Source organism: Cynocephalus volans, chromosome X (assembly GCF_027409185.1).
Source record: "Cynocephalus volans isolate mCynVol1 chromosome X, mCynVol1.pri, whole genome shotgun sequence".
Taxonomy (NCBI): domain Eukaryota; kingdom Metazoa; phylum Chordata; class Mammalia; order Dermoptera; family Cynocephalidae; genus Cynocephalus; species Cynocephalus volans.
The window spans coordinates 92,201,780-92,345,958 of NC_084478.1; the positions used below are offsets into that span (position 1 = coordinate 92,201,780).

Below are 144,179 nucleotides of genomic sequence, written 5' to 3' on the forward strand. Positions count from 1 at the left end.
AAATTAACAGCATTGACTTAATGTTATGCACTATATTGTTTTGCTGAAACTAAATTGCAGCTCACAACATGAATATGACTCTGCAGTGACATAATGAATGTTGCTTACCTCATTGTATGCTATGGGATGACTCACTTCCCCACCAGTCTATTCCTAACTACCAAGAAATTGTACTATGTACAGTACACCTGGTAGGAGCATACAATTTACAAACGAAGTCTGACTCCTTCACTTCAAATCAGCCCCAAACAATTACGTTACAGTACTACGCCATTTTATATTAGGAACTTGAACATCCATGGATTTTGATATCTGCACGGGGTCCGGGAACCAATCCTCTGTGGATGCTCAAGAGTGACTGTCGTATTATCTAGGGTCAATATGCTTGTAAATACAAATACAAATGTGAGTGTTGATAATGTGTGATGAAATTCAGTTATTAGGTGGTCTCCTAGACGACCCAGAATATACTTATGCATTTATTTTAGACCGTCTCCTTGGGAGCTGTCCAGGTTACAGCGAAAGCAAGAATGGTAAGAGATTTTTCATAGAAAAAGTTGAGATGAAAAAGAAGATAGCTTATGACAAACTGTAACTCCAGAGTCATATAAGGAGGAGAGACAGCAATATTTGGTTTCTAAATGTACAACAGTAAAACACTATTAGTTGGCCAAGATTACTGAGGGAAGTAGAAGTAGTGAAGTGAGCAAGCTACAAAACAACGCAAGCTACAGCTTATGGAGAGTTTATAGTACCTAATTAGTATTACTGGCCTTGGGGCTAGTATGAAACTGCAAAAATGCTAAAGCATGGATGTAAAAACGCTATTGAAAAAATGGCATAAACAACCATCTTAATAGTTCCTCTTCCACATAGAAGTTTGTTTCTTCCTTTAAATAAATATTGACCATATATCTAAAAGATACACGTTGTATGGTCTTCCCCATTGTTTCCCTGCTGGGATTCCCATAACTCTCCTCCATCCTTGCCAGGGTGTAATCCTTGACTTTCAGTGGGAACTGACAGCAATGTTTAAGCAGGGGAGTGAGATAATCCGTTTTGTTTGTTTTGCTATGCAAGTGAGCTCTGTGGTGGTATAAACTCTACACTGTAAAAGATATCAAGTTGAGTGGAGAGACTTGTAGCAGAAAAATGAATCAGAAGGCTGTTACAGCAGTCCCATTTGGTAAGGGTTTAAACCGAAGTGAGAATGGAATGGGGGCTCGATTTGAGATATTTTCCTGATTCAGTGATTTTTGATTTCAGGATTTGGTGAGTAAACAACGCAGAGGAACTGCTTAGCAGGGTGTTGCGGTAATCCAGGGATGTGAACCTGAACAAGGTATTTTAGGAACAGAAAAAAAGGGGTGAATCCCACAGATATTAAGGAGGTAGAATTTTCAAGACATTTTGATTGACCACATGTTTGAAGAAAAAGGGAGGAACAAGGAAGATCATCAGGTTTTAGAAATTAACTACCAGAGTGTACCACTCACAAAGGTGATTTCAACACCACATCTTTTTCAGCTTTCTTCTTTCAGTATCCTTTTGGAATTGAGACTGGGAAAAAAAACATTGAGTAGTATTTGCCAGAGTATCCAATATGAGAACATGTCATATTTGGGAATGCATTCATAAAGAAACCTTTCTTCATCTAGTAAGGAACATAAAAGTTTAAATAAATGACATCTACAAGGGTGGGCAAACTATAGTCTACAGGCCCAAACTGGACTGCTGCCTGTTTTATTTTTTAATGGCCTGTGGCTAAGAATGGTTTTTACATTTTTAAATAGTTGAAAAGTTCAAAGAAAAATTTTTCATGACAAGTTAAAATGAAAGAAAATTCAAATGTCAGCATCCATAAATAAAGTTCTAGCGGAACACAGCCATGCTCATTTGTGTATATATTGTCTATGGCTACTTTGGGGCTACAATGGCAAAGTTGGGTAGTTGTGACACATGTTGCACTCTCTTTGTCACCTCTCTCCCCCTGGGTGACAGAGGCACAAAGGATTACTCAAAGCCCATTTCTTCTGAGAAGTGAGAAACTCCGAAGTGGTTAATTTCTGGGAACCCTCAAGAGAGAGGCATTCCTCTTCCTTGGAAATTAACCCTGAACTGGGGTTCTTTTTCAGTATTTATTCTAAGGCCAGAAAGTTACAGAAAAGGAACATAGGTGGAGTTACGGCTAAGAATAGTTTAACAATAGCGGCTGGTAACATCAGTGAAATAACAACGTGACATTCCATAATGCAATTTGCGAAAGGTTAAGTCGATCCACCCACAAAAGCTTGTTCTTAGCAAATACTGTCTTTTCCTACAGCAGTTTCCTCAGAATGTTTACATAACAATCAAGTAATGTTAGGTTAACCTGCTCCAAGGGCATCTGTCCTTGAGCCAACAAATTTGCTGTGTTACAATTCTTTATCTACAACAGAGACTTTAGCCTGGGGAAATTTTCCTGTATTTTGCAACATTTCTATGTGTAATTTTAAAAGGTTAGGTTATACCTGGAACTACAGAGCTTTGGAAACTAGGCCCTGTGAAATACATTTGCTTTATAAATGTTAGTATACTCCACAACAGAGACCCTACAGTCCTCAAAAATATTTTATTTTCTACTTGTAAGGAAAGTAAGAAAAGTTTAGTCAGGATCTCTTACCTCGCATCTGTTACAAATGGGCAAGATTCAGCACATTCACTAAAAACAAGTTATAAAAGTAGTGTAACTGTGCATGTGTGCCCATTTACTGATTCAGCATGATTGTTGTAATTATGCGGTGCTTGGCTTGTGGCTGTTATTGTGTACTAAGAGTGTAAAGGCAACTGCTCTGAACTGCTGGTCGACAGAGCATGGAAGGAGGGCAGAGCATGGAGGGTCAGTGGAGTAGAGCCTGAGCTTGTGTTTGAGAATAAAGCATATCTGTGAAGCTCATATCTGAAGAATAATGTCTACCTTGCATAAAGCTGCTGGTATCTGCTTTCGATTACGTGACTCACAACCTGCACAGGAAGGGACAGAAGGATCTGAGATTCCTGCCCAACAATTGGCATAGTCAGCAGGATGAGCAGGTAAGGGAGCCATGAGCCCCTTGGGAGTGGGAGGAGATGTGGCTGCCCTCAGGCATATGGTACCTGGGGGCAGTGTTCCTGTGGACTTGGGCTCCACTGGAAATGTGGGACCAAGTGGATGGGTCCCCAAAAGCATGGAGAAAGCTTTCAAGGTGCTGGGCTCCATGGTGAAAGATGAGGAGTCCTGGTGTGTGGCTGGCCAGATGGACTGGCTACTGCTCACTACACTGTGAGGCAATATGGAAATTCCACGACACAGCATGGTTTCAAGAGTTGAAACAAAAGGCAGACATGCTGGACACTGAAGTACAGCAACTCCTGAAGCCGAGGATGATAATGACTCTGAGGGTGTATTGGGAGAACCTGTGAGTCTCCTTGCATGACCTGTTATGCATCAGAAATTGGACCCCTTGCTGCTTGGCTCCTACTGTTGTGGGACCTAGGAGTGGATGGTAAATCTGCAGTGTGTGTTGGTGTTAGTGGTTGCCGGCACAGAACATAACATGATGCACGGCAACCCTGATAAGTTTCCAGGGGCCACAGTAAATGTTGATGGCTATGGGGGAAAGACTGTTAAAGTCAAAGCTGTGTCTTTGCTGCTGGACATTGGACAATTGCCCCCTTGTGTATGTACTGTGGATGTGTCCCCAGTAGCTGAGTGCATCTTGGGTGTAGATGTGCTTTATGGTTTGCATCTGCAAACAACAGTTGAAGAATTCCAGCTGCAGATCCAGACAGTAAAGCCTGTGTTGTGGGGACATGTGAAACAGTATTGCTTGCCGGAAGGACATACAGAGATAAGTGCAACTATCTCGGAGTTAGAAAAGTTTGGCATCATCCATCCCATGCATAGCTCCTTTTAATGCCCCAGTTTGGCCAGTGTAAAAACCTGATGGTTCTTGGAGAATGACTATGGACTATTGAGAACTGAGCGAAGTAGTGCTTCCTTTGTTTGCGGCTATACCTTCAGTTCATGACTTGATGGATCAGCTGAAGACTCAGCTGGGAACCTGTCATTGTGTACCGGACTTTGCAAATACTTTTTTCTCTCGGCTGATAGCCAAGAACAGTTTGCCTTTACCTGGGAAGGAGGACAATGAACTTTTCAAGTGTTGCTCCAAGGTTATCTACAGAGCCCAACTATCTGCCATGGTTTGGCAGCTGGGGGCCTAGCCAAGTGGACTAGGCCCAGCATGGTTACAATGTTTCATTATATTGATGATGTAACTAAACTCTGATTCTCTTGCAGGTTTAATCCAAGTGGCTTTGATGCTGCTAGGCCATTTAGAACAATGTGAGTGGGCTGTGAACACACCCAGAGTGCAAGGGCCTGGGCTGTTTGTCAAATTCTTGGGAGTTGTTTGGTCGAGTAAGACACACGAGTCATCCCAGAAGCCATTATAGATAAGATACAGGCATACCCCCAGCCCACAACAGTAGCTTAGCTACAGGCTTATTTGGGACTTTTGGGGTACTGGAGAGCTTTTGTACCCCAAATGGCCCAATGGCACACCCACTGTATGCATTAATAAAGAAAGGAGCTCTTTGGGATTGGACTGAAGAGGTAAAGCAAGCTTACCATGCTACTAAGAGGGTAATACAGCAAGTGCAGGCTTTGCAAGTGTCTGACCCCACTAAGCCTTTTGAATTAGATGTATGTATTAACCCAAGAAGGGTCAGGATGGGGTTTGTGGCAGAGACAAGACCAATTCCGAATGCCTATAGGATTCTGGTCTCAGCTCTGGAAGGGTGCTGAAGTGAGTTACTCTCTGATAGAGAAACAGTTAGCAGCTGTGTATTCTGCCCCAATAGCCAATGAAGCTATTACAGGAACAGCCAAGGTCCTAGTAAGGACAACATACCCCATTCTAGGTTGGCTACGCATGTGGACAACCACCCCTAAATCTGGTGTAGCTCAGACTCCCACTCTGGCTGAAAAGGGAGCATACATAGAAAAGAGAAGTACTGTGTCTACAAGTCCTTTGTCTAATAGATTGTAAACTGTGTTAGGACCAGTAGAGGTTGTGGAGGAAACTTTGACACAACCTATACCCATCGAGGTGGAGACAACACCTTTCCATGAGGGAAAAGGACCCATTGTGGAGCAAGCCTGGTATACAGATAGCTCCAGCATGGGACCCTCAGCATTGTGGATGGCTGTTGCTGTCCAGCCCTTAACTGATAACTCGTGGTATGAGAATGGTATAGGGCAAAGCAGCCAATGGGCTGAATTAAGAACAGTATGGATGGTGATAAAAAATGAGCCTGGGCCATTAACCATCTGTACTGACAGCTGGGCTGTTTTCAAGGATTTGACCCTTTGGATCTCTACTTGGAAGTATCAGCAGTGGCTGGCCGGTAACTGGCCCTTGTGGGGGCAAGCTATGTGGCAGGAGTTATGGGAATTGGAACAGGAAAAAGAAGTAACTCCTTTCCATGTCACAAGACATTCCCCTTTAGCCAGTCCAGGCAATGATGAAGCTGATATGCTGGCTAAGGTATGGTGGCTGGAGAGAACTCCAGCAGCTTATGTGTAGAGGATTCTTAAAGCAAATGTACTTCACAAGGCCTGGTTTTCCAAAGCCTTGCAGTTTCAAATATTGACCTTGTGGAGGACTGGAAATTTTCCTCAGGCTATAAAGTCTCTGGTGTAAGATAAAGATCTGTGGCACAGCAAGGTTGCTGGCTTAAGGACAGACTAGTTACCGATTGTTATGTAAAGATACTGAGAAATTGCTGTAAGAAGGGAATGTTTGCTAGATCAAGCTTTTGTTGGTGGATCACTTAATTGTCTAATAGAATGTCATCTGACTTGTTTCACTGAATGTTACCAGCCTATATTGTTTAACTATAACCCCACCTATATTCTCTTCCTGTAACTACCTGGTCTAGAAAATAAATGCAGGAAGAGAACACCAATTTGGGGTTAATTTCCCAAGGAAGGGGTGCCTCTTGCTTGAGGGTTCTGGGGAAGTTAACCACTTTGGGGCTTCTCAATGCTCAGAAGAGATGGGCTTTGAGTAATCCTTTGTGGCTCCCTCACCCAGGGGAAGTGGGGTGACAAATCCGTGGGGGACAAAGCAACATTACATAGCTGGGGGACAAAGCAACATTACATAGCTGGGTGGCTACATCGAGAAATGCAGCATGCTGGCTGCAAGACTGTGTGGTTGATGGCTTGCCGGCTGCAGCATAAACCCAAGAAAGGGTGCCCCTGATGGGCAGATGTACTCTTGATGGCTTACCAGGTACCGCACAAACCTGAGAAAGAATTCTCCTGATGGGCAGATATGCTCCTGATGAGTAGATGGGTGCTCCTGATGGGAAGATAACCCATGTGAGAGTGCACCTGACATGGTGGCAGGTGGTTCTTGTGGGACCACTGCCAAAGTCAGAGAATTACTGGTGTTCTGTTTGTATGGCCTTGTGGGGCCCCAGACCAGGTAAGCACTGAAGGCATTGAGTAGCCTTATGGCCATGTATGGTCTTTTGGAAAGGGGATTAAGGATGTCTACCAACCCTCCATCATTGAAGGGATGGACACGTCTGTTGTGGCTGACAGTCAGGATCCTAAATGAAAGACCCTGCAAGGGCAGGCCCTCTCCAGTGGAGGGTCTGTTGCACAGAGATGCAGCACCTATTCACTTGCAGGTTACAACTAAAGATGATCTCCTGAAACCTGGATATGGTAAGAATGGAAATATTCTATTACCGGCCCCAGCCTGTTTACAACAGGGGCAGACAGCACAATGGGAATGGCCTTGGGAAATAGAAGCCCCACATGTATGCTGGGTAGGCCGAATTGGACCTTGGGGGAGAGGATTAGAAGAAGACTTGCAAGTCTCACCTTGGGTAATGAGTACTTGTCCTCCCCAAGTAAAGGTAACATGGCCTGGAACAGATAAATGTTCTATCTCAAAGGGTACATTTGTACTGTCATTGTGGCCAGTTATGAGTTGCCCTATATTGTTACATGTAGAACTTACAGATCCAACAGTGTTAGCTGATAATGTGTGGCATCACAAATCAGGTAAGACACCAGTTCCTGCAACTATTCTTTCTCAAGATGGTAAATTAGCTGCACTAGGAGGGAGCGCTTGTGTTTTAGTAGCATGTTGCTGCAGTCTGTATTGCTGCTGTGACCTATGGATACAAGGGTTAGTCCTCGCTAAGGGAACATGCGGAAGATCAAATGCATAGATTGTATGGCAAGTAACCCTGAAGGCATGGACAGTAAGGAGAGTAGGGAAAGTTTAGTCAGGATCTCTCGCCTCGCATCTGTTACAAATGGGCAAGATTCAGCACATTCAACTAGAAACAAGTTATAAAAGTAATGTAACTGTGCATGTGTGCTCATTTACTGATTCAGCATGATTGTTGTAATTATGTAATGCTTGGCTTGTGGCTGCTATTGTGTACTAAGAGTGTAAAGGTAACTGCTCTGAACTGCTGGTGGGCAGAGCATGGAAGGTGGGCAGCATGGAGGGTCAGTGGAGTAGAGCCTGAGCTTGTGTTTGAGGATAAAGCATATCTGTGAAGCTCATATCTGAAGAATAAAGTATATCTAACCTTGCATAAAGCTGTCAGTATCTTCTTTCGATTACGTGACTCACGACCTGCACAGGAAGGGGCAGAAGGATCTGAGATTCCTGCCCGACACTACTATTTACAAAAATAAAGTATTTACTACCCGGCCCTTTACAGAGAAAGTTTGCTGACTCCTCATCTACTATGAGCCAGGTACTGTTCCAGGGCTTTCACATCTTGTCTTCTGTAATTTTCTCAAAACCTTTAGTGGTATATTAGGTTATAAATGCCTGGAGAAATTAATCTAGAATAATAACATGTTTTATTTGTAAATATTCAAATTATTTACACAAAGGTAATGAGTTAACTTTTTTTTAAAGATCATATCCTTTTTCTGCTTAAACACTGCTATTGATTCTAAATGCTTATAGAATTAAAGCTAAATTCTCAGAACGTAAGACCCATTGCAAATGCAATCTATTCCCCACCTACCTTTCATCACATCTCATCACTCTTTACCCCACCCCCACCCACCGTTCTCCCATCTTGTGCAGACAGAAGCTGAAAGGGACACATTCAAGAGATACTTAGTGTTCACTTCATTTAGGTCCCTTGTCCGTCTTTCTCTTCCAGACCTTTCTTCACTCTACTTTCTTCATCGGATTGATTGTCTACCATTATGAAATATAGAAGGAATAAAAAGAGGGAGGGAGGGAGGGATGGAAGGAAGAAAACTGCAAAACACACACAAGTTTTATTGAGGGGAGGCTCACTCTGCTCAGCCTAATCTGTCAAATCCTCGAGGGTAGCGCGGATTTTTTTTTTTTTTTTTTCTTTTTAACGTCGTCCCACATCTATTAGAGGTTCAGTGAGTGGTCATTCAGTCATTGATTCCCCACCCCCACCCCCCTTCGTCTCCCTTGGGAAACCTGAAAAACAGAAAAGCTTCCCACGGAAGCCCCTCAGGGGCGCGCCAAGATCTGGGCTTGCGCACTTGGAATCGGCCGGTGCTGCATCCCCCTACAAGTCCGCGGGGTCTCCGAGCACAAACCCAGCGCGGGTTCCTCCATCTCCCGCGCACGCGTGCGCGCGCTCCCCCTTCGGCCCCCTACCCTGCAGCAAGGGTAGCGTGACGTAATGCAACCTCAGCATGTCAGCCGCGATATAGAAGAGGACGAGGCGGCGCGCTTCCCAGACGCAGAGTGGCTTGTGATTGGCTCGGGCTGCGGAACCTCGGAAACCCGAATGTGAGGACCTTACGGATCCACGGCTGCCGCCCCCCGCAGCAATCCAGAGCGCGGTCATAGTCTGACTGGCGGCGGCGGCGGCGGCAGGTAAGGAGGCTCCTGAGGGGGACTTGGATCCTCCGTGCTCGGTGTCTCTCGTGTGAGGGGAGGAGAGGCTCACACCCAGCGTGTAGCGTAGGGCGAAGGGAACAATGGAAGTGGCGTCTAGTCCCTAAGCTTTCACTCCCCTTTGGGCGACAGTTTTTCTGGTCAGCCGCAGCTAGGGGCTGGAGGAATTGAGGGCGGTATAGTTTCCCCCTCAGCCAACCTCTTCATCCCCTAGGCCAGAGACCCAGGGAGCTAGAGCCGTCGTTGAGGCCGTCGGTAGTTTAGGGTGACGGGAAAATGGCGGAAAACAAAACGGTGAAGTGAAGAATGCGGCGTCCCCCAGGCATTTTCTTTCGGCGACTTCCACCCCCCTCCCGACCATATTTCTTCCACCCGCGCCCCCGCCGCCTCGTCCCCGCCCCCTGCTCCCCACCCCCAGCCAGCCGCTAATGGTAGTCTTTGGAATGCGCGAGGGATGGCGGCGTTTGCGAAGAAGTGGCATTTTAGGGGATCGGGAGTCGTCAGAGCCTTGGGTGGGGGGGCCGTGTGCAGCCACTGTCGCCTCCACTAAAACACCACCATTTTGATTCCCAGCCGTCTCCCATGTAGAGGGGCAGAGGGAGCGGGAGGAGGCTGAGGGGCTTGGCAGCACGGCGTGGGTAGCAGCGGTGGCGACCGCTGCACCAAGTGAGAGGAGGGAGGAGGGGAAAGGGTATTCTTTTCTAGTCAGTCTCTTCCTTTCCACTGTGAAGGTTCTCTTCTTCCGTTTAAGATCCAGTCGGATGGGTAAATATCTGAGAGGGCACGTGTGTGCGTTGTGCTCTAAATGATTGAAACTTGGCATGGTCTTGGGAAAGAGAGACTTAATGCGGGAAGAAGGCTGCGTCCAAAGCTGCAATACTGCTACTTGCCAGGGCTCCTTTGTTTCCTATCTCTGCAAATACTACTTTCACATTCTCTTGCTCTGCCGCCTTGCCATTTCTTTTCTATCCTTGACCCTATTGACATCATTGGGAAGCTGGGTCCTGAATGACCTACGTTTAGAGGAGACAGATGAGAGTAAAATTTGCTTTTTGTGATTTCTGCTCCCCGTACGCTGATGGAAAGATGTTTACTTGAAGCGTACTTGGTGGGTTACCTCCATTCAATAAGGATGTGAGGTACACTCTTGAGAAGACTGAGAAGCCTCGCTATCTGTTGGTTATTCAATACTTAACATATTCCTGTTCTAATTCCTCTTTTATTATTGATTTTAGTGAAATTTCCTATATAAGAAAAAGGTGCTCCAGTTTATTTATTTAGTATTTATACAATGGGATACTTCCCATAATAGTTGCACTATGTGTTGTAATTTTTACACTTCACTGAATATTAGTGCAGATTTTTCTTTATGGATTTGGCAAGGATAAAGCTTGCCTTTGGTCCTTTTTCAATTTCCAAAATAAGGTGTTGCAAATGATTTTTAAAATGTGCTTTAGAGAAGATTTTGGTTTAATCCAGTGGTCGAATTCTAAGTGTAATAACGTTGTTTATATCGTAGTAGGTAGTTGTTTCTGTTGGAATCCCTTTGCATGTTTTTAGACTAATACAGATTTGAGCATGTGAACCCTTCCAAACCTCACCCTGCAAGTTCAAGTGTGAAGAAAAACATTCTTAAGTTGTGTAAGAGATTTGGCTTAAAATGTTTACAATATCTAATTTTGAATGTGCTTTTACGATAGGTAAAGAACGTTTTCCCAAGGAAAATAACATAGTTCGGAAGAAAAAATTAAAAGAAATTGCTGCAGATTTTACTTTATATTTAAGAAAATCTACAATTTCTTCGAGACATTCTTAAAAAGGTGATTAACAACTTATTTAATGTTTTGTCTTTTAACAATTAAAATTAAGTTCTTAAAACATTTTAAAGATGTTTGTAATTGTTCTATTAGTTAAGTGATAAAGAAAGCAATTACTCTAAAGTTCAAATTGTACACTATTTTAAATGTTAAAAATAAGTCCTTATGGCATTTTAATTTATCTGTGTGAACACACAGGTAATTTATTGTGAAGTCTTGTCCTCTGGACCTCATTTTGCATAACAGCAAGGAAGAAAATGTGGTATTTGGAAAAGATAAAATACAGCTAAGAATGTCTAAAACTGTGTAATTTTGCTCACATGTAAAGTAGTTTTGTCCAATTTTTTTGATACACTTACTGCTGTAGCATATTTATGAATACAATTCACATGGTGATAGGGGTTGTTCTGTGACACTTTCTTGCCTCCTGTATACCGATAGAACTTTAAGGCAAGGGAAAAAAAAAAACGCTTAGCTATCCCCTTGTGCTTAAGAATACATTAAGTTATTTTACATGGCAACTTTCTAAAACTTTCATTAAGCATACAACCTCATCTTTTGTGTGATATACCCCAATTTATTAAACATTCCTAAGTTAAAATGAGATACCTTATAAAATTGACAAGTCTTTTGGTTGATTTACTTAGAATCTTATGTTTGAAGGGGAAATACACATACATAATTGTAAGAAATATATTGAATGACAGCATCTGAATTTATGTTCCATACTATCTGATGATCTTAAATGCAGGATAAGTCATTTGAAGTAAAATAGGTTGAGCCCTTGCTTTCAAAATCACCATGAGACTATCATGATTTTATAAATCACTAATGAAAAGACAAATCAGTTGTTACAATTACAAGTAAATGGTATGCTGAAGGAAACAATTTGCTAAATGTTTGTATGTGATTGATCTTATCTTTACCATATTTAGGAAACAGTCATGTTTCATGAGTCCTCAAAACTGTGTGACAAGAGAATGTAGTAGAGTGAGGCCAGAAGTCCTTACTGGTTCAAAGAACTTCGGGGAAACTGGGATAGAACATTTTACATTATAAGTAGAATCCTGGGAACCAGAGGTGAATACAAGTTTATCTGCAGAGCACCGCTGCAGGGCTGATCTGGGTCTGGAAGAAATGGATGAGAGCCACTGGATGAAATTCACTAATGCTAGACATCTGAGTCCTCTAGTAATGTATAAATATCCCAACTATTTTCTGTTGTCATCTCGTTCTTCTTTTTCTTTTATAATCTATATTTTAACTGGAACCTCAGCTCTGCAGTTTTGTTCTTTTGCTTGCTTCTATCACTTCCCTATGGCTCATCATCCTTACTGTGCCTTATTCTCCATTATCTTTGGTTCACTTCCACCTGGTCCTTCTTTTATTTATGGTTGTCACGTAGCGCATCTAATCGAGGTTTTTGTTTGTTTTCTTTTGTGATGAGCTTTGCACACCTGGTTGAGAAGCATATTTTCAATTGCATTTTTTTCTCACAACTGCTAACTTTGGGCTAAATGTATTTAAACTATTTCTAAAACCATTTCTTTTACAGATATTTGTGAATGAACTTTGCTAAGTATGGATTCAGGTGGTGGAAGTCTTGGATTGCACACAACAGACTCTAGAATGGCCCATACCATGATTATGCAGGATTTTGGTAAAGCATTTTCTTTGTTGTATTTCTTTTTCTTTTTAAAAAGTAAAAACATACTAAAAATCAAAAATAAATTGAGAAAGGGTAGAATTGCAATGAGAAATTGTTCTTTTACTAGGAAAACACATTTATAGAACTTATGCTCTTAAAAACAAGCTATGTGTCAGTTGTCTATTTAAAGTCATTTTTACAACTTATGGGAAGATTGAGGTAAGGAAACTTGGAATATAGTGGTGATATGTTACTGGAAATGAAAAACTCAACTTGCGTAAGTAACTATAATTATATCGCATTATGATAGTATTTATCAGTTCTCACACGTAGGAATATTTTGCCTTCCTAAAATACATTTTAAATTACATTGTTAGTAAAGCTAAACAAGGAAGTGTTTCCATCAATTCAGAGAAGTTAGATGTGATATAGTGATAGAAGCAAAATCATGTACTAGCTGATTATATTCTGATGCTATTTCCTCAGAAAGTTACTAATAGCATATAATTTTCTTTTTTTTAAAGAAAGACAAGACTCTCTACTTTCGTGGCTGTGTTTTTCAGTAACCTCTTAACAGTACTCATTTTGATGAAGATGCTAAGACTCCATGGACAGTCAGCAAAGAAACTGAGTAAGGGCAGGGTTGGTCTGAGTTATAGAAGAGATGGAGGTATCTGAAGTAATAAGAGGCAGGGATGGGATCATAAGAATTGAAGATAAGATTGAAGTGAGAGCAGAGAAAACAAATGGTACATTGGGATAAAAAGTAAACAAAAACATGAAGTAATATGGAGTTGTTGAAGCTGATATTAGTGATGGTGGACTAGAACTAGTGATGCTTTGCTCAACTAAGAAAATGCTGCTTCTGTTCGCAAACAATATGGTTGAATATATCTGGCCCCCTGTTAAGTCCACAGTAATGAGAATCAACTTGATTCTAGTCTTGGCAGTGCTACTAACCACCTATGCAAACTTGGGTAAATTACTGTATTCACTTTTATAATGAGGGGGTTGGACTAGATAACATTTAAGGTTCTCTCCAGTTCTAGGATTCTTTGTCATTTGATGAATAAAGTTGGGTAGATCAACACTGAATGTGGTAAGGATTGAGGTGACTCTGTATTAATTGATGAAATAGAAAGGAATCGTGGATTTATTCTTCTAAAAGATAAGTTGTGTTGATTATGGATAATTTAGAAATGATTTGGGGTAAAGAAAAAAGTATAGGAATAAATTCTAGAGGAAGGACAACAGGGCTACAGAGTTAGAGATTACAGGTGTCCTTATGAATTCTTTGAGAGTTGATAGTTTTTAGACTACAGGGACACTTGAATTTCAGTATGGTAAACAAGTTTTGGTTGAGATTTCAACTTTATTTTTTACCTTTTAGAGTAAGATATTTAAAAAATGGAAGTAATATATTATTTTCTCCATTTAATATAAAATATTACCTCTTCTGTAGCATTTGGTAAAGTGCCAGAACCCCCTTCACTCTTGAAGACATTGCCTATTAGCAAGCAAAGTGTGATTCCTTTCAAAGGATGAAAACAAAATATCTGATTGGTGCAGGTGAATATTTACTTGGCATTCCTCTTATCTTCCTTTCCATTGTTCTTCCTTAATGTCTTGAGGTTTAATTAATCCTTTATTAAATTAAATACTTTATTTCCTTTTAGTTGCTAGAGAAGTGGAACATGCATATTGACATATTTTTATATACATGCTTTTTCTTTATTTTTTATTGATATATATAATTCACATACCATACCATTCACCCATTTTAAAGTATGCAATTTAGTTATTTTTAGTATATTCACAGAACTGTACAACTATCACCATTACCTAATTTTCGAACATTTCATCATCCTAAAACAAACAAAAAAAACTCCCTCATACTCATTATAAGTCATTCTCCATCCTCTCCCCCATCACCAGCCCTAGGCAACAGCTCTTTTTGAATATGGATTTACCTATTCTGAACATTTCATATAAATGGAATCATACAATATTGTGTCTGGCTTCTTTCACTTAGCATGTTTTCAAGTGTCATCCATGTTGCAACATGTGTCAGTACTTCATTCCTTTTTATTGCCAAATGATATTCTGTTGTATGGGTTAACCAAATTTTGTTTATTCATTCATCAGTTGATAGACATTGGGGTTGCTGAAATATTTTTACTGCATTAGAACAATTTTGTATTAGGCCTAAATCTTTGTGTCTTGGACTGGAGTATGAGTGCCCTTGGAGGCACATGGCATTGTGCCAAAGCATTCCTAAAACCACAGGATAAACACACATCTTCTTGGATTCCCTTTCATTGGAATTGGGGAGAATACACATACACACATATTTGTCTGCACACAATTATAGTCACATAAATATGTTGTAGGCTACAAAGCAAAATTTTCATTCACTATCCCCAGTCTTTTTAGAAATAATAAAATAGAAAAGTTTGAGAACTACTTTCAGTTTTTAGTTGGTATTTTCATAGTATCATTTAAAGCTCTTTCTAAAATGAATTTAATACAGTAAATAAATCTTATTTATATTAGAAAAAGTTTAAAGCCACTGTTTTTTGTTATACACCTGTTCATGTTTCAACTGCCTAATAATATTTTTGGTTATTGTTTTTTTAAAGGATGTATTCTTTTTAATTCCATTTTTTATGCTCTTTTAAATTGAGGCATATAAATTGATAGCAACTAAATTGTTTTTACATTTTAGTAAGATTACATTTCTGAATTTCCAGTTAAATCAAGAATAACTAATATGGGGAATGCTCACATATTTGGGTTTAGGGGTGATGCTGACTTAAAATATGTTAGGTTCCCATTTGTCTTTGGTAGGTAGATTCCGAACTCTTAGAAGGAAGGAACTCTCTCAATATATTTTTTGATATGCAGTTCCAAGCACAACTTCATACATAAGTGTTTTCATTTTTGTGTGTGATATTTTTTGAAATGCAAAGGCGTCAAACACGTCTAACCCTAAAGAGACCTTCATTGGGAGCACTTTTGAAAATTTTAGCCCTGGTAACTTAGATATCTTCTGAAAGCAGCCCGCCTATATTTAGTTTATAAACCACCTGTTAAGCTTTCTAAATTCTAAAATTTCATTAGAAGTTAGATGCATTCCCTTTAAGTTTCTGCTAGCATCAAAATTTAGGTATTTGCAACCCCATAAATTGATGATATTTGTGAAACAGAGTTTAGCATACACAGATAGAGCTAGCCAAATAAGTATACTCTGTGGCACAAGATCTCTGAATTTTGTAAAGTTCATGGTTGGGAGTATGGGATTACTCCTATATAGATAATCTGAAACATTAATTCAGAATTTATTAGACCAATTTCTTTTGTAGGATATTTGAAACTTAAATATTTACAACCTTGTGCTTTATGTAATAACTTTGCTGGTGGTCCTTGGAGTCTGTGCCGTTGAACCTAATAGTTAAAAAGATTTTTAAAAGATTTTAATGCCACAAAAAGTCTGTGTTGCTTTGGAAATTAAATAGCAAAACAGCCTTAGATAGCGGTCTAAGACAGACCTAACAAATAACAAATTTTATGCTATCATTCTGGTGACGTTTCAGGTATTCACATTTAAATGCAATGACTTTAGTAAAATGGAGAATACTTTAAATCAGGACTTGGTTATTACTGATATCTGATTATCTAATTGATTTCCCATATTTTAAATGATTTATTTCTTATCATTTATAATTTCCTAAGTTAGTAAAATAAATTCTTGATGCCATTTAATGCTGCTTAATAAATTCTTTAAAACTTAAGTGAGTGACTATGTGATAGGTCTTTTTCCTCTTTCTGTCAAACTGTACTCCTCAGTATCATGGGGCATTGGTTCCAGGACCTCCTATGAATACCAAAATCTATGGATGCTTAAGCTCCCCAGTTGGCCCTCTGTATTCAAGGGTTCTGCACCCTCAGATTCAACCAACCATGGACCGAAAATACAGTCATTTTTGAATATATTCCTCTAGAAGTGCCTCACTTGGTTAATGCTATAATCTTTAATGCTATAAATCTCTTTAAAAAACAGTCTCTAGGGTAAATAAACTCTATTCTCTTCCTAGGCAGGTTTAAAAAAAAAAGTCAGTCTGGAGTCAATGAGTTCAGTTCCCAGCTTGGACCTTGGGCAAGCTTTAACCTCTCTAAACCATAATTCTCCATATTTAAAATGAGCATAATAACACGCACCTTGTGCAGTTATTCAGAGGATTAAATGAGATAATATGTATATAAATATTAGGTTTCTTGGTGCATAGTCAGCACAGTGAATATGGCTAGTGTATAGTTAAATAAATGACTTTGTTTAGAAATGCAATGTAATCTAACAGATGAACTGATAAAAGGAAAGAGCAAAATCTAATTGGAGACGTCTTGGATCTTAGTCTGAGAAACCTGCCAGTACCCTGTGGGGTACTCATCAATTCTTCGTCTAGGATCCTTGAGATCATTTGGTTCAGGGTAAACAAGCATATTTGGATTTATTTTGGTGTAGATCTGGTTTACTTTGACGTGTAAACTCCTACTAGAGGGTACGTTGAACTTAAAAACACTTATTCCATCTTCTTAGAATACACCCAAGCAGGTTAATCTGAACCTGGGCCAGAACTTGCATCATTCTATTTTTCCATCCTTCTGTCCTTCCCTGTGGTCTACTCTCAGGAACCAAACTAACCTCCAGCAATTCTCTAAAATAAATGGAATTTCCCATATTTTAAACCTTTTATTTGTGAAAAGATTTTTATGAAGTAGCAGTATTATTGTTTATATATGTAGAATTCAGTACTGTGAATTTTAGAGGCTTAATATTTATTTTTTTCTTGTGAAAAACCACATTTCCAGGCTTGCTGAATGCTAAATTTGAATCCCTACTCCCTCCCCATCTTTGAAATGGCCAGTGGAATAACAAATGAACAGAAAGTACTTATTTTATACATACTCCCTTTGACTACCAGTTTCCCAGAATTGTGGCTGTGTCATTTTGGTGTCGTTTGGTGGTTTTGGTGAGAGTGTGAGAATGGCGAGAAGGACTCTGGAGGTTTAAGAGGAAGATAATCCTAAGAGCTCTGTTGAAAGCTCAGCTTTCTCTTCTCACCTTATTCTTTGATGGGTTAGGGTATTGATGGTGTCCACTGGTCTCTTTCCTGTCTTATTAACTAACTGCCATAATGATTTGGTTAAAAATAGTGAAAATTGTATAACGAATGGGACTCTTTCAGTTACTACTTTATAGAAAGTGATCATTATGTGGAAAAGGCTTTTACTGGATTATTTCATGTAGATAATTTATTATAACCAGATTCACAAACTCTCTTAACTTGGTTACTATACCACCTCAAGGAGACAGAACTTAACAGAATTCCTCATAAAGAGATTTTATACTCATACAATATTTACAAGGTAGGTGGGAGCTGGTATTTACAATGCTGCCCAAGAAAAACATTAAAGCTTTTTTCCTGCAGATTTACTATTATCAAACCAGATCTTAGTCTAAGATGAGTAGGGTTTCTTCCCTGCCAAATCAGGTGTTGAAAGATGCCTTCCACTTTTGTATATAGTAATTCTTCTAAGTTAAACAAGTTCAGGGTCTTTCATGTTTACAATATCTATTTTATAATATAATATTTTATTAACTCATATAATTTAACATTAGTATCCTTTTATGTTTGTCCTTTTTATTTTAAATTTTTTGAAATAATTATAGACTCATAGGAAGTAGGAAAAAGTGGTACATAGGGTCCTGTGTACCCTTTACTCATCTTCCTTCAATGATGGCATCTTATATAAATTTAGTACAATATTAAAGCCAGGAAATTAACATTAGTGCATTACTGTTAAGTGGACTGCAGACCTCATTCAGTTTTTACCGTTTTTTACGTGCATTCGTGTGTGTATGTGTAAGTGTATATAGTTCTATGCAGTTTTATCCCACATATAGATTTGTGTAAAAGAACCATAAAGAAGATACAGAACTGTTCCATTACCATATATATATATGCTATCCCTGTGTATTCACACACACCCTCACCCTTGGCAACCACTAATCTGTTCTTCATTTCTATAGTTTTAAAATTATGAGAATATTATATAAATGGTTACATTTATACATTATATAGTATCATAACCTTTGGTGATGGGCTTTTTTATTTAACATAATTTACTGGAGATTCATTCAGGTTGTTGAATGTATTAATAGTTTGTTCCTATTTATTGCTGGGTGGTATTTCACAGTAAGGGTGTGCCAGAGTTAGTTTAACCAACCATTTACCTGCTGAAGGACATTTGGGTTGTTTCCAAGTTTTTGCTACTATAAGTAATAGCTACTATGAGCTGTTATGAGTATTCATGTACAGTTTTTTAGGTAAATATATGTTTTAATATTTCTGGGGAAAATGCCTTAGAGTACAGTTGTTGGGTGGTATGTAAGAAACTGTCAAACTATTTTTCAGGGTAGCTGCTGGAACTATTTTACATTTCTGCCAACAATGTGTGAGAGATCCAGTTTCTCCACATCCTCACCAGCCTGTGGTGTTATCACTTTATTTTTTTCTTTATTTTAGCTGTTTTTATTGGAATGTAGTTACATCTCATTATGGCTTTTATGTTCTACTTGAAAATAAAGCACGTTATTTATAAGGTCTTAATTTAGATTTTACTAACATTGTTTTCACCCACCTCTACCCTAATTCCTGGTTGGTGATCGTTTTTATTGCCCTTAAATTGTCAGTGATTTTAAAAAATGACATATTTGGCCAGGACTACTTAATATGTAAGAAATATATTATAGCATTTGATATATCAAATGCAGTACTTTTAATTAATAAAATAACTTTACCTTTTTTTGGATAATTGTTTGTATTATAGTGGCTGGAATGGCTGGTACTGCACATATCGATGGAGACCATATTGTTGTTTCAGTTCCTGAAGCTGTATTAGTTTCTGATGTTGTCACAGATGATGGGATAACTCTTGATCATGGCCTTGCAGCTGAAGTTGTCCATGGGCCTGATATCATCACAGAGACTGATGTAGTAACAGAAGGTGTGATTGTTCCTGAAGCCGTACTTGAAGCTGATGTTGCCATTGAAGACGATTTAGAGGAAGACGATGGTAATCACATCTTGACTTCCGAACTAATTACAGAAACCGTTAGGGTACCTGAGCAGGTTTTTGTGGCTGACCTTGTTACTGGTCCTGATGGACACTTAGAACATGTGGTCCAAGACTGTGTTTCAGGAGTTGACTCTCCCACAATGGTATCAGAGGAGGTTCTTGTAACTAATTCAGACACAGAAACTGTGATTCAAGCAGCTGGTGGTGTTCCTGGTTCTACAGTTACTATAAAAACCGAAGATGATGATGATGATGATGATGATGTCAAGAGCACTTCTGAAGACTACTTAATGATATCTTGTAAGTGAAACATAAAGTCCTTAATTACTCAAGAGATAGATTTATATAATCTGGAAAGGTTTTCTGGGATGGCGAATATATTCAATAAAAGTTGAGAGTGGGATCTTTTTGAATTTTTTTTTCAGATCTGTGTTGTCGAGATGCTTTTTTGAGTTTACTCATGTTTTTAATTTACTCAGTGAAAATAGATACCCAAAATTAAGTAAAATAATACAACTTATTAATATCTTAGAATACAAATATAGATTTGAAAACATTAACTAATACAAAATGTTAATGGTAAATATATATATGTTTCAAAATGGGAAAATTCTTTTGTGTAGTCACTGCTTTTTAATATGGCAGGCACTGGAGATGTCAATTCAGTTGTGCTTAGGAATTTAAGTGTAATATGTTAAATAATATATTAATTTTTAAATTAACTACTTGAAAAGTGAATCATAAACTCAGATCATTTTCTACAGTTCTTCCTGTGTTTATATTCTGTTTGTCTAAATATGTATGCATATATTCTGTGCAAAACTATTTAACATGTTTATTTTAGACTGCTTTGCATCTGAGTTTAGTCCACATTCAGGCCAAACCTCAAAAATTCTTTATCTTAGCAGATGGTTAGACTCTCCCACTTGTGCTAAGTAATTTGGAAATAATATAGGGTAACCGTTATCTGTCTCAAGTTGTGCCAGATGTGCTCTTCTTTAAAAATACTTAACACCCATAATATATTTATAGGTGATTATTTCCTTTATGCAACGCTTCACTGGGGCAGGGAATTTTCTTTATACTGAGCCAATATAACATATTTAAATCACATTTTACTTATAAAAATTGACTTTTTTTCAGGAACATATTTTTGTATAAAGCAAAATATCTTGATAGGGTCATGATGGGAGGTCTCATTTAAACCTCACCAATTTCAGGGGAAAAAGAGAAAAGTTAATATCTTTGTAATTTTTCAAAGTGTAACAGCTTTATTGAGACATAACTCACACCATACAATTCATTCATCTATTTAAAGTGTGCAAATCAGTGGTTTTAAATATATTCACAAGGCTGGCCTGTTAGCTCAGTTAGTTAGAGTGCAATGTTATAACACCAGGGTCAAAGGTTCAGATCCCCTTACTGGCCAGCCACCAAAAAATAAATAAATAAATATATTCACATAGTTGTACAGCCATCACCACAGTCAACTTTAGAACTTTTAATCACCTCAGAAAGAAACCGTATATGTACCTTTTAGCAGTTACCTGCCAGTCCATCCACTCCCAGATAATCACTAATCCAATTTCTGTCTCTGTAAGTTTACCTATCCTGGACATTTCATATAAATGGAATCATACAATATGTGGCCTTTTGTGTCTGGCTTCTTTCACTTAGCATAATGTTTCAAAGGTCATCCACATCTTAGAATGTATCAGTACTTCATTTCTTTTCTATTACTGAGTACTATTTCATTATATGGCTGTACCACATTTTGTTTACCCATTCATGCATTGATGGGCATTTGGGTTGTTTCCACTTTTTGGGTATTATGGATAATGCTTATATGAACATTTGTATGTAAGGTTTTGTGTAGGCATATTTTTTCAGTTCTCTTGGATATATACCTGAGAGTGGCATACCTTTGAAATTTATATGTGATTAATTTTTTTCCTACATCATGAAATATGGATCCTTTGCACATTGCCTGATCACATCCCTGTGGTACATCAGTATACTATATAGTTATGATATAATACCTATCATATAATTTTGGTAGATGTAACATAAGCGGGGTAAAGCAAAAAGCCTACTTAGCTTTAAAAAGGAATGTTACATTCCATGTTTTGCTAAAATGAAATTTTTATCAAATTGTGCCAGTAGACTATAAAAGAATACTGAATGTTACCAAACTTTGCAATGTTGGCAAACAATGCATCTTACCTTTTATATTTAGTGCCAGTAGAATTCTGTGGTGGATTTTATATTACCTGCTTATAGCTGGGTTGAGAAGCAGCACTGTGGGGTTTGAATATTGCATGTCTTGCAACAAGGAGAAAGTTAAGCTTGAATTTTAGGTATTTTAAGTATTATCTGCATTGAGAAGAGTCTTTGAGGATTTAATTCTAAAGTCAGTTGATTGCCTATTGCCTATTAACTCTTCGTTAACGTTACACCTTTTGCAGCAAAGGATATAGACTAGATCTTGGTCAAGTTGATGGTTTACCTCTTAAAACTGCAAACCAACTTTAATAAATTTATCATCTTCTCTGAACTTAAAATGCAAAACAAATTCAGTTAGTACATTTCAAAATTGTTCTTTCTGAGAAATGTAAGTAGAAAATAATGAATGCATTAAATGTAAAGTATAGACCTTAAGAAAAGGTAGAAATGGAATCAGAGAGAATAGCAACAGAAAATGGAATAAGAGAATACCAATAGTTGAAAAATATGTGTTTTTCATTTCATGAGCTTTAGTTTTGTGAATTATAGCTTTAATTCAGCTTATCCTAGAGGAAACTAGTATAGCAATATTTATCAAATGAGAGAGTTTTTATTATTTCATTAATTTACCATGAGTTATTCCAACCTAAGAAATTCATATTACGAGCATGTTTTTAGGTTTTTGTATATCCTGTGTTTGTTTTTCCAAGAATGAGACAGTACTTTTTTTCTGAAAACTCAGCTTGCCTCTTTTAATTTTCTATGATCTCATTATTTTATTCAATATATTTTAAGAGAAACTATTAAGCCAATATCAGATACTTCATCTTGTTTTCTCTCATTTTAATTTGTCTGATTGTCAAAAAAAAATTCCAAAAAATATAGTAGTAGAATTTGGGGCTATGATGGAATGAAAATATTTAGTCTGTTTATTTTGACCATTTGGGTGCTTGCTTTCATAGACACTATTCAAACTCTTAAATAGTACGAACTCATTTATATTTAATCACAGTGCTAAAGTAGCTTTGCAGTGTAAAAAGAATTTCTAAAATGTGTTGTTTCATACTATTTTGAAAGGCCAAAAGAATAATTCTGAGGTTGTATGTATCAAATTTGAAACTGAAGTAGGGAAATTCTGGACTTGGACTCATTCATATCTTCCTGAAATTTTTTTAAGAGTACTGAGTTAATAGTTTTTTGTTGCCAGTTTATTCTGTTTTTAATAGTTCTAAGATTGTTAAATGTACTCAGGGGCTTTGGAAATTTATGTTTCATATAGGGTACTGTGATATGTATAATAGGGAGGAGCAGATTTTCAATTTAGATTGCATTTCAGTTTTTTATAGGAACAAAATTGAAATAAAAATGGTAGGCATATAATGTTATGGTAATAAATTTGAATATTATTTATGGTAGGACAAAGTTTATTAATATAATCTATCCATTGCATAATGTATGCATAATATTCATGTGAAACTAAATGTTATCCTTAAAGACTGCATAGCAGAGAATCAAATTTTGTAAGGATACTTAAAATGTAAGTAATAGTGTCAAATATTGTTGCTTTACCTTTCTGTATGATTTTTTTTCATATGCACTGACATATCAGATTTTTAATAGGGAAAAAAAGATAGAAGAACCCAATTAGGTATTTCCTTTATAAATGATTTTAAAGTGAAGCACACATTGCCAAATCTAGAAGGTATAATTTCTGGTTTGAAGTTATTGTTCATTTACTCAACAAAAATTAGAGTATTTACTAAAATTTTATTTTATAATGATTTATAGAAGGCACTTTTAATAAAATCACTTAGGTATTCTCTGTGTTTACTAATTTTTAATCCTAGATCTCATATGTTAATTGGTTTTAGAAAGAACTGCTATATAATTTGGCACTGTTGTTTATGTGAGCTTATTTTATGAGTCATATGTATTTTATGTTCTTAATTTTTTGTTACTAATTTTGGTGTTAGGATTTAATTTAAAATGTTGAAAGTGATGGGAAACTAATCTTTTCCCAAGCCATTTTAATGAAAGCTATATGGTTGTTAAGTATTTCATATACATGTAAGTCGAAATCTCTGAATAGTTTTTTTATGTAATTGTGATCATGTGGTATTTCTGATGTGGCATACTGTTTTGTCATGAAATATAACACTTTGAATGGCTGCATAATAGGTCATCAAGGGTAGGTGGTTAATACATTATTTCACGTTGCAGTTATGCTTAACACCCACTAAATGTCAATGGTACTTTTTGACTGAAATAGTTTTCTTTTTATGTTTTACAGTGGATGATGTTGGAGAGAAATTAGAGCATATGGGGAATACACCATTAAAAATCGGCAGTGATGGTTCACAAGAAGATGTTAAAGAAGATGGGTTTGGTTCAGAAGTAATAAAAGTGTATATATTTAAAGCAGAGGCTGAAGATGATGTTGAAATAGGTATAAAGACTAATTTTAATTAATTGCTATAATAGTTAAGAATTAGAATTTAATTTTTATCTTTTCTAGAGCTTTCTAAATTTGTCCTCAAAGCACACATTTTTATATAGGTTTCTCTGGGGGTGGTATATTTTAAAAATTGTATATGAATATAAAGTAAGAATGTAGAATATGTCATTCTTAGATTCTTTAAAACATGCGTAGAATATTATGGCTAAAAATAAAACAAATGAGTGGAGAGGATTTCTTTTAGAGTAAGAGATTATAATGAGTGTTTAAGAGCATGGATTCCAGAGGCAGGCTGCTTCAGTTTTAATCCTAGTTCTGCCAGTTAGCTGAGCTACTTTAACCTCCTTCTGCCTCTGTTTCCTCATCTGTAAAATGGCCATAATGATAGTAAATACCTAATAGGGCTGTTGTGAGGATTAAATGGGTAAATATATATAAAAGATTTAGATAGTGCTTGGCATATAAGTGTGATGTGTTACCAATTGTTACTTCTCATTGGTAAGTGAAAATTTAAGGTGTAATTTTTATATGAAAATGTTCTTGGCACTTTGAAATTTATTTCAGAATTTTTTAAAAAGTATTTTTCTAAAGGAATATACTTCTTATTTATCCTCCTTATTAATTTGGAGAGTAATTCCATGATACATCTCTATTTTGATGTGTTTTAATTTTTCAGGTGGAACGGAAATTGTCACAGAGAGTGAATATACCAGTGGACATTCCGTAGCTGGAGTACTTGACCAGAGCCGAATGCAGCGGGAGAAGATGGTTTACATGGCAGTTAAAGATTCTTCTCAAGAAGAAGATGATATCAGTAAGAAAAAAGGGACACTGTAGTGACTAATGAGTAGCCATCATGCATTCTTTAAAAAAAATAAAAAAGCAATCTCAGAGATACAGGCACTATATAGGAACAAAGTTCAATAAGATAAGCCTGACCCTTCACTGTAAATTTGAAAGGGAAGGGTCCTTTTAACCATTCATGTGTATGTGTACTGTTCAAGTCAACAAATATGAAATACTGTATCTTAGATACTGTATTAGAAATACAGAGATGAGCAACGTACATTTCCTGCCTTCAGTGGAGCTCACAAATATTTAGAGAATTATTGAGTATTTATGTGTGTTGGTAGATATGTTGCACATATATAATCTCATTTACTTTTCATACTCATCTCTGAGGTAGGTGGCATTATCCCTGTTTTATGGAAGGGGAAAAAAGTTCAGGGGAAGTAATTTGCCAAAGATCATTCCAGTATTTAGTAGAGAAGGCCGGATTTGAATTCATATCTGTCTAACTCTACTGCCAGTGTTCTTTCTGTATGGCAGTAAGCATTGTTGGCCTCTCTGGATTTAGCAGTGGAAGAGCTAACTGGTTGTTCTTCTTGGTCACTGAGGGGATTAGTTGTGTAAGTATTCTTCCAAGCCAAGCTGCCAGGATCTTGATTTATTATGCTGTTGATGATATCCATGTAGTTGATACTTAAGGTTTCTTGGGCTGAGTACCACAGGGTGAAAAAAAAAAATCTTCAGGTTTTCTTTCCTACCATGCCATATGTTTCCTTATGAAGAAATATTACTCTCTGCTTAGTTTCTCCTCACCTCAGTATAGGAATGAAATTCTTCACTAAGACTACTTCCATGTTTTTACCATGCTGAGAAAAATACTACTTTGTTTTGCCCTAGGAGGGCAAGAGCCTCTATTTCACTGTATTACCTTGACAATACTGGACTTCACCTATGCGGCACTCTGATGCCTACCTACTCCTCAAGTTTCCTTCCCTAGAAGCCATGGGGAGCTAAATTCCACCCCCAAACATGAGTACTAAATCACAGCTGAAAATATCAAAACAAATGAGTGGAGAAGATTTGGATGGAGAGGAAAAAATTCCAACAAAATAATTTCTATTTGGTCTCTAAGTTCTCTTTTTATTTTTCATTCATTGGTTAGGAAAAAGGGACGCAGTAGGAGGTGGGAGACTGAAGCTTAGGTTAGGTGATAACAGAATTCTGTGGGGATGTGGGGAACTTTGACCAGTGTCACTTTCTGGTTAACGGAGAGAGGAGAAACTTGGGAGAAGAGGGACACTTTTTCCCCACATTTTTTCCACATTTCTCCTAGAGTGAGTACAAAATCCCAGTATGTGAATCAAAGGAGAAGTATAAATTCAAACCAATTTTCTATTTAACAGGTTAAATGTAAGGAGATTATTTCACATAAAGTATATTAAGTGCCTTTCTAGGTTTAAATATTTTTACTGCAGTATTATTTTTTTTAAGTGAGCCTCACTTAATGCTTTTTCTCCTCAATAGAGACTTAATATCCAGTCTCTTGAAGGGTGTCCACATACTCTTGAGCACCAGCATTTTTTATACACACACAGACACACACACACACACACACACACACACACACACACACAGACTATATGAGGGTACTTCAAAAAGTTCATGGGAAAATAGAATTAAAAGATAATGTGAATCTTTCCATGAACTTTTTGAAGTATCCTTGCATATAATTTTAATAATATTTTTCAAATTTTTACACTTATTAGTATTTTTGACTATTTTTCATTACGTGTATAGTTATATAGTATGTTATGTGGGATAGCATAGACTACTTTCTAGTACTGTTTCTAAGGGAAATACTTTCTGAGTTTCAAAGAACCATCAGGCAAATTTATGGAATACAACCAGGCATTACAAATTTATAAAAAGGGTTGTATTCCATAAATTTTGAGCACACATGTTTCATATAATTAAAAAGCCATTTTCATGGAACTTGATTCTAAGAGAAGATTAAGAATTTTGGTAAATGATTGTCTCCTAGTGGCACTATCCTCCAAAAGTGCCTAATACAAATTTAAATTAAATTTATGAATTTTTTAATTAACCAAATTGATATCCTGAAAGTTGGAAAATTTTAATTGTTTGGAATTTTTACCCATTTATTAAATATTTGGGGTTATAAACAGGAATTATTTCTAAAATTTAGGTTGCGCTGAAATAGCAGATGAAGTTTACATGGAAGTCATTGTAGGGGAAGAGGAAGGAACTTCTCTCCCTGAGATTCAGCTTGAGGACTCTGATGTTAATAAAACAGTTGTCCCTGTTGTCTGGGCTGCGGCATATGGTAGGACACTGGCATTTTTTCACCTGATAAAGTACATAACATGTATCTAATCAGCCTTTTGGCCATTAAATATGCTGTGCTAATGCCACCATGAGTTGGCTAATGTAAAATGTTTTGCTGTGGACTAATTCATCTCTAGTTACTTTACATGATTTTTCTACCACATATCTTGTATTATTTAAGATGAACCTTGCTTAATGCATTGTGTTTTTCAGTAGGATCTATTTTAAATCCTACCTGTGTAAGTGAGCGCCATTACAATTTTATTTTTCTAAAATAGAAATTTTTTTGAAAATCGATCCTTCCCCTTCTGGAAAAACTCATTTTATTTATTAGCACTACAAATAATAAGATTTTGAGGTTTTGAAAAGAAACAGAAACCCAGGTGTGCTCTTTTAGGAAGTATTGTAATAGAACGTACATTTATCAAGTTATTTTTTTCCCTTTTTGTCTATTTTATCTCATTCTTATGTAATAAACAAGAAGGTCCAAATATACTCTTTATTTTGAAAAATTATGTTGTTCAAATGTATTAATTTTTCTAAACTTGGTTCTTCCAAAGATTCATTCATTCAGCAGTCATTTATTGAGCATCTTCAATGTTGGGGGTACTCTGCAGAAATATCTACCTAGTTTTCATTTAAAAGTAAAACTGTTCTAGATGTTAGCAATTCCAAGGATGCTGACAGCAGCCCTTATTTTCAGTGTCTAAAATGATCTAATCTATGGGAGCAGAAGAATTCAACAAAAATTCTTTTAAATCCGAGGAATGGTGGGCAAAGTAAGATTTTGTAGAATAAGTTGTGATCCACTAGTAATCATAATCAGCATATCAGTTTTTACTTAGTCTTTTTTTTTCTTTAGGAGATGAAAGAAGAGTTTCCCGAAGGTATGAAGATTGTCACGCATCAGGTGAGAGAGCACTGTACTGTATATAAGATATAAGTTAAATATCTGGCTTTGGATATGGCTTGGTAAGTGAAGAATAGTTTGTGTCTACAGACACATTTTTTGGACTCTTACTTTCCTGGTCATACCTAATCTAGTTAATTACATTGGCATTTGCTTCTTTGGGGAATTGATTCATTTATGTGTGGACATAATGTGTGTTAATCTGTGAATGGAGTTCATTTTAGATTTTCCTCAAGATATGAAGTGTCAGGCAGTTTACCACATGGGTCATAAAACGTTTCCATGGAAAAGAAATTATAAAATAGAAATTATTTGGACAGGAAAGTAAAAATTATTCACTATATAAACCACTTATTAATGTCTTTCTTGTGGTGGAGCTGTTTTCTTAATTTCCATGGCAAGCACTGGATTTATATGTAACTGTTATGTAAAACCCATGTGCCAGCTTATTTTTTTAAAAATTTTAATACACTTTATAGTTTATTCCATGGTTGATTTTTTTTTTTCTTAAGCAAGGAGACTTTTTCTCATGATAAAGTATCTGATTGTTTCTACCCTTGGGAAGTATTTTGGCTCTCTAAACTTAAAAGTAGATTTCAGTGAAATTGAAATTGATGAGAGGCATATATCACAGGGTATAAGCTAACCCGACAGCATTGTAGGTCTACATTTTTAAACTAAATTGCATAACACCACAACAGATTTGTGAGAACCGGCATTTTATTAAGTACTTTATTCTGTATGCACTAATCCCACTAAATTGCAGTAAATTGCCTGCCTACCACATCTATGTTTAACCCTAAAATCAATCTTAATACTTAATACTTAACATGAGGGTACTTCAAAAAGTTTTTGGAAAAATAGAATTAAAAGATTATATGAATCTTTCCATGAACTTTTTCAAGTGTCCTCATATTCTTCACATCAAGTACACTATTCTCGAGCATATATATGAGGGATCTGTTGTTTTGTATGCATTACACATAGTTGCCATGACTATATTGGTTCACTGATATAGCTGTATTTCTTGCTAAATCCCTTTAATTTCTCATCAGCCTTCATTATTGAGAAATTAATCTGATGCCAAGATTTTGTTTAGGGTCTTACAATTCAGTTTCTTACATTACATTCATCTTTTCAGTTTATTTCTTTAGGATGATCAAATTGAGATTTTAAAACTAATTTCACCTGATATCTTATACAAAGTGTTTACATGTGCACGTCTGTGTGTGTGTGTGTGTGTGTGTGTGTGTGTGTGTGAAAGAGAGAGAGAGAGCAGAGAGAGAAGAGAAGAGAAAAGAAGAGAGTAAGATGGGTATACTTTGTGAAATTTTACCAAAATGGCAACTTGGTGCCATCTCTGTGTGTGTGTGTGTGTGTGTGTGTGTGTGTGTGTGTGTGTGTGTGAGAAAGAGAGAGAGAGAGCAGAGAGAGAAGAGAAGAGAAAAGAAGAGAATAAGATGGGTATACTTTGTGAAATTTTACCAAAATGGCAACTTGGTGCCATGTCATCTGTAGTAATTCATCTAAAAAAACCAAAAAAGTATAAATAGATGTAGGTTAATGGTGTATTGATTTTTTTCCCAGGAAATACTTTGGATTCAACATTAGAAAACAGAAGTAGTACAGCAGCACAGTACCTTCAAATTTGTGATAGCATTAATGCGAATAAAGTACTTAAACAAAAAGCCAAGAAGAGGAGAAGGGGAGAAACCAGGCAGTGGCAAACAGGTAAATTAATCTATGAATATTATAATAATTTGAGATGTGGAAGTCCTTTTTTTTATAACCAAAGAAAAAAATCAGTTGTTTGCAGGGTAGACCTACTCTCCATGTACCTGTTTGTGTATGATATCGATAACTTTTTTTATAGTGTGTGACTGAAACTAAGTAAAACTATGCTTGTTTGCTCTTTATTCAAAAGATATTTTAGAAGAGAATTTTCAGGTTGTTTTAACAATAAAGGGTGTCTCTTTTTCAAAGTATACATGATATAGCATTTTGGTACATGAGTAGTCTTTAGTAGAGTGTCACTCATTACTATTTAGTGAGCTACTTTACCATAAATTTTTTTTAATGTGCATTTTTATCTTGCAGGATTTTATTCATCTAGTATAGTTTTCACATAGTGAATGTCAACTAATTTTGGCACCTTTGCTGTAATATCCTTTAAAAAGTCTGACCAAATGTCACAACTTCCTTTTTTTTTCATCTAGCTGTTATAATAGGTCCTGACGGACAGCCCCTGACAGTATACCCTTGCCATATTTGCACAAAAAAGTTTAAATCCAGGGGATTCTTAAAAAGACACATGAAGAATCATCCTGATCATTTGATGAGAAAAAAATATCAGTGTACAGATTGTGACTTTACAACTAACAAGAAAGTGAGTTTCCATAACCACTTAGAAAGCCATAAGCTTATAAACAAAGTTGACAAAACCCATGAATTTACAGAATACACACGAAGATACAGAGAGGCTAGCCCACTGAGTTCAAATAAACTTATTTTAAGAGACAAGGAGCCGAAGATGCACAAGTGTAAATACTGTGACTATGAAACTGCAGAACAAGGACTGTTGAACAGACATTTACTGGCTGTTCACAGCAAGAATTTTCCTCATGTTTGTGTTGAGTGCGGGAAGGGTTTTCGACATCCTTCTGAACTCAAGAAACATATGAGAACCCATACTGGTGAGAAGCCATATCAGTGTCAGTACTGTGTCTTCAGGTGTGCAGATCAGTCAAATTTGAAAACTCACATTAAATCTAAGCATGGTAACAATTTGCCATATAAATGTGAGCATTGTCCCCAAGCATTTGGTGATGAGAGAGAGCTTCAACGCCATCTGGATTTGTTTCAAGGACATAAGACACACCAGTGTCCTCATTGTGACCATAAGAGCACCAACTCAAGTGACCTTAAGAGGCACATCATATCAGTTCATACTAAGGATTTTCCTCACAAATGTGAGGTCTGTGATAAAGGTTTCCATCGTCCTTCTGAGCTCAAAAAGCATAGTGATATCCATAAGGGTAGGAAGATTCATCAGTGTAGGCACTGTGACTTTAAAACATCAGATCCATTTATTCTTAGTGGTCATATCCTTTCAGTTCATACTAAGGATCAGTCATTGAAGTGTAAAAGGTGCAAGAGAGGGTTCAGACAACAAAATGAGCTCAAAAAGCATATGAAGACCCATACTGGAAGGAAGATTTACCAATGTGAGTATTGTGAATACAGCACTACAGATGCATCTGGCTTTAAACGACATGTGATATCAATACATACAAAAGACTATCCACACAGATGTGAATTCTGCAAGAAGGGATTCCGAAGACCATCAGAAAAAAATCAGCATATTATGAGGCACCACAAGGAGGCTCTTATGTAATAAGATCAATATAGCAAAAGAAGCTATTTAGAAAATATGATATGCTACTTGGGAGAAAAATCTCACTAACTGTTTCATCTGGTTTCAAAGCTTGATATTAAACCATAACTTTACATTCTTTGTATTAAAGATCTTAAAATATTTGAATTGACAGGGGATCTCGTAGCCCTTTGAAAATTACTTAAAGAATTTAAGAAGCACCATGCAATGGTTGAAGAAAAACTTCTTAAGTGTCTATTTAATAGTATTATATGCGTAATTAAACTACAGAGGGGAAAAGCAAAGACAAATACTTTATTTGGCTGATCATGTTAGAGACAAATGTTTCTGAAAAGAGAATACATAGTTGAAGAGTTTAGCAATGCTTTGCTATAACAAGCAAGCCTCACTTTTATGCAATTTTACAAATGGGGTGGGGAAATAAAGTACAGTCATCCATCAGTCACTTAGTCATTGAGCCTTTTATATTGTACCTGGACATTGAATTCCAGAAATGGCAAAAGTTTTGTGTATTCATTAAAGGAAATTTTACTGGAAAACAGGTTAGATTAATTCAGTAGTATTTAAAAAAAAGAATTTCAGAGCTGCTAATATTTTATCACAGGATAGGATGTTTAAAATATAGCATTCTGTGCTGAAATCTAAGGTTAAGTCTAAGGATTAAAGTTCCCTTTTTTCTGATGTTCAAGTTGATTGTTGTTTTGGTATGGCATATATGACAAAAGTGAGTCAAATATGGCTTTCTAAAATGGATGCAATGGTAGTGTTACAAACAAACTCAGCACTATATTTCTTAATGATCTAAAGATTAAATTGAGAGAACACAGTTTTCTTAAATATTATAACGTTTAGAGTTTTTTTTTTTTTTTTTTTGGACAGTCTTAGCAAGTATGATTGTTCTAGTCTTACTTGCTCTAATGTTTTAAGGTGCAATTTTATGCCATTATTGAAATTTTTGATTTTTAAAATCTATGTACCATATTATTAACATGCATTTTCAATGTGAGGCAGTATTTATGCAGTATTTAACAGAACAATATGCTGCCAATAGACTTTGGAGGTGGATATTCAGTTTACAGTGTATAAACTTAAAATATGCATCCCTTTAACAACGCTTTGTGTTAGCATGCTGCAAATCAAAATGGCGCTTAATATTAAAAGCTGGTTTAGGGAAATTTAATGAAAATCCTGTTCATAAATGTAACGCATATAATGTGTACTTTTAAGTTTTAGTTGCTTCATGTCTACATTCAGCTATTCAATATAATTAAAATGTAATTTAACTTCATGCTGTATCGTGGCTTTGTGTTTCAAATAATGTTCACCTTTCCGTTTTTGCACCAGATAAGAATCAGTTCCTTAAGAATAAATTTTTTATCTTTCTTAACTTCAGAATATTAAATTTGGAAAATCTAAAATTGTGTGTTATGTGGCTGTAAATGATGTACACGCTGTAAAATAAGATCGTCACTGTTACGTGGGATTATTATTTCTAAATGTTACTCATTGAAATGAGCATACAATAAAAAGCATTTATTGCACTCCATGGTTTTATGAGTTTTTTTAAAGTTGTGTTGTAATGTTTATTCTTTATTAAAAGGCTTTTCACTTTAAATTTCTCTCAGGAAGTTCGGTCCTTTTTCTAATGTCTTGAATTTAGTGCATTAACAGCGTGAACTAAGAATTTAAACAATTATGATGACTACGTTATGCTTATTCAAGAATGTATTTATTTGCTAAAACCATGATAAATACTATAAATAAAGGTGCCCATTTTAAGACCTGAGATCTAATACTCTTCACTTGCTTAAATGACACAATCCTGAGAAATGAATACATCTAATTATGTTCCCAATGTACATTAAAAAGGAAAAAAATTTGATTCATGTATTTGGGAAAAATTTCTGCAAATGAGCATAAAAATAACTTGCTATATTCAAATAAGTCAGCATTTAATAGAATTCATGTTCCTAGATATACAGTACTATTAGTTAAGACTCTGTCAATTTGGTTATTAATTATTCTTTAATAATCATTAACAGAAAATGGAGAATTCTGTTAGCCTTGCATGTTAATAAACCAGTGGTTCTCGAATTTAATGTGTATAATAGTTCCCCTAGGGAATTTGTTAAAATGTATATTCTTATTGAGTAGGTGTGGAGTAGTGCCTACAATTCTGCATTTCTAGCAAGCTCCTATGTGTTGCCACCATATGAGTAATAAAGTGTTAGACAAAAGCACCCTGTGCAATTCTGGCATGCTTTGGAAACTTTGCTTAAACAGATAGCTCTGGATGAGTAGATAGAAGCAATCCTTTCTGAGGATATGACATTTGACCTGAGACGTAAGTGGCTAGAAGGAATCAGTCATATGAAGATCTTGTGGAAAAGCAAGGCAGAGAAACCTGCAAATACGAAAGTGGACAAGCTTTGGCTGGACAATGGTGAGCAAGAGGGACTGAGAAGAGATGAAACCTTTGAGCAGTTTGAAGTGGAAAGCCATGGGGGGTGTGGTGTTTAAAAAAGGGAGTAATGTGATATTTACATTCTGAAGATCACTTTGGAGGCTGTATGAGGAATGTGTCATTAAAGAGCTGAGGGAAGCAGAGAGCATGTTAAGAGATTATTTCAGTTGCTCATGGTTACAGTGGAGCTTGAGGAAAGTAGATGGATTTTCATTCACTTATAAACTAGGCCTAGAAAACCTCAGCCCAGGTAGAACAGATAGGAATTCAGCCTATGTTACAAACAGACTGTCTTAGAAAAAAAAAAAAGAAAAACACAGATTTTACTGGCGCAAGGCTGCCCTATATGCCAAAACAGATTCCACCTAAAACGTAGATCTGCAGGTTAAAGCACTGTCACAAGAAGGAGAAAAATTTGGAAATTACTGAAAAATCATTTTCCCCAAACAGTTCAAGGCTGTTATGTGCACATGGGTTTGTCTGATTGTCACTTCTCCTAAATGGCCTATACCGTGATGGAGAGGAAAGTATTTGGGAATTGTCATCCAGGTAGGGTTCTTATCTGCAACATATATATGTTGAATATATGCGCGCGCGCGCGCGTGTGTGTGTATCTTTAATTGCAGAAAACCACATACAAAAGTAGAAGAATATAATCCCCTATATATCCATCATCTACCTTCAACAGTTACCACTTTATGGCCAATCTTGTTTCATTCATATTCTTCCTCACTCCATTTACCCCTTATTGGTAAACTTTGATGCTTCCTTCCTCCCCATTTGTTTAATTTGAAGCAAATACCAGACATCTTTTTAAGAATTTTTGAAGAAGTATAGCACAGTTCTTAATAGGCTTACTTCCAGGAGGAAAAATGACTCTTCTCCCATGAAGACAGAAGAACAAAAGAACTGTCTTGTTCAGATCTTTCTACTTCTCCTTGTGAACAAAGAATAAGCTGGCTAAGCTTGGAAATCTGTCCAATAAGATTTTTAGAACTAATAAGGCTTCATTTAGAGAAAACACAGGACTGGATTAGAACCCTAGAATATCATTGGATTAAAGAATCTTCCTAATTTCCCAACTTTGCTCAGCTCCACCCTATTCCATTAGCTTGTAAATTCGGAACTGGTTGAGAAAGGTCTCTTAGAGCCTTGGGTCCTAGATAAGAACTGGATATTGTTATCAGCAATCTAGTTGCCCTGCAGAAGAAATTGACTAATTTGTAAGTTCAAGGCTCTAGTACTAGATAGTCCAAACTAAAAAAGTTTCACCTGCCTGTTCCAGTTGTTATACGTTTCTCTTTGAGTATTACCCAAGTAACTACTCCAGAGAGAACTCTGCTCCATTTTAAAATCTGGACCGCCTGACAGTATTAACACTATCCCATTTAACCCATAATGTAAGTCTTAGTCACCTCCCATCTGATTCCAAAACCTTGTCATCCTAGATTCCAACACCACCCAGCCATCAGAGCATGGCTAGCTCATCAGACCCTTTTAGAGAACTACATCAAAAACCTTACATAGTCTCCCATTTTATGACATTGGTTTGCTTTGTTGGATCTTGGCACATACAAACTGGGAATATTCAAAACCAATTGTCTTAGTAAACCAGCTATAGAATCAAAGCATTATATTGAAAAGGCTGTCCCTTAATTTAAAGGATCTCTGGAATATACTTTAATAACAAGGAATTATTTTAATGTGGTTAGATGGAAAACCAAACATAAAGACCATGGACTTAACAATATCTCATTGTCTATGAGAGACCAATCCAAGATTACCAAGACCACCTGGCTATTATCTAATTATGTCATATTCAATTCCAGGATTCCTTTGTAGACTAAAAGGATGTATGCTTTACTCTGGACTAAATGTTGCTAAAGATTTTATTAAGAAAGATGCAATTGGTCATTACATTTTTTATTTAAATGTTTTCTATTTACTATTTTATTTATCCTTGGATGAGTATGAAATACTTCGTATTTTTTTAAATTGATCAAAAAGTACCATGAAAATCCAATAAACTTAGTAATGATGTGTGCTGGGGAATATATGCCTTGTAAAGAATTTTTTTTTCACAGCATATTATTTACTTTCAAAAGAATTATTACTTTCAGAAGAAACGTGTCGTCATTGAAGATTACAATAATGGAAAGAAGTATGAGGGTGGCTTTTTGTTACGGTAATCTAAATTGGGTACTGAGGTGCAATTTTTTAAAAGCCTTATTTTGTTCTTTTTTGTACTGTTCATATTAAGAAAAAATAATACAGTTAAAACACCATTATAAGGGTGGGACCAATGCTTTCACTTTTGAAAAAAGTGAGTTGTGGAACTTAGAAAACTAAGTTTGTAAGCAAAGAAATTCTAATTTAAAGCAGAAAACTGCATCAACTGGAGGTCAAACTATGTTAAAGTGCTGTCTTTAGTAGCCTACATCAGGAACTTTTTTTTGGTTTTTGTCTGTCAGTTTTTAATTAGAGTGGTGCTTATTAGCTCCAATTTAAATATTCACATGATAACCTTCTGACGAAAATACAGCTAAGATAAAATCCTTTCTGCACATTTTCTACTTGGACTTCCACAAAGACCGTAGAGACACTTCATATATTTTATTTAGACATATAAACAAATTACTTTGCATGTCATTGCACAGTCTCCATTTTATTCAACAAATCTAAAGCAAAAACATACTGGAATAGAAATTACATAAAAAGGCATTCTTAACTTGACATCTTTGCAGTTTTCATAGATAAGCTGTGTGAAACTACTATTTCTATTGATCTTAGTTGAAGATTGGAAAAGAAATATATATATATTTAAATGGTCATATATATAGCTATATATACTATTAAAATTTGTATTAGATTTTAAAAATTGTTAAGTATAATAAGGACCTTGTTCTGACCCCCATTCACTATCCATGAATCAAGTGGGCCAGTGAAGTACTGGCTTAACTGCCCCCCAATTTTGGACACTGTTATTTTTGAGTATTTTGAAAAAATCACACCTGTTCTCATTTTCGAACAGTAATCATGGCAGCTTTCTATCAAACTAATAAAAATTTCCCCTTATATTATTTGTAATGGCTGGATAACATAATACACTTTTGTTACAGTTACATATATGAATAGTTAGTAGAGGAGAAACTGCTCTGTTGTTCCTACATCAAGGAAAAAAATGTAGGACTATATAGCCATGAAGAATATTAACATTATCTATCACAAAATATTGATAAATTTGGAATTGTTTCAATTCACATTACAGAGCTTAACATTTTAACTTAAAAACAAAGTTTTTAAGCTTCTTATTGAGACGTATTCAAATTTTTCCATAAAACAGTATTAAAAGCATTTTCTCCTCATTTATGGTTTCACTTAATATATTGCCTTATCTGTTTTTAATCTTAACATTTTCTTAGTATAATGAATAATTATTAGAATATAATTATGCGGTATGACAGAATTTTAAACAGATATTTGCAGAAATATTTCAATGTAAAACTGCATTCACATGTAACCCAAATATATTTGTTGCCTTAATCTATAATTTGACAAATGCAACATTTTAATTTTTTGCTGCTACTTAGCTTAGCCAGATGGGTTGAAATTAAGAAGTTTCATTCTTGTATTTAAAAAATACTCTCTTCACTTTATAAGTTTATTAGAACCCAATTAAACAATCAGCTTCTAGGTACATTAAATATTTTACACTAAAACATTTCTCCTAAGTAGGATACAGCTATCTAGTATTTGTCGTTGCCATTTTTTATTCCCTAGGCCCTTATATCTATGCAATATTTCAATGTTAAGTTTGTATACACTATGAAAAAGCCTACCTTCCTTCCACCCGCTAGTATACGGTATAGTGTTATATGTTTTTCAGGAAGTGGGTGGGCTCATTTGAAGAGAAAATGCTTTGAAGGAACAGATTTGCCAAGGCACTGATATGTACTTAAAACCAGAATAGCATAATATACAAATTAGTGGATTGAGTTATTTAGAAAGATATTATCCCACTTCCCTGTTAAATGAAATTAACCATCACCTTTGAGTTAGTTATGTCTTCATGAGATGTAAAAAGCATGTAATAAAGCATCTCTTTTAGTCACGAGGTTTAATGTGAGAAAAGCAAATATAAGCTGTATATATCACGCATTAGTTAAACTATAGATTTTAAAATTCAATCGTCTTTTGCCTCTTTTTATTTAAAAACAGTATTTAATCTTGTAGCTGAATTGCACATCTAATAATCAGACAAAATCTGCTTTTGGAATAACTTATTAAAATGTCTACTTCAAAAAATTATTTCAGTATCTAGGAAGCCCCCTATCTGAGAAACAGCTGGTTATGTTCTACAGCATCTGCAATCGAAGTTTAAATAAGCAGGTCCCTCTTTCAGTTTGTATGTTGTCATTTTGAATACATAAACGTTATAGAAAGGATTCAGGTCTTAAAAATGGCTAGAAAACTGTCATCTGCAGAACTAATTCATTCCATTAGATTCATTGGGTAGTTGCATAGTTCAAAATTCTAAAGGCCTTTAATGATGGAAAATAACAAACTACTAATGCAGACACAAAAAACCTCCTTTGAGTTAAAGTAGATTCATTCATGGCTAGAAAAGAAAAAGAAAAAAGGTTATCTTACAACTGGTTCATAATTTGTTGAAGACATTGTTATTATTGTATGTACACAGTTATGGAAAATCATTTAAATTGATATGCATAAAACCAAAGAAAGCATATTGCACTTTTGTGGTACTCTTATATGTATATTCAATTAAACAATGATTTGTCTATCTAACTTTAGTCAAGGTACATGTTTCAAATGACTTTAAGCAGGAGGGAGGGAAAATTGAGTAAATTTCCTCCTTAGTGTCATTTTGAGAGGTTAGATATGACCAAAGTCTCTGTTAATAAATATTATCTATCATCTATGAACTTAAATATATTTTGAATTTGCTACCTGTCTCTGTAGCTTCTTCTGATATCAAGTTTGATGTTTATTGCTGCACATTTTTAATTGAAAGAGAAGTAATGGCTACTATTCTACAGACACTTCATTTGGCAGGTCCTCACATTGTTGCCACCTCTGGGACACATGTGATTAGTAGCAGCAATTGCTTCTCAGTCTTAACGTTCAGTATCAAATTATCCCATGTCACTGAATATTTAAATTCAGTGATAAATTTTAAATCCTATGGTGACTTTTTCTCACTGTTCATTTGGTTCTTGGGCCATCAAGTACTCTTTATCAGTTGATAATTAATAATTAATTCTCAACTCATTAATGGCCTAAAGAAAACGTATTTCAAAGCTCAAATTATAGTTATTTTTATATGGGGGCTTCTAAACATTAGTTGCTTCCATCGATGAGAGACAACTGTTTACCAGGTTGATGGTGTTGTAGTTAAAGAAGGGGCTTCAGAGCTAAAAACTTTCTGAATTTTTTGTTTATTCAAATATTTGAGCTTGTTTGATCAAAAGATAATTTTTTATTTTAACATTTACTTGTACATATTTTTGGGGTACAGTGTGTTGTTTCAATACATGAATATACTGCACAATAATTCACTTAGGGTAGATAGCATAACTTTGTACCCAAGTTATTTAACAGATGCTTAATTTTATTAACTGTACATCTGAAGTGTTATTTAAAATTTCTCCAAAAAGTTCTGCAGACTTTTTGATTGGTATTTTTATGTTTATTGCTCATCAAAGTATACTTAAGCATTTTAAGACTTTTACTGAAGTATAATAAACATGTAGAAAAAGTGTACATATTATCAGCATTCAGCTAAATGAATTTTACCAAACTGAACACACATATGCAACCACACAGATTAAGAAGCAGAACATTATTAGTGCCACAGAAGCCCTCCTTATGTTCCCCTGCAATCAGTACCCACCCCCAAAGATAACAACCACTTCTTGATTTTAATAACCATAGATTAGTTTTGCCTGCTTTTCATACCTAAGCAGTTTGGCAGGTGGGGAATTTTAACATAACAAAGCAAAGGTCATTTTCACAGTGTTTTAAGTCATATTCTGTGTGGTGTGAGAGCTGGGATTCTCAACCTTTTTCTGTCCGTTGCACCTGAAGGATATCACACATTCCCATTGTCACTATTAGTGGCTTATTATGAGACTCTCACAATAGTGTAGGAGTACATAATTAGGTAAAAAAAAAAATCTGTTGTGTTAGCAGGATTTCTCAACCTTAGAACTATTAATATTTTGGGCTGGATCATTCTTTATTGTGGGAGACTGTCCTGCACATTGTTAGATGTTTAGCAGCATCCTTGGCCTTTACCCACTAGTGCCAATAATACACATCCCCTCAGTTATGAAAACCAAAAATGTCTCCAGACATTGCTAAATGTCCCCTAAGGAGCAAAATTGTTCCTGGAGAGAACTAGGGAATATACAACCCTTATTGATGATTACTACTTTAAAGGTTAATAGGTCAATAAACAAAATTTTCAAGAAAGAAGTTTTCAGTTCTTTATAAGAGGGTTTTTAATAAACAGCTCCCTTAGCAATGGATTGCACAACTTAGAAGGAAGCTAAGGTCCATGTCACTTGGTCATCTTGGAGGATGTTGTAGATGGTAGATATTAGAGTACATGAAATTAAAAGGACTATTCAACAGCCTCACTAGAACTGTGAGATTTAAAGCTGGAGTATCTTACAATCTAGTGAGAAAAACCCATCTCCTCTCTTCTTTCAAAATTCTAAAAAATTATAATCTATAGGTATAAGTACCACATTCAAGATTACAAGACAAATTCTATTAAAACATGCCTCTTCTCCTTCCTCCACTCCCCTTCATAATTGTCTATGACATTTGCTGACTGCTTTTGAAAAAGGGAAACTATTTTTAGAAAATTTTAATGGAATCAGTTCAATAACTCCTCAGATTTTCAAAAAACAAAAAGAAAACAAAAGAAAATAAATAGAATATTGCTATTGTTAATCTACCTCTTTGGGGTAAAAATCATATCTAATTTATTGTAATTTAAATAATCAATTATATTACTCCAGGTATGAATCTTTCCAAAGTTTTTAATTCCCACTATATGAGTATATCAGTAATGGAAACATGGAAAGTCTTAAAAGAAAATAAAATACTCAAAATTTTTGGTTCATTTGATATTTTACTTCAGTTTTTTAAAGGCTGTTAAGATATAGTCAAAATAGGACTAGAAATGCCCAAGTGAACTTACACAAGTCCATTTATCTTCTGTTTTCTCAATCACAATAGTCTGTGTGTCACGACCTGGTGGTATATATTCATAGTCATCATATAGGAGTCCTAGGATTGGATATTGTGTCCTGTACCTGCACACAAGAAAAGAGTTAGTCATAGGCTGCATGATAAAATAACTTTCAATCATTTTTAATTACTCCTAGTTTGATTCCCCTTATTAAACCAATTTGGCTCTGAATTTCTAAAAAGACAACCCCCTCTCAACAGACAAAGATTTACTACCATTATTTTCAAGAGAACAGATGGGAGGGACTTCTGCTTCTGGCCATGATGGACAGAGAAGGAAAGCAAATGATATGAGCCCTACAAGTGCCTAGCTCACTGCCTGGAGAGATTTTCTTGGTAATAGAAAAAGTGAAGCAGTCTCAACAAGTTAAGGTGACAGACTTTAGAGTAAATGTAGGCCTGGACAGCCAGAATTTGTAGGGCAGAGTACCAGGCAGAAAAGAGCTACATTGATGAAGACAGGCCAGGAGACGTGTAGAGGCCTCCCATGAGTCTTTGGGTGAGTACTGATCAGTGAGTGTACACATGTGAAGAAGCTACTGAGGCTGGGGGAAGAAAAAAAAAAAAAAACACTGGAAAGGAGCAGACTGGCAATCCCTGTAGCTCATATAGGGATGGCAATATTTTGTGTTCCACTAACCAAAGTGGAAATACTTTTTATTTCAGGGAACATCAGATAGACACCACAAAGAATATTGCCTTAGTAGTGGGATGAAATTAGCCTTAGACTACAGGTTGTTCTGACAGAATTTAAAAGCAAGACTTGAATGTTTAAACTGTTTCCAAGTAACTTAGCTTCATCTCAGAGCAAAACCCCCAAATATTTTAAGTAATGCCCCCAAAAATCCAGAACTCAACAATGTAAAATCACAATATATGGCATCCAATAAAAAATTATTAATCATGCAATGAAGCAAGAAGATATGACTAATAATGAAGAGAAAAATAAATTAGCAGAAAAAGACCAAGAAATGTCACTGATAAAAAAAATGAGTAGGCAAAGGTGTATTTATTAGAAATATACAAAATATACAATGTATACTCAAGAAGTTAGAGGAAAGCATGAGCACAATGAGGAGAGAAATGGAAAATATGGAAAAAAGAGCCACATTGGACTTATAAAGATGAAAAGTGCATTGGATGGGATTAACAGCAGATTAGGCGCTGCCGAAGAAAAGACTAATAAATTTGAAAACATCAAAAGAAGTTATCCAAAACAAAACATGAGGGGAAAGGACTGAAAAAAAACGTACACAGCATCAGTTCTCTGTGGAAAATACCAAGTGCCATTGTATGTGTATAACTGAAGTCCTGCAGGATTAGCAAAAGAAAAAAAAATTGAAGAAATAATGACCAAATTATTTCCAAATTTTATGAAGAAATATAAACACACAGATCTAAGAAACTCAGTCAACTTCAAAAAAAAGAATAAAGAAAAAAAAGGAAACATTAAGAAAAACACAGATAGGTACATCATTATCAAATTGCTGAAAAACAGTGGTAGAGAATCTTAAAAACAGCCAGAGGAAAAAGAACATTACTCAAAGAGGGACAGTCCTAAGATTAACAGCAAGCTTCTTGTTAGACACAATGAAAGTCAGAAGACACTGGAGTGACATCTTAAAAGCACTTTAAAAACAAAACCAAAAAATCTATCAGCTTATTATTCTATACACAGCAAAAAATCTTTGAATAGTGAAGGCAAGATAAAGACTTGAAAAGCCAAGAGAAGGCTTCAACAAAAGAGCAGTGTGAGAGAAATGTTAAAAGAAGTCTTTCAGGCAGAGGGAAAATAGTACCAGTTAGAAATTTGGATCTAAGGAAAGGAATCAATAGCACTAGAAAAGATAAATATATGGATAAATTTATAACGTTGTTTTTCTTTGTTAATCTTTCTTTAAAAGATAATCAACTGTTGAAACCCAAAACAATATATTTGGGGGTTTTTTAATGTATGTAAAAATAAATATATATAACAAAAATAGCAAAAAAGAAGGGGAAATGGAAGTTAGTATTATGGTACATGTGGTGGAGTGTAATATTATTTAAAGTATACCTAATCGCTTCTCGACCTTTTGGCTAAGATCAAGTGTAGTAAAGTATACCTAATAAGCCAATAAAATAGATAAAATGCAGTCATGAAAAAATAATCCAAAAGGAAGAGAGGAAAAGGGGAACAAAGATAATGTGGGGCAAATAGAAAATAAATAACAAGATGGTAAATTTAAATACAACCATATAGATAATCACATTAAATAGGAGGGGTCTTCAAAAAGTTCATGGAAAGATTCATATTATCTTTTGATTCTATTTTTCCACAAGCTTTTTTGAAGTACTTTTGTATAAATGGGCTAAACACTCCAATAAAAAGGCAATGGTTATCAAATTAGATAAAACTCAAACTCAATTATATTTATAATTTACAAAAACAAACCAAATAAAACAACACTTTCAATATAAAGAAATTATTAGATTAAAGTAAAACAATGAAAACATATGTACCATGCAATCTCTAATCAAAAGAAAGCTGGAGTAGTTATGTTAATATCAGACTAAGCAGCCTTCACAACAAGAAGTATTAGTACAGATAAAAAGCATCATTTCATAATAATAAAGGTATCAATTCATCAAGATGTAGCAATCCTAAATGTTCATTCACAGATACAATATAACAATTTTAAATGTTTATTCACCTCCTAGCAGAAACTCAAAATATGTGAAAGAAAAACTGATAGAAAGTAAAGGAAAATTAAACAAATCCACAGTCAGACTTGGAGATTTTGGCATGCCTTTTACGATAATTGATATACATGTAGAAAGAAAGTCAGTAAATATATAGATGTAAACACTATTAACCAAATTAACTTAAATATTTATAACCTAAATGATATTAAATCCACTCATCAGCAACAGAATACACAATCTGTTTTCAACGGTTCATGGAACATTTACCAATAGAATCCAAATTCTGGTCCACAAAGCAAGTCTCAATAAATTTAAAATTATTGAAATCATATAAAGTATGTTCTCTGACCACAACAGAAATAAATTAGAAATGAGTAACAGAAAGATGTCGAGAAAATTCCCAAATATTTGGAAACTAAAGAATACAGTTCTAAATATCTCATAAACCAAAGTACAAATGGAAAGAGAAATTAGAAAGTATTTTGAACTTAATGTAAATGAAAACACGACTTATCAAAATTTGGGGATACAGCCAAAGTTGTGCTTAAGTCAAAATTCATAGGATTAAAAGCTTTTAATCATATTTATAGAATTTTAAAATTTATTTTTAGGAAAAAAATAAAGAGAAAAAATGAGTAAAATAGAAAACAAGAAAAGACTAGAGGAAAAACAATCAAATTGAAAGATGTTTCTTTGAAAATATCACTGAAATTGATATAGTTCTAGCTAGACTGATTATCAAAGAAGGAGAGAGCATACAATTTACAAATATAAAGAAAAAGAGAAGGGATATCATCACAGATCCAACAGTCTTTGAAAGCGTGACGAAAGAATATTATGACAATTTTATGCCAAAAAATCTCAACAGGTTATATGAACTGCAGAAGTTCCTTGAGAGACACAAACTGCAAAAGCCCATTCATGAAGAGACAGATAATCTTGATAACTATATGTCTATTTTAAAAATTGAATATGCAACTAGAAACTTTTACACAAAGTAAACTCCAGCCCAGGATGGCTTCACTAGTTAACTCTACCTAAATTTTGACAAAGAAATGCTACTGATTTAACAAAAACTCCTCCAGAAAATAAAATAATACAGCATACTTCTGAACTCATCTTATGAGGTCAGCATTACTCTGAAAACAAACCAATCAAAGGAATTACAAGAAAAGAAATGTACAGACCAATATCCCCAATGAATATAGGTACCAAATCCTTAAAATTTTAGCAAATTGAATTCAGCAATCTGTAAAAAGGATACTACATTGTAATCCAGCAGGGTTTATGACAGTACTGGGAGGTTGGTTTACTATTCAATAATCAATATGATTCATCATTTTAACAGATCAGGTAAAAAACTTATGATTGGGTGTGAGACTTTCAGAATGGAGAAGTAAGGGGCTTAGCAGACCCCCTTAGGGAAAAGAGCAAATAGAAAAACATTTAAGAAAAACTACTAAACCTTAAGAACATTGAGAGTCTATGATATTTGAGCCATTAACCCCTTTCCCAGCTCCATGTTACACAAGCTCTACTCTGGGCAGTTACAGCCAAGAAGACATGGGCTCGTTCTTCCCTAACTTCCAGTTAGGGGCTACAGTTTTATGCCAGGAGAGTGAGGCTGCCTGTGCTTCTCATCCAGCTGCCCCATACCCTTCAGCCCCATGTTGCAGGCAAGAGTAGTTGAGAAGTTTGTGCTCCCTTTCTCTATACTGCCCCCACTTGCATGATGGAAACTTCTTCAGCCATGTCAGGCTGAGAGTATTGGATCCCTGATCACTCCCACCCTAGTGTAGTCCTTGGCCAGAGGTTCTACAATGAGAGGGGCAAACCAAGAAGACCAACGGCTGCCATCTCCCCCCAGTGCCCATTGGTAGAACAGGAATGTCACTCTGGAAAAGGTGGGTGCCTACCCCAGTTCTGGTGCCATGGCATAAGGATTCTGCCCAGGGTGAAAGGCATGCCATAAGGAGAAAGAGCTTCACAGTTCTGTGTGATAGGACTGGCTTCAGGTGGAACAGATAATGGAGAAATGTATGTCTAAGAATGTTGTCAAAAACAATAATGGTCTTGGTGGAGAGCAATCAAGAAGAGCCCAGTATTGTAGGATAACAGGCAAAATGGCAGAGCACCCAGAATTTTAACCTAGAGAAATAGAGAAAGAGAAGCCTAAGAAAAACCTCCCGGGATCACAGTCATCTCTGGGGGTCAGGAAGGCTGTACACACGTGCTAGGCCACACCCACTCAGGAGCAATCAGAGCAGAGTGTGGGGGAAACCTGAAAGTACACGGCAAGCTGGACAGACCGTCAACACAGGGCAGAAGACTCACTGGTACAAGGGGCTTAAATGCAACCTTTGACCAATCATTGGACAATAAGTTACTCTGACCCAGGGGTGCTTTCCAGGAAACCACGCTAAAAAAAAAAAAAAAAAAAATCGGGCTCACACCTGGTAGTCTGGATGACTGTGTGCATACCCAAGGCTGCACTCTCTCATGTGTAATCAGAGAGGAAGTCTCCAATCAACTAGTCCCTGTCTGAATGTGGAACCAAAAACTGTAGTATATTCCCTGAACTGTGATAGCAACTTCCAGGTCACACACATTTCCAAAAGTATAAAAATCTAACTGGCTAAGGTGACATAAGCTCAACTTTTTACCAAAAAGTGGCTTATACTGACCCAGGGACACCCCCTACATAGTTAAGTTGGAAGAAGAAGAAAATAAGAGGAAAAAACTGAACAGGGACTTAAGAAACTGCACACATTGGAGAGAACAGACTTTGAAGAATTAGTTTAGCTAAATCAAATAAACAAATAAAAGTAAACAACCAAGCAAATAAATAAAAATAAATAAATAAATAAAGCAAATAAATAAACAAACAACTAACCAAGCATACAGCCCAAGCAAGGGGTGGGGGCATGAGAACAGGGATCATAACCCAGAGTTGCTACAATGTATTATCTAAAATGTCCAGTTTTCAACAACAAGAAAAAATAAGATGTGCAAAATAGGAAGATATTGTGACATGTAAATAGGAAAAAAACAGGCAATGGAAACTACTTTTTAAAACGGCTAGATAATGGACTTAGAAGACAAAGACTTCGAAGAAGCTCCGATAAATATGTTCAAAGAACTAAAAGAAACCATGATTAAAGAAGTAAAGGAAGGTGATGTCAGTGAAAATGGCAGAGTAACAACCTCCAAAAATTCTCTCCTCCATAAAATCAACAAGAAAGCTGGCAAATAAATACATAAAAGTCGAAATCAACTTTTTCAGAACTCTGAAAATTACCAAGTTATATAACAGGGAGCATTTATTTAGGAAAAACATTTGAATCTTGGTTAAAACAGCAAGCTTTGTGGTGTTTGCAATTGTCCTATTTTCATGCTTGTCTCTCCAACTATGCGATAGGATTTTAAAATAACAGCCTGCAATTTTAGTGAAAACCAGAAGCCTGGTGGCCATTGGAAAACAAAATGAGGTTGGAGCTCCTTCAAAGCCACACTGCAATCATTGGAATTGTCATTATTTGACTTGTCTGTTGATTTTGTGGAAAACCCCACTTTCAAGGCTGTCTTTTTTAACCTGACTTATAGCTTAACAGATTATAATAGGCTTTTCCCTGGGAGCATTTGTTGAAAACAATCTGTAGAAATTGATATCACAGCTACCTGAGGTGGCTATAACACTTCAGACAAACAAGAAGTTGACCAAAAACAATAAAAGGATAAGCTGCAGAATGAGATTTTCATAGGGGGTTTTGAAAAGCTGAGATATATTCCTTGGAATCCAGAAGTCCACAAGTATGTGTAGGGCTCTGCATATACTGAGGGTTGTACCCATGCTAAGGAAAGACCTGAAAAATCCTGAGCCCTCACTACTGACTGACCTTAAAACTCTGTCTGAGCAGGAATTGAAGGATAGGGTTGAGCTGAACAGTAGCTACCAGAGCATTGAAGACATAACAGAACAGAGTCTCTCAGTGCAAAATGGAAGACTTATTGGTTCCAGGCATTTAAGGAAACATCTGTCCAATTGTTAATTGCCCACTAAGCTAAATGAGCAGAGTCTTCAGTGGCCATGCATGAAAAGAGTGCAGACCTTACAAAATTAGATCATGAAAGCCACTAAGCAAACAAACAACATCAACAACAGATGAAAATCCGTGATGGGGAGTGTATCTAATTTTCAGAGTTATCATATCATTTTAAAAATCCAGTTTTCAATAAAAAATTATGATATGTGCAAAGAAACAAGAAAGTATTGCCTATAATGGAAAAAGTACAATCAATAGACACTATCTATTAAGAAGCTCAGATGTTGTACTTACATAGCCTTTAAATATTTTAAATATGTTCAAAGAAATAAAGAAAACCATGCCTAAAGAACTAAAGGAAAGGGTGATAGTTATGACTTATCAAATAAAGAATATAAAGAGGAATTATTTTTTTAAATAACCACATAAATTCTGAGATAAATAAGATAGTAACTGAATTAAAAATTATGCAAGGGTCTCAACAGCAGATTTGAGCAGGCAGAAGAAAGAATTGGCAAACCTGAAGATAAGTCAATTGAGTTTATCTAGTCTGAGGAACAGAAAAAGAATGAAGAAAAATAAACAGAGCCATAGATAACCATGAGACACCATAATCATAGAATATTCACCTAGAGGGAGCTCTATAAGAAGAGGAGAGAAAAAGTGGCAGAAAGAATACATGAAGAAATAGTGTCTGAAAACTTACAAAATTTGATGAAAAATGTCAATCTACACATCCAAGAAGCTCAACAAATATTAAATAATAAAAACAATCAGAGAGATCCACACCTTGACACACAATAATTAAACTGCCAAGGGCCAAAGAAAAAGAATCTTGAAAGCAGCAAGAAAGAAACAACTGATTATGTAAGAGGAACCCTCAATGAGATGACAAACTGTTTTCTCATCAGAAATCATAGAGGCTAGAGGACAATGAGATGAGATATTCAAAGTGCTTAAAGAAAAAAAAAACTTGTCAGCTAAGAATTCTTTATTCATCAAAACTATTCTTCAGAAATGAAGGAAAGTAATATGTTCTCATATAAACAATAACTCAGAGAAAATGTCACTAGAAAATATGTCCTACAAGAAATTGCAAAGGGAATTCCTCAGATTGAGATTTAAAGACTGTAGACAGTATCCAAAATCCATATGAAGATATAAAGATCACCGGTAAAGGTAACTATTTAGGTAAATACAAATGATAGTACAAACATACTTTTGTTTTTAACTCTTTTTATCTCCTACCTGATTTTTAAAACAACTGCATAATTCAATAATTATAAATCTGTGTAAATGGTCATAATGTACAAAGATGTGATTTGTATGACAATAAGAGCACAAATGAGAACAAAAAGAACAGGTCTATATAAGGGCACAGGTTTTGTATATTATTGTAATTAAATTTCAATAGTGTAACCTAAAGTAGATTTATTAAAGTTGCTAATTAAATTTCTAGGGCAAACCTAAGGAAAAAATAAATAAATAAAATAGTAAAAGAAATGGTATTGGAATTAAAATGTTACACTAGAAAATATGTAACACAGAAGAAGGCAGTAATGGAGTAATAGAGGAACAAAAAATGTACAAGATATATAGAAAACAAATAGCAAATGGCAAATGTAAATCCTAACTCACAAATAACATTAAATATAAATGGATTAAACACTTGAACTAAAACGAAAGATTGGCAGAATGTATAAAAACATAATCCAACTACAGGATAGCAATCTACAGGAGTTACACTTTAAATTCAAAGACAAACAGGTTGAAAGTGAAAGGATAAAAAAAATGAAAGATATTCCATACAAATAGTAACCAAAAGAGAGCTTGAGTGGCTTTATTAATATCAGATGAAATGGACTTTAAAACAGCAATTGTTGTAAGAGACAAAGAAGGGTATTTTATAATGATAAAGGGGTCAATCCATCAATAAGATATAACAACTGTAAACATATACAGACCTAAAAACAGAGCCCCAAAATACATAAAGCAAAACCTGATAGAATTGAAGGGAGAAATAGGTAACTAAATAATATTTAAGACCTTCAATACCCACTTTCCATATTTGATAGACGAAACAGAATATGAACAAGGAAATAGAAGACTTGAACAACACTGTAAACCATCTAGACTTAAAAGACATCTATAGAATTCTCCATGTAACAACAGCTGAATACATACTCTTCTCAAGTGCACATGGAACATTATCTAGGAAAGATCATACGTTAGGCTATAAAAAAGATTTGACAACTTTAGAAAGACTGCAAATCATGCAAATTATGTTTTCTGACTACAATGGAATAAAATTAGAAGTAAATAAAACAGCAAATTTGAGAAATTCTCAAATATGTGTAGATTAAGTAGCATTCCTAAATCTGAATGGATCAAAGAAGAAATAACAAAAGAAGTCAGAAAATACTTTGAAACAACTGCAAATGAAAACAAAACACACTGAATTTTATGGGATACAGTGAAAGCAATGCTCAGAAGGAAATTTATAACCTTAAACCCCTAAATATACAAGAAAAAGAATCTCACATCAATAACAGCCTTCCACCTTAGCAACCAGAATAATAAGAGCAAGCTAACCTCAAACAACAACAACAACAAAAGATTAGAGAGGAAATACATGAAATAGAGAATAGAAAAATAATAGGGAAAATAGTCAAAACCAAAATTCATTCTTAAAAAAGTCAACAAAACTGACAAACGCTCATCTAGACTGACCAAGAAAACAGAGAAAGGACTCAAATTTCTAAAATCAGGAACAAAAGAGGGAGATCACTACTGACCTTACATAAATAAAAATTTATATATGGAAGTACTATGAAAAACTGTATGCTAATAGATCAGATAACTTAGATTAAATGAACAAATTCCTAGGAAGACAAACCACCAAACTGTCTCTAGAACAAATAGAAAATCTGCATAAATCTACAACAAGTAAAGAGGTTGAATTAGTAATTAAAGAAAAAAGATCTTCCTGCAAAGAAAAGCCCAGGCTCAAACAGCTCCAACCAGGGCAGTTTTTAAACATTTAAAGGAGAACCAATACTAATCCTCAGAAAGTCTTCCAAGCAATAGAAAAGGAGGGAACACGTCTCAGCTCATTCTATGAGACGTTTTACTCTGATACCAAAATCAGAAAAATACATCACAAGAAAAAAAAAGAAAGCTTATGAATATGAATATTGCTTATGAATATAGAAGTAAAATTCTCAACAAAATGCTAGCAAAACAAATCCAGTAACGTATAAGATAGTTATGTAACATGAACAAGTAGGCTTTATTCCAAGGATGCAAGGTTGTTGTAGCATCTGAAAATTATTTAGTATAATACATCATATTAATAGAATAAAGGGCAAAAATCTTATGATTGTCTCAATAGGCACAGAAAAAGCATTTGAAAATTTCCAAAACACTTTCATGATTAAAAACCAAAACCAAACCAAAACAAAACAAAAGAAAACCTCCATAAACTAAAAATAGAAAGGAAATACCTCAGCTTGATAAAAGGCATCTATAAAAAGCCCACAATTAACATCATATTTAAAGTTTAAAGAGTGAATGTTTCCCCTTAAGATCAGGAGCAAGACAAGGATAACCACTTTTGCCACTTCTGTTTAACACTTTACTGGAGGTTCTAGGGCAATCAGGCAAGAAAAATAAATGAAATTCATCCAGATTAAAAATAACGAAGTAAACTATCTCTATTTGCAAATAACATGATCTTGTATATAGAAATTTTTAAGGACTCTGAAAAAAAAAAAACTATTAGAACTAATAAACAAGTTCAACAAAGTTAAAGAACACATGGTCAATACAAAAAAAAATCAATTGTCATCCTATACACTTGCAATGAACAATCTGAAATGAAATTAAGAAAATAATTCCACTTACAGTAACATCAAAAATACAATACTTAGAAATAAATTTAATAAAATAATTGCCAAATGTATACAACGGAAACTACAAAATATTGTTTTAAGAAATTAAAGAGAATCTAAATGGAAAGGGATCCCAGTCTCTTGGATCAGAAGACTTAATATTGTTAACATGGTATACTACCCAAAGTGTTCTACATATTCAAGGAAATTCCTATAAAAATCCCAACAGAATTTCAAACTTATTCTGAAATTGATGTGGAAAAGCCAGGAACCAGTAATAGCCAAAACAATCCTGGAAAGATGGCCAGTTTGAAGACTCACTCCTGATTTCAAAACTTATTAAAATACCTATAGTAATCAAGACAGTGCCACACTGGTATAAAGACAGATAAATAGATCAATGGAATAAAACTGAGAGTCTACATATTTACCCTTACATTTATGGTCATTTGATTATAGACAAAAGGGCCAAGTCAAGTCAGTGGGGGAAAGAATAGCATGTTCCACAAATGGCGCTGGAACAACTGGATATCCCTATGCACAAGAATGAACTGCTTCACATCACATAAAACATTAAGTCAAAATGGATCATAGATCCAAATGTAATAGATGAAATGGTAAAACTTTTGGAAGTAAACATGGGTGTAAATCTTCATGACTTGGCTTAGGCAATGGTTTCTTACATATGACACCAAAAGCACAAGCAAGAAAACAAAAAATAGATAAATTGGACTTCCTCAAAATTAAAATCTCATGCTGTAAATGATACTACCAAGTTAATGAAAAGACAAATGGGAGAAAATATTTGCAAATCATATCTCTGATAGAGGATTTGTATCTAGAACATATAAAGATCTCTTGCAATTCAACAATAAAGACAACCTAATTAAAAAATGGAGAAAGAATTTGAAAAGACATTTCTCCAAAGAAGATATATAAATGGCCAATGAGCACATGAAAAAATGCTAAACAACATTAATTATTAGGGAAATACAAATCAAAACTATAATTGAATACCACTTCCTACTACCGATGATGGCTATAATCCAAGAGACGGACAATAACAAGTGGTAGCAAAGATGGGGAGAATTTGGAACCCTCATACAATGCTTGCGGGTATGTACAATGGTGCAACTGCTTTGGAAAACAGTATGGCAGTTCCTCCAAAAAGTTAAACATAGAGTTACCATATGACCCAGTAATTTTACCCCTAGGTATATACTTAAAAGAAATGAGTACATATTCCGCACAAACTTGTACACAGATAGTTCATAGCAGCATTATTCACAGTAGCCAAAAACTGAAAACAACCCAAATGCACATCAACTGATGAATAGGTAAATAAAATATTGTATATTCATAAAATGGGAAATTATTTGGCAACAAAAAGGCATAAAATACTGATACATGCTAAAGTATGAATGCATCTTGAAAATATTATGCAAAATGAAAGAATCCAGTCACAAGACTACATGTTATATTATTCTACTCATATGAAATATCCAAAATAAACTTCTGCTGAAACTATAGTTACTTTCCTTTTGGTTTTGCTAAATTGCTGGAATGTAAGCTACGGTCATATCACTACAATGAGGGAAAACCCCACCTGAGAATCATATCTACACAGGAAAAAGTAGAGCCAAGACACAGAGAAAGACAGATTTACGAGAAGATATTCTGAGCACACAAATCCATCTGGACACCAAGCCATCCCAATTAAGTGAATTATCTAATTCCCAGTTTAAGTTGGATCTCCTTCACATGCAACTGAAAGAGTCCTAACTAATATGGTTGGTTAAACAACCAATTATTTGTTTTCCACTTCTACAGTATTTAATATATTGTAAGTACAGGAAAGGGGTGCTATAGGATTTTGTTGACATTACATAATAGCAATGTCTTTTTGTGACTATTCTTCAGTAGAATGATTGGTAAGCAGAAAACAGCAAACTATCTAAGGATGTATATATCAATTAAATGTTCGATAGCTTTGATTATATAATAACCATAATTATATTCAAATTTCATTTAAAAATACATTACTTTTTAGTGGTAATAGTAGTCCTTCCACCACTGGAGGGCTGGTTATGAGATGAATATATTTCTTGTCTCAACTTTGAGAGTTCCTTACAAATAAAAGATAACATAATCAATCATTTGAAGAAAATTAGAAATTTGAGGTAAGAATTATGTTTGATCATTTTAGCAAGTTTACTAAGAATAATTCCCGCCCTTTCCTTTTTAGCCTTGAGGTCAGAATGTTCTAATCCAATTTATTTAATAGCATACAGTGTTGCTTCACCATACCTAATAAGTTATATTATATGCCTGGGCAGAAACTTACTAATATAGGATATCTACATTTTGGGGATAACTTGAGATTAAATGGGCATGGTTCTCAAGATGAGGATGTGAAAGTTTTTGTCCTAAAAAGCTTAATATAGCCATAGCCGAGAAGTATTGAAACTTCAGTATGGAAGCAGATATAAGTTCCTAACAGAAAGTCTCTCACTGAATGACAAGCACCATTTGTTCAATAACAGCAATACAATATTAGTCACCATTTTTGTTAGTTCCTTCAATACCTATCGTATGCCAGATCCTGGGCAATATGCTACAGATACATGGAGGAATACTCATGTAACACAGTCCCTTGATGAAGTAGCTCAAAATCTAGTAAAAAACTCGGTCTTCTTGGAAATTTCACTGCTAATGAGATATAAAACCAATGTCTTAAAAATATTAAATGTACCACAGCACTTATTTTTTGCTTCAATTCTAGCTTTCATTGAATTATTTCTTCTGAAATATGACTCTTCTACTTCTTCAAATACACTTACATTCTACTTTATGTAATAAAGTGAGTCTTGGAAATGTGTTCTTTTCTAGTCCATGGGAGTATTTATCCTACAGGACTGAGTTGTGCTATTCCCCCCCACCCCACGCCCTTCCTTTCTCACCTCTGACTGACGCTTTATAAGGGAATCCTTCTCTTCTAGCAAGTTTGTCAGTTCATGAAGCTTGAATTGAAAGTCACTACAACTTCCTTCTCTTCTTGAAACATCTTTTTGATACTGGTTTAATTGGGACTAAGGATTTAAAAAGAAATAAGTATTATCGTAACCCTCATTTACAAAATATGTAACTAAGTTCCACAGAGGTTTAGTGACACAAAGTCACATAGCCAATTATGAAATGAAAAGCAAAATACCAATACTTAATGAACTTCTACAGAATTTTATGAACATAACGTATAAATTGAAGTGCCAATTAGGAATTTCTCAATTTTTACAGGTACCTTTGCTATTTAGAACTAAGCATTATCTAAGTAACAGTCTTGGGCCACAAGAATAAAAATAAAGCTAAAATAATAGGCTTTAGATTTCTTCATATACTTATTAAGGACACACAAATACTAATACTAATAACTAATACTATATTGTGATTTTCAGTTCACAGAATATTCCTCCTGCATGACTTATCTCACTCCTCACTGCATCCCTGTGCGATAAGAATTATTATAATGCTCATTTACAAGACAGGTAAGTGAGTTCCAGAGAGGTTAAATAACACAGAGTTATATGGTAACACAGCTGCAACTCCAAGATAGGTCTTCTGACTACAAATCTTGTCTACTTTTTTCTTTTCTTCTTTTTTTCATATATGTACATAGATTTCTGCTAGGTTAAAGTGCTGTTAGTAATGTTGGGATGGAAAAGAAACCAGTGGAGGAAATCTGCTAGGAGAATTGGTAGGCTCTGTAACAAATTATGTTTTGTTTTGTTTTGATTTTTGGTAAAGATTGTACAGTGATATTTGGAGAGAAAAATCTGTAGTCATTTTGTCCATTAAAATATTTGATTATATTTGATTACATTTAGGAATTAGTAAATTAAGGGTTAGACTAAGTCAATTCAACCTATAGTTATGAGATATGGCAGTGTATACTGATTCTTGCAAATATCACCCTAATTTTGATGCCAATTACAGGTACAAAAAAATTCAACACTGTTTTTATCCATGTGCTTGACAAAGTCCTTCCTATTTATTATTCCTCAAAGTTAAGTGAAGATTTTTATGAATCCAACTGTGGCTTTGCTGGATAGTCTCAAATATTGCTCTTGCCTGCATAAGCATGCGTTAGGCAAGATCATAACGGTCCTCCACCTACCCCACAAGAATAAATTAATAAAAACCCAAAACACTGAAGTTAATATCTTCTTTTACTTTCTTAGAAGAGATTAAGCTAAATTAGAAAACATTGAACAATTATATTTTATACACAGTGAGGTGCTTTTATTTATTTTTTGTGACGTGCATTTAAAACAAAAGATTCTATGGCATATTCCTAAAGCTCTACCTTCAGTTAATTTTTCCTGTAGCTTTAAATTCAAAACCACCATTATCTTGTTAGAAAGTTTTTGCTGACCTGTGTATTTATGCAATGTAGTATAAACATACCCTTAGCTTGCAGATTTCTCTATCTTTCTCCATTCTCAAGTTCTTTACCATCTCCATGTAATGGCTGCCAATCTCATCCATTTTAGCCTGCAGCATCGGGCCTGTGCAAGTCTCAGAAACCTACAGAAGACAAAAATAACTTTCCATAATTGAATTGTTATGAAGGAAATACATGTTATGTTACGAGGCTTATTATTAGATGAAAGCCATGTGATTACATAAGACATTGGGGGCTGGCTGGTTAGCTCAGTTGGTTAGAGTGTGGCATTGATAACACCAAATCCCTGTACTGTACTGGCCAGTCACCAAAAGATAAAGAAAAATTAAAAATAAATTAATAAGACATTGAAATAATGAGTGATTTTCAGGAACATAATTATAATGCTCAAATGTCAGTGAGATAAGACCTAACTGTGTGAGGTCATCAGAAAGCAGTCCACGTATTTTCTCAAGATGAATAGGATATATATATCTATATATACATACACACATATCTATACATGTAGAGATATGTGTGTGCATTATATACACATATACATACATATGTGTGTGTATATATATGTAGATAGGTAGATCTTTACTATTGCCAGTGCTAGGATTATATGGTATAACTAAAGCAATACTACACATTTAAAACAAAATTTTAATACCTGCATTCTAAGATTTTTATTCTCTTGCTCTAAATTACGTTTACTGTATTCCAGTTCTTTTAGTCTGTATTCTATGTCTGACAGTGTATGTCGAAGAGAGAGGTTGTTTTCTTCCAGTGCCTGGCATTTTGAGCTTGAGTCTTGAAGTCCTTGCTGTAAGGAAGACACAAGTACATAAGACAAATGCATTTTACCTTTTGTGGGGGAGTGCTCTTTTAATTGACTCATTCAGTCAAATCAAGTAAATATTTTTCCTTGCCCAGTTTTCTTATATTTTCGTCCTTAGATGGTATATTAAATCAGCCATGTAAGATATTAGAGTTTTGCCCCTAGTCTCACTTGCCTATCTTGAGTGAGAAGGAATCAAGACTAGATGAATTTTCAATATCCCAATTTAGCAATCAAACTCTTGCTACTCTTTGACAATGCTGTATCCTGCCTTCTAGTAGGCACCAAAATGACCATATTCCTGATTATTTATGTGACAGCTAGCAACTGAACAAGAATTTGGGACAGTCATTGGAGTGAAGATTAGGAAGGGGTGAGAGACTCATTACAATTTCCTAGGAATCATCTCTGCTCGGACACCAGGAGAACTCTTCTAGAGTTTGTTCATTCATTCCTTCATTCATTGTACAAACGTGTTAAGTTCTACAAAATATTTTTTTCTCTGACACATTAGTAAATTAAATAAGTGAGTAAACCTAGATATTCAGTATTTATACAATTCTTGTCACCCAACAACACAGATCATCGTGCACCGTATATACTTTTTGTCAAAATACAGAAGATTATATGTTTTTCTAATAGGGTTTTCAGTCATTGGAAATACCCAAATCCAATAAATTATCATATGAACAAATTGTTCCATCATATTTTAATTCTGTGTGAATTGTATTTCATAATTCCAATGTGCCAGTAATTGTGTATATGAAAAGCTATCAGTCTAGTTCATCATCAATAAAAGCATCAACTTACCTGCTGCTGGCGATTATTTGCTCTCACTGATGCCAAGAGTCCTTCATACTCTTTTATTTGAGTTTCTTTGAATGCCAAGTCTTTCTCAAGTCTTATCTTGTCATTTTCCAATGACTAGAAGCATAAATTATTTATTATGACTCAGAATTACAGAAACTTGTCAACAGTCACATAATACAAAAATTTGTTTGCATTGGAAGATTTAAGTAAGCACTTGTTTCAGTTTTAGTTGCTTAATAAGGCAGAATTCTTCAAAGTTAAGCAAAATATGGGATAGAAAAGGATTGAAACTATTAAGACTTGCATTGAAAGAGACATTTTGATGGATTGACTAACTCTAAGTGCAATGAAGCTAAACCTTCTGAATTATTTTAATGATTTCCCCCAATTTACAAAGAGTCCTTGTTAATTTCAGCAGGTAGTCAATTTTCAAATTAGAATCTAAATATGTTCATCAGAACCCAGAAATAGAAAGCCACTTCAGAGTCTTTAAGGAGTTATTCATTGTATGGAAAGCAGTCTGAATGTATCTAGCTGGTGGCACCAAGAATACCAATTAAAATAGAAAATAGAAAAGTTTAAGTTCGTGGAGAAAGAAGTTTTCAAGTTATTATGTTTGGAGAGAAATTCAGAGCATGATTTATTATTACAGAAAAGGGGGAAATTCCCATCCAATGAGTCAGATTATTCTAATTTTGCAGGCTACTCTCTGGCTTTAAGCATTAAATTACCTTAGCGGTAAACTAAATAATAAGTGCACAACCAACATTCTTTCATTTATACATTGTACAGCTCTTTCCTCCTTTCTCAACGCCAATTAGCTGTTACAAGTAAATAATGTTGCTGTGTCTGGATGAGCATAATATTGTGTTGTATTAAATTTTCAAAAGGTGGGCTGAATGACTTGCTTTCTATGTTAGCAAGCTAGGAACTAGAAAAGTTTAGGAAAGAAAAATCAAAATAAATCTTACTGTCAAGTCATTTTGAAGATGTCCAAGCTCCTCCCGTATGTTGCTGAATGTGGACAGCACTAGTCGGAGTGACTTGTCAGACATACCCCTCATCTGGAGGAAGAAAATGATTGATGGGTTATTTTACCTACATTTTGAAAATAGGAAATATAAGTGAAGTATTATTTTTCTGTTCCTACCAGCAAACTTATTAACAATTTTATTTTTGATATAGCAATATTAGAATAGTGATACAAGGCTGGAAAAAATGTGCTTAAGAAATTCAAGCAGTATTCCTGAAGAGATCATTGTTATGTATTAGAGCAAGGGTTTATTATTTTTTCCATGACAAAGTATCATCTTCCTCACAAGGCAAAATTCTATCAGCAAGTTCTTAATTTTACTTTTATTCTTCATTTAAAAGATTAGAAAAGATGAGACAGTCAACCTTCAAATAATAAAATGAATCTCCCTAAGTGTGCTGCCAAGTGAATGGATTTTGCCTGAGGTGAGAAGAATATAACACTAATTAAGTTTAACTTTGAAGTATAGAACCATCTTATATTTTAAGGAAGAGGGAGAAAACCCTTTCTCATTTTTTTAAAGAAATATTGTTTAAAAAACCGGCAAATTCAGCTTCTGGAATGATGGAATAGAAATACTCTCCATATTCCTCCTGCTAAGTACAATTACAAACCCTGGACATTATACATAAAACAAATATAAAAATACTTGCAATAGTGAAAAGATAGATGACTGGTTAGTAACCTTGAGATCTGAGGAATGACACAGCAGTGAATTTCTGAATTTTCTTTTTGCTTCATACATCACAGACTAGTTTTGGGGAACCTGAAAATCCAGATACAGCAATGGATGTAGACAACTAAAGTCCTGATAAAAGCCTTCTCTCTTCAGCCAAAGGACAACAAAAGGGGCAGCCTAGTAGGACAGAAAACTTTTTAGACATTAACCGCCCTACCCCAGTCAGATACATAGAAAAAAACTGCAACTCTACTCTCACCCAAACCACCAAAGTCTGAGAGGGGAGCCTAGACTTCCCCCATCGTGAGGCTCTGGGAAGGCACACCAACACCATTCACCAACTTGGTGTCAGAGAAGGCAGAGTGGAGAGATGGGGCTTTCATCCCCACGACAAAAATGAGATCCCAAACACTGTGGTGTCAGTTAAGATCACAAAGGGAGCTTGGACTTTCACTCTATCATATCAAAAGAGGCTGACTGGGGAAACCTGGACTTCCATCTCAGCTGACAGTAACAGGCAATGTACACACTTCCTCTGACATTTCAATATCAGAGGAAGCCTCCTAAAACAGAATATTTTAATAAGATCTAGAGTGTCACAACATAATACCCAAAATGCCCAGGTTTCAATAAAAGAACATTACTCCTCATTCCAAGAACAAGGAAACTTTCAACTCAATAGGAAAAAAGATAATTAATACATACCAACATCAAGGTAATGGAAATGTTAGAATTATATGACAAGGGCTTTAAAGAAACCATCATAATATGCTTCAACAAAGAATTTCAGACTTGAAACGAATAAAAAGTATAATGTCTCGACAACAAAATCAAAAGTCTCAGCAGAGAAATAGAAGATGTAGAGAAAAACTAAACAGAAATTTTAGAACTGGAAAGCTCAGTAAACAAAACAAGCAAATAAACAAAAAACAAACAAAACAAAAAATCCTCAGTGGATGGGCTAAAATGAAGAATGGAGGGGACAGAGGAAAGAATCAGTGAACTTAAAAGCAGAACAATATAGAAAGTACACAGTCTGAATATCAGAGAGGAAATAGATTGGAAAAAATTGAACAAAACCTTGAGACCTGTGGGATTATAACACATATCTAACACACATCATCAGAGTTCTGTAAGGAAATGAGAAAAAAGGTGGAACTGAAAAATATTCAAAGAAATAATGACATTGTCTGATGTAGTTCTCAATGTATGTAGATGGAACATTTAAGACAATTACAAATGTGGAGGGTAAACAGATAAAGGAAGCAAAGTTTTCTACAGTTCACTGAACCTGGTAAAATGTTGACACACATTGCACTGGGATGTTGTAACTATATAATGTAAAATCTAGAGTAACTACTACAAAAACTGCCCTAAGAGATGCACTTAAAATCACTAGAGACACATCAAAATGGAATTCTAAAACATGTTCAAGTAATTTACAGGAAAATTAGGACAAAGAAAACGGAAACAAAAAAACAGAGAGAACAAACAAAAAATAAAAATGTCAGATCTAGCTCTAACATATCAATAATTACAATTTCTCTAAATACATCAGTTAAAAGACAGAGATTGACAGAGTAAATAAAGGGAAATAAACATGACTCAACTATGTGTTGTTTACAAGAAACTCACTTCAAATAAAATGAAATATATACAAACAAAGAGAGATATTAATGATAAAAGGGTCAATCCACCAGGAAGATATAACATTCCTAAATGTTTATGCACCAAATAACAGAGCTGCAAAATGTATGAAACAAAAATGGATAAAAGAGAAAGGAAAAATGGAATAGACAAATCCACAGTTATAATGGAAGTCTTTTACACCTCTCTCTCAGCAACTGATGGAACTACTTCACAGAAAATGAGCAAGGATATAGAAGAAATCCAAACACCTTCAACCAAAGAATCTAATCAACATTTATAGAACATTACACCACCAACAACCGAATACATATTCATTTCAAGTGCCCATGGAACATATACCAAGATAGACTATATCCTTTATTGTAAAACAAAATTTAACCATTGTAAAGTAATTGATCTCATACAGAGTATGTTCTCTGACCACAATGGAGTCAAACTAGAAATCAGTAACAGAAAAAAAGCAGAAAAATCTCTAAACACTGGGAAACTAAGCCATACACTTTTATATAATGTATGGGTCAAAACAGAAGTGTAAAGGGAAATTTAAAAAAATATGTAGAACTGAATGAAAATAAAGGTACAACATAAAAGTTGTGGGACATAATGAAAGCTATACTAAGAGGGAAATTTATAGCACTAAATGCTTACATTAGAAAACAGGAAAAGTCTCAAATCAATAATCTAAGTTCCTACATCAAGCAATTAGACAAGGAAGAGCAAAATAAACCAAAAGCAAGTGAAGAAAAGAGCTAATAAAGAACAGAAACTTATCAGTTTTTTTGTTTTGAAATTATTGAAAACCTATTCTTTTTGAATTTTAAAACACAAATCAATGAAAGTAAAAACAGGGAAATAGGGAAGACTAATGAAACTAAAATCTGTTTCTTTAAAAAAAATCAAGAAAATTGGCAAAACTCTATCAAGATTACTAAGAAAAAAGAGAGAAACCACAAATCATTAGTATCTGGAATTAATTAGATGAGGATACTGATCTTGTAGGCATCAAAAGGGAATACTATGAACAACATATACACACAAATTTGACAACTTAGATGAAATAGACTACTTCCTTGAAAAACACAAGCTACTATAAATCACCCAATACCAAACAGATTATTTGAGTAGCTCTATAACTATTAAGAAGCAGAGTTTTGAATTTTTAAAAACTCTTAAAAACCAAATTTTTAGGCTCACATATTTTCACTGGGAAATTCTACCAAATGTTTAAAGAAGAATTAACGGGAAATCTACAGTTTCTTTCAGAAAAAAGAAAGGAAGAAACACTTCCCAATTTCCAATCCATTTTGTGAAGCTAGTATTAACCTGATGCCAAAGCCAAAGAGAATACAACCAATGTGTCTCATAAACTAAGATATAAAAATCCCCATAAAGAGTTTTCCAAAGAAATAGGCCTAGAATGCACTTTGGATGGATGTCCCACCACCAAAGGTAATATCAAGTCGTCTCCAAGATTCAGGTTCTCATAAAATTACTAAAGGAAAATATAGGGGAAACAGTCCAGGTAATAGGACTGGGCAAATACTTTATGAATAAGACCCCAAAAGCTCAAGCAACAAAAGAAAAATAAATAAATGGGATTATATCAAACTAAAAAGCTTCTGCACAGCAAAGGAAACAATCAACAGAGTAGGAAAGCAACCTACGGAATGGGAGAAAATATTTGCACACTATACATCTGACAAGGGATTAATATCCAGAATATACAAAGAACTCAAACGACTATACAGTAAAAAACAAAATAATCCATTTTAAAAAATGGGCAAAGGAGATGAATAGACACTTTTCAAAGGAAGACATACAAATGGCTAACAGGTACATGAAAAAATGCTCAGTATCACTAGTCATCAGAGAAATGCAAATCAAAACCACATTGAGATATCCTCTCACCCCGGTTAGAATGGCCATTATTAAAAAGACTGAGAATAACAAATGCTAGATAGGATGCAGAGAAAGGGGAACTCTTCTACGCTGTTGGTGGGACTATAAGTTACCACAGCCATTATGGAAAACAGTGTGGAGGCTTCTCAAACAAGTACAGATAGTGCTACCATATGATCCAGCAATCCCACTACTGGGTCTATATCCAGTGGATATATGGAGATCATCATGTTGAAGATCATCATGACCTACACCCCCATGTTCATTGCAGCTCTATTCACAATAGCCAAAATATGGAACCAACCTAAGTGTCCATCAACGGATGACTGGATACAGAAAATGTGGTATATATACAAAATGGAATACTACTCAGCCATAAAAATGAATGAAACCCTGCCATTTGCAGAAACATGGATGAGTCTGGAGAAAATTACGTTAAGTGAAATAAGCCAAAGTAGGAAAGAGAAATACCACGTGTTCTCACTTGTAACTGGGTGGAAGGAAAGAAGGAAGGAAGGAAGCAAGGAAAAGAAAGAGAGAGAGGGTGGGAGGGAGGGAGGGAGGGGGCGAGAGAGAAAGAGAGAGAGAAAGAAAGAAAGAAAGAAAGAAAGAAAGAAAGAAAGAAAGAAAGAAAGAAAGAAAGAAAGAAAGAAAGAAAGAAAGAAAGAAAGAAAGAAAGAAAGAAAGAAAGAAAGAAAGGAGGGAGGGAGGGAGGGAGGGAGGGAGGGAGGGAGGGAGGGAGGAAAGAAAAGACCACAACAATTCACTGAACTTTCAGAAGGAGAGAATAAACCTAAGGTTACTGGAGATGGGTGGAGGGAGGCAGGGGGTTTGGGGAGGGACAGGTCAGGTAAAGGACATAAAGAAAAATCATGATTTGTAATAATGAATATGCTAATAATAATAAAAAATAATAAATTTTTTAAAAAGATTCAGGTTCTGAGGAGCATATGTGTTCTCCATATCACTGTCTCTTTATAATACAGACTGTGTGCCACTAAAAATAATATTTCATTTAAGTTTCACAAATATAACACCAAGTTCAATATTTGGATGATCAACACAGGTCTGAGACCAAACATCAAATTTAGAAATTAGCCTCAGCAAATAAAACGAGATGATCTTTCGAGTACTTTCTTGCAAATACATATACTCTTTTTAGTCACGTTTCCTTAGTATCTATCTTGATCTGTGGCTTCTTCCTTCATCACAGGGGAATTTACTGTTCCAGTGGTCTCTGGTATTCCACAACTCAAGAAAAGCAAGGCGCTGGCCTTTCCATCTCTCACTGCTAGTGGTAGGGTGAGGTGGGGTACAGGGTGGAATAGAGAAGAGGAGGGCAAAGACTATGAGAATCAGGTTGTACTAAAGCACTGAGGAGTAAATAAGGGCATTCCACAGCAGGGAATAATATTTCTAGAATGCTTTCCTGAATGCTAGTCATTCAATGCTAGTTTTTGATGTTCTGAATAAACTATAATGTAACCCTTGACTAAACAAAGTATGATCAACACTTGCGAAACAAGATTTTTATCTGGGACTTTCTGTTCTTAATTAAGGGGAGCGTCCTAGGAAGAAGTTTGTTAGTGTTGATCTCACACGCCCACTCCTGACACCATCTCACCTGCAGAATATAGCGAATTTGCTGTTTTGTAAACTCTGACAATCCTTTAGGAATCAATGATTCAATATCTTCCGGCTGTAAGAAAGGAGAGGCTTATCCATTGAACAGATACACTGTAATACAGTATTTTAATCTAAGAGTCAGCAGCCCACAGACTTTTGTGTAACCGGGCATATCTTTTTAGGGATATTAAAAGATTAATTCACTTTTTGAAGAATAGTTTTTATGAATTTCATTTCTAGCTTTATCAGTTTTACTTTTAAAAAGTCGATTATCTTCAAAGTTCAACGTATTATTGTGATTGTTGTATCTTTTTAAATTTTTTTATTTTTATTTTATTTATTTTTTATTAGCTTCAAGAAGGGAGCAGAACTGAGGTTGCCAGGGTGTGAGGGCAGTGGAAAAGGGGGAGAAGAATGGGGAGAAAGGGAGGAATTGATAAAGGGCCATGAAAATCAATTATATTGCATAATGATGAATATAATAATTATCCTGATTTGAACATCACATATTGCACACTGGTATTGATATTCAATGCTGTATTGCACAGATATGTACAATCAACTATGTCCCAATTAAAAACAAAAATCGATTATATTACATACACCATGGAAAGAACCCTGAATTCCAGGCATTTTAGAGAAAAGCTTTGGGCAACCAATCAAATGTTCCATTTCTATTTTTAAAAAGAGCAGTTTAAAAAGAAAATGATCTGTTAATTCCATTAAACACTTTATTCAGTGTATCTTTTAACAACTGGAAGTTCTGTTGGGTGACAGATATAACATCTTAGAGACTGATTTTTTAAATAATGAAAACTTTGGGCAATAAAATAAAATTAAGGATGTTACAAGGTTTATTGAGGTTTACATGGAGCTGTGATGACTTCTGAAAGATTATGATGTTGCCACAGCAACACTGAAAAGCTTCAATTAGTTTTAAGTGGAAAGCTGAATTGAAGTAAGTACTTCTTAAAGGCAATTTAGGACTTACTGAATTATTGTAATGAATGCAGCATACCAATACATTGGAAATAAAGATAAAAATTAACACAAAAGAGACCATTGTGCTTTTTATTGCATTGAAATCAGTTCTTTCTCTATTTGGTTACTTATTACATTAAAGGCAATTATTAACAAAATGTGAATATATAATACAATTAATACTTAAAAACATTTTTACTTCAAGTTGCTGGCTATTCGGCATGGCAAATGCAAGGTTTTGAGGCATATTAAAAACAAATATGCTACTTATCTGTTTTATCATGTAGATTTCGGTTTTCTAAAGCAGAGAGTACGTGTCAATGAAATTTTAAATGTTCTTATAAGCAAAGACAAATTAAATTATAAAGTTACAGGTGATAAAATATTTTTGTGAATGATTATTACTTTTATAGCCATTACAAAGATGTATCATTTTAAAGGCAAAATGATCATTATGCCATTCAGTAACCTGTGTTTCCTGTCCAATTAAAGTATCAAATTAGGGCAAATATCAGAATCTACTTTATTTATGATATTTGATTTTCAGCTATTTTTGTACTTACCTCATCTGTAGACTCAAAGTCCTGTTTGCTGCAAGAATGAAAAAAAAAAGATAAACAACCTTAGGAAAGTGTATTCACTGATTATATATAAATGTTAGTGTTCTATTAATTTTATTTTACTTTTTGATATATAATAATAGCACTAATTCAATTTATAATAACAAATGGAAATTTTAAAATAGTTTTCCTGGAATTTGCTGATCTATTAGAAATTAACATCTGAAAAACAAAACAATAAAATATGCAGAATTGATTAGTACCATCCAATTAGCACCAGCCCATTCTTGGATAGATGTAGAAGTCCTCGGTGCTTGGCAATAAATAGTACCTGGGTGAATAAATACAATAGTTTCCCCTTTTCCATGGTTTTGTTTTCCATGGTTTCAGTTACTTGTGGTCAACTATGGTCTGAAAATATTACATGGAAAATTCCAGAAATAAACAATTCATAAGTTTTAAATCACGTGACATTCTGAGTATCGTGACGAAGTCTGACACTGTTTTGCTCCTTCCTGCCTGGGATATAAATCATCCCTTTGTCTAGTATCTCCATGCTGTATATGCCACCTGCACGCCAGCCACTTACTAGCCATCTAGGTTATCTCTTAGTAGCTGTCTTGGTTATCAGATCAACTGTTGAGGTTGCTTACGCAAGTGACCCTTATTTTACTTCACAATGGCCCCAAAGCGCAAGAGGAGTGCTTCTGGCAATTTGGATGTGCCAAAGAGAAGCCATAAAAGTGAAAATGCGAAAGTTTTTCATAGGTATGTTTGTACAGTATAGGACAAAACATAGTATATGTAGAGCTCGGTACTATCCATGGTTTCAGGCATCCACCTGGGGGCTTGAAACGTATCTCCTATGTATAAGGGAGGACTAATGTAATTGGTTTTTTCTCTCTATTTTCACCTCCCTTTTTCTCCATCTTGCATTGCTCCCTTTTGGTGCTGATTCCAGCTTCTCTCTACAGTGTTTTCAAGTTCTTCAAACCCTGTTTATCAAAATTAAAACTTGCAAGACAAGACTAACTCATTCAATCTATACTAGAGTATATATGACAGTGATGAGGCTTGAAAGGTACTTGAATCTTTATATAGGGACAAGGGCTTAAGCAAAATGACCAAAATTCTAGTGGGATAATATAATTTCCAGCATCAAAATAAGGGTTTTGGCCACGTTAGGTAGGTAAATGTTGCAGGAGAACTGTTAGTGGTTATATCAGACTGGAACGTGCTCCTTTGGGAATGGTGAAAACTGGAAAGGCTAGATTTCTAGTGTTTTTGGAGGCAACAGACAGACCTTTATTTTTACCTGTTTGCTCACTCTGCATTTGGCAGAAGAATTGAGCCCAAAATACACATGGTGAAAGTACTTTTCAAGCAAAAAACCAGAACACATGTTCTGATGGCAAGACAGAATATTTTAAAGTAAGATAGTTTGGGTATGATAGTTCCTACCTTTACCTTCTAAGTAATTGCTTATGAGTAATATATTGTTACAAAGATAAGCAGGTCACTCACTGTGCAAAACCTCTTGCACACATTTATAAAACTATAAAGCTGGCGTGGAGAAAGAGAACTGAAGGTTCCATTTCCCAAGGCATGACTATATATGTGTAGTTGTCTGCATGTGTGTATGTGGTATTTCCTGTTTTGCTCAAAATAGAATTGCAGGGAGGCTCTAACAAAAGATGAAATACATTCTAGTTTTTAAAATGTTTTACCAAAGTAACAACACATATATATTCAAAGCTAAAGCAAATTAAAAACATGAATCACAATGGGATTTTAGTATCTTTGTATTGATGGAATTATGATAGTATTAATAAGCTTTTAATTAATAGAAAGAATTAATAGAATTAGTAGAAAGAATAATATTTCTTTCCCCCATTTCCAATCTCCTATTAACATATCCTTAGTCAGTTAATTTTTTCTATAAATAAGTGAACAAAACAAGGAGCAATCAATTGTGTTTAATACTGGAATTTTAAAAAGTAGCCAGAATGGTTTCTTAAGACAACCTTCTGTAATTCTGACCCTGCAGTCCACTCATTGCTGAACTGCATTTTGGAAAGAGAAGAAAAGTGGAGACAAAAGGATAGTAAAAGAGGTAGAAAGTGAAAACAGAGCAGATCAGAGAGGTGAAAAGGTCAGTTTGGATTATATCTCCATTCAGCACTGGGGGATGGTGGCTCGAGTTACATTAGGCAGAAAAAAAAATAGAGTGACACTCACTATATGCCATTTCGCCTCCTAGGAAGGAAGGAATGTATAATGAGGAAAAAAAAAGAAGAAAGAAAGGAGGGAGAGAGGAAGGAAGGGATGAAGAGAAAAAAACTGACAACCTTCTCATAAACAGATATGTGAGCACCCACATTTTATAAGACCTTATCTATTCTGGAGTGTTTATTAATGTGGAGGCACTAACTCTCTTTCTTTTCTTTTTTAGGAATTAAAGCCAAGACTTTTCAGTGCTTAATTACACATTTAGGTCACCCGTGTGTATATATCAAAACTCCTCAATGAGAGGAAGTTCTTTCAAAGCCCTGGATTACACCTTTACTGGGATGATCATTATGAAATATTTTAACTTCCTTTGCTCAGTTACTTCCTCTACTTCTAATTAGCATGAGACAATAACTTTGGAATATATTTAACTCTCACTCTATGAAACTTTATTGAGTAGTAGCTACTCTGCCAAGGCCATGTACTCTGAACAGTTGTTGAGCAATGCAAAATACAAATATTATCCTGTCCTATACTTCATACAACTTAATTGTTCTGAGGCAAAATATGAACAATGTAAAATCAGTCTAAAACCTGTCTCCTTTTCAAATTTAATGATTTAGATGACCAATAACTCTTTCAATTTGTCTGCAGTATTTTAAACAATTTGCCTGACATTGCACATCTTGTATTGAAATGTTAGGTGATTTGCCTAAGGAAAGAGGTTCTTAGAATATTGACTCTAATCCCAGGTTTGCTACTTTTTGAACTTTAGGTTAGTGGTTCTCAGACTTTACCATGTATCAGAATCCCGTGGAAGGCTTGTTGCTAATCTGTACCCATGAAGTTTCTGATTCTGTAGGTATATTTCCAATTTCTCACATGATGCTGATGCTAAGTACATGTCTTAACTCATTTACTGCTTATAACAAAACTATGAGATAAGTATTATTATAATCCTTATTTTACAAATGAAGAAACTGAGGCACAGAGAGGTTAAACGAGTTGCCTGGTATTATACATCTAGTATGTAGCAAAAGCTAGGACATGAATCCAGGATGTCTGGATTAAGAATCAGGGTTCTTAAAACCATGTCTCTGGGCTGACCCCGTGGCTCACTCAGGAGAGTGCGGCGCTGGGAGCGCCAAGGCCGCGGGTTCGGATCCTATATAGGAAAGACCTGTGTGCTCACTGGCTGAGCGCGGTGCGAGTGACACCACGCCAAGGGTTACAATCCCCTTACTGGTCACAAAAACCCATGTCTCTATATACCTCTTGATTTTACAATGTGATACTTTGATAGAAATATTCACAGGGCATGATTAATGCCCAGAAGAGTAAAACCTACACCAAACTGAAGATCTAGGGAAGGCTTTGCAGAAAAGCAAATGATAGTTTACAGATGAAAGTATTCAAAAATGTTTGAATCAATCTCAAGCACTTAGCAGTGTGATCTTAAGTTAATAACTATTCTCTTGGGGTCTCCATCTGAAACTTTGTAGGGTTATTGTGAAAATCACATATTATAGATAAAGCACTTAACACAGTGCACATAGTGGAAACTCAATAAAAAATTAACTATTGAAAGGAGATTTTAAGGTAGTAAACTTGTGCAAAGAAATGAATGTGTGAAACAGTTGTTTGGGTAAAGGGAGAGAGGGAGAATCTTTTGAGTAATGGGTAATGGGAGAAGGTGTTTACTAGGATAAACCAATGAGGAAGGCCTAGCTGAAGATGAAAATTGTGCATTTATAATGGCATCAATTCAAATAAATCAACTGCATGGGTGTAGCAGCAAAGAAGGCATTCATTCATTCTACAAATATTTATTGAGCACCACACTAAACCAATCACCACACTAAGCACCAAGGACACCAGGGTAAATAAAACAGCACGGATCCTTCTGAATTCTAGGGATAGTGTGTGTTGGGGGTTAGATGGAGGAGGTAGTGGCAATAAATAAGAGAGATAGACTGATCTAGAGTTGGAATTTTGCTATGTGGAAGGGATAGTTAATACGGAAGCAAAGCAGTTGAGGGTGATGGTGACAGAATACCTGCAGTTGTGAATATGAAAGCAAGAAAAGTCAGAAGGCAGGGAGCTAATAAATAGAGAGAAAATAGATGGACAAGAGGTAAAGAGAGAATACATTTCAGGCACCAAAAACATTATTGACATGGAAAAACACATATTATATATTTTTGAGTGAAAAGGTGTACAAAATAGTATATATGGTGTCATCCCGTATACGTAAGCCTATATATTACATAAAGTTGTATATTATTTTTAAGACATCTAAAAAGCAGAAGAATCTAGTTAGTGAAAAGTCTGAATGGAAAAAAATTCTATTGGCTTTCCTTTATCTTCCAGATTATTCTAAATTTGTGGAGCTTTCCTAGATTTTGCCTGATAGATGACCACATATACACCTTGACTATACAGTAGAAGGCAACTTTTAGGGTGCAGCTTATATAATTCATTTTATGACATAATATTCCCTCATCTACACATGAATGATTAATTATTGTGTACATATTTAAATATATATAATTACATATTATTTTATGTTATTATATAACATATATTTACATTAATTTATAAATAGATGTTTATATAATTTATATATTATATCTAATATATGATAGTAATATATGAAGTTTATAAATAATATATAACATATTAAATATATATTAGACTCTAGCTTTTATATGTTGAGCACACATCAGTGGAAGATAAACAGTGATGTGTTGGCAGTGAGACTGTACCTTATATCATCAGCGTAATGTCTTAAAACAATTCATAGTATGCCATGCATTTTCTGAGCTTCTTGCCCAAGTGGTTGCTTTTGCCATCAAAATACATTACAAAAGAAGATGCATAGAATTCTTTACTGATCCTGAAAGGGCTTATGTGATCTTTGATGATTTTCATAAACTACATTAAGTCTTAAAATGAGACATCTGCTCAGATCTGCCTATATAGTTGCCTTGTTATCCCAATTAAAAGTACTAGAGTTTTGTTGTGAACATAAAACTGCTGTTAAAATAAAAAATACTAGATTATAAAATGTTTGATAGCTACAACATCAAAGCAAATAATACATTTACAGTACCTTCCTCCAATTCTCTGCAAATGTTCTAATAAACAGTGATATAGATCCGTATTCTTACGGCTTAGATCAGCAAGCAATTCTCCAAAATATTTGGGGTCCAATTTTTCAGGTCCATCATTCTGAATTATCACCTGAAGTGAACATTAATCACAATTATAAACAATATTAAGTTTTTCTAAGTTCGCAGATTTTTTTACGTGAAATGAAATGAAAGTAAAATATCTTATTGAAGTCATCACATGAATCAAGCCACTAAATTCTCCTTGTATACATTTTTCAATGTTGGAGGAATTTAAAGAAAAATCAACATTGCAATAGCATTTTCAGTTTCATTTCACTCAAGTCTAAATGATCTAATAATGAATGCAAAACTTTAATAGCATATGGAATTTCTGGAATATGGTATTTAAAACAGTGAAACAAGTAAATCAAAATCTCTGATTTTCCCATTATCACCACGTGGCTTGCTCATCTGTCTCCTGTAGAGGAAAAATATGTGAATTATTTGAATTATACTGACTATAGAAGAATTACTTTCATTTGGACTTACATATTTTCAGTGAAAGCCTGCTCGATTTATTAGCATATCTTAAAGTTAGATTAAATAGACTTGTTTGATTTAATGTGTTTTTATGTATTTCTTGTTGGACTCCATCCATTTATTATCTGGACTGAATCAGACATTGGAAAGAATATCCAAGGCCAAGTGTAGAAAATTCATAACCTCAGAGACATCTGAAATCCTAGGCACAAATTATTATGAATATTGCCCTAAAGAAGACATATTCTGTTGGCTTCATAACCTTTGGTACCAATCTTTTCAATATTGTTGACTACCTTGGGAGCACCCTCAAGACACACTGCCAGGAGGATAATAACTTACGTTGCACTCCACATTACCTTTGCTATTGTGTGGGGAACAAGATGCCCTAAAAACACATTAATTCCCAAGTATATAGATGATAAATGGACTTCAAATTTGACCACTGATACTTCTTTTTCAGCCTGTCCTCTGAATACAGATCCTAAAAAATCATGCATGCTGAGGCAAATGGAAAGATTGCAAAGTAAGTAAAGATGAGCTTTCATAATCACGTCTGTGACATGAAAAACAGTTTACAAAATATTGTTCAGTGAAAAAAAGCAGGATACAAAATACGGTGAAATCTATTACATCTTTATTAAGGGATATATATTCACATTTTTAAAAGTATGGATAAATACACTGCAACGTTAGTTATCTCGTCTATGAACGCTTTGAAGTTGCTTTCAAAGGAGGTCGGGATTATCTCTTAAATAAAGTCTCCTATATGAAGGCATGAGTAGATACATAAACCTGTAAAGTCAATATCATCACATAGTATGTTTAAATCTCACAGAATTAACAAGTAGTGCATATATAGATATAGATAATATGTGAAAATAGGTATAGATCCATATATCTCTATGTATTCAAAATAAAATCTTTAAATGTATATACAGTTACACTTTCTATTTCCCAATATGTTTTTTGCTCCAGTCATAGTACATTTCACTGTCCTTCGCACACACCATGCTCTTCCTGCCTCTGGGTGTTTACTCACCCAGATTGGATCTCTCACTTTGTAGTTGTGGGTTAAGTAAATTGCTTATCTTCTCTGAACCCCAGTTTCCTCAACTGTAAAATGTAGATAACTTAGTACCTATTTTATAAAGTTGCTGGAAGTTCAGATGAAATTAAATAGGGGATAAAGTGCTTCATAAATTGTTAAACCATCATGCAAATAATGGTTTTATTTAATTTAAGGCATATGGACAATTTGCTATTAGAATAATGACACAAGGAGTGGAAGACAATTGTTAAATTTTCTATAAGACTCTCAGCTGCTTGAGAGTAAAGATATTGTCTTTAACATTCTATGCTCTTGGATTGGAAGAATCAACATTGTGAAAATGTCCATACCACCCAAAGCGATCTCCAGATTCAATGCAATTCCCCACAAAAATACCAATGATATTCTTCACAGAAATAGAAAAAACAATCCTAACATTCATATAGAACAACCAAAGACTCTGAATAGCCAAAGCAATCCTGAACAAAAAAATAAAGTTGTAGGCATTATACTACTTGACTTCAAATTATGCCACAAAGCTATAGTAACCAAAACAGCATGGTACTGGCATAGAAACAGACACTCGGACCAATGAAACAGAATTGAAATCAACCCACATACTTACAGCCAACAAAGATACCAAGGACACACATTGGGGTATAGAATTCTCTTCAATAAATGGTGCTGAGTAAACTGGGCATCCACATGTTGGAGAATGAAACTAGACCCGTACCTCTCACCATATATCAAAATCAACTCAAAATGGATTTAAAGACTTAAATATAAGACCTGAAACTATGAAACTCCTAAATGAAATCATAGTATAAACACTTCAGGAAGTAAGACTGGGCAAAGACTTTATGAATAAGACCCCAAAAGCACAAGCAACAAAAGAAAACATAAACAAATGGGATTATATCAAACTCAAAAGCTTTTGCACCACAAAAGAAGCAATTAACAAAGCAAAAATACAACCTATAGAATGGGAGAAAATATTTTCAAACTATGCATCAGACAGGGATTAATATCCAGAATATACAAGGAATGCAAACAACAGCAAAAAAACAAGTAACCCCATTAAAAAACGGGGAAAGGAGCTGAATAGGCATTTCTCAAAGAAGATATATAAATGGCCAGCAGACACATGAAAAAATGCTCAACATCACTAAGCATCATCTCACCCCAGTTAGACTGGCTATTATCAACAGAAAATAACAAATGCTGGCAAGGATTCAGAAAAAGGGAAACCCTCCTACGAAAATTGAGGGACTATAAATTAGTGCAGCCCTTATGGAAAACGGTATGGAGCTTCCTCAAACAACTATAGATAGAACTGCCATATGAACCAGCAATCCCACTGCTGGATGTACACCCAAAGGAATGGAAATCATCATATCGAAGAGGTACCTGCACTCCCATGTTTATCACAGTTCTATTTACAATAGCAAGAGTTGGATCTAACCTAAATGTCCATCGTCAAATGATGGGGTAAGGAAAATGTGGTATATATACTCCATGGAATACTACCTCACAATAAAAAAGAATTTCATTCTGTCATTCATAGCAACGTGGATGAACTTAGAGAAAATTACATTAAGTGAAATAAGCCAGACACAGAAAGAGAAATACCACATGTCCTCACTCATAAGTGGGAGCTAAAAAATAAATAAATAGATAAATAAAAGAAAGGAAAAGAAAGAAAGAACAATCATAATATGTTGAACTTTCAAAAAAAAAGAATTATGGTTATTACAGATGGGAGAGGGGGATGTGAAGGGGGGTTAGCAAGAAATTGGTTGAGGGTCACAAAGATTGATTACATTTTGTAAACATTAGTATAATAATTATCCTGATTTGATCACTACAAACTGTACACAGATATTGATATTCAAATCTGTACCCCACAAATATGTATATGTTTCAATAAAAAAATGTCAAAAAGAAAGAAAGATACAACAATCACAATAATTCGTTGAACTTTCAAAGGGAGAGAACAGAACTGAGACCATTAGAGGCGGGAAAGGGGAGGAAGATGGGGAGGTTAGGGAGGAATTGTAAAGGGCCCCCCAAAATGATTACATTGTGTCATGTTGAATATGCTAATTATCCTGATTTGAGCATCACATATTGCACACATGTATTGATATTCAACACTGCACCCCACAGATATATACAATCGTTTCAATAAATAAATAAATAAATAAAATAACAGGAGCCTTCACATTGCTTACAAATGCTTTGTGGCCATTGTTATAGGAATTATACGAGTGTCTGGAAAAAGAGAAGCCTCCCATGGCACCTATTCTCTTATAACTCATCACTGAAGATTTTTTTTTTTTTTTGTCTTTTTGTGACTGGTAAGGGGATCGCAACCCTTGGCTTGGTGTCGTCCGCACTGTGCTCAGCCGGTGAAGCCAGTGAGCGCACCGGCCATTCCTATATAGGATCCGAACCCGCGGCGGGAGCGCTCGTGCGCTCCCAAGCGCTGCACTCTCCCGAGTGTGCCACGGGGCCGGCCCTGAACATTATAGTATAGGAGACTATCCCTCCTCTGTGTTGTGCACAGTCCAATGGAACACAAGACTGGAGAGAACAAAGAGTTGGATATAGGTTGATTTCTCAGCTCCTACACTCTCCACTCCTTGGAATTCTTGCCTTCTTTTTTCATTTTTGAAGAACAAGAAAAGACCAGAGATACCAAGACCATAGATGGGACTTTAGAAAACTACTTTTCCAGGTTTACCAGTGCTTTGTGGCAAGGTATGGATAAGGTAGTAGATGAGTTATTCTATGACTTTTGACATATTTCTTTTACTTAAAGATGGAATGGTAAGTTGTCTGTCCACTATTAGACTTTAAGATCACTAAGGACAGAGACTGTACCTGTTTTACTCATCATTTTATTCCTATCATCTCAAATAGTGCCTGGAACATAATGGACCATCAGCAAATCCCTGTTGAATGAAGCCAGAAAAGAGTTGCTCTCACAGTATACATAATTATTTGAGTCTTTCTTATGTTCATTACCTGTATGACAACTTGTAAAATGAGTTCAGCCAAGCTTTTCCCTACCACTAACGTGTGAAATTATCTGTTCGTTGCTAATGTCAGGAAAATGATCAAAGTATGTTATTCTGAATTTCTTCAGTGAAGGATATGTGACTAGTAATATTTTGAGTTTGAAACCAAAATGATGATGTTGCTAGGGAGGACCATGGAAAACATACATAAATTAGTTCTATAAAAAAAGTATTGTAAAGCCAGGTTTTTGGCCATCTGATTTTGAAAAATATTTTAATGCCTTTTGCTTTGGGAAAAGCACTTTAAAGGTAATTTAGTTTCATCCGGAAATAGTATTACATGGAACTGATTTTGTATATTGATGCTTTGAAACATTTGGGGTCTGGGGTTGGGGTGTAAGAAGGTCAAGAATCAAACATTCATTTGAGCATCTATTGTGTGCTTGGCACTAAGAAAGGTAGTTTACATATTTCATTTCATTTAATCCTCTTGTAGGATATACTGTAAACTAAAGTATTATTCTTCCCCTTTTATAGATGAAACTGAGGTTCAGTCCAGTTAACTCAACTGCTGAAGGTCATGCTGCTCAGCAAAATAAAGTTTTATAAACTCAGATAATTGAATTGAAAGCCTGTGTCCTTTTCACTTTACCATGCTACCTCCAAATTACAATTGAACTCTAGACACGAACTCTAAAAATGGGCCAAACTATAGTTTTAAATGAGTCTAAATTATGTCTGCTCTATTACCCTTTAAAGAGACTCTTCCAAACACATATCACAACTCCAGGGGACATGTAAACATCAAGGCGCCCAGGTGAGAAAACTCTCTCTCTGCCCTTCCTTGTCCATGGGATCTGCACAACCAGGTTACTCTGAGCGGGAATAGATCCAATCCTATGTAATCCATACAAGTGGAATTACTAACTCTAAACTTCCTAGGGCACTATTCTATTTTCAGCAGCACCTAAAGTTTATCCTCATAAAATATTGAAAAAGCAGAAAAACTGTATCTACACAAAAAGCTTCCAGCCATTACAAAAGCTACATAGGAATCTCAAACTGCAGAATGAATAATAAAATAGAAAGTAATATATTGGTTACCTATCCATGCCCATTTTCTAAGTAAGAAATACATAGTCTGGTCAAATACATTATCAGATGTACTAAGCTAGTGAACAGATATTATAAGTTTACTATTGTTACTGGGTACAATTCTTAATCATGTAATATTGTTCCTTTCTCTGATAATTGTCCCTCACACCATTCCTACTGTCATTATTCTAGTGTAAGTTTCGTATGTAGACTACCGAAACAGGTTCTTATAGCCTTCTCTGCACAAATCTTTCTCCTGGCAATTTTTTTCATGTTGTCCACTTTCTAGTTCATGAAAAAATTTCAGCATATATTTCCATTGTGTCTTTACCTCAACCCTGTGAGTTAGACATTACTACCCAAATTTTATGGATGAGAATGTTACTGAGAGATTTAATATTATTCTTAGCTTAAAAGGGACTGAGTTAGGATGGAGCCCAGGTTTTCCTATCCCGAAGTTAGCTCACTTTCTGTTATATCACCAAAACCTACCCAGTGACAGACTCCTCTTAATCTAGTGCTCTATTCATGGTTACACTATTGATCAAGGACTCTCTACATACCTGACCCAAATTCAAGAGGAGACTATAGATGGACTCTGGAGTCAGGCTATTTATGGATGAATCCTGGCTCCACCAGATGCTAGCTGTGTAAGACTTTGCTAGTGACATAACATCTTTGAACCTCAGTTTCTTTATCTCAACAATAAAGACAATCTTTCTAATCTGATCATTATGAGAAGAAAATTAATCAATATGCTAGTCTATCTTGTACAAAGCTACTAGAGCTAATCCCGTAAAGCACACCTATCAGTATTTTCCTACTCAATAACCTTCAATCACTCTCCATTGCCTACTAAAGAAAGCCCAAAGTTTTTAACTTAACACTCAAGGATCTCATGACCTGCCTTAACATATCATGTTAACACTACACCCCAGTACTCCTTATCACGTCTTCCATGCCACACGAATTAAACCACAAACTAGTCCTGGGACCCAAATTGTTTTTGCCCAAATCTATGACTTTGTTTGTGTGATTTCCTCTTCCTAGAGCATTATCTTCCTGCAATACCACAATACCATATATAGAAATTCTACCCATTTTTCAAAGCCCAAGTCAATTCCCACCTACTCAACAAAGACTTCCTTGATCTCCCAACTGAAATTAATTTCTTCTCTCCTCTGTTCTCAAAGCATGCTGTTTGTTCCTCTTTTAAGACAGACAACACTTTACTTTGTATTATGTTTTATGTGCTTGCCACTTTTCCCTATTAGAGGAGACTACGGCAAAGCAAAATTAAGGATTAGACTAAATTGTGTGAAGTTGTTGATATTTGACCAATTTTGACCTATAAAAATTACAATTTCAAATGATTTAATCTAATAAAATGGCTTTCTATGGTCATTACTAATCCATTTAATGTAAGAAATTCAACACCCGCTGTATTGTGTTTTAGAGTTATTCTAGAAGTCAATATTTCCATGCAGATCCTCAGAGGGAAGACAATTTTAGGCTTTTTTTTTTTTTTTGATGGGAAAAACATGGATTTTAAATCTTTTGTAGTTTTTTTTTTTTTTTTGACCAATATGGCCAAAGTACATATTTCAAACTTTCAGTCCTTAGAAATAATCTTATGTATATTTAACATAAAACTATCAGATTCTTATGCAGGCAGGCTTCCTTATTTTTTCTTATTTTCTTTTGTCTTTTAGTAAGAGTTGCCTGTGAGAAAGGTCAATTCGAGAACTGAAAAAAATACAAATATGGCTGATTCCCCATTGTTGCAGTTATTATTGTTAGTTTTACCAGGATACAAGAAAATCTTTTTTCCTTTAACATTTGTTTAGCAGATGTTTACAAGATTCCAACATCTTCATAACATAAAATTAGTCACTGAGGTTGTATCCCAGGAGATTTCTCCTTAGCAACTAAGTTGTAGTTTCTATTTTGTTGATGTAATATACAATAAAATATATGTCTATTCTGACTTGAGTTAATATAATATATTCTCAAAGAAGACGTACAGGAAGTAATTCCAGCTTGTGAAATGTGACCATTACAATCATCTTAGAAAATATCATTTCTAATTCATTTTTGATTTAAATGAAAATATTTAGTGTTGCAAAACTGTTGGGCTGATTTTAGAAGCGAGGATCAGCTAAGAAATTAATCGGTTCATAACTTACCTCTAGATTTAAAGTATTAGTGCACCTGAATGGTTTTGTCTTCTGAGAAGAAATGGAAAAAATTGTTTTAAAAATGCTATCCCAAAACACAAATACCAGTGGTATAACTCCTCAATATTTTGATGAAAATTTAATGTGGGTACCTGTACAATGGTGTGAGAAGGGTTCATGAATGTTGTTTCAGTTTGACAATAAATCAGTTGATTGATCTCACCTGCTCATGTATCTGGTTTGATCCACCATGGCACAGTTCATTTCCAATGTTTGAAGAAATTGAATCACTTCCCATGATGGTTTGGATTTGCTGGCTCGGATGGGATTGTTGACAGTGTGGAGAGTAGATGATTTGAGGCTCTTGGACAATGTGATGATGGCACTGAACCTGAGGATAGCATTCCTGAAGCAAATACACATGCCAATAACAGTCACTGAGAATAAAAATTACTAATAAAGAAAAAAATAACTGAAATCATTTTTAGAAATGTATGTGTTCTTCCACACAATAATTCAAACCCTAAGATTTAGTTTCAATTAATGATGTATTATGATTTCAAATTTTTCCATTGGGAAAATTTGCACTGAATTCTATTTTTATTTGATCAGGCAGCTGTGACCATACAAATACTTATCTAGATTGACCAGGGAATGCATGCTCTGATTAAATTAATATTCCAGTTATACTGAACACTAAAACTATAATGAATATGAATATTAATATTATTTAATCTTTCTTTGATGATTCAACAGGCACTTCAGTATCCAATTATATAATAATACTATAATACTGAAGATGTAGGTGAATGTAAAATTAGAAAATAATATAATGTAGTGATTTTTAATGTCAGGAAGCATATTAGAGTCGCAGTGGGGGAGCAAAGTCCTTATGCTTAAGAAAATCGGGCATGAATTTAAAGAAAAGATTTAAAGCCAATGATTAAAGCTTCAGATCCAGAAAACATGGATTCTAACTCTGACTATACCACTTGCTCTGTGATTTGGGGAAACTGTATATGCGACAGTTATGAGCTTCGGTTTCCTCATTTGTAAAAGTGGGGATTTGTAAGAGTCTCATTGCATTGCGAGGAATAAATGAACTAACGTCTGTAAATTGCCTAGTACAAAGTAGGTAATAAACATTTATTATTATTCTCATCATTACATCATCATCATCATCAAGCTTATCATCATCTACCCTACCAAATTTTCAGGTGGGGGGAAAAAAGCCTGAGGCTCAGAAAATTAAGATGGTTCTCATACTTACAATGACATGGCTAATTAATGGCAAAACTGAGACTGGAACTCATGATTTCCAGCTGATATTTCTTTCGGGCTATTAGGCTGAATTTGTACTTACCTCAAGATATTCTGGAATATGTTGTTTTTAAACTAAATCTTTGCTCTTTGCCTGTTTGTCATGGCTTTTTTTTTTTTTTTTTTTTCTAATAAGTATAGAGCACAGACTAAGAAAAGATATCTGGAGGTTTCAGGTATACCTGAATTTGCTATATTCTTTTGTTATTCTTCTACTTTGATAAGAGGCATCTGGAAGCCTATTTTCAAAGGAAAAAATACTCTATTTTGAATCAAATGCCACATTCCTGCACATAAAATTAACTTTGAAAGTATAGATTCAATGCTGTATTTTCTTTTGACTGTGGAAAGTTGATCTACATTAACATAGTAAAGCATTTCACTTTTTCAAATTTTTATATGAAATAATTTTCAAGCTACATTAAATGAAAAGAAACCCAAAGTGCAGAAGAATGAATATAGCATGTTCTCTCTGGTGTAACATTTTTAAAAATGTACATATATATATTTACAAACATGCACAACTGCTTTTATATGCATAGACCAAAAAACTTTTAGGAGTAGCTGCCTCTGAGAAGAGAAACTGGGGAAAACAAAGTCCAGATAGGCTTATTTTTCACTGTATAACTTTGTTTTTACTTTTTAAATATTCTTTTTATTCTCTTCGAACATTTCTACCATGTATACAAATTACCTTTTCATGTATCCAAAAAATATTTTGAAAGAAACAAAAAATATATAAAGAAGCACATTTTACAAATAGAAGTTGTCTTTGTAGACATATAGATAATAAAGGTCATAGAATCAATTCATGGAATCCTTTTCCCTAGACTCTTTTCAAACACGACTCACTTCACAAGTATGCTAGCACTAAGATCTTTACAGATTAGGAAACTAACTCTATGCTATCAGCAAATTTGTACAAATTTGGGGGGTGAATGTATTATCTGTTATTTTATGTTATGAAATATTTCCATATATTGTATTAGGAGAAAGTCACACTGACAGTCTTAGAAGACCACCATTCAGTGGGAAGCTTGTACACTATTGAAGTAGAATCTCTCCTGAAGGAAAAAGAAAATGTGCGTTCCTCAAAAAAAGTTAAGAAAATACCTGGAAAGGACGCATCCACAGAAGGCAATTAAGAAAACAAAACCCATTTCTCGATCATCTTCCTTTGCTAATATGTTAGTTGACTCTGGACTAGAACTCTGACATTTCCATCATCTGGGGTGCCTTGCAGTTTCCCTGATCCTATTTGGCTTCTGAACTCTGCATTGGTAGCACAGAAGTCTTAGCAGGTTTTCAGTTTGCAGTTTTCGATTCTTACACCTGACTACAAAAAGTTCTAAAGCAAGACGTTCATATATTAATCATACTTTTGGAGCATATCATAAACTGAATTTTCAAAGTACAAAAGATCAAACATTTCTGATTCATCATAGATTTTTTCTCTTTGATAGAAAAAAAAAGAATTATGCAGAATACAAATCATATGAATTCGGAATTATTTCAAAACTGGCACCACTTTACCACTCTTCCACTACAAAGATCTCTTTTTTCTTGGACTGGTCTCATCTCCTAAGAGCTAGTCCTATTGGATTTGGTCACATGTGACAGTAAGCAGGTTCCTTCAGACTCTGCTTTATACAGCTGTCCTAGCATATATCCATCACTGAGGAAACTCAACTAGGGCAAAACACTTTTAGTTTGTTCCATCTATGTGGTTGCTTTTATCTTGGGCAGCTTCCATGGCAGTTCCAAACTCCCAAATTGTTTAAGCCATTAATAAGAAAAAGTGGGCATAAACAAGTAAACATTCAAGTTAACAGTAAGCAGCATCAGTGTTCTCTTAAAGGAGCGCTCTTCTTCCAGCTACAGAGCAATAATAATGCACAGGATATTCAATCTTTTACGCTAGAGACCAAGAATTAGAAAAGCTGTTTATTTTCTTTGAAACAAGAAGCTGGAAGTAGCATGGAATGATGTGCCTCAAACATTCCTTACTATTTAAAATGTGTCAAACTTATTGTTTTAGCAGCTCAGTTGGATAAAGGACAGATGGTATAATTTGACAGCTTAAGGAAAATGTCCCTTGAAGAACAGAGAGTTGATTAAATGTTTCTACTTTGTATCATCATGACCAGAAATATTATGCTGCTCTTCTGGAAAATATGCCTTCAATGCAAACCATACCAAAACCTTCAGACTATATCTAGCTTTCCAAGCAAACCAAAATCTTAAAGATTTGGATGTTTATGATTCTGCGAGTTTACTCCATTTCATTATTACTTGGCTTCAAGTAAGCAATTTCATTTTTATGAGCACTTATAGGCAGTTGTTACCAGATTCAAGTGCTCATAAAAATAAAATGTGTTCTCATTCCAGGAAGGGTAAAAATAAATATCTAGTATATTTTAGTCAGTTTCATTTGTATCAGAGAAAAATGATTTTGTTATCAAAATTTGATATTATTTAACTGCCTGTTATGGGTTGAATTGTAACACCCCGCGCTGAAGATATGAAGTCATAATACCCAGTAACTCAGAATGTGACCTTATTTGGAAATAGGGTCTTTACAGAGGTAATCAAGTTAAAATGGAGTCATTAGGATAGGCTTTAATCTAATAACTGGTGTCCTTATGAAAATGGGAAATTTGAACACAGACAGACATGTACAGAGAGAAGACGATGTGAAGACATGCACGTGAAGACAGAGGATTGGAGTGATGCATCTATAAGCCAAGGAATGCCTGAGGCTACCAGAAGTTAGAAAACAGGCATGGGGGAATTCCTTCTCTGGCAGCTTCAGGGGGATCATGACCCTGACCACACAATGATTTCAGACTTCTGGCCACAGAACAGTGAGACAATACACTTCTGTTTTTTTAAATCACCCAGTTTGTGATACTTTGTTACAGCAGCCCTAAGAAACTAATACACTCTCCTAGTTCAAGAAAGTCCAAAAGACAAGTCCCAGGCTTTATCTGGGCTGGACATGCTTGTGCCTACTGAGCAGAGCCATGTGAAACGTTTTTGGTTACAGTAACAACTCTGCATGAAGGATTTGGGTCTCTAGAGGCCATGGGATTACCATGGTCCTGCTGCAGTTTTGTATCTTGTACTTGGTCTCTCATTAAGCTTACTGGAATTTTTTAAATGGGGCTTGAAACTTTAGTTTTCTAGATCTTTTACAGTACATGGTATTTTACATATCTGTTTACATATATTATTCATTTAAAATTCATTTATATTAAATGAATTAGTAAAAATTATGTTTTAAATTATGACTTTTGTGAGATCAGTTTAAAAAGAAACATACAAGGCAGTGGGATATCTACATTAAGTTCAGATTCTACCATTAATTTTATATGTGAATTCACATATCTTGACTTCAGTTTCTCTTTCAGTAAAATGGAAACAATAATACTTCACATGAAAAAACAAATTTGAAAGTATTAAGAATGGCATGAAGGGCTGTGGACATAATAACATATTATTATAACTCATGGTGTCTTGCCTGGCACTTGACAATTGAATGTCATTTTATCTTTATTAAAATATTCATAATTCAAAATTATATACTTATAAAACAAGTTTTAAAACACATATTACTTACCTGATCCATATTTAGCTTCTCCACTTTTCTAATTGTTTTTTCATAAATGACATTGTTTCCTGGGATGAAATGGCTTCCTCTTAGGAATGGAGACAGTGGTTCCTATAGAGACAGTAAAGACTATGTTTTGCTTTGAAAAGTATCTTTTCAGAGAAACCTTAAGCAACTATCCAGTCTCTAATAGCCTCTGAGGTAGTGGCAGACTTTAGGAGGAGAGTGGAATGATATTCCAATAAGGTTTTAACAGATGTAAGGAAATAGTAGTAAAGACAGTCCATTTTATCAAAGCAAACAATCCAGATTTCTCCTACTACTTTTTACCAGGTTTAACAAAGTCTTTTGGGGAGAGTAGAAGAAGGAGGAAAGATTTTTTTTTTTCTGTTCCTAAGTCAAAATATAATGAGTTCCATCAGAGGTAGACAAGCATGAGGTCAACCTCATTTAAACTGGGTTCACTGGCAGGTTTCTTTCTATGCAAAAGTGTTATCGGAGAAATGCGAAATAAACATAATTCAGCAATACAAAGATATAAAGTAGGCAGAGCTATACTAATTTATTTTTTCTGGAACTCAATTTGGGTGCCCTTGAAGTGTACAATTGTTACTTGTGATTATAATCAAGGCTAAGACTGTAAGTACAACATATGTTTTGAATATTGAGAACAGAGTAGAGGCTTTAAGAGCCACTGTATCTCTCTGTATAATCAACTAAATTGCTGCAGGATTAGCCAAGTGCTTAGAAGATGTCAGTCAGCCAATGAAATAAAGGCTGGTGATGTGTCCAAGATCTGAAAGAAACCAGGGAAGGACTAATAAGAATCAGACCAGACTATATCCTTTTCACTTCTTTTGGTTTGCATTTGAGTCTTTACTTGGGTAGGGAGAGCTGGGCTTGTTTGTTTGTTGTTTTGTTATCAAAAAAATAATTGTGTTCATCAGTTTTGTAATATAAGGGAATAGTACAGAAGGAGGGATGGCCAATCCTGTTACCAGTTAATGTATTTAGGACCATTTCAAAATCAACAAAATGTACTAGCATTTTTATAGTCTGTTATTGTACATACTCTTAGAACAACTGGACTAAAACACTGGTTGTTGAGAAGTCAAGACATTCTTGAACCAAAAGCTAAATACCTCTTATATTCAAGTTTGAATAAAAGGTGTTTTAAGTAAATATTCCTTGGATACTTTGGCAAAACAAATGTGCAAGTGACTAAATTTGACTAGTTGATGAATTATTAAGTCTAAAGATGGATATATTTAGAAAGATTCCCCTAGAAGCTATTTGGTGCTTGTTTGTTTTTATAAAAGGGCGTCTTTGGTATTCATTTGCCATTATGTAGCACATGTTTGAGTACTTGCTATACACAATGTACTTTGCTCAGTGCTATAAAGCATGCAAACATGAATCAGACTTATTACCAGGAGCATTTAGTATTGATCAGGGTTCATCAAACTGTGGCAGACACCTTGTTATTGTACTGTCTTCAAGCTAATATTTAGATTTTTAAAGTACTATAAAAAAAAAAGAAAAGAAAAAGAAAGAAGAAGACTGATACCCTATATAGCCAGCAAATCCTAAAATATAAAATATTTACTCTCTGGCCCTTTACAGAAAAATTTTGCCAGTCCCTAGTCTAGATAATATATGAACACAAACATCTGAAATACAAGGTTGCAAGTGACAAATGTCCATAGAAGTACAGAGAAAGAACATATGGGACAGAGATCAGAAGAAGAAAAGTTGAATTTCATCTGGCAGTGCTCGGGTAAGATACTTGGATCAGGAGGCATTTGAAAGAAGCTTAAGGTAGTCTCTGGATATGAGGAAATAGAAGAAAATGGTATTCTAAGTAATGGAAACAAAATAATTCAAGTCAACAAGTTTGGAGAAGTGTAAGTTGTGCATATGGGACATACTTGGTAGATAGAGCTTGATTCCAAAGCAATGAAAAGTCTTTAAGTGCTTTTAAACAGGGGTGTGAGATGAATGGAATTCTACTTCAGGAAGATTAATTAGAGAATAAAAAGAGTAAAGGTGAGGAGACCAGTTAGGACATAACCCTAATAATCAAGGACAGTACTTTACAAAGATGACTCTGAGATTCTGAACTTGAGAAGTCTACTACATGGCCAATGGTACCAAAAACAAAAACACTGAGATACATTGAGTTTTACATGCTCCTCATTAGAATCTAGATCTGATTCGTATTTTTATTCCTCATAATAAAACTTAGCAAAGTATATAGTGCACATTAATTCCTTTAACATATATCAGATGACTTCAAAGAACTGCCAAAGATGCCCTTTTACAAAAAAATGTACAGGTGGGCACTCAAGTATAGATGCCCAGCATACAGTTGAAAACACAAGTCTGGAACTATGTGGGTGGGGGGGTTCAAGACTGCAGACATAGATTTCAGAACCACCTTCTTAGAAGTGCTAGTTAAAATTATGCAACTGCTGAAAAGGCAAGTGAAGACCAATGACAGAACTAGACATGTCTTAAGAGGTCTGAGAATCAGAAGAGAAAAATATCATAGAAGTCAAGAGGAGGGAAATTTTCAGGAAGCAATAGGAGGTCGAAAGTATAAATGCTTCAGAGATGTCATTAGGTGAGTATTACAAAGTGGATTGGATTTGGACTACTACAAATCTACTGGGTTTGGCTTCTAAAATCAGTGGAAGCAGATATAATGGGGAAATATGTGTCGATTCTAAAACCGTATTTTAGTTCTTCCTCCATCACTATGGAAACTTAGGAAGTCATAAACCTTCCCTGCTGCTCAGTTTCCTTATTATAGGGATAGTAATGCAGGGTATTTTGTATCAAGTAAAATAATGTATTTTAAAGTAACCTTAATATGTAATTTTAAAGTACAAATGGCACTGGTTTTTAATAACATAGTAATACAATATTTAAAATCCATACTGTATTTAAAATAATTTTTGAGAATCTCATTAGATCTTTTCTGGGATATCAAGTTTAAGAATATATAAAAGTACGCTTATTGAGAGCAGGGCCTTTATCCATCTTGAATACCCCATAGAGAATGAAAGAACAGATGATTTAGTGAGAAGGGGTGATATGAATGTTTATCTTAGGGATATAAACACCTTCCAAGATAGGGAAAACAAATTTAGCAAAAGCATGAAATTTTCTTCTCTAAGAACTAAAGTTCACTATAAATGCTGAACCATTATTTTTTTTAAAGATGAAATGTGGTTTAGGCACTAACAATGTTGATTCTCTCGAGAATACATGTTGGTCTTATTATTTGAAATGACTTACTGAAAAAAAAAAACACCTCCAAATTTAGGGGACTATTATTTTCCCCAAATCTATAAGAAAGTAAAACCAAATATTAATATGAATAAATCACTGTGAGTGAAACAAGCCAGCAAAATAAATTTAATCAGAGTTTTTAGATTTCTCAACAAATGAGCTGATAAGGCAGTTTAACTATTTTGGCAGGGTTTTTTGTTTTTTTTTTTTTTCAATCTGTATATTTGAATTGGTGCTGGATCCACCCTAAAAATTAACAGGTGTTTTCAAAATGGCTGCCCTTATAATTTAATTGTTACTTTTAGAACCTCTAACAGTAGTTCTCACATCTAACAAAGTATGTAATCCCCAACATCTGCTGTACTGTTCCCAGGCCACAAAGCCTTGCTGGAGAAAATTTTTTTAAAAAAAGCTGATTTAGCTCATTACAAGTTCAAGCTATCCAACTTCAAGTAAGTACTCCAACCTTTGTGATCATACTTGCTTTCATCAAATTCTCTAGAACTATGGTTACAAATCTTTTCATTTTCCTCAAACCCCTGTGCTCATGCTCCCTCACTCTCCTTCGACTTATGGAGAAAACCAAGATAACCTAACCAATGGGATCTTTACATTTTCCTCCACGCCATAAAAATCTCTTCTCTCACAAAAAACTCCTTCCAGCTCATTAAGGAGAAAGATGTACTCTTCTTTTTTTCCTGAAGTCATTTCTGTATCTGTACCTGTAATCCTATCCCCTCTTTTCTTTTCCAGAGTCTTATCCCATGTGTCTCCTTTCTCTGTTGCATCTTTAGCTTTCCCTATTATTCGTTCTTTCCCTTTATCTGCAACTCTCCTAAGTCTCCAAGATTCTGTTTTCTTCTTTACTTACCATCCCATTTCTCCTTCCTTTGACCAATATCTTTTTCAAAAGAGTTATCCTCACTTATTTCCTCCACTTCCTTTTAATCTACTCACCCATTAACTTTTTGCACCTGAATTTTGCCTCCACAAGGATTCGGAAACTGCTCTCTCAAATATCACCTTCTTAATTGTCAAACCCTATGCTCAAACCTCATCCTCCAAGGCCTTTTGGTCATTTGAGATGATTGACCTCTCCTTTCTCTATTTGCTTCTGTTACTCTGTGCCCAAATTCCTCTCTGACAACTTCTCTGCCTGTGAAAGTAACTCCTTTCTTCTGTTCCCTCAGAGTAGGGATTTCTCAAGGTTCTGACCTTTCCATTACTCCTCAGTGATCTCACTTGTTTTCACAGCTTCGATGATAACTTTAAGGGGAGTAATTCCCATGTCTCCATCTTAAATGTGACCTTTCTCCAAGTCATTTCTAACTGCCTGTTGGGCATCTTCTTTTCCATGTACCTCAAATGCTACTGGTTCTGACAGACCTCACAATCTTCCTCTTTTCCAAACCAGCTTATCCTCCCCCTCACTTCCTTTCTTTTTTTAAGACTAACCAGGAAGTGACTAGTGAGAAGGGGGAGAAAAGTAGAAGGAGTTCGATCTGTAACTGTCTGTGAACAATCAGTTGAGATAACTCACTACTTTTGGACCAGCCCCCTCACTTCTTAATCCTTTTAATTGTGCCACCACAATCCCAGTGTCTTAAGCTGGAAAGTTTAGGAACATATTTAACTTTTCTTCTTTTAAACTCCATATCAAATAATCTATCAAATCTTGTTAAAGATACCTCCCCCCCAGAAGAGCTGTCAGAAAAGACAGAGAGTGATGAATTTCAGTCAGAAGACCTGAGCAAGTCACACTTACTTAAACTTTAGTTTCCTTATTAGTAAAAAGATGCTAACAACAATGTTAAAAATACCACAATAAATCCTTCCCTGATTCCTCCACAATGTGTTATGTCCAACCTCTGAACTCCAATAAGACTTTATCTGTATTTCTCTCAGGGCACCTATCACACATTCTACCATGTATTTTACATAGCTATTTGTTGACATGTCTTATTTCCTTTTCTGAAAGGAGCTATATGCTCCTTTGGTTTGGGAAATATGTTTTATCTCCTTGTTTCTATTTGAAGGCTATACAGTGTCCTCCCAATAGCAGGAGCTCCACAACTGGAAAATTAATTAAACTGATTAATATCAATTGGATTCTATCCACTGATAGAACAAAAGTATTTCTTTTATTTCTGGATCAAGTTATAAACCAGAATGCAGAAATCTTTGGACTAAAATGACGACAAATGGAGAATAAGAAAGATCAGGAACAACCAAAAATAAAAACGGCCAAACAGACAGAGAAGGAAATCATAATGACAGAAGTGGATTGAGATCAGTTTAATTACAGGGAGGAGAAATAAATATTAGACAAGCTGGGAGGTGAAAGAGGATAAAGTTGCCATTTAGGAGACTCAGCTTATTATAAATATTGTAATTAAACTAGAATCTTTTCCTAGGGAGATTTAAAAGAGCAAACAAAAAAGGAATATACTTAGACAAATAAAATGGGGAAAATATTAGACAGGATTTTCAAGCTGCTTTGCCAAACCAGTCAGATTATTTTTGTTTACAAAGCATAGGGCCTGAAATTTGTTTTATTCCCCAGTAATGGAAAGAGTTAAAAGCTCTAAAATCGCCATTTTTCTTTAACCCTCTGCTGGGTTTTCTTCCTGAGAAACTACTTGCTTGTTTGTAAGCTGAACACAGCCATAACAATGAGCTCTTAGAAGGCTAATATGTTACGTACTTCTAATTTTTCCGCCTTTGTAACTACATGATGGGTTAGGGAGTGCATAGGTGAGTGTCTGCATCCTAATTCACTTTCCTATCACAATTGTCCTTAATTTGCAAATATTTCTCTTCCAGCTGTGCATTGTTCAATTTCAGTTCCAAATCGGTCACTTTGTAACTGAATGGTTTTGTGCCAGTTATGAATTTAAGTTTCAAGAAAGTTTGGACCTTGTTTTTGTTCACTGCACTATCCCCAGCTCTTAGGGAAATTTCTGGAACATGATAAGCAATCGATAATTATTCATTGAGTAAATGATTGAATTGCTCTGTGCTTCTGATTTTGCACCTTTTTAAGATTAAATGGGATAAAATATGTAAATTTCCTAGCATGGAGAATATAACAAATAAATATTAATTCTTCCTTTCCCCCTCTAACTAAAGAATAAGGATTCATCCAAGGCCACATGAGTATTGTTGAAAAAGTGGATTGGAATCCAAATGACTGGATACTTCAAATCTCTCTGGATATATCCTAAACAAGCACAGCAATTCTCACATTATGGGGAAAAAAGTGCTATTTAGACCTAACTCTTTGAAAGCCAGAGATATCAAGTGTAAAATGCATCCAAGCATGCATATTTTCCAGTTTATGTGTGAGAGAAATTTTTAAAAAAAGAGAGAGAGAGGCAGGAAGAAGGGGAAAGTGTAGAGTGGCCAAGTGAAAAAAGAGAAAGAGATACACTCTCCTCTCCCAGGCCCTCCTCATCTTCCCCGCAACCCCCTCCCACTTTTCAGATTTATTGTTTAAACATTCTATTCTGCAAAAGAAGGAGCAGGCAGCTCCTTTAGCTGTAATCATTCTCTTTCAATATTTACATGAATATATGAGAACTCAAGCAAATGTCCAAAGCAATCACTCTAACTCAGAACCTGTGTGCACATAGGTTCACACAGACACGCATGTACAACTAGTAGCCACCCTATGCTAAGGAGACATGAAAACGTGATTTAGATACTAGTGAGAGACTAGTACATCCTTCCCACCCTAGAATAGTAGCAAGGGGTACCCTGATTTAAAACTTTGCTTTCCACAGCTGAAGCAAATAATTTATTTTATCTTGTATGTGAGGGGAAGATAGTTTCCCGTAATAGTGGAGTAAAAAAATAAAGAGCAAAGCAAAGACTTGCTGTATTCCTGTCTGTATCACATTGTTTCCAGTTATGAAACTGATGACCTTATAACCTTATAAACCTCCTGTTGCAGCTAAGGAAGGTGTGTGTGTGTGTGTATACATGTCTCAAGGAAGACTTATTACTACAGAAAAAAAAAAACAGTTTTCTTAACTTTCTCTTCAAAATGGAACAGAGAATATCCTAGTTTGTGAAACATAACTTTATGTATCTTAGTAAGAAATATAATAATGTAATTTTCTAAACAGTTCATTGCTAGGCACAAAAGTCCACACACCATAGGCAACAAAGACATGGGAACACTTTTAAACTTTGGACTTTCTCTTCTTCCTACCCCATATCTCAATGGCAAATCTAAATAGACTGAAGACTCCAACCCCTGATGTAACAGTGGATAGAGTTTTTATGTGAAACCTGTGAAAGAACTTTGTCCCTCTTTTCTTTGGTTCAAAGTGCATAAAAATCCTTTGTAAAACAAGGGTGAGGCTATTTTAGTAGAAAGCGTTTACAACCCAAGAATTCCCAAGCTGCTTGGAAATGTTGCATCTCTGAGTCAGAATGTATGGGTGCATGGTTGTCTGGAATTAAAGATGGCATTTTTTTATACTAATGATTATACATTCACTTTATAACTGTGAGAAAGTCTAACAATCTGATTTTAAGGATCTGGTAACTAACTCACCCTTCTTGTTTAAGCTATCAAGTTCTAAGAGATTATATCTTGGGACAAGAGTTTGCATCTTACCTGCTCAGGGTTTTGTACTATATATCTCCTAATAGTGGTCTGTGGATATGTAGTGACTTTCACCGTTGGTGAATGGAGTTCCTGTGAAGAAAAGATAAAAGCTGCATATAATCATAGTTATTTAGTGATCTCGGAATCATCAATAATAATAGGGAACAATTTTCAGAGTGAAACTTTTAGAGTCATTTGCATGAAAGGTGACATATGATGTTATGATTTGATTTCAGTCTCAGAAACATAAGAAAGCATGTGTTGTGTGCTTAACACTGTGCTAGGTACTTGTATTATACTCATTTCATAGCATTTCATCACATTTCCTAAACTGTATTTTATGAGAATTTCAAAATATTTGTTTCACTGTGAATGTCACCACATGATTAGAATAAAATATAGTTTAATATTTATTAAATGTTTGGTTTAGAAAGGACGTCCTACATTTAAAAAAATGGAAGGAGACACAACAAGAAGAATGTGTGTGTGTGCGCTTAAACATTTAAATCTTCAGTGTGTTAGAAGGAGAGGGATATAAATAACATTAAAAGGAAGACAAAACACTAGAACAAACTCATTTGTAAACTTTTGATGGAAAAAGAGTCAATATCATTAATACATAGGAAAAAAGATCCTCACAGTAACAGAAAAATGACATGAACAATTTATAAAAGAAGAAAAGTAAATGGTTAATAAACTTAACAAAAGTATTCAACCAAACTAGAAATCAAAAATGTTTGTTGAATAAATGCATGACTCTAATTGACCTGGCTCTAGTCTAAGCCAAATTGGGAAGTGGTAAGGAAAATTTTATCAATAATCTTCTTATTTGTTCTGCATAATATCACATTTTCCTTACTGAAAGTGTAGAGACCAGTTTTTGTCCATTTATCTCCTCACTGTCTGAGTTCACAGACTGACACCTCATCTGGGTGAAACCGTTTCCTTAAAATACCATCTCTCTCCCTCCTATCCTCTAAATCCCACACCGCCTACACTCCCCTGCCATGTAATCACAAACTTAGAGTATTTATGTTTTGTTTCCCTAGAATTTACTTTTTGATATATAGCAACTAGATAGTTAATTAAAATAGGTAATTAATGTTTGTTAATATGGTATTTAATTACTATTACAGATGTCTTTCAAACATACAATGCCTACATTCAAGAATGATCCTAAAAGTGGGTTTATTAGGCCATAAAGGCTAAGGAGATAGACCCTTGTGTGTCTTTCAAATCATACACCTATTTCATTCGTTTTTATAGCTGAGTAGTATTCCATTATAACAACAAAATAAAATTTAGGAAAAAAACAAAACAAAAAACAAATCATACACCTATGAGAAGGGCTAGATCTGACCCTATATCAGAATGTAAACTTACAGTGCTATTGCTCACAAAGTCATATCCTCAATCAATCCAAGATCTAGGCACTTTATTTGGGCTGTAATCAAGGAGCCTTAAAATATCCATAATTCACTAGAATATCCTTGGCTAAAATTAAATTGCACTGAAACTAAAACAATCAGATTGAGTAGGCAATGAAACTGAAAAATCTGATTCATAGTGTTTGTTTCACATCCCTTTAATGGGTTGAGCTGATTCCTATATGTGAAAATCCCCTTTCTTGTTTTATGGTCCTGAAATTTTGTGAATGTGTAAAGTCTTATGAGGTCCTAAAGATTGCTTGCACATATGAACAAAACTTAAATAAAAGGAAGAGAAATGGATCTAGTCTAATCTACAACTTCTTTTTACCTGCTCAGTATTTTGGGTTATATGTAGAGTGCTTGGGACACAAGTAGATATTTTCAGAGTTGGTGAATGGAGTTCCTGTTAAGAGAAACAAAAGAGGGTGCAGAAATTGTTACTGAGCAGTGTCATTTGAAAGTCTTAAGTTTTTGAGGGATTATTTCCTTTATTTTTACAATAACCCAACTGGTCAGAAATAAGAGCATTACTTAGTGCTTTCTTAGATGTCCATCTTTCCAAAGAGCTGAATTACTTTGTCAGCTTTCCAAGAAGCCTGATGATAAAATAGTTTCTAGAGTGTTTTCATAGCAATAAATTCTCCTTGTACTGTTAGTTTGCATTTTTCCCCCTTCTTTGAGAACTCTGCCAATATACACCCCAATGTTATTATATGTCTGCAAGTAACAAGATGCAAAATTTTGACAAACAAAAACATTAAATGTAAAAATTCTCAAACCTATATAGGAAACTTCTTGTGAGAACTTGACTAAGATTATTGCCCTTAGATTACTTCAAGCTGACTCTTAATTATGTTTATCTGATCTGCTTCTTGTTTGATTTCAAAGAGTAGACTCTGCTGTTTAAAAAAAAAATCCATAAAAGTGAAAGAATGTGATTTTTAATAGCGATTACATAAAACAATCACTTTATCCATTATGCTGGCATTGTTTACATCTTTTCCCAAATCAGCACAACTCCAGAACTCATGCTTTTAATCACTATACTTTGCAACATCTATAGCTTGCCTCATTATATTTTCTGTTTTTTCAGGTTGGGGAACCTAATTATATGGTTAGGTTCAACTAGTCCTTATAACAGGAGGCTAAATATTGGTCTTTTTTTTATTATTTACTGTCAAAACAACTTTTGGATGCCTGAAAACGGGGAGACCTACCCAAAAATGACTGTGTGAGAGGGCAGCCCCGATTAAATAATTTAAGCTTCCATAAATTCAGTAGGAGTTGTTTATAGAATGCATGATATATGTACAGGGTGTAAAACTCAATAAAACATCGAATTTTTATTTAATACTTGCATCATCTAAGCCCTTCAATTTTGCAGGGAGACTGTACTTTTTCTGATAAAATACTCAGCATATTACCTAGTCATTTATTCCTTTGGCTCAGAACTGCTAAATACATGAACATCACCTTGTTGGCAATTTTCTTTAGGTAAAGTTCTGGTGAAAAAGAATTTTGTTTACAATTAAGTGAGCTCAGACTAGGCATAAAATCCGGGCCTGTTTTTCCTGTGCTGCTTCAAGTAATAATTTTCAACTTTGGGAAATTTGTAACAGGTCGCTTCCTCCTCCTCCTCCTTTACTTTTTATGAAGTACATATGGCATTACCAATTTAAGATCAGAGTAAATTAAAATCAGTCTGCTTTTTGGGATAATTTCACCACATCACTTGAGATAATTGTCCATATTTTAGTATACCCTAAATCAGAGCTGGGAAACTCTGGTTTCCCTAAGGAATTCACTGTTCACAAAAACGTATCTTATTTCCAACTGTTAAAATAGCTATGTTTTTCAGAGTTAAATCAAAAGAAGTGCAAATGGCTCAAATTTCTCAGTTATTTACCTTAGTGAGAGTGCTTTAGAGTAGCTCAGTGCAGTGGAGAAAGAATTGAATGCAGAAGCTGAAGAGGTGTTATTCTCCATTAGGTATTTTAAAAAACCATAAAAACTTAGGATATACTCTGAATTCCAGCATTATTTCAGGTCAAGACCTTGAAAATCAGAACAGAAACTACTTTGTCCTTTAATATGTTTTTGATATGTTCCATTCTGATGATGGAACATTAGAACATTAGAATGGAACATTAAAATGGGAAACATATAGTAATCATCAAGTGATATGCTGAAATCAAAAAATATAAACGTCTTTAAGCTTGAAAACATTTTAATATATAACTGAGCGTAATTAAGGGAGACAGCTAGCTGGTGTAGTGGAAATATCAGGAGGTGATTTCTAAACTCAGGACATTCATTAACTAGCTGTGCTAACTTGGACAAGTTTATTTGAGCTATTAGAGCCTTGGTTTCTTTATTTGTATAACAGAGAAATAATATACAATGCATATTGTCTTTATTTGTACAATATGAAATTTGTACAATGTAATGCTTTTTCTATTTACTTTTTGGAGTTCTAGTGAGTAAATAATTATATGAAAGAATTTTTTTTTAATTTTATTTTGTCGATATACATTGTGGTTGATTATTGTTGCCCCTCACCAAAACCTCCCTCCCTCCTCCCTCTCCTCCCTCCCCCCCAACCATGTCCTTATATGAAAGAATTTTGAAAAATAAAAAACACCATCTATTAATATGAGACATCATTTTTACTGTATTGGTTATATATGTGACAAGTTATTAACTTGTACTTTTTCACTATTTATGTAATAGCATTGAGAGAGATGTAAAGAATGGATAAAATATAATCTTCACCCTCATCAAGGTTATAATCAGGTAGAGGATAAAAACTGATTACAAGTAAGATTTAAGTAGAGTACCATAAGAGTTATAAGGAGTTTATACTATGGGAGTTTTGAGGGCTGAGAGATAACTTCAACTTGGGATAATCAGAGATTTGATCACCAGGTTACACTTGAGGGAAGTCTTTAAAAATTGGTATAATTTCAGCATGTTCAGATTGGTGAGGGTGGGAGATACGGACATTTCAGGTGTGGGTGCAACATGAGTGAAAGACATAGCTGTGGAAAATTAGGGGCTATATTTAGAGAACAATGGTTTATATTTGGGCTGAAAACATAGGACACTAGAAGGGGAGTTCTGGGAAATAAGGTCCGTAGGAGCCAGATTACGGAGGTCCTTGAAAGTCAGACTAAGAAGTTGAGAGACTCCGGGTGTCATTGAAGGTTTTTTGGGCAGAGGAGTGATATGAGGTGCTTGTAGCGAATTTAAGCAACTTTTCTAGAAAACATATTCTTAGGTATAATTAGATTTGTCAGCAATTTAAAATAATTTTATGCAGGAAGCTGTGCATTCAAGCTGAGGTCTATGTTAGAAGAGAAATGGGTGAATACTACGCTTGAGATAAAAATCTTTCCTTGGACAGTTCTACATGTGTTTTGGTGTGTGGATGATTACTGAACAGTGTTATGAAGTTGTTATGAGGGAATCTCTAGGCATATACATGATATGCTAAACCACTTAAGGGTAACTGAGTAAGATTCAATAAACAAAAGCACTTCACCAAGACCGAATTTCAGCAGCATGGATGTTGGAGGGAGTATCTCTATAAGCACATGAATTAGCAGCTTCAAGATAATTTGATTAAACGAAGTATCACAACAAGATTCCAAGGAAATGATGTGATGACAGATCAGAGTAGCTACCCCTCTAACAACATTTGCCTAATAAGTAATGATAAATAATAGTCCACAGGGAAAAAAAAGTATAATCCAAATACTAACAAGTAAAATTCAGATGCTTAATGGGGTCCAAGAACTAGAATAGAAAACTAATGCACTTATTAAATAGCTTCCTTATGTTTATGTGTTGTTCACATTTTTTAAAAAGGCAATTTGTGTCTTACTTTCCATTTTCAGTTCAAAGAGAGGGCATAGAGTGAAACCCACAAACCATCTCAGTTAAGTTGTGTATTTTTGTTAAAGCCACTGCTGGTAGCCATCATAAGGCATTTTTGGAAGCCATAATCGCAGAAAGAGAGGGGAGAGAGGGTGAGAGAGAGGGAAAAAAAAAACCTACATATAGTTTCCAGTTCCATTCTATTTTCCAAAACATTTATTTTGATTTGTCTTTGAATTTTGATTTAAAGAAAAAAATCTCAACCCTCAAGATGTGTATAGTTCATGGTAGTGAGAAAGAAGGACCACAGAAGTATTACACTCAGTATTATATGTACCTGCGTCGTCTTATAGGGAATGGAATAAACAAAGGCAGGGGTGGGGAGGGAGGCAAAATGCTCAGTTTATTCAAGAAACAGAGAGCAGTACAGTATGTCTGGAACACAAGATGGGAGGAGGTGGGTAGTGGGAGACAGACTATAAATTAGGATGGGTCCTAAAAGGGCCCTTCAATATCATCAAAGTGAGAATTTTGAACCTAACTTTGGAATCTGATTATCAACATTTTTTAAAAGTTTCAATTACAAATCAAATGCCATTTTATTGTTGAGATCATAAATTTCATAATAAGGTACAAACAGATTTTATTTCTTCATACTATTTCCATCAAAGTCTCCCAATGCTTTTCTGATTCTTTAAACAGCTAAAAAGTAATCAACTCATTTACCCGGTGCTGGAGCATTGGATATTTTGATATAAAACAATCAATAAAATTTATGAGAAAAATATAAAAAAAAGAATTCTGAAGAACAAAAACTATATACCTCCTTGGTAAACAACATAATATTTTAAAAGCATTGAAATGTTTATTTACATTATCTATTTATGTCCCAGTTCACGTCCAGAAAAATTTTATCTGGTTCATAATGGAAGCACATACAAGAAAATGGTCGTGAAATACAGTAATAAATCAGATATCAGAGACTGTAATGTAAATAAGAGTTAAATGTGTAGACCAGGAATATACACCATAGCATAATGATTACAAGCATAGACCTGGAACTAGACTGCTCTATTTAAAATCCCAGTTCTACAATATACTAGCTGAATGAACTTGGGTAAATCACCTAACATCTCTGTGCCTTGGTTACCTCATTTGTAAAAATGGGAACTATATTGAGCTTTTACTTACTATAAAGTTCAAAATTAATTCAGTAGGTTAAGGGGAGTAAGAGGCAGTTCCAGCGAGGCTATGAAACCCAGATCATGTGCCCAAAAGAAAGAAAGATGCATTTTTACTGGGGAGGGAGTGGTATTTTCATCTTTTCCCCCTTTTTAACCTTGCTCTTTCAAAAAGTGGACTTCTGGGAAAAATTATATAGATAAAACAATAGACGTATGCATGCATACATAAATCCTTCAATTCAGCTCTTCTCTTAAAGGTTTATGAATTCAATTCTCCTTCTACTGAAATAGTCACTCTAAACTTACACTTTGAGAGGCTGTGGCTTCATTTTTTGTTTCATTCCTATGTGCCCATTACACATTGATCACACATTTGTACCACTACAAATTTCACTTAATGTAATGATCTTAGGAGTATCACTATATCAAAATAATGAGCAGTTTGAACGTGTAGAGCTGCAGTGTCCAGTAGAACTCTCTGCAATACTGGAGGTGTTCTATATCTGTGCTGTCCAATACAGTAGCCACTAGCCACATGTGGCTGTTGAGCACTTAAAACGAGGCTAGTTTGGCTCAGGAACTGAATATTTAATTTTAGTTGATTTTAATTAATTTAAACATAAATGTAAATAGCCACATGTGGCTTGTGACTACCGCATTGGAAGTGCATCTCTAGAGGAAACATCAGGTAAGAAGCAGACTGCAAGCAAGCTTTAATGCTTGATGTCACTTTACATTTAAAAAAGGAAAAAGAAAACCAACAACAAATTAAAAACTTCATCTCAAATATTGAGGTTCAAGTTCAAAGACTCTAAGAGCATGAGAACTTTCAAATTATTCTTTCTAAAGGATATTTATGCCAGTAAACATTATAAATACATTTGTGCAGCTCCAGTCTTTTGATCATATACCACACATTTTAGAAAATTACTTTAATGCTTTTCCTCATTAGTTTTTCTTAGCTAGTAGAGCCTTAATATGCCTTTCAAGCATATGTATTTACCCAACTTTTCCAGTGTCAAAGGAACTCTTATTTTATAGTCTGTTCATTTAGTTTATTATCTTGTCTGTGCAGCAATGGGCTTTTGTTGGCTGTATTTTTAGAAATCAATAATACAAATAAAGGAAAGAAAATTATTGAGTGTTAACTCCATGTTAGACATTATGATGGATACCGTCACATGGCATTTCATTTAATACTCACCACCATCCTGAAGGAAGGTATTATTATCCTTGCTTTACAATTGAGGAAACTGAGGTCCTAAGAGGTCAACTGATTAATTCACATTAATACAGTATTTAGCACTTACTATGTGCCAGATACCATGTTATATATTTTCCATCATGTATTATCATATTTGACTCTAACAACAATCCTATGAGTTAGGTGTTATTATTGTGCCATTTTACAGATAAGGCAACTAAGGCATATAGCTAGCAAGTCCCTTTACCAGAAATTAAACCCAAGAAGTTTAAAGCATGCAGAAAAATGAGACTAGACTCCCTATCTCTCACCATGTACAAAAATCAATGCAAAATGGATTAAAGGCCTAAATGTAAAACCCAAAACTATGAAACTACTAGAAGAAAACATAGGGGAAATGCTTCATGATATTGAGCTGGGCAAGGATTTTTAAAATAAGACCTCAAAATTATAGTCAACAAAAGCAAAAATAGACAAATGGGATTACATCACACTAAAAAGCTTCTCCAGAACAAGGGAAACAATTAACAGAGTGAAGAGACAACGTACAGAATGGGAGAAAATATTTGCAAACTATGCACCTGACATGTGGTTAATATCCAGAATATATAAGGAACTAAAGCTACTCGACAGCTAACAACAAATCACCTGATTAAAAATGGGCAAAGGAGCTGAACAGGCATTTCTCAAAAGAAGACATACAAATAGCCAACAGGTATATGAAAAAATGCTCAATATCACTAATCATCAGGGAAATACAAATCAAAACCACATTGAGATACCACCTCACTCCAGTTAGAATGACTGTTATAAAAACGATTTAAAAAAGAAAAAAGTGTTGGCAAGGATGTGGAGAAGAGGGAACACTTACACACTTTTGGGGGTTGTAAACTAGTACACCTATTATGGAAAATAGTATGGAAGTTCCTCAAAAAATTAAAAATAAAACTACCATATGATCCAGCAATCCCACTACTGGGTATATATACAAAGGAAATGAAATCAGTATGTTGAAGAGATATCTCCACTCCCACATTTATCACAGCACTATTCACAATAGCCAAGATATGTAAACAGCCTACATGTCCAACAATGGATAAGTGGATAAAGAAAATGTGGTATATATACACAATGGAATACTAGTCAGCCATAAAAAAGGAACAAAGTCCTGTCAATTCCAACAGCATGAATGAACCTGGAGAACATCATGTTAAGTCAAACACAGAAAAATAAATACCACATGATCTCACTCATATATAGAATCTTATATACACACACACACACATATACACACACACATATATACATATAATAGAAGCAGAGATTACCAGATACTGGGGAGAGGGTAGGGGGAAGGATAGGGTGAGGACAGGTTTGTCAACAGGCACAAAATTACAATTTTGTGACTATGGTTAACAGCAAAGTTTTGTATAGTACAGAATAGCTGGAAGAGAGGCTTTTGAATATTCTCACCATAAAGAAATGATAAATACATAAGGTCATGAATATACTAACTACCCTGATTTGATCATTGTACAACATATATATATTATATATATATACACACATACTGAAACATCAAATTGTACTCCACACATATGTATAATTACAATGTGTCCATTTTTTAAAAACTGTAAATTTTAAAAAATTTAAAACTTAAAAAATTAAAAAGAAAATATTGAAGCCTATATTCTTAGTTAGGCACTACAACTAGACTGCTTCATCGTCCTGTTGTGCCAAATTCCACCTCATCGTTGCACATCTATTACTTGCAGCTTTCCCTGAGACGTTCCACATAGACCTGGACATTTTCTCCATACAATGTTCTCTGTGACTGCTCTTTAGACTCTGCAAAATCTGAAACTCTTCAGTCAGTACTTCTTGGCTTTCGTTTTCCTGTTGATAGCTGTAGTCAAAGAGCTCAAGACCTTAGTGTATAAATAAAGGACAGACTGATGGGAATAAGAACTAGTAACAGAGAACATTACATACACGGTGCAGGACTTTGTTTTCTAAATATTTGTAAGTTTATTGAAATGAACATGGAACTCTTTCATATTGTCTAATTTGGATTTTAAAACTTTACTTACAGACTATATAATATGTTCCAGGAAGGTAAATCGTGAGAGCTTTGTGAATGTTCCATCAGTTCCAATGACTATAAGAATCACTGATAGTAGTAATAGTGAATTAGGAGCAGTATAGGCTCAACAGTTTCCAAAGAGGCAATATCTTTAAAATCCACCTGACATTTATGCTGACAGAATTTGCAGAGGCAAACTGCCATAAATTCCCTGAATAGTGTGAGAGATGCTTTTGTTATAATCTTACAAAGCCAGTAACATGGTTAAACACTTGCCTTAGGTTATTGTTAAGATGTTATTCTGAACTTTATATAAGAAACATGTTACATGTAAATTATAATTATCTCTCTTTAGATTAAACAAATGCTTCCTTCATTTAGGATAAAATATGTGATTCCGTTGTCATGTATAGAAAGCAACAGAATGTACTAACAATAGAACTAACTACTTCCCCTCCTTCCTTCTCCCCAACCCAAATCCCTCATTTAAGAGTCTCATTCCTGGGTTCTTTCTCTTCTTTTACTGAACGAAACTAGGAGACTGAGAGGAAATATTTAGTCCCTTTGGAGTGCATGCTTTTTGTCTTTAAAAACTATAAGTATATATGAGTATGCTCCACTGGAAGTCAAAAAAAGGACCTCTATTGGGATAGTTCCTGGCGTGAAGAAAAAGTTGGCTCAAATATATTTGTTTACAAAAGTTTTAACTTTTAAGTGGGGTTTAAGAGCATGGCACATCTACCAGTTGTTACCATGAATCGTCAAGAAAAGAAATTTGAACCAAGATAGTTGAAGGAAAAGTTCCCCTCCCTTTCCCTTGCTGTTCCCTCTTCCCCCCAACCTTGCCACACGCACACACACACAGTGACAGTTTGTGAGCGCCACTGACTGAAAACGGCAATTTATCAGACCTCCCTTAAACAAGAGACAATTGCCATGGGCACTTTCACCCACCGATGAGTTGCACCTGCAATCTCTCTGGCCTCATTTAACTGTAAGCACAAAAGGGATGACCACAGCTGAAAACTCATTCCCTTTATTTTATGACCTCATTCTTTTTTCAGGCAACCTACTTCCCTGAACAATCATTCACTTTAGTAGCCACGCCCTTGAACAACAATTTATCAAAGCAACACACCCCTCCCCACAGAACAGGAAAATTTTCTGATAGTGTATAGAAATCCTGGCACAGTAGGGGAGCCATCCACCATCTTTGCAACTGAATAAAAAAGAAAAAATATATATAAACAAAGGTAAACCCCAGCTGAATAATTATTGAGAACAGAGGCAATTAATTAATCCATATTTTCCCCTAGGCTGCTCTCTAGTTAGATTTGGTTTCAAGTTTCAAATTCTAAAGAATACATACATTAATAATATATACATTAAAAAGTCCCTTCTTGCACCAAAACAAGTTTTATTCAACTAAATATTGATGGCCACAACACAAAATAATCTTTTAAAAAGAAATATAGATAGACATATGGGACACCTACAGACTAATCCTTGTATGTCTGTCCTCAAAGTGGACTCTCCCTGTATAAGTGAATGGTATTTATCTAGAAAATCACAGTGCTTCCTACAAAACAGACACTTAATGAACATGTATTCAATGAATTACTGGTATTAAAAAATATTTTATTTTGATCCATTTCTCTCTCACACAACAGAGCTCCTCTGTACACATGGAAGGTATTTTGAACTTCATGAAAATCTAAATTAGTGGAAAGGGAAAACATAAGTCCAGTGAGTAATTCAAATCAATGCTGTTCATGAAAAGCTGTATTTCATCTTTAGTTAATTATGGTAGGTTAATATTTAAGGATTTTTAAAGGTTGAACTGTAAGATTTTTTGTTTTGTTTTAAGTAGCTTCTAGAACTCTATTCATTTACTGTATTTACGAGACCACATTCAGTTCTAAAATGCATCTGAAACCTTGGTTACACCTGTGCTTGATTATACCTGTTCATATGGGTAAACCCAGTAATTTAAATTCTACCATTAACTTAGACAATTTCACCAGCAACCGGTTTCTACATTTAATTTTTTCTGAGAAACACCCTATCAAGCAGACAAAAGAATAACTGAGAAAACCATAAAGTATATCTGATCAATTAACAAAAGAAACATCGAAACATCGTGACAAGAAACAAAGAAACATCGTGTATCCGGAGAAATTTAAAATATGTTTATACCTATAAACACAATTTTAATGCCCAAGAAGACAATAGGGGAAAAACATGAAACGCCAGAAATAGAAAATACTAAAGTGCTGCAAAAAGCATTTGGTTAAATCTAAAATGTCTCCTATATGAGCTAAAATTAAAATTCAGGAAGAAAAGCAGGGTGGCATCAATTTTGGTTTCTCAAAAGGAGCATATTTTACTACTGGCAATATTTGTTTTAAAATCTCATGAGTTCTCTGAATGTCCTCCAAATACCAAAATGCTAGAAATGAGGTAAAAGTTTAATTCATGATGACCAATAATCGATTGTAATACTCATTTTCATAGCTGTCACAGTCACAAACTCTGGCATCAGAATAAGTGCTACATACCAACTCATCTGAAACATAGCAGATTAAGGACAGACTTCATTAAAGCATAAAATGAATAAAAGGTTTGGAGTAATATGTACTGTTTGCCTGTGCTTGGCATGATACATAATAAAGCTGCCCTCACAATTTACCCGTTTCATCAGCATGAAGACAATTTTAGAGCAAATCCAGTTACTACTTCACACAATGCCATCCCACCAATAAATGAGGAGAAAGGAAATAAAATAGAAAAGTTTCCCAGTTACATTATTCTCTGTGACAGCTATCTAAAAGCTGTCTTGCCATATTCTGATTTGTGAATGCTCTTTGATATCCAACTAAGTTTGAAATTTTATAGCCAAATTTTCTCTCTTCTTGTTTCACTAAGAGAATAAGGTGTTTTTTTTATCTTTACCACATTGCTTGAATCTCACCCCCCTCACCCACACCCAGACCTTACTTTTCTTTCTTTTCAATCATAAATAACTTCACACTTCACAATGCTCCCCATTCCAATCTCTTATCCCAGTTTCTGGGGCCACACTTTCAGTCCATACGGTTCATTATAAACTCCTCTTTGGGGAACTGTGTTTCAGAATGGAAACAGTCTCCTCAGGATCACTTTGGCAGATATCAGATAGAAGAAGGAAAGTTTTTTTTATAAAGCTCAAGCAGCTTGGTTCTGGGATTATTAAAAGGGAAAGTGGAACCAAGGAGCAAACAATAAAGCATGATCCTAAAAATTGTTCTCTAGTCAATATTTATAATTTGCCAAATTTCAGCTTTTATATGTGTATCTATTTACCTTTTTTTTCTAGTGAGTTGGCAAGAAAAGAGGCTAAATATGTTTAAATAACTATGAGAAATAGGATGACTTTAGTATTCCTATGATAATAGTAATTGTTGTTTTCAACCATCTCATTATTGTCTGGGCTCCTGTCTAACAAAAGTGACACCCACTTTGTTGTGCTACTATTGAACATGTCCTAATATTGAACATTAGCATGTACACTTGCATTATTATTATCACTTATACAAACTAGGATTTTTGACCTTTTTTAATTTTCTTCCCTTTGACCTCAATACAGGTAGAGTTTTTCTCAACCAAGGAATAACTGACAGTAAATCCTAGATTTCTTTTCATATTTTTCCCTGAAATTAAGCTAAGAGTGAAATAAGAGTAAAACTGTAGCATCTGGAGTTTCAGGGTTATCTATATTTTTGAAAAAAAATTTTTAAGATAATTTTATTATGCACTTTAAAAATGTCACTTCATATGTTACTTAAATTTGTAGTTTTTGGAGAGATAATCCATATTGTTACCAATTTGGTGTAATAATGCAACATAGGATAATATCCCAATGGTTGCTTTTTGAGACCTTCGCAGTATAAATTATTCGAAAACATAATTTCAGGTTGGTCAAAAGTTTCCAGAAAACTAAAAGACATGCACATTTAATGTAAAGAGAGTCAGAGAATGAAAATAGACATAAACCTGCTCATTTTATGTCTTGCAATGTTACTTTTCATTTATTGGCAAGATTATTAGCACAGGTACTGTTACAAAAAAAAAAAAAAGAAAACAAATTTATTTCATTTTAAAGGGTATCTTAGAGTTCCATCTTTTGTAGGTTTCATGTGCTTACATCTTGCCTTCCTCATATATCCATTCTTTCAGTACTCCTTCCACTAAAACTCCATAAATTATTCACCTAGGTTGTACAAGGATCAATGTGTCCTTTTCAGAAGATGAAACACATATGACAATTCAAACAGACATTTGCACCTGTCATTTATCCTGGAGCAGCATACTATTTGCTGGACACAAGGAATTGCTCGTCACTCCATACATACCTTTGTCCCTGCACCACCATATTTGATACAAAAAACCTGTTTGCTTCTGATACAAAGTCAATCAGTGGGAACCTTCTAAAAAACTACTGCATTTGAGTTGAGGATTGCTTTACTGTAGGTGCAAAAGGATATCTCGGACCAGATCTTCCAAACAAATCCAACAGAAAATGTGCCCTCCTATGTTCTGGTTAGATTATGAAAATCATTGGTACTGGCAAACAAACAACCACAGGCACTGGGAAATGAAAGAATAGCGAAGAGATGAAATTTGGATGACTGTCCAATGCAAATACAACTGCGGTCCACCAAGAGATAACCTGTAGAATAGAGGCAAAGAAGCAGAAAGGAAGAAGAGAAATGAGGTTCAAGATTTCCCCTTTCTGCTAGCCCAGCATAGCTGTCTTTGCGATACCTGTGAGTGGTCACTCCAAACCAAATTTTGGCAGGAGGAGGTGGTTTTGAGAGGGGAGAGCACTTCCTGGGAGCTGATGGGGTCCAAGGCCTGCACCACTTTGTTCATGGGCCCACTGTAGGTTCTCACTCGCTCATAAACTACATTTTTTTCTGGAGGCTGCCGGGCTTGGCTTGACTGATGGTAGCAGCGGTGATGCTGGGGCTGGCACTGCAGCACCTCTAGGGGTTGCTGGGTCCCACAGCTGCTGCTGCTGGTCTCACTCCAATAGCTTGAGCTCATCGTCTTCTCCGTGGTCAACAAGTGACTCCCCAGATGCTCTCCTTAAGGAAAAAACAGAGAAAGACAATGAAAGAAAGGTCAGGCAGGCAGGCACATGTGTAGGCGACATTTATCAACCACCTCTACCCACAGTGGTGCCAGGGAAAGATGAGTTACCTGAGCAGCAGCAGGAGCAGGTCTGGCAGCTTCAGAAGAGGGAGCAAAGTATTTGAACTCAAATGGAAATTGGAGCCACCCTGTGAGATTGCTCCAGGAAATGGTACTGACACACCCTTGAGGGGCGGATTCACCAGGCAGGTTTCCGTGCCAGGAGAGGCCCTGCCTTGCCACGAAGATAGCTAAAAGGCTGCCCAGTAGGTAAAGGATTCTGGAAAGAGCAGAAAGGCAGAATTTCAGGACTGAAGCCAGAGCTTCCTAACCCATGGGCTTGGAAATTCCACGCCAAAACTTGCTAGAGAAAAAAAGTCGCAAACATCACATGAAAGTGGTTTGCCCATGGTTCTTAAGCTTAGCAAAAGTAGTTACGAGCATAAGTAATATCATTCTAGAATCTCAGAAGAAAATAAGGGCTATTAGCCTAGGGGCACACTAATTTTCATGGACAAATTAGCATTCTTTGCAAAACCTAGCTGATAATTACAGCTAAGGGAGATTGCTATGGGGTCTTCTTCTAACAACTCTCTCTAATTTATGGACCTGTTTATCTTGCTCCAGGACTAGTGTGCTTTTCTAACATACTTTGAAGGAAATTGGTGTAAATGATTGAATTGTTGTCTAGAAATGAGGGGATGTCCAACAAAAACCTAAGCACTCCATAAAATGCTTTGCATTTTAGCATTTATATTTATTGTTTTGCATTTTTTGCAAAGGGATTTACCCTGACTTTGTTTGTGCACTCAGAAACACTGAATTTGATTGCCTTTCAGTTGTTAAGGAAACTGCAATTCCTGAGACATCCTTACCTGACACAATGAGATTTAAATGGGTTCAGCACTTACATATACTACTACTTGAAATAATCATAATGTCTACTTGCCCACCAGATTTTGCCTTGCAAGATACATTAGCACCACTGAATTACAGAATACTCACTTGAAGGTGTCTTCAGAAAAGAGGTATCTTCCTGGTGTGTATATGCACCATACCACCACCATTCTGGAGAGGAAAAGAATGTCAGCCAGCTGGCTAGCCAGCTTTATTTCTGCTGAGTGAACAAAGGGAAATGATGATTTACTGATCTCTTACTATTCGCCAGGTAGTGTTCGAGGAGCGTTACATGGATTATCTCATCTTCACAACAACCTTATGAGGGTTTATGAGTGATAAACTGAGGCACAGATATAGAGAAGTTGAAAAACTTCCCAAAGTTAAAAAACTAGTAAATGACGGGTCCGGGATTTCATCATAGGGAGATTCATTTTAGAGTCTTAGCTCTTGTCCACAATATTATACTGCCAGATAAATTTTTTAATCGTTTTGCATTTGGCCATCTAATAAATTTTTTAGGTGGAAAAAAGTCAAAAAACACTTGAGAAATTTTAGCTTTTAAGAGACTTTATAAGGAAACTTTGGATTCTTAAAATTGGGGACAGGTGTGCAAAAAGCTGAAAATCAACCTTAAAAAACTCTTCAAATAATTTATTTTGTATTTACATTTATATTTGTGTGCTGTGTGCGGAGCTTTCAAATCTAGTCCTTGTTCATTTTAGTGCTGTTTCTCAAGAATCAATGAAAATTTAATTAGAAACACTTGACCTGCCAAACAGCCTGGTGAAACATCAAATCAATAACTCACTAATATCATTAGAGTATCATTCTGAATAAACTTTATGTGTGAAGAGGGAATCGGTGTTAAGTGGGGTCATCTAGTCATCTCTGATTGCTGAAACCTGAATTTATTCTATTTTTTTCCCTCACCACTATACAAATGAAGATGAAACCTGAATTTGAAACACAAACAAACGCAGGCAGGCACGCAGCATGCTGTTACTATCTGCGGCCAGCCGAGAGGTGACCTGTTAAATAAAGTAAGAGACTGAGATAAAGAATAAAAATCCCTTTATCCATAAAAGAGTGACCATACCTGCCCTCCACATTTCTTGGCTATAATGGAGACATTAATTGCATCAAAGTGAGAAGTTGACATCCTTACCCAATCCCTGAGTCTCAATCATCATTGTTCCCCATCTCTAGGTATGAGGGAGAGAGAGCTCAAAGCTCAGGGGTAGTATATAAGAAATGAGATTAAGTGCTGTCTAGCAAAACACATCTGAAAGCAGATGTTGGCCACCTTTGTTTGAGGTTTATCAATCATTCTCACCAAAGTTTCTGCTCCTTCTCTGAGAATTCACTTGTGCGTTGCATAATCTGCACCTCCATTTGTTTTATTTCTCCTTTATGCAGATGATGTTAATAATAACCTACATTTGATGAATAAATAAATGAAAATATATTTTCTTAATAATAGTATCTTCCCTGTTCACTTTTCTAAATCCAAGTGATCAACACTGTATTCTTCAAGCTTCATGATTATGCTACTGTTATAACATTGGCAGATGGAGTAGTAAGAGTTGATTCCTTATTCTTAGCTCCAGACTTGTTCAGGGAATCCTTAATTATATTTGTTAGGTCCCTGGAACTGAAAACCTGACTTTTAGAAAGCCCCCCACCCTTCAGTTTTGTTCTCTAAGTTTCATTCCTTTAAGTTTCTATCTCCCTAAGTCTCTGTTCCCAGGCGCAGGCTGAGCAGGCTGTCCCTAGAGTGTAACATTGTAACTGCTGCCCCTGCTAGCCCAAGGTTTCTGTCTTCCCATGTCTCTGTTCCCATGAACAGGCTGTATCCGGAGTGCAACACTGTGACCGTTTTCTTAGGTTAGGCCAGATGCCAATCTTAACCCTATAAAAGAAGACACCAAACTGCCTCTCAGGGCTGACACCATTTTTCAGCTCAGCCTGCCAGGTCTGCCTGCCGCTTGCTAATAAAATCTTCTTTTCTTCCTTTACCTGGCTAGTGTCCCCTTCCTCAGTGACCTTACATTTTGGTGCTGAAACCTGGGAGGAGGCTCTCAGCGGTAGCTGAATGGCCCTCCCATCACCCCCTCCTCCTTAACCCCTTCCTTCCCTCTCTGGGCCTAACCGGGACGGGCCCTGGGGAGAAGTGACCATGATTGTCTGGCACCCTTCCCCGTCCCCCTCGGGAGACTACAGCCAAGATTACCGTGGCTGGACCTCTCAGGCAGGACTCCCTTGCCAATTCCTTCTTGGGGCTTTGATCCACCCTCTGACTCCTCCTCCTGAACCTGCCGAGAAGGGCGCTCCCAGGGACTTTCTCCGCCATTTCTGCACCGATCCTGCAAAAGTTTCTCTCAGGAGCTGCGTAAGGGTGAGTAAGCTGAGAATGCCCCACGTTTCCAGGACTCTCTGCCACTCTTCAGTTCTCTCAGGTTCTGAAAATTCTAGCAATAGGTCAGAGATCCCCCTTGGCTACAGCCTGGGCCTTCTCGATTGGGGACGCCCTCTCGAGTTAGTGTCCCACAGTTCTCAGTGGAGACCAGCAGTGAGAGGAAGGACACTCTGCCTTTCTCCTCGGTTCTCTCGCCCACACCCTTTCAAAGCTCATTTAATGGGGAATAATCAGTTGGCTCCCCCCAAGACCACCCCTTTGGGGTGCCTTCTTAAAAATCTCGACCCCTTGGGTCTCACAGCAGACATACAGCCAAAACACTTTTCTTCTACTGCAGTTCCGTTTGGCCACAGTACAAATTATACGATGACTCTCAATGGCCTGAGAATGGCACTTCCAGTTTTAATACTTTCCGGGATCTTAACAACTTTTATCATCGAAATGGAAAATGGTCAGAGATTCCCTGTGTCCAAGGCTTCCTTTACTCTCCATTCTAGACCCTCCCTTTGCCAATCATGCAATACCACTCCTTGTTTTGGAGTAACGCCATGTGGTCCATGACAGAACTGATCACTCTTGTCACTGGATCACAAACCGTGCCCCTTTGCATCAGACTACTAGGATAGACAAAGGATATATAGCAAATTAGGCTACATACTCCCATCACACAGTCTTACAGACAAAGGGGAAAAAAAGGTTAAAAGGAGCCATTCTCTAACAGAGTTTGTTTAGAAACCCCCGGGCTCATTTTGCAGCATTGTATATGTAACATTCTGAGCTAAAGGAGGAATGTGGAATATTTCCTGCAGTGACTGGAGCAATTTCAACTTATAGCCTGCAATGGAATTCAGTAGCTAACACATAGCCTAATAGTTTCAAAGGAGTAACTACAGCAACCAAACTAGTGGAGACATAACAGGTGACCCTCTCCTTTCTGTGTTCCTTCGTGGCATTCTTCGCTCCCTAGTTATGCTGAACATCGTGTACTTTGCATTCTCCTCGCTTTTCTGCTGTATACCTTTTCAAGCATCTTTTCTCTGTGTAACACTCTTTTACACTGTTTGGTGATTTAAAAAGTACCATTTGGATATGAAAAATGATTCAATGATAAAAAGCCAACATTTTGTATGTTTGGGAAAGATCTGTATGCTTGGGTTTGAACAACTAAGTTTGTACCTTTTGGTCATTTAAAACCCGGTGACCAAAAAGTTTTCTCACTGAGTTTCTCTAAACAACTTTGAGAAACTAAAATGTATCTACGAAATTACAATTGGCTACATCTCTGGACAAAATGTACCTGAACAAAGAGTTCTGCAAATGTTAAAACAGAAGACTACTAAAGGAAAAATGTTTAAAATCATATTGCTATAAAAAAATGTTTTCAGAATTATCAGCATACATCTTTGCCTGGTTACTAATCAAAGAAGATTACATTTCACTTTGCTAAAGTCCTTTAAGGTTAAAGTTGTAAACCCAGCAGAAAACAAAAAGATAATTTTAGATACAATTCTTAGACAAATGAGGCCAATTTAACATTGATAAAAAAATTAAAAAGTAAGGAAAAAAAGGAAAAAACATCAAATTATATATAAGTTTTTCTAAAAACTAACCATAAGTATCAAAAGTACTCTGATACAAGTTTGCTCTCCTACCTTGGAACACCAGATTTCCTAAAAACACTTAACTGTTCTTAATAAAAAATTTTAAGAGGTTTTCTATCTTTTAGATAACTTGCCTATGAAATTTAATCTGTGTTTTATCAAGACAATTTCTTCTGCTCTCTGCCTTTCAAATCCTTTGTCATTTTGGTTTTATTTTATAATGATTTGTGATCTTATTTAACTAGAAGTTTTAAGCCCTTGTTATTTGACAAACTTTCCAAAACCAAATTCTGAAAACTCAAACTTTTGACTTGAACTAACTTTGAGGGGTTCCAAGGGCCCTGGAGCTTCTCAAAGAATATAAATTTTTTTAAAAAAGCGATATCAAAACCAATTGGCTTATTTAATAAATCAAACTATATGGAAGGCATTGTCAAAACAAAAACATTATGTTTGACCTCCTTTGTGTTATACTGAGATGTTAATTAATATGTGTTCCAGAATTATGTAAGGTTCTTCGAAATCTATATATTGATATAAATACTATCAGTCTGAAGTACACCTCTATGAACAAAAATTAAAACATTTACTTTTCTTTCTTCTTGATCCCTCCGGGATTTAAAAACTATTCATGAGTATTGTTATTTTATAACAATATAGTTATTTACATAAGTTCAGTAAAAATCTGTTCTTCTTGTAACAGGACACAATTGAACACACTGGTTATTTTACCAAGGCTTTGACTGAAATCTCATGTTTTCAGATATGACCAAAGTGCCCTGCTGCTGCCTGCCCCACCCCTTCTCCTATTCTTCCCCTTTGAGAGATAGCAAGAGCCAAGGACATTGTTAGGGTCCACGATCCCTTTTCCTTCAATGATATGGATATAAAGGGATGTCAATATCTCACTGAATCCCATGATCTCACTTGGCATGACATTTGTGTTATCCTCTCTCACACTTTAAAACTGGAGGAGAAGGGGCAGCCCAAGCCCGTGCAGACCCCACACACACTCAGGATCTGACTCAGCATCCTCTGGGTCACCGGCCATCCCACAAACTGACCCAAGTTGGAGCTACCAACTAAAATCTCCAGATGGAAAAAAGAGAGGTTACATGGCTCACATATCTCATAAAAGAGATAAAAAAGACTTCTTCAGAGACAGTCAATTATGACAAAATCAAGCAAGTTACTCAGAAATCTAACAAAAGCCCTGTACTTTTTATGTCTCACCTCACCGAGACTATGGTATAATATACCAACCTTGACCCTGAAAGAGAGAGAAGGAGTCTAAGACTCAAAAACTAAACCAAAACTAAATCAAATGCCACTTGCTGGCTGCTGGTATCTGGGAAGATCAGAAACTGCAAACACCTCAAGGCAAGCTCAGGGTAAGTCTCCCATTGCTCCCCAGGTAACAGCTTCAAGTGCAGTAAACCAGGGCACTGGGCAAGTGTCTGCCCAAACCTGAAGCCCCCACCAGGACCCTGTCCCTTGTGTGGTGAGGAGGGATATTGGGGAGTCGACTGTAGTAAAAGGATCTCTGGACCTGCTCCAATTCCTCCAAAAACCTCTACTGAGCCCGGTTTGGAGCTCTCTGACCTGCTGGGACAAGCTGCTGAAGACTGTGACTGATGGGGTCTGGGGCTTACAATCCCGGCTGTTGTGCCTATCACCACTTCTGAACCCCAGGTAGCAGTAATAGTAACAGGTAAGCTCATTTCTTTCTTACTAGATATGGAGACCACACACTTGGTACTTCCAGAATACTCAGGCCAATTTTTGATTCCTCCATTTCTGTTGTATGGGTGGGAAAAATTCCATTCAAACCAAGATCACCTCCCCTCTACCTTGTGTTCTTTTTGAAGTACCTTTCATGTACCAGTTTAGAGTCTTTCCACATTGCCCTACTCCTATTCTGGAAAGGGACATCCTCACCAAGTTCCAGGCATCCATATACTTTACCCCAACCCCACCTGAATCTGTTCTACTCTTATGCTGCCCAGACTCGTTTCTCCTATCTGACCCCCTATCCCCTGATATAGTTAACCCCAAGGTCTGGGACACCACTACTCCTTCTATTGCTTAACAACCCCCCCCCACACACACACACACAGACACACACACTGCAGATACAAGTTAAAAACCCTTCCACGTTCCCTCACCAAGCCCAATATCCAGTCAGTAAAGAGGGACTCAAGAGACTTAAACCAGTTATTCAACAACCACTCCAGGCCGGTCTATTAAAAGAAACCCATCTTCCCAAAGTCTGTCACCCCCCTCTCCTTACAGAGTAATCAACACTGGCCCAACCACTATCTGGCTCCCTCGGATGCCAGAGGAACAGGCTACTACAGATGAGTGACAGCACGGCTGCCTCAATCCTCTCACTGCTGGGCCTTCTGACTCTCTTCCTACTTCCATCCCACTGCCCACCTTACTATACCCTGTATTGCTCTAACTGATATGTCTTTTAAATCTGAACAGATATGATGTTGAGGGGTGGGAGGGGGGAGAGGGCGGGGGAGAGAGGAATCTGTAAAGGGACATGAAAATCAACTACATTGTATATTGATAAAATAAAAATAAATAAATAAATCTGATTACAAATCTAATTAGTACTCCTGACACTCCTTACTTCCCATCGATTCTATGCTAAAAGATCTAAAAAACGTTCCTTCATATCCTACACCTCACCTCTCTTGGTCCCCTCTTCAACACCCTCCCACCTCAGTAGATGGACTTTGGGCAGCTGTGACTGAGTTATGCCTCCAGGAAAATTTCAACAACTTCAATTTAGATCAGCTACAGTGGTTTACTCTTTATTACCTGCATCCTCCTATTTGCCAAATATACTCCATAATACTTGGGCCACTCCTACTCATCCTCGCCCGAAATATTCCCACTCCTCAGTCCAGCCATCAAATCAATAGCTCGATTCTTTTCATAAACCTTACACAACAACTCCTAATCCAGTCACATTCTCCCCTGTCAACTAATTGCTAGATCTGTCTTTCTACCCAAACTCAACAAACTTCAACATACCCTATAACCTAACTATGTGGACAAGATCTAACATGAGCCTACATCTACAGTTTTCCACTCTGCTCTTCCCTAAACCCTTCCATTCTCTTTCACTCCTAAATGCTTATTATCTCTACCCCACCAGCATTCCCTATGAGCCTCTAACTGATGCCACCCTCTCCAGATCCTACTCAGTGTGGGACCTAAAAAAATAAAAATCTCATGACCGGCCACTTTCACCTATAGCTTCTGTCTTACTACCCCAGGTGTCTGCTTCCTCTGCAGTGCCTCATCCTACCTCTGGCTTCCCACTAACTCATCTGGCACCTGTACCTTAGTGTTCCAGCTCCCCACTATTACCTTACTGCCAAACAATCAAACTATTGAGGTTCCCCTTCCTGCAACAGTTCTCTCTTCTAAGACCCGTCATAATTGGGCTGCTCCTCTCCTCATTCCCTTGCTGGCTACACTAGGAATTTCCACAGCTCTAGGGACAGGAATAGCTGATGTTAACACTGCCACAACCGATTTCCAACAACTGTCAAAAGCCTTCTCTGACACTCTGGCTGAGATGGCCTCCACCCTTACCACCATTCAAAATCAAATAAATTCACTGGCAGAAGTGGTCCTACAGAACAGGAGGGCCTTAGACCTACAGAAGGCAGCACATGCTTATGCCTTAAAGAAAGCTGTTGTTTCTACATTAACCAGTGTGACAAAGTCCAAAAAAAAAAAATTCAGATCAACTAGATAATCTCCAAGATCAGGTCGACTCCCTGGCAGCAGTAGTCCTACAAAACCACAGAGCACTGGACCTCCACACAGCAGCCCAGGGAGGGATGTGTGCTCTTCTCCAGGAGGAATGCTGTTTCTATGTCAATTAGTCTGGGATGGGGTGGTATGACAGAGGGATAGGGCCACACACCTCCTGGACAGAACAAGTATTTCTCCCTTAGCTTCTTTTTTCACGCAATGGATTCTTCCATTTCTTACCCCCTTACTTGCCCTTTTTTGTTATTTTGGCTTTTGCCTTGTGTTAACTTCTTTCCAGTTTTATCCAGAACTGGCTACAGGCATTCACCAAGCACATGGTGCATGAGATGCTTCTACAATGGGACTACCAACACCTCAAAAGCCTATCAGGACCCCACTCACTTCCTCCTACCCCCACCCTGTGATCACGACGCCCTTGTACGGCAGGAAGTAGTTACAAGAAGAATCACCACCCCCCTTCTCTAAAAACAAATAAAATAAAAATAAAAAAGGGAGGAATGTTAGGTCCCTGTAACTGAAAACCTGACTTTTAGAACCCCCCCCCCCTTCAGTTTCATTCCTTTAAGTTTCTATCTCCCTAAGTCTCTGTTCCCAGGCGCAGGCTGAGCAGGCTGTCCCTAGAGTGTAGCATTGTAAATGCTGCCCCTGCTAGCCCAAGGTTTCTGTCTCCCCATGTCTCTGTTCCCATGAACAGGCTGTATCCGGAGTAGAACACTGTGACTGTCTTCCTGGGCTAGGCCAGATGCCAATCCTATCCCTATAAAAATGACACCCTGCCGCCTCTCGCGCTGACGCCAGTTTTCGGCTCAGCCCGGCAGGTCCGCTTGCCGCTTGCTAATAAAATCTTTTCTTCCTTTACCTGGCTAGTGTCCCCTTCCTCAGTGACCTTACAATATTTCCAATAGTTCTTTGGTTTCACTCAGTTAATATGGTTTTTTTTGTTCCGTACTGGAAAAAAAACCTCATTTATGAAGATGGATTTGGGGGACAGAATTGATATCCCCTTAGAAGCTAATTCAGTTTTAACAGACTTAAGAAAATCTTTATTATTTCTGATTATAAAAATAACTCATTATTTAAAATTTTAAATAAGTAAATACACAAAGTAGGAAATGAAACTCCCCGTATTTATGATAGGACTAGGGATGGAGAAAGGGTTAGGAAAGTATGCTGCATACAGTAATGGTAATAAAATAAAATAAAAGCGATTCACATTTTGACTGAGCTGCCTCGAACGCCATCTGAAAAAGTCCTGATCTGACCTACTGAGGATGTCTGAAAACCAAACTCAGTTTCTTCTATACTCTCACTATACAGAAAACTGTGACCCCCAGATGTGGGGAGGGGGTTTTCTCCCTCACACCAAGCAAACAATCAGTTTTGCAGGAGACACCAGCTGGGTGTCCTCTAATTCAATTCAATTCTGACACAAGCTACCTGGAGATAGTGTCAGATCCCACAAGTCAAAGAAACAGTCCACCAAAATGTCTCCCAGCTTCAGACGCTAATTGAAAGCCCCAGGTTGTTTTACCTATGCTTCTAATCCACCGGATATAAATCTGGATTCCTATGTCCCCCTCCTTGGATTCAATTAATTTGATAGAATAGCTCGCAGTCCTCAGGAAAACCCTTAAGTTTATTGGTTGATTACAAAGGATATTACAAAGGATAGAGATGAACATCAGATGAAGAGACGACGCACAGGGCAAGTCATGTGGGGAGGGGCAAGGACGTCCATGCCCTGTCAAGGCACCCACCCACCAGGAACCTCCATGCGTTCAGCTACCAAGAAGCTCACCTAATTAAGTCCTTTTAGATTATATGGAAGCTTCATTATGTAGGTATGATTGTTTAAATCATTGGCCACTGGTGATCAATTTAACCTTCAGCCTCTCTCCCCTCCCTGGACGTTAGGTCATATAGAAGCTACCTAGGGGTTGCCAATCATCAGTCAACTCATTAGCGTACAAAAACACACCTATCACTTTGGAGATTTCAAGGATTTTAGAAGTTGTATGCCATGAAATGGGCAAGGAAGACCAAATACAGGTCTATCTTTCACAATATTACCCTTACCTCATAAAATTATTAGGATCAAATGTGAACGTGCTTGCTAATTGTAATGCACTATCTTGGTATTAGATTTTAAAATATACTGTTCACGGATAGAGTGGTGTCACTTTTGTGAAACAGTAAGCTTTGAAAGTAAATATGGTTTTTGAAAAGCTTAGCTACCTGAAACCATTAAGGTAAAACAAATCAGTAATTAACTGATCAAAATTGTTGTATCAAGCTATCTTAGAATATTAAACAATAAAAGTAATTATAAAATTATCACCAAATACATTTCACCAGCATCAGCGGTTTTTATGTTTATAATTAATCCTGTGCTCCACCTCCTGTTTTATGGGGATGACGCTCAAATTTATCCCTAGCCAAGGCTCACTGCTTGTAGCTAATGATACAATGGCAAAGGATACAGAGTTAAAGCAAAGTTACTCACATCTTTTTACTTCTGTCTTCTCTTTGATCAAGACGTATGCTCATACTGGAAAGGGTCAACAAGCATTGGTCAGAGGGAGTCGAAGCCCAAGATAGGTGAGAAGATTATACAAAAACTCCTATGTTTTACTAAACCAGGCCAGCTCATCTGATCCTGCCGAACTCTATTGCAGCCTTCTGACAGAACGTAAAGATGAGCTTATTTAACTGCTGTTGGGAAACTTTAGACCAGGCAATGTTTCAGAATATCAGATATGAAAAAAAATATTTGCCTTGATTTGAAAAAAATGAATGGTAGAATTTACAAACCGGGCAGTTTAGTCTGACATCTATTCAAGTCAAAATTTTATAGCAGATTATCAGGTATATGAGCATATACCTAGAATAGAGATAGGCGATTCCTGAAAGATCTTTGATACCCCTCCAATACCATCTCTGAATCTCTGTCCTTAGGTAAATTTTACCTTTGGCATATTTTTGCTCAGACTAACTGATGTCAGTGTTCCAAGATCCAAACTAGATGTGGATTCTGGACAGAATAAGTAAATCCTTGGTATGATGCAACTGCAGTAGAACAGGCACCAAGCTTCTATGATTCTGGGAGATTTCCAGGGATGCCTTACCTCTCCTATAAAAAAAAGATTACTTTACAGCAACATTTCTCAGTGTGTCTCGAATGACACTAGCTCCACAGGATGCTATATCTAGAAAAGAAAAGTATGTCGTGACCAAATGAGTTTAAGAAACACTTGGTTAAATATGAGGGTACTTCTAAAAGTGTGGAAAAATAGAATTAAAAGATAATATGAACTTGCCATTAACTTTTTGAATTATCCTCATATAATTTGAGAAGTAGCTTTATTGCCACAATTCTTACAGTCTTTCATAAGTTAATGTACACTGTGATATGAATGGATCAATGACATGTAGCATTTTTCAAGTTCTGTTGGCAATGAAATTTATTTTGTGTGGAATATTTCATGTTCTGATTTTTTTCTTCTCTGTGATTTTTTTTTCTTTTGTATGCTTTAGACTAGACTCATACAGCAAGCAGGAATTCATATCTAGTTTGTAATTCTACCTATATCACGAAAACTTACCAAAGACCATTTGATCTGCCACATCACTATACCAGTGACGCTGAAAGTGAGGTTCCTGAACCAGAAGCATCAACCTCACATGGGAAATTTATAGAAATGCAAATTCTTGGGCCTCACCCCAAACCTACTGAGTCAGAAACTCTGGGGATGGAGCCCTGCAATCTGTTTTAACAAGCCCTCTGGGTGATTCTGATGTACACTAAAGTTTGAAAATCCCTGAACTATACCAATATATTGGGGACAGGCTTGGACAAAAGAGGAAGATAGTAGTGGCAGAAATGAGACTCCCTGTTGGGTAAGAAATTGTAAGCAGCTCAGGAGTAGATGATAAGAGGTCTCCAAGGAAGTAGAGGTAAGATATAATCCTGGGTAAGAGTCAAACTGTTCTATATGTATGGACAGGTTACTATGAGAGTGAATTACAGTGTAGTACATTAATTACAGCTATCTGAGACACTCTGATATTAAAAATAAATTTAAAAAGGAGGATATTGGAGCATGCCAGAGGGCTGTATAGTATAATGTCGATGAGTGTAGTTTTGCAGACAAACAGACTTGAATTTACCTTTTGGCTCTACCATGTATTAACTCTATGGCCTGGCAAACCATGTTACTTCTCTGAGCTTCTGTTGCTTCTCAGTAAAATAGATAATAGCCCTTAACAAAGAGCTTGATGTGTAGATTAGATAAAATGCACGTAAAGTGTTTAGCATGGTTCCTGGTACCTAGTAGCTGCACAATAAATGGCAGTTCTTAGCCTTATGCTCTAGGTCTGGCTTGGGCTAAAGAAATGCAGAGGAAGATTTTAGGCCTGAGAAGATCTCCTCAACTAATTTTGCCAGGGACAATGAACCTCAACCTAAAGTTCTCACCTTCTACGAAGGTTAGCTAGAAATAGATCATCAACCTAAATGTAATGCATAAAACCATAAAACTCATAGACTAAAACATAGAAACAAATTTTTGTTAAATCTTGGGTTAAGCAAAGACTTTAAAAATAGGACACCAAAAGCAAAATTCAAAAAAGAAAAAATTCCAGGGTAGATAACTGTGAAGTGGAATGAGAATGGCAGCATTCCAATAAGACTTCATTACAAAAAAGATGCAGTTTGTAGTTTGCCAACCCCTTCTGTAAGTGTTGATGAGTTTTCATTGGTGTTGCTCCATGGTTTTTTCACTTTTAAGATTTGTTTGTGAAATTTCGTTGGTCATATTCTCTGCATATTTTTTCTATTTTTTCCCCATTTTCTTTCTCAATTTTTTTCTTTTTACCTTGCAAATGTTTTAAACTTATATCAAATGATAAAAAATTAACATCACTAATTATGGGACAAAGTAACAACACATGCCTCCTGGCAGGACACAATATCACTTATACAGTTTTCCTGCTACAAATGCACAATCTGAATATCATCATGAGGAAACATCAGACAAACCCAAAATGAGGGGCTTTATACAACATAATTGGCCTGTTCTCTTCAAAAATCTCAATGCTATAATACAAAGAAAGGCAGAGGAACCATTCCAGATTAAAGAAGACAAAAGAGACATAACAACTCAATGAATGGAATGCATGATCTTGGAATAGATTCTGAATCAAAAAAAATTCTGTAAAGGACATTTCTAGAACAATTGTCTACATAGGAATACGGCCTGTGAATTAGATAATAGTCTGTATTAAGGTTAAACTTCCTGAATGTAATAACTGTACTGTGGCTATGAAAAACAAGTCTTTAGAGTATGTGAGTATTCGTTGTTCTAGTCTTCAACTTTCACAAAGTTTGGAATAATTTCCAAATAAAACATTAAAAACAAAACAAAAAGATTTGCTTGTTAGATATTACTTTAAGGAAAAGTAGATTTTCAATTGAAGCTTTTGCACACTGAAAATCTGAAAAGATTAAAATACATGGTCTTTATTCACTATTATTTCCTAACTATTGCTCCTTTTTAGAGCAATGTATATTTTCTTCCAATTATAACAATGGCTTCACAGGACTACAGAGACAGAAATCAAAGGAGACCTTCCTCATATTAAGCTGGGGTCCCCAAAGGGCTATACCTGTTGGATAAGGGTAAATCAGAAATAAATCGTCCCCCTCCCCACCTCCCAGATATTGCTAGAAAATTGATTTCATGATAACTAGAGCAACAAAAGAAGAAAATGAATTCCTAAAGTTGGAGTTGCAGCCCAGATTCGTCTGGTGGGGTGGTAGAAGGAATCAAAAGCTATGAAATGAGTTTAAAGTGGTTCTAGACTGGTAGTACTTCCAAGCACCTGGAAGAATTAAACCATCCTCTCCAGAGGAAGATTTTAGGCCTGAGAAGATCTCCTCAACTAATTTTGCCAGGGACAATGAACACCACAAGGTAATCAACCATGAGGAACAAGACACTATGAATAAAACAAATAGACAATATCAGATTCTGAAAGTCTTCAGATATTAAAATCATCAGACACAGTATAAAACACCTGTGCTAATTATGTTTCAAGAAATAAATGACCAGCTTGAAAACATCTTCAGGGAAAGGGAACTTTTAAAAAAGAGTAATATATCAGACTTGGAAAAATAAATAGAACTTTAGATATAAAAATTATCAATAAATAAAAATAAAAGTTCATTGAATAACTTTATTTTTATTTTTTGTAATTCTTTTTTTATTGGTTACAAATATTCATGACATACAAAGTTGATTGTCACCCTTCATGGCCAAGATGTGAAGGCCAGATTCATACTGGCAGCTTCCCCATTACCACAAATTGCATTTGTATCCCATGTCCTCCACCTGATTATCCCCAACCTCCCTTCCCCTTCCCTGCCCCCTCCACTTCAGTGGATAACTTTAATAGCAGATTGGACACAGCTCAAGAGAGAACTAATGATCTAGGTTATATTCAACAAGAAGTTGCCCAGAATACATCATTAAAGAGACACAAATAGGGAAAATATGGACAAGAGGTTAAGTAATCTGGGGGACAATGAGAAGTTTTAATTAATGTCTACTCTGAGTTCCAGAAGTAGAAGAGAGAGAGGGAGAATGGATCAGGGGCAATATTAAAAAGATAATGACTCAGCATTTTTCAAAGCTGATTTAAGACATGAATCTACTGAATCAAAACACCCAGTGAATCCCATGCAGGAAAATAAAAAAATAAACACCAAAACATGTAGGGAAAGTGCAGAAACCCTAAGAGACAGAAAAAATAAAAATCCGTCAGAAGAAAAGACAGAACCACTTTAAAAAGCAACAGTTAGAATGGTGACTGACTTCTCTATAGCCACACAATGGAAGGAAGAAATCAATTACATCTTCAATGCACTCAAAGAAAATCACTACCAACCTGAAACTTTATTCCCAGTGAAAATGCCTTTCAAGAATGAAGAATTGTTTTAATTACCTATTGATTTATAACAAATTACCCCTAATTATACGAGCTTAGGATAACAATCATTATATTATCTCTGACGGTTTCTGTAGGATGGCCTGGTAGGGTAGCTCTGTGTTGAGATCTCTCATACAGCTGTACGTCAGACAGTGGCTGGAGCTGGAACAATGAGGAGTGGGAAGAAATCAGGGCTGGCTCTGCATCTCCCTCCATGAAGTGCAAGGACTTCTGCATGTGGTTTTTCCATGTAGGCCAGTTTGTGCTTCCTCATAGCATAGTGGTTGCCAGGTAGTCAGACTGCTTTCCTAATGGCTGAAGGCTTCAAGAATGAGAATTCCAGGGAATAGAATAAAGCTCCATCAACTTTTATGACTCAGCCTCAGAAGGCACATAGTGTCACTTCCACCATACTCCTTAGGTCACACAAGAGCTGTCCAGTGTTAAGAAGGAAGATAAATAGAATGAGAATAAAAAAAGAAAGAAATAGAAGAGATCCTTGAAACAATAGTGGCTGAGAATTTTCCCCTAATTAATGTCAAACACCAAATGATAGATCTAGGAAGCTCAGAGAACACCAAGCAGGATAAGTACAAAACCAAATAAACAACCAACCCACCAGAAAAACAAACAAGAACCGCCCCCCCTACATCTAGGCATATCATTTTTAAACTGCAAAAAATCAAAGATAAAGAAAAAAACCCTGAAAGAACTCAGAGGAAAAAAAAATCACCAATAGAGGAGCAAAGATAGGATTAGATACTAAAATATGCCCTCTCCTCAGAAATTACACAAACAGGAAGAGAGTGGAGTGAAATATTTTAAGTGTTGAGAGAAAAAAAACAAAACACCAACCTAAAATTCTGTAGCCTGCACAATTATCCTTCAAAAGTAAAGGAGAAATAAAGACTTTTTCAGACAAACAGAAATTGAGGGAATTTGTTGTCAGTAGACCCAAAAGAAATGTTAAAAGAAGTTCTTTAGAAAGAAATAAATTGATACAAGTAAGAAACTCAGATCTACATGAGGAAAGAAAGAGTGCCAAGAAGGAATAAGTGAAGATAAAAAAACACAACAAAACAAAACAAAACAAACTTGTGTTCTTCTCATTCTTAACTGATCTAACAGATAACAGTTTGTTCAAAATAATAGCACTAAAAATAATAGCAATAATGTATTCAATTATGCACAGTTATGTATATATATGCTGATGTACAAGTGAGATAAATGATAGAAATAATACAAAGGATAGGAAGGAAGAATTAAGATTATTTTGTTATTTTAAGGTATTTGGACTACCTGTGAAGTGGTACAGTGTTATTTGAAAGTGGTCTTGGACTTGCTGTAAATGCATATTGCAAACTCTAGAGCAACCACTAAAACATGTTAAAAATCGTATAACTGATATTTTAAAAAGGAAAGAAAATGGAATCATGCAAAATTCTAAATTAAAACTACAAAAAGGAGAAAAAAGTGGAAGACAAAATAGGAACAAAGAACAAGGGCAAAAAATAGAAAACAGGAAAAATATGGTAGATATCAATCCAACTCTATCAATATTCACTTTGAACATCAATGATGTAAATGCACCAACTAAAAGACAGAGATGGTCAAAGTGGGCCAAAATACAAGACCCAACTATATGCTATCAACAAGAAACTCATTTTAAATATAAAGACACATATGGATTATGAGTAAATGAATGAAGAAAGATACATCATGCTGACATTACTCAAAAAAAAAAGTGGTGGTATGTGTATTAATATCAGACAGAGCAGACTTCAGAGAAATTAAAGATATCAGGGATTAAAAAAGGGCATTACATAATAGTAAAGAAGTCAATTCTCCAAGAAAACATAACAATCTTTAATGTGTGCACACCTAACAAGAGACAGTCAAAATACATGAGGCAAAAACTGGTAGAACTGCATGGAGAAACAGATAAATCCACTATTATAGTTGGCAACATCAATACCCCTCTATCAGAAATGGACAGATTAAGCAGACAGCAAATCAGTAAGGATAAAGTTGGACTCAACAACATCATCAATCATCTGGGTATAACTGACATCTATGGACTACTTCATTCAAGAACAAAAGATTCTTCTCAAGAATCTGCTTCTCAATACACACTCTTCTCAAGGTCACATGTAACATCCACCAAGATAGACCACATGCTGGGCCATAAAACACACCTTAACATATTTAAAGTAATAGAAATCATACAACGTTTGTTGTCAGACTGCAATGGAATTGAACTAGAAATCAATAACAAAAAGATAGCTGGAAAATCCTAAAGTACTTAGATATTAAAGTACACATTTCTAAGTAACGCATAGATAAAAGAATTTCAAGAGAAATTTTAAAAATATTTTGAACTGTCTTAGTTCATTTGTGCTACTATAACAGAACACCTGAGACTAGGTAATTTATAAAGAACAGAAATTTCTTTCCTCACAGTTCCGGAGAATGGGAAGTTCAAGATTAAGACCCCAGCATCTGGCAAGGGCCTCATTGTTGCATCACCATATAGCAGAAGGCATCACATAGCAGAAGGACAAGGACAGACAGAGCAAGAGGGGGCCAAACTCGCCCTCTTATAACTACATTAGTCCCACCCTAAGCACCCCCCAAAGGTCCCACCTACCAATACTGTTACAATGGCAATTAAATTACAACATGAATTTTGGAGGGAACAAACATTCAAACCATAACATGAACTAAATGAAAATGAAAACATGCCTTATCAAAATATGAGGGAATAGAGTGAAAGATGTGCTTAGAAAGAACTTTATAGCATTGAAAGATGTGCTTAGAGGGAATTTATAGGACTGAACTTTATAGCATTATTATTTATGTAATGAGAAATATCTAAAATCAATTATCTAAGACTAAGGAATTTTAAAAAATAGGGCAAATTAAATTCAAGGTAGGTAGAAAAAATAAATAATAAAAATTAGATCAGAAATCAATGAAATTAGAAACAGAAAATCAATAGAGAAAAATCAATAAAACCAAAAACTGGTTCTTTGAAAAGATCAATAAAATTGATAAGCCTCCAGCCAGGCTAACTATGAAAAAAAAAAGAGTACACAAATTACTAATATTAATTTGCAAACGAAAGAGAGGACATCAACAGAGATCCAATAGACATTAAAAAATAATAATGGAATACTATGAACACAAAATTCATAACCTCAATGAAATGAACCAATTCCTTGAAAGACCCAATGTGCAAAAACTCACACAAGAGGAAATAAACAATCTGAATAGGCCTATATGTATTAAAGAAATTAATTAATAATTAATAACATTCCAAAACAGAAAGCAGCAGGATTACATGGGTTCACAGGGTAATTCTATCAAACATTTAAGGAAAAAGCTACATCAATTCTCTACAATCTTTTTCAGAAGATAGAATCAGAGGGAATACTTCCTCACTTATTCTATTGTATAGCATTACCTTAATACCAAAACCAGACAAAAAAGATACAAGAAAAAAAAAGCAAACATACAGACCAATATCTCTTATGAACATAGATGAAAAAATCCTCAACAAAATAGCAGCAAGTGTACAAAAAGAATTACACACCAAGACCAAGTGGGATTTATCCCAGATATGCAAGGCATATTTCAAAAATCAATTAATGTAATCCCTCCCATTAACAGATCAAAGAAAAAAAATACATAATTATATCAATAGATGAGAAAAAGCATTTGACAAAATACAACACCCTTTCATGATAAAAAAAAAACTGTGGGTAAACTAGGAATAGAAGGGAACTTCCTCAAATTGATAAAGAATATCTACAAAAAACCCTGCAATTAATATCTTACTTAACTGTGAGAAACTAGAAGCTTTCCAACTAAGATCAGGATCAAAGTAATAATGTTCCTTTTCACCACTGCTTTTCAACATCATACTGAAAATCCGAGCTAATGCAATAAGACAATAAAAGTAAATAAATGGAATACTCGTTGGGAAGGAAAAATAAAGCTGTCATAGTTTGTAGATAGCATAATAGTCTATGTGGAAAATCTGAAAGAATTGACAAAAAAACTCCTGAAACTAATAAGTGATTACAGCAAGGTTGCAGAATACAAGGCTTATATAGAAAAATCAATTGGTTTCTTATATACCAGAAAAGAACAAGTAAAATTTGAGATTTAAAACACAATACCATATATGTTACTGCCCCAAAAGTGAAATAATTAGGTATATATATATAACAAAATATGTACAAGATCTTTATGAGGAAAACTACAAAACTCTGATGAAAGAAATAAAAAACAGAACTAAATAAATGGAGATTTTCCATGTTCATGCATAGGAAGACTCAAAGTGTCAAGATGCCAGTTCTCCCCAACTTGATCTATAGATTCAGTGCAATCCCAATCAAAACTCCAGCAGGTTATTTTGTGGATATCGACATACTGAATCTCAAGTTTATATGGAGAGGCAAAGGAAACAGAATAACTTGCATAATATTGAAGGAGAACAAAGCTGGAGGACTGATACTACATGACTTCAGGACTTAGTATAAAACTAAAGTGATATAGATAATGTGGCATTGGCGAAAGAATACACAAATAGATCAGTGGAACAGAATAGAGAGTCCAGAAACAGACGCACGTAAGTATAATCAACAGATCTTTGACAAATGAGCAAAGGCAACACAATTGAGCAAAGACAGTCTTTTCAACAAATGGTGCTGGAACAACTGGACCTCTACATACAAAAAAACGAATCTAGACACAGACCTTATATGTTTCATAAAAAATTAACTCAAAATTCATCACAGACCTAAATGTAAAGCAGAAAACCACAAAACCCAAAGACAACAAAGTGGAAAATCTAGATGACCTTGGATTTGGTGATGACTTTTCAGATACAACACAAAAGGCATCATTCATGAAAGACAAAACTGATAAGCTGCACTTCATTTCAATTAAGAATTTCTGCTCTTCAAAAGACATTGTCAAGAGAATAAAAACACAGCCATAGACTGAGAGAAAATATTTGCAAAAGACATTTGATAGAGGACTGTTAGCCAAAATATACAAAGAATTCTTAAAACTCAACAATAAGAAGACTACCCAACTAAAATATGGGCCAAAGACCTTAACAGACACCTCACCAAAGAAGATATATACATGTGGCAAATACACATACGAAAAGAAGCTCAACATCATATCTCATCAAAGAAATGTAAATTAAAACAACAATGGGATACCACTATGCACCTATTAGGATGACAACACTCCAGAACACAGATAACACCAAATGCTAATGAGGATGTGGAGTAACACAAATTCTCATTCTTGATGGTGGAAATCAATATGGTACAACCACTTTGGAAGATAGTTTTGTTGTTTCTTACAAAACTAAACATCCTCTTATCATACAAGCCAGAATTTGCACTCCTTGGCATTTTCCCAAAGGAGTTGAAAACATATGTCCACACAAAAACTTGCACATAGATGTTTATAGCAGCTTTATTCAGAATTGCCAAAACTTGGAAGCAACCAAGATGTCCTTCAATAGATGAATAGATAAATAAACTGTGGTCCATCCAGACAATGGAATATTATTCAGTGCTAAGAAAATGAGCTATGAAGTCATGGAAAGATATAGAGGAAACATAAATACGTACTATTAAATGAAAGAAGCCAATCTGAAAAGTCTATCTACTGTATGATTCCAACTGTATGACATACTGGAAAAAACAAAGCTATGGAATAGTAAAAATATCAGTGGTTGCCAATGATTTGGGGGGAGAGACAGTTCAATAGGTGGAGTAAAGAGTATTTATTGGGCAGTTAAAGCACTCTATATGGTACCACAGTGGTAGATTCATGTCATTATGTATTTGTCTAAACCCATAGAATGTACAACACCAAAAATGAACCCTAATATAAAATATAGACTTTGGTTGATAATGCCATAGATTCATCAATTGTAACAAACATATCACTCTAATGGGGAATGTTGATAACGGGAGAGGCTATGGGTGTGTGGAGCAAGTTGTATACAGGAAATCTCTGTAACTTCCACTCACTTTTGCTGCAAATCTAAAATTGCTCTAAAAAACAAAGTTTATCAATATAAAAAATTCATAGGATTATCTTAATAGATACAGAAAGGCATTTAATAAAATACAACCAGTCATTTGCTGAACAAATTCCTAGCAAACTAGCCATAGAGAGGGACTTCCTTAATCCATTATATCGTTTGTTTAATAAACAGCAGAAATGATCCTTAAAGGTGAATGTTAAAAACTTTCTGGTAGAGATCAGTAAGAAAGGATGTCTGTCTGCTATTGCCATTTTAATTCTTCTTTGTCTTGGAGATCCTTGCCAGTGCAGTAAGGTAAAGAAAAGAATTAAAATGTATAAGAATTAGAAAGAAGAAATCAAAGGTCATTTTTCACAGATGATATAATTCCATATGTAGAAAATCTAAAAGAATCTACAGATAAACTATTAGAATTAACAAAAAGTCGGGCAAGGTAGTAATACAAAATCAGTATGAAAATCAATCTTCTCTATATCCAGCAACAAACAATTAGGAAAAAAAAAATTAAGACCCCATTTACAGTAACATTTAAAAAAACCTAAAGAAATACCTAAGAATACATCTAACAAGAGATACACAAGACTTCTATGGAGAAAATTATGAAACTATTGAAAGCTATCTAAAAAGACATACATTTAGTAAGAGATTAAACCATATTCATGGGTTGGAAGACTCAATATTTTGTAAAGGTCAGTTGTCTCCAAAATAATGTAATCAAAATAAAAATTCCAAGAGGTTTTTAAAAAATTTGTAAAGCAATAAAAACTCTCATAGACTTCTGTTTTGAGTGTAAATTAGTACAACCACTTTGGAAAGCAGTTTTTCATTATCCAATAAAATTTAAGAAATGTGTATTTTATGACCCATTAATTCCATAACTAAGTATGTAACTTAGAGAACTTTGTGTACATATGTACCAGTAAGCATGTGGAAGAATGTTTGTGGTAGCGATGTTCATAACAGTAAAAAACTTGAACCAGTTAAAATGATAGTCACTGGTACAATGAATGTACAGATTTTGGTAACTTCATACAATGAAACACCATACTGCTATATAAATGAATGAACTACATTTACACAAACAATATGTACAAATCTCACAAACGTAATGTTGAGAGACAGAAGCAAGGCACAAAAGAATACATACATTTTAATCTATTTATATAAAGTTGAAAAACAAGCAAAATTCAACTAAATCATTTACAAATGTTTACATAGGCTGCAAAACTATAAAGAAAACCAGGAAAGTGCTGATTACAAAATTTAAGATAATGGTTCCCTCAGAAGAGAAGAAAAAGTATGGTCAGAAAACATGCAAGGATTTTGAGGTTCTGTTCATAGTCTATTTCTTGACTTGTGTGGTGGTTATATGAGTGTTTGTTTTGTAATTATTTATTATATTGTACACATATGTTTTATATACTTTTTGCATACATGTTATATTTCATAATAAAAAGGAGAAAGAAACAAAAAAATTAAGAAAATAAAGATTGAGCCAAATAAATCTAAGTGACCTACAATTGTTTAAAAATGTGTATAACCAAAATATCCAACAAGAATATATTGGTATGTCCATAGGATCAACTATTTGCTATGCAGCCATTAGTATGACATTATAGAAAAGTATTTAATTTCATGGAAATGTTCACAAAATAAGTGAAAAAAAAACAGATTATGTAAAGTGTGATCTTATTTTTGTGAAGAAAAAAATGTGCATACATAGAAAAAAGACTAGAAAGGCAAAACAAAATGTGGTTATTTTCAATAATAATTTTCAAGTAATGGGTTTACGAGGAATTTTTATTTGCCCTGTGTTTTTCTGTTTTCTGTCTTTCCTGCAATATAAGCATATATTTATTCTGCAATAAGAAATGTTATTTTGGGGCCAGCCCCGTGGCGCACTCGGGAGAGTGCGGCGTTTGGGAGCACAGCGGCGCTCCCGCCGCAGGTTCGGATCCTAGATAGGAATGGCCGTGCGCTCACTGGCTGAGTGCGGTGCGGGCGACACCAAGCCAAGGGTTGCGATCCCCTTACCGGTCACAAAAAAAAAAAAAAAAAGAAATGTTATTTTTAAGTAACATCTATTTTCCTTTCCTAATTTTAGCATTAATTTATGTGTATTGTAAAAGATTTAGAAAAGCTAGCAAGTATATAAAAGTAATAAAGCCTCTGTAATACCACCACCACCTAGAGAGAGCTTTGCACATCATTTTTAGAATGATTTCAGGCACAAGTAATAAAAAACTTGACCCAAACTGGCATAAACTGTATATAAGGATGTCTAGTCCCTTACTTAACAAGTCCAGAGGTAGGGAGAGACTCAAGTATAGCTGGTTCAGCAGCTCAACGATATCACTAGTTTATCAATTTTGGGGAGTCTTTCTAATCTGTTGTCCATAGCATCAATTTCATCACAAAGTAATATCCCCTCATTTTTATATGATGGTTGCCAGTAGCAATCAGGGTTACATACTTCCTCATTGACATCTAGCAGCAGAAAGAATGTCTCTCTCATAATCTTGAAGAACAAGTTGATTGGAAGCCCTTAAGTCTAACTGGACCAACTTGGATCATATGCTCACTCCTGAACCTTTTAGACCCACCTCTGGAGCTGAACGTGAGGTCAGTTTTCCTTGAGGCACATGGACTGCATAAGGAAAGAGTGGATATCTAAGTAAAATTAACATTTTACTAGAAAAGAGAAAGGGGAGAATCAACCAACAATGTTTATTACATATATTTATTTAAAAAATCACTTACATATAGACCTTAACATTTTTGGATTCCTTACAGATCCTATGATCTTCTTTTATAAAATTGATTTTTAAATTGGCAGGTAAAAATTGTATATATTTTTAGGGTCCAACATATATTTTGGTACATACATACATATATATGTATACACACACATTTTGGAATGGCCAAATCAAACTATTTACCATATGCATTACCTCACATACTTATTTTGTGCGTGTGGTGAGAACACTTAAAATCTACTCTCTTGGCAATATTCAAGTATACAATACATTGTTGTTAACTGCAGTTACCATGATGTATAATAGATCTCTTGAACTTACTCTTCCTGTCTAAAATTTCATGTCCTTTGACAAACATCTTCCCTAATACTCCTACCCCAGACTCTGGTAGCCATTATTCTACTCTCTGCTTCTATGAGCTCAAATTTTTAGATTCCACATATAAATGGGACTGTGTGGTATTTGTCTTCCTATGCTTGGCTTATTTCACTCAACATAATATCCTCCAGGTTCATCCACATTGTCGAAAATGACAGGATTTCCTTTTTTTAAAAGAGGCTGAATAGTATTTCATTGTGCATATATACCACATTTTCTTTATTCATTCATCTGTGGATGGATACTTAGCTTGATTCCATATCTTGGCTATTGTGAATAATGCTGTAATGAACATGGAAGTGCAACCATCTCTTCAAAATACTGATATTATTTCCTTTGGATATATACCCAGTAGTGAGATTGCTGGATCATATGGTCGTTCTGTTTTTAATTTTTTGAGGAAACTTCATACTGTTTTCCATAATGGCTGTACTAATTTGCATTTCCACCAATAGCATAGAAGGTTTCCTTTTCTCCACATCCTTGCCAAAATTTGTTCTTTCAACTTTTTCACACTAGCCATCCTAAGAGGTGTGAGGTCATATCTCATTGTTGTTTTAATTGGCATTTCCCTGATGATCAGTGATGTTGAGCATTTTTTTCATATATGCACTGGTCATTTGTATGTCTCCTTTTGAGAAATGTATGCAGGTCTTTCACCCACTTTTTAATTGGGTTATTTGTTTTCTTATTAAGCTGAGTTCCTCATACATTTTGGATATTAACCCCTTATCAGATGTATGATTTGCAAATATATTTTCCCATTTTGTAAGTTGTCTCTTCACTGCTGATTGTTCCCTTTGCTATTCAGAAGCTTTTTAGTTTGATGTAATCCCATTTGTCTATTTTTGCTTTTGTTGCCTGTGCTTTTGGGGTCATATCCAAAAAAGCACTGCCTAAACCAGTATCATGAAGATTTTCCCCTATGTTTTCTTCTAGTAGTTTTACAATTTCAGGTCACATTTAAGTCTTTAATACATTTTGAATTGATTTTTGTAGATGGTATGAGAAGAGGGTCTAATTTCATTCTTCTGCATATGGATATCCAGTTTTCCCAGCACATTTTATTGAAGAGACTGTCTTTTCCCCATTGTATGTGTTTGGCAACTTTATTGAACATCAACTAATCATAAATGTGTGGGTTTATTCCTGGGCTCTCTATTCTGTTTTGCTAGCCAATGTGTCTGTTCTTATGCCAATGCCATACTGCTTTGATGACTATAACTTTGTAGTAGATTTTGAAATCAGGTAGTGTGGTGCCTCCAGCTTTGTTCTTTTTGCTCAAAATTGCTTTGGCTGTTTGGAGTCTTTTGTGGTTCTGTAAGAATTTTAGGATTGCATTTTCTATTTCTGTGAAAATGTCCCTGGAATTTTGATAGGGATTATATTGAATCTGTAGATCACTTTGAGTAGTGTGGATATTTTAACAATATGAATTCTTCCAATCCATGAACATGGTATATCTTTTTATTTATTTGTGTCTTCAATTTCTTTCACTGGTGTTTTATAGTTTTCAGTATGCAGATCTTTCATCACCTTGGTTAAATTTGTTACTAAGTATTTTATTTTATTTTAACTATTGTAAATAGAATTATTCTCTTGATTTCTTTTTTGGATAGTTCATTGTTACGGTATAGATACACTACTGATTTCTGTGTGTTGACTTTTTTATCCTGCAGCTTTACTGAATTGGTTTATTAATTCTAATAGATTTTTTTGGTGGAGTCTTCAGGATTTTTTTTATATAAGATCATTTCACCTGAAAACAGAAACAATTTAACTCTTTCTTTCTGATTTGGATTCCTTTTATTTCTTTTTCTTATCTAATCTTCTGACTACGACTTCCAGTACTATGTTAAATAGAAGTGGCAAGAGTGGGCATCCTTGTCCTGTTCCAGATCTTAGAGGAATAGCTTTCAACTTTTCCCCATTGATTATGATGTTAGCTATGGGCTTGTTATACAGGGCCTTTATTCTGTTAGGTACATTCCTTCTACACCTAATTTATTTAGAGTTTTTATCATGACAGGATGCTGACTTGTCAAATGCCTTTTCTGCATCTATTGAGATTATTGTATGGTTTTTGCTCTTCATTTTGTTAATGTGGTTTATCACATTTATTGATTTGCATATGTTGGAACATCCTTGCCTTTCAGATATAAATCACACCTAATCATGGTATATGATCTTTTTAATGTGCTGTTGAATTTCGTTTGCCAGTATGTTGTTGAGGACTTTTGCATCTATGTTCATCTGGCACATTGGTCTGTTGTCTTCTTGTAGTGTTCTTGTCTGGCTTTGGTATCAGGGTAATGCTCGCCTCATAAAACGAGATTGGAAGTGTTCCCTTAAGAGATTGAGAAGGATTGGTATTAGTTATCTAAACGTTAGAATTCAGCAGTGAAGCCATCACATCCTGTGCTTTTCTTTGATGGGAGATTTTTTTATTACTGATTCAATCTCCTTACTTGTTATTGGTTCAGATTTTCTTTCTTCAAGATTCAAGGTTGTATGTACCTAGGAATTTATCCTTTTCTTCTAGGTTATCCATTTGCCCTATTTCTAGGGTCCGCAAAGGAAATTGTCTCAGAATACTCCATTAAGTATTCCTTAGTCTAAGACTGTTAATTGCTTGTTTCATATCAAACTCTGGAACACAGGAGAAACTGGTGGAGATTCAATTTCTTTGTTTTACCTCCACTCTTAAAGGTAGTATATAATTTGTATCTCACAGATTCAATAACTGGAGATACAGCTCAAGAGAAAGGGAAGGAAATTGACATTCTTTTAAGGACCATGATGAACTAGACCCTAGGAAAGTAGACCAGGAAAAATATATTACCACATTTTTGAATCTACGTGGATCTTTGTTCTCAGATAATTCTGCATGAATTCTTATAATAACCTTTATCCCTCTACTTCTGAATTCTGAATTCATTTCTTCACCATCCTCACCCTCACTGTCCCTAACCATCCATTGTACCAGCACGAGATTATTCTTCTGAAAATTCTGTCTTTTTTTTTTTTTGGCTAGGCTTCTACTCCAAACTCTTTAGTATCTCACCATTCTTCTGCATAATTAAATCTGAACTTTTTAGCCTTACTTTCAAGTACCTTGTACCTTGAAATCTATCTCTATCTTTACTCTCATATTCTCCCTGTACCTCAACACCCTCCCCTTCCCCCACATACACATGCACTGAACCTTCCAACTCATGGATGCTTTATTATGGGTATTGAATGTTATAAAGAAATCTCAACACTTATTTCTAACATAGGATAGTAATTAACTCTCTTTTAAAGAGCTTATTTGCTGATCAAATGAGAATATAGTGTTATTTTATTACGTATTTTATAATAACATTGAAGCTTCTTTTTTTTATATATTTTCAAGAGAAAAAAATCTCCCACCTCCTTTCTAGCCCCATGGACTTAGTACCACCTAAATACCTTAGTACCACCTAGATTGGGGGCTGATAGTCCCCAGTTATATATTTCCAGCCTGTCCTTTCTTCTGATATCCAAACTCATGTTTCCACTCCTACTTGAATCTTCACTTGGATCTAATAAGCATCTCAAACTGAACACAACCGCAACAAAACGTGGATTTTCCTGTGAAAATTCCCATACCAGCTCCAGTCCCCCCTACCTCAGTAAATACTGCTACTTTCATTACAATTGCTCAGGGAAGATTGTTCAGTCATTCATAATTTCACTCTTTCCTTCACAGTCCACATACAGTTCATCAGCAAGTCCTATCAGCAGTTTGTTAAAAATATATCTTGAATTCATTCACTTTTCTGTGTCTCCAACTGTATTGTTCCTATCCAAGTACTACCATTTTTCATCTGGACTGCCACAAATATCTCTTAGTCTCCCTGTGTGTTATGGTCTGAATTGTGTCCCCCCAAATTTCATGTGTTGAAGTGCTAACTCCCAGTACCTCAAAATGTGACTGTATTTGGAGATAGGATCTTTAAAGTGTTAATTAAATTAAAACGAGGTCATTAGGGTGGGCCCTTATCCAATATGATTGATATCCTTATAAGAAGCTGAGATTAGGACACAAACGCACACAGAGGGAAGACCACATGAAGACACAGAGAGAAGGCAGCCGCCTACAGGCCAAGGAAAGAGTCCTCAGAAGAAATCATTCCTGCTGACACCTTGATTTGACTTCTAGCCTCCAGAACTTTGAGAAAATAAATTTTTCTTGTTTAAGCCACCAAGTCCGTGGCACTTTGTTATGGCAGCCCTAGCAAACAAATGCATTGTATATTGGTTTTCTGTTGCTGCATAACAAATTACCACAAATTTGGCAGCTTAAAACAACACCTGTTTATTAGCTCACAGTTCTGTAGGTCAGAGTCTGGTATGGTGTGACTGGATTCTCTGTTCAGGGTATCACAAAGGCTGAAATTCAGGAGTCAGCTGGACTGAGTTCTAGTTTGGAGGCTCTGAGGAAAATACACTTCCAAACTTATTCCTGGTGTTGGCAGAATTCAGTTCCTTGTGGTTGTAAAACTGAGGTCCTCATTTCCTTGCTGCCAAGGGCTGCTCTTGGGTCCCAGAGGCCCCCTGCATTTCTTGCTATGTGTTCTCTCCATCTTCAGTCCAGTCCAGCAATGGTGTGTAATCCCCACCACCACCCACTGATGCTTTGAATCTCTCTTTCTCTTTTGCTTCCAACAGGAGCAAATTCTCTTTTAAAGGGCTCACCTGATTAGGTCAGCCCCACCCACATAATCTCCCTGTTTTGAGGTCAGCTGATTTGGGACCTTAATACATCTGCAAAACCCCTTCACAACATTACCTCGATTAGTGTTTGATTGAATAACTGAGAGAAGGTTTGTCTACACCAGAGACCAGCAGTCCTAAGGAGCACATACTGTTTTTCTTTTGTCCTCTTATGATCCATTTATCACATGATTCCTCTAACAGATTTTTTTAAAAATACATCAGATATCACTCCCTTGCTTAAAACACTCCAAGAATTTTCTACTGCACTGGGAATAAAATTGACTCGTCCATTTCTTACCCCCAACTGTAGACTGGGCATGGCTTTTTCTATTACTGTATCAACTCAGACAGAGTGCCTTGATCTGCATTTCTGGCAACTGCTTGACACTGAGACTGATGGTTTTTTAGAATCCTCTACTATCACACTCTAATCCCCTAGACTGAATCCCATTTTCATTTGTTTCTATACTAGTCACTCCCAAATTTATATCTATAGCTCCAACCTCTCTTCTGAGTTCTACCCTCAAATATTCAACTGTCAACTTGGCATGTCTACTTAGACATCTAATAGAAACCTCAAATTAAAAATAATCAAAACAAAGTTCTTATTTTCCCACCCCTCCACAAAAGAACCTGCACTTCTCCATCACTGTAAATTCTATCTTCAATGCAGTTGCTCAGGGTACAAACTTCAGTCATCCTTTATTCCTCTTTTCTTCACAGTCCACATATAATCCATCATCAAGTCTTGTCACTAACATCTCTGAAATATATCCTGAATGCACCCTCTTCCCTTTATCTCTGCTTCCACCACCCTGGTCCAAAGTACCATCGTCTCTTCTCTAGGTTAGTGCAATATCACTTTAAGTGGTTTCTCTCCTTCCATTTTTGTCCCCCTAAAATCTATTCTACGTACAATAGCCAATGTGATTTTTTTAAAATATAAATCAGAACATACCCTCCTCATTTTAAATTATCCAATGGCTTCTCATTATACTGATAATAAAATACAAAGTACTTACTACGGCTCCCGAAACCTTAAGTGGTCTTTCTGCCTAACTTTCTGATGCTTGAACCACATTGACCACACTTGTTGTCATCTCAGACTTTTTGCATTTGCTGTTCCTTCAGCCTAGATCTTCTCATGCCTGTCTCCTTCTCGTCATTTAAGTCTCAGCTCAAATGTCCCTTTGATCTTCGTATGTAAAGCAGCTCCTCCAACCCCATCCCCATTCCCATCCTCAGTCACTCTCTATCGCATCACTCTGTTTTACTTCTTTAACATTACTTGAGACTACCTGAAATTATCTTATTTATCTATTTAGTGTCTTTCTTCTCTCACAAAATTTATAAGATCCATGACAAGAACTTTGTCTAGTTTACTGCAGTATCTCCAGCACTTGGAACAGTGTGTAGCACAGAGTAATCATTCAACGAATACTTGTTGGTTGAACAAATGAATGAGTTATGATCTAGACTGAAAGTTATTCCCTCACATTCCTGGAACTTGGTGATTTGGACTGTGTCCTTCGCTAAAGGCAGCTAGTCATTTTGCCCTGATTATTTTCCCAGTCTCCACCTGGGACTGGTCTCAGCTGGCATCAGTCCTAGCACCTTTCCTCCTCCCCACTGAGAACTCCTGATGTGCTTAATGGTCAGGGCTGAGACTTTTATGCCATAGGCTTTTTATCGGTTTTGGAAAGTGGCTGCATTTAACCAAAATCAATAATACACTTATCTGAACCATGTATAAGACAAGTCTAGTGGACTTCCTTGTTCTCAAACAGAAGTTCCAATGAAGGAGTCATCTTATTGTGGTGTTAAACATATATGCACATTTTTTTCAGCCAAAATGGTTTCCCCTCTTAATAAAGAATCGACACCCAAGAAAGCCAGATCTGTTAGTGAAGAATGATAGAGAGTAAGATTATTGTAATACTAGAACTACGAGGTTCTAGTTACTAGAAGCTATTGCAGATACAGCCTTCTCAGAAGAATCACTAGTAACCATCCTTGTGCTTTCAGGAAGGAAGTATAACAGAGCATTTTTGTTTGGTTAAAGTCATAAACACTTCCAGTTAAGAGCAAAACATATGGGGCTCCCACCTGCCCACAAGCACAGGTTTCCATTCAACTATCTTCATTTTAACAGCCACCCATCTTAATGGCTGGAAAAGCACTAAATTCTAGGTAGCAATGACAATTATGCACTGAAATATAAACTTTTCCTTTATAGAGGTAATACAGATGATTAATTATTTAATCAAAATATACCAAATAATGTATAATGTTGTCCTGAAATCTTAAGACTGTTATCTTGCCTAAAGACTGAACAGAAGTTAATATTAATAGCAGCAAAGCAATAATCAGCCACAATGTATATTGACAAAATAAAATTAAAAAAATAAATAAAATAAATAAATAAATAAAAGTATACATATGACACAAATAAAAAAAAATAGCAGCAAAGGATAATTAGGAAATTCATGACATCAATTATAGTTTGTATTTCTATTGTAAAAAAAGTAAACATCTGTTAGCTTAAGACTGCCCAGGATTGGTGGTGTTTCAGGGTCACTAACAGAAATAAATATCAAGGTCATATAAGTAGCAAGTTAATTGCCTGCTTTTTTATTATCATGCAATAAAATTGACTTTTTTTCTTTTGGTGTACAGTTCTATGGATTTTAACACGTGTGTGTGTGTGTGTGTGTGTGTGTGTGTGTGTGTGTGTGTATTTGGCATAATTGCCACAAAAATTAAGGTGCAGTATTTTTCTATCAGTCCCCAAAACTCCATTGTATTATCCCTTTATGGCAAACCCTCCCTGGACTCCCAACCCCTGGCAACCACTGATGTGTTTTCTGTTCTATGGTTTTATTTTTTCAAGGTTGTCGTATAAATAAAATAATATAATATGTAACCTTTTGATACTGGCTTCTTTCACTCTGTGCAGTGTTTTCAGATTTATCTAAGCTGTTGTTTCCTTTCTATTGAGGAGGTTCCATTGCATGGAGAGCCATTTATTCACTGCAGTACATAAGGGCTGTTTCTAGTTTTTGGTGATTGTGAACAGAGCTGCTATAAACACTCTTGTACAGATATTTATGGGAACATAAGTTTTTATTTCTTTAGAATTAATACCCAGGAGTGTTTGGATTTAGGTCTACAATTTTATTATTAGCTTTCTGTTTGTATCATCCATTTTTTATTCCTCTATTTCCCTGTCCTTACCTTCTTTTGGGTGATCTTGTTATTGTGGGTAAACACCTGTAGGGTCCTTGTCTGTTGTGAATACCAATAGAAACACAAAAGACAGTGATCTGAGCATTTAATAGAAAGGAGTGTTATTGTGGGCTGCACAAGCAAGCCAGGAGCAAGATTGGTCTCATGGCCTAAAATAAGCCAAGATCCTGGAGCAGGCAGGAGTTACAACTTTTAAGGGTCTAGCTACAGAAATTAATACATATTCAACAAAGGCTGGGTTATTCTTAAGCATATTCAAGTGGGGATGAGTACACACATGCACATTGTGGCATTCTGTATGTCCCATAGAGGTAGAGATTTAAGGATTAAGATGAAGGAGGGCTGGCCTTGTGTCGTCAGAAGATGAAATTAGGGGCAGAGTTGAGACCAGTGTGCAAACTTCCCTATCTGGCCAAAGGTGGTTAGGATTAATTGGGAGCAGCCTTGGTTTTTATCACCAGGAGGCTGTCTTGCCCAATCAGAATTGTTGAAAGAAATGGAGGAAAGGAGAAAGACTGATTAGGGAGAGGTTGGTAGCTCTCAATCGGAATATTTCTTAATTTTTCATTTTATTTTATCTATTATGATTTTGACTGTATCTCTTTGTATAGATTTCTTAATAGTTGCTCTAAGGATTACAAGATATATGCTCTCTTATTTCACAGTCCACTTAGAATCAATATTTTACTACTTCAAGTGGAATGTAGAAACGTTACCACCATATAAATCCTTCATATTCCCCCCTTTATGTTGTAGTTCTCATATATACTGCATGTAAATACATCAACAGTTCCATCAGACAAAGCCATACTTTTGATTTCAACAAACTTATTTTAAACAACTCAAAAGGAGAAGATTCTATTGTACTTACCATATTTTTACTCTTTGCATTGTTCTTTCTTCCTGATGTTCCAAGTTTCCTTATTTTATTATTTCCTTTTTGTCTCAAGAACATCTTTTAGCTATTCTTTTAGGGCAGTTCTGTTGGCTATGAATTCCCTTAGTGTTCCTTCATCTGAGAATCTCTTTATTTCACCTTACCCTGAATCATAATTTTTTTGGGTAGAGAATAGTGGGTTGATAGTTCTTTTCCTTCAACACCTGAAAAAATTTTGTGCTACTTTTTTCTGGCCTCTGTAGTTTCTAATGAGAAATCTACAGCGATTTGAATTATTTTCCCCTATAAATAATGTGCCATTTTTCTCTGACTGCTTTCTAGTTTTCTGCAGGTCAATTTTGATATGTCTGGGCATAGATTTCTTTGGGTTTATCTTGTTTGGAATTTGCTCAATTTCTTGAACCTGTGGGTTAATATCTTTCATTAAAGTTGGAACATTTTCAGCCATTATTTTCTCAAATATTTTTTAAGCACATTCCGTTCTATTTCTTGGACTCCAATGATGTGAGTGTTAGATCTTCTTGTTGTCCCACAGGTCCCTCTAAGACTCTGTTAGTTTTTTTGAGATCTCCTTTCTTTCTGATCCTAAGACTGGATAATTTCTATTGATCTTTCTTCAAATCACTGATTCTTTGTTATCTCAATTCTGCTATCAAGCCTATCCAGTGAATTTTTATTATAGTTACAGCATTGTTTTAGTTCTAAAATTTCCTGTTGGTTTCCTCTATACTTTATATTTCTTTGCTGATACTTTCTGTTTTATATTGATCTAAGAATGTTCATAATTTATTATTTGTGCTATCTTAAAAATAGCTGCTTTGAAAGCACTAACTACTTTTCTAATATTTCCTATGTTAATTTCAAACTCTTTAAAAAATCTATTCACTAAGGCAAATCTTATATATAAGGTCCTTATAACTTGTAGCTTAATTTAATGGCTATAAAGTTGCAAATCATAAAACTGTATTTCTTTTAAAGTGATCTATAACCTATTTTATGTCTTCAGATTCATTTCTCCAAGTAGTACAGGGAAGAGTTCATTTATTATCTGTTAAAAGAAAAATATTGACTGTGCTTCAGTTATAGTTGCAAAATGTGGCAAGTTCTAATGTTCACGTGATCATACAAATATATTTTTTATTCACTAACAATATGAATACTTTAATGTTCCATTTACTCAAAAACTTCCCTACTACTCAAAGCTCTTAATGGTACAGCACTTAGAACACTTACCTTGTGTAATTTAATTTTGCATTTAATTGTATGCTGTTTTGTACAGTTGTTACTCAATTACTTGAAAATGTGTCAGTTTTTCTGCTCAAGCCAGATTTTTAATTTCTTACAAAATGGATCCGGTTTTCTCCTGACTCTTCCATAGGACCCTTTGCCAGGCTTGCCCCATAGTAGGTTCTCAATTAAATATATATTCATTGATTAATCTAATCAACACATATTTAAGGTTCTTCTACTTTGTGTTAGGTATCTTTCCAAGTATAGGATGCAAATTAGTAATTAGAGTAACTAAAAAACAGTGTGAATAATGCATTAATGGATTATCTTAGTCTAATAAGAAACCAATTTTAGTTTCCAAAGTAGAACTAATAGCATGTTGTTTTCCTTCTAAACAAGTGGGACTTTACACACACACACCACGGACTTACACTATATTAGTGAAATAAAAGCAAACTCTAATTTCACCTAGCACAAAAGAAATTAAGGGGTTCTATCTTCTCACTATCCCAAAAAGAGTAGAATGTGTACAGACAGCAGAAAAGGAGGGTTAGTATCACTGTAGGAGTCTTCAGTTTGTCCCAGAATTGGGCTTTCCTTGTCCAGTCGGTCCTTTCAGGAGAAAAACAGCAATCTTTCCAGTGGGTCTCAGTAAGTACATCCACAAAGACATAGAACCAGACATCCAGAAAGAGAGACAGCCACAAGATCCTTTTTCTTTTTTTAAGGCTACATGTAGTCATAACTTTTATGTGGACTGCCCATGAAAAATTCTTTTAACAATCTTTTAAATCTGTGCTGCTAAAAGTCAATCATATTCTTACATTTCAAAAATAGCATTTGCACAAAAAGTCAGGTCACTGTCTTATAATGAAATAGATTTAGCCAGATTTTAAGACCTATGGTTTTAAACTAATTTAAGTGATAATATAATTAACAAAGGGAAAAATGTCTAATTAAAGAGTCACAGATGAAAGAGGTAGCCAGGTCCTAAAAAATAATAATTCCAGGGACCAGTACCAATTTTTGGATGAATTTATTATTGGAATTGCCACCTATAGACACTGATGACTATTCCTTCTTTAGCCATAATTTATAGGATGTGTTCTAGTCTCAAGCTTCTCAAGTAAGGTATTCAAAGGACAGTACATTCATCTAAGAGCTAATGTAGAAATTATTTTCTAATATCTCAATTCAACATTCTAATTTTTTTCAGCCTGTTTTGTTTATTAGCTTTGGAACCATAAGAATAAAAGAATGTAGAAATCACACAAATTATACAAAACTAACTCTTTTAACCAATCTGTAAATTAATAACTTAGCAGATCAATCTTCAATTTGAGATGTGGTCACATCCTAAGTAGGTATTTTGGTGTTTGTTAAAGTTATTCTGACTTTAGTTGCCTTTCCATGACGATCGTCTTGTCAGCTAACAGAATCCTAGCCTACAATAGTGTAGTGGTGATGATTTGGGGATCTATATTCAGACTATATGGGCTCAAAGTTTGGCCTTACATCTTCTTAACTGTACCTGCAATGTGTAACACTGCAAAACTTTCCAAAGCCCACTGAGAATACATATAAAAA

The 144,179-nt window shown here is 35.4% G+C and overlaps 2 protein-coding genes across 5 annotated transcripts; one reads left to right on the forward strand and one right to left on the reverse strand.

Annotated features, from left to right (window-relative positions):
• The first annotated feature begins 12,352 nt into the window (after positions 1 to 12,352).
• ZNF711 (zinc finger protein 711) lies at positions 12,353 to 31,676 on the forward strand. 3 transcript variants are annotated; one of them, XM_063083817.1, is made up of 8 exons: positions 12,353 to 12,431; positions 19,311 to 19,859; positions 24,073 to 24,228; positions 24,914 to 25,051; positions 27,233 to 27,370; positions 28,235 to 28,282; positions 29,870 to 30,013; positions 30,499 to 31,676. In XM_063083817.1, the coding sequence occupies exons 1-8, from the start codon at positions 12,353 to 12,355 to the stop codon at positions 31,674 to 31,676; spliced, it is 2,430 nt and encodes an 809-aa protein (XP_062939887.1). The 3 variants fall into 3 exon arrangements, with proteins under 3 accessions (XP_062939887.1, XP_062939888.1, XP_062939889.1); XM_063083818.1 differs by lacking the exon at positions 27,233 to 27,370; XM_063083819.1 differs by lacking the exons at positions 27,233 to 27,370; positions 28,235 to 28,282.
• A 6,719-nt stretch (positions 31,677 to 38,395) lies between these two features.
• Positions 38,396 to 107,516, reverse strand: POF1B (POF1B actin binding protein). 2 transcript variants are annotated; one of them, XM_063084027.1, is made up of 16 exons: positions 107,198 to 107,516; positions 94,376 to 94,450; positions 92,627 to 92,707; positions 84,718 to 84,819; positions 80,002 to 80,184; positions 71,895 to 72,025; positions 66,557 to 66,584; positions 65,011 to 65,085; positions 59,097 to 59,189; positions 58,126 to 58,239; positions 57,148 to 57,300; positions 56,498 to 56,617; positions 54,997 to 55,125; positions 54,080 to 54,162; positions 41,369 to 41,483; positions 38,396 to 38,758 (listed from the first exon to the last, which is right to left on the reverse strand). In XM_063084027.1, exons 1-16 carry the CDS (start codon positions 107,477 to 107,479, stop codon positions 38,753 to 38,755), a joined length of 1,770 nt encoding a protein of 589 aa, XP_062940097.1. In that variant the 5' UTR covers positions 107,480 to 107,516; the 3' UTR covers positions 38,396 to 38,752. The 2 variants fall into 2 exon arrangements, with proteins under 2 accessions (XP_062940097.1, XP_062940096.1); XM_063084026.1 differs by lacking the exon at positions 38,396 to 38,758 and having other exon boundaries at positions 41,345 to 41,483.
• Between the last annotated feature and the right edge of the window lie 36,663 nt (positions 107,517 to 144,179).

Excerpts from the sequence above, each read along its gene's own strand:
- POF1B (XM_063084026.1), bottom strand. The coding sequence starts at position 107,479 with ATGAGCTCAAGCTATTGGAGTGAGACCAGCAGCAGCAGCTGTGGGACC. Across the intron at positions 84,820-92,626 it reads TAGTACAAAACCCTGAGCAG|GAACCACTGTCTCCATTCCT; the intron begins GTAAGATGCAAA and ends CTGTCTCTATAG. Across the intron at positions 59,190-65,010 it reads AAATTCGCTATATTCTGCAG|ATGAGGGGTATGTCTGACAA; the intron begins GTGAGATGGTGT and ends TTCTTCCTCCAG.
- ZNF711 (XM_063083817.1), top strand. The coding sequence starts at position 12,353 with ATGGATTCAGGTGGTGGAAGTCTTGGATTGCACACAACAGACTCTAGA. Across the intron at positions 19,860-24,072 it reads AGACTACTTAATGATATCTT|TGGATGATGTTGGAGAGAAA; the intron begins GTAAGTGAAACA and ends TATGTTTTACAG. Across the intron at positions 28,283-29,869 it reads TGAAGATTGTCACGCATCAG|GAAATACTTTGGATTCAACA; the intron begins GTGAGAGAGCAC and ends TTTTTTTCCCAG.